Source organism: Struthio camelus, chromosome 15 (assembly GCF_040807025.1).
Source record: "Struthio camelus isolate bStrCam1 chromosome 15, bStrCam1.hap1, whole genome shotgun sequence".
NCBI lineage: Eukaryota > Metazoa > Chordata > Aves > Struthioniformes > Struthionidae > Struthio > Struthio camelus.
In genome coordinates, this window is record NC_090956.1 from 10,299,322 (window position 1) to 10,405,935 (window position 106,614).

Here is a 106,614-nt window from a genome sequence, read left to right on the forward strand (position 1 = left end):
ATCCATGTCCCCCCTCTTACTTCAGCGTGTTGCTTTCCAGAGTGCTGCAACCCCGCTTTAACTTGGCTTTTGGTAGGAGGGCTGGCTTAAGTGGCTTCGTGCGTATGAGGCAGAGTACTACCTGAGAGGAGAGCACCAGTCCTCTGTCCTCATCTCCTCGCTGTTGCCCTAGTAGGTAGATGACTAAATGAAGTGGATCGGTGTTCAGGTGTAACTTTTGCTGTGAGGAACGCAGTAGTTCTTGGCGCAAGAACTTTGTCAAAGAACAAGTTCTTTGTCAAATTGCACATAGTCTGTGTTTTCAAATCTTGCAGCAGTCTAACTCGTCTAGGAACACAGTCTTGGACAAAGCTTTCGTGTATGTCTAAGGTTGACTTTCTTCTGAAAGTCAGCTTATCTCGTCGCCCCTCGAGTGGCGGCCTGCCCTTGAAGTGCAAAGCGCTGATGACTTTCTGCATGCTTGCACCCGGCTGAGAGCGCCAACGCCACGAGAGCCCCGGCGGCGCACGGGGGCCGTGCCCCTCGCCCCTGGCATTTAGCCCTCGCGTTTTACAGGCACCCCTTGAAACGTGCACCCCTTCCCTACGGAGACGTGACTGATGTCGGAGGGAGAGGGGCTGGCCGCAAAGCGCGCGGAGCTGCGCGGTTTGTTCCTCGGGAACGCTCCCGGCGCGTCGGGAAGCGGCACCGCCGCTCAAAGCGACGTCTCTACCCGGGAGCAGCCAGGACTCACCTGAGCGCCGGCGCGGCGACGCCTGGCTCTGGAGCCTGCCTGACTTAAAGTGTTTTAAATCTGCCTCTCAAAATAGTTCTCGTTACTCAAAAATGTTTATATGGGGCACGTAAGGAGCTCTCAACGCTTAAATAATTCCTCGGAGAAGAACTGTTGCGGTGTTCCGAAACGATCCCGTTGTTAAGTGGCGATTGCGAGCTAAGTATAATGAGATGCCGTGGGACAAAATTATACAGCGCTTGGAGCCACGGGAGCCCCAGCAGGAACGCACCAGTAGGAAAGGGAGAGGGTGGAGGAGCGGGCAGAGGGGCAGCTGGGCCCAGGGGGCGGACCGCGAAGCGACACCGGGGCAGCAGCCCCGTCGGCCCTCGCCGCAAGCGCGGCCGCCTTTCCGAGCGCCCTCTCTCCGGCGTTTGCACAAACTTCTTCGGCCGAAGCTTTCTGGGTTTGAGGCCTTCACGGGAAGAGATCGTGGTTTGAGCTCTGCTTTCTGCCTTCCGAAATGTCACTCGGTAAAAGCATTTTTCTCCCTCCTCTGACAGCTGCTGGCAGCTGGAGGGATGTGACTTCATCTACCTGAAGAAAGGCTAGCGGAGTTCCTGTCTTTGGCCGATACAGGCCGTGATAATGTGACTTTCAAACCAAAGCGCTCTGGGAGCACAGCAGTTTGTGTGACTGTCACTGGAGCATCTGTTTGCGAAGCGCTTAGATATTTTATTTGAATAAATGTTCTTGTCATCGCTGGTTGGCAGACGACTGCTCCGTCGCTCAGGAAGAGAGACGCCTTCCCTGGTGGCGTCGCTGGACGCGAACCGCAGGCTGTGGGGCACGGCCCGGGAGCGGGGAGGCGGCGTGCCGCTGCCTACTGCAGGGAGGGGAAGCGGTTGAAAGCGTTCAGCCGTCTGACCTCTGAATACAGGTTCCTCCAGCCCAACGCCCGTGGGTGGACTTCAGCAGCTGAGAGAAGCTTTACGGTCCAGGTTTCAGCAGCTCCTGCAGGCCTTTGGCTACTGGGCTGGCTCGGTCGGTGGGGAAGACAAGTTTGGCTCCGAAGTGCCAGTCCGGATCTGAACGGCAGAGAGCGCAGGCTGTTAGGCCACGCGGCCATCTCGGTTTCTGCTCGTGTCCAGCACAGAGACTCTTCGTGAGCAGGAAATCTTAATGCAGCGCGGACTCGGGTTCATTTCTCTTGGTTCCATTTCCTGGATTTGCAGCCGCCTCCTCCGCTGAGATAACGTCCTGGGGAAAACTAAGTCCTGCGGGGTAAACTCGCAGGAAGGGGGTAAGGAAAGAAGAATTTGAGCAGTAGAAACAGACAGAGTAAACTGAGGTCCCTATGAACTAGAAACATTCAGTAATTCTGTATATGTCTCACATACAGCACTGCAGTGCTTTAGAAGACAAACGCACTCCTTTTAACCCACGAAATTTAGGTCGACTGTGTGATACAGTGTTTTGCACATCTGCTTAATGAGATGGAAAAAACAGATGTAACAGTCTCTACTGATGTGGCAGGATGATAGTAAAAGGAGTCTTTTATATTAAAAACAGTCTTGCCCTTTTGAACCTGTTGAATGCTGAAGTAGAGCTAGACATTGGTTCTGCAAATGATGATTTGATGTTTGCAGCTAAATGATCCTAAACTCATCTCTGCAACTGCTTCCTTGCAGCTCAGAAGCTGCTTTTGTTGCTGTTTTTCCAAAGCTTTTAAGCAGTATCCTTTTTTTTTTTTTTTTTGGTCGTTTGTGTAACAACTTAAAAACTTTTCCCTTAGCAGTCATATTTAAATGCTTTTGGATAACTTTTGCTACATTTTACAGCTGCACGGTCCTGGAGCTCAGTTAAAAAGCCTGGCTGATTTAGCTGAAGAAAGTGTGTTTAACCACATCTGTTTCTGTGTTAACTAATATCTTGTTGGAAAGGATAAAACTGTAGATGCCAATTTCTTCCCACCTCTCTTTTTTTTTTTTTTTAATATTCATATGAATAGGAAAGAAATATTTAAAACTCTGGCCTCTTAAATTATTGTGAATTAAATAGTAAATGCCTTCACACACAGTTATTTTAACAACTGACAGGGGATGAGACTGTTCTTCTAAAATAAGCCATGAGTGCGTTCGTCATGCAATCACATCTCTCAACATTTACTTTACAGTGTTATGTGTGAGGGCTCAAAGATGTGCCGCGAAGTGAGCGTGGGGCTGTCCCGTTCTGTGAAATAGAAGCTATCCCTGAGCCGGTACGGCGGCACCCGAGATGCCGCCTGGGCGCCCGGGCCCTGCTCGCACGGCCCTGCCCGCGCTCCAGCTGCTTCCCCTGCATCCGGCAAGCGGGTTTGCAGCTCCGGCCGGCTGCAACGACTCTTTAATCCTTCTGTATTGGGCCTTCTGAGAAACAGGGATACTTCTTGCCTGCTTCAGAGAGACTGGTGTTGCTAGTTTCTTGATCCTTAGATAAAAATACTGTACAAGTAGAAATTGTCTATAAAAATAGAGCTCACTTCCTCAGGGAATTTGCTTCAGTGGGGACTGTGAGATATTCTCTCTCTAATGATTTATGTTACAAAAATAACTCTGTCCTAGGTCTGCTAACAGAAATTCGAGCCTGGAAAAGAAATCCCGCGGCTAACTCCTCAACCCTTACAGCTGGAATAAACCAACTGTAAACAAAGTGAATTATAAAGGCAACTGAAAACCTGCCCTTCCCTATAAATACAACAGCCTCTCCTCTGAAGTCTGAAAATACTCAGGGCTTTTCAGCCTGACCTAGAGACGCCCGATCCGAGCTTTTCCGGCCTAAACCCAGGGAGCAGGTCCCACAGCAGAGGAGTCCTGGCAGCGCTTTCTCTTCCCGGCGGGATTTCTGCACCACGATAACCACACCGAGGCGGGAGCGATCGCCTGAGCGAGCCCGTCCCAGCCGCGCCGGTCCTGCCTTTGCTGCAAAACTGGACCGCTGCAAGAACATGGCCTTAAAGTCATATTTACGCATACGACTTAGCAGTCGCTGTCTTCCACGCCGGCAGCTGGCTATGCCTCCTCCTCCTCCTCCTCCTCCTCCTCCCTGTTAAGCATGGGGCAGGGAGCGCAACGCCGGCCAGGGCCCGTCTCCCATTCGGCTATTGCTAAAACGCGGTCGATGCGCTGGAAGCGAACGGACCCACCGGGCTGGTGCCACTGGCTGCCGGGCAGAGGTTTCGCGTGAGCAGGAAGCTAGGCTGGAGAAAACAAGACGTGGTGCGTGTTCCCTTAGAGGCTGCGTGCCCTTTGGCTGTGCCTTTTATCTCTGTTTACTATAGAAATAGCTTTAGCCGATTATGCTGCGTCATTCAGTTCCCTGCCAGAACGCGTGTTACGGAGAGTGTGCGAGGGGAAGAAAGTAGCTGTGATTTTAATAACGTAAGCAAGGACGTTATAAATTACATGAAGCAGCAAGGATCTGAGGGTTTTAGATCAAACTCAGCCACTTTATCTGGAGACTTAAGAAAAGAGAAAAAAGCACTTTGACCAATATTGCCAATTAGGGAGCTGCGGGTGGCCTGTTGTTAACCCAGCCGCAGCGCTGAGGACGGGGAACCAGCAGAGGCTGTTTCCGCAGGAAAGCGGGGCGGTAGCGCCTTTGAGGGCACGGCCACCCAGCCGAGGACAGCGGGGAGCTGCTGGCTCCCTCGCCACAGGCGCGAGTGGGGTGCAGCAGATAGGACCAAAGGGAGATTTTGGGGGCAAATAGCACCAAACCGAAAAGGAGCCCGAGCTTAGGAAAATTACAGAGGAGGAGGAGGAGGAGGGGAAGGCAATGAAATCGAAAGCCCCGTGGGCTCTTGGAAGTGCAGAAGCCTGGGAGAGGGTCTCTCAGCTTGCAAACTGCGGATGTTCACAGGCATGTAGGGGCTTGGTGGAGTAATTTAGAGGCTGTTGAGACCAAAGTCATGGAGAGGGGTGGCACCCCCGACCCTCTGGTCACTAGCTGGCGGACCAGCTGTCTGCCATATCCGTGACAGCCCCGTTCCTGGTGGAAACTGCAGCACGCAGCTGGGTGTAAAGGCAAGCAATCAGTGTTTGCTGGTGTCCAGTTCAGCTGCTGGAGTAGATCCACTTCTCAGAACTTGGCCTGGACCCTCAAACACAGGAATTTACCCACTCTTCACCTCCTGCCCAGTGTGCTGCTCTGCTGCTGAGGCTCTTGCACCACTGCCTGCTGCCCACCCTTGGTCTCCCTCTGCGCCACTCGCTGGCACAGTCCTGCCCATCGCCCCGAACTTTCCGAGTCCAACCATGGGCTTGCCTAGGCTGGGACAACCACCAAGGCACAGAAAGGCCTGAAAACCACTGAGGGAAACTGCGTTTCTGGGAAAGCCGCAAGGAGACGAAGGCGTTAGGAAAGGAGGCTCTGGAGGAGCCGCTGCCCGAATGGCTCTGCTGGAGGGTGCTGCCGCCGAGGGATGACGCTCGTCCCATGCCGCCGAGGGCGGCTGGCCTTTGCGAGCTGCCAGCAGTGGAGGGCAAGCACTGTCTGGTGCGGCTTGCCATTTATGAAAACATCTGGAGATAAAAAGCTTATTTTTAGGCAGTGTGGTAGCCGGCTATTCCAGCAGGCTCAAGTGATGCTGATAAGGACTTGGCACATGAACAGCCAAGTAAGACATCTCGTCTTATCTCACGCAGCCACTTTACTTCTCACTTTCCCCCCTTGCAGCAGGAAGCATTGCCAATTGCTTTGGAAGGACTCAAATGAAATCCTTTGAAGTCACCATCAGATTTCTTCCCTTCCCTTCCCTTCTCCACTTTTGCACAGTGGTCCTCTCTTCCGGGTCACTGTGAGGCGAGAAGCAGCTGAAAGCATTTGGCGAGGGTTCGAAACGCACATGCAGACATGTTATTTTGAAAACGTTTAGCCCTGACACCGATTTGTCTGTGAAGCTGCGGAACCGCCTGGCTCCGCGGCAGGTCGATTTTGCTGCTCACAGGCTGCTGGTACCGACTCGCGCGCGTCTGCCAGACGTAGCCGATGATACTCCCAATATGCAGCAATGTAAGAAAGAGCAGAAATCTACCTTAACAAACACATTCTGCATAACCAGTTCTAATTACATCGTTTTCTGTGCTGAAATGTTGCCTTTGCAAGCCCGACCATCTGCACTGCAGCCCTTCCGTGTGGGAAGTGTGGAGCGTGCCTTATCACGCAGCGCGTGTGCGCCGCAGAGGACAGCCAAAGGTTACGCTGTCATCGTGTCAAATGGCTCTGTTTATTCTGACTGCGGGAGGAGCGAGCTTAATCGAAGTATCAGCCATATGCAGATTTGAAATTAGATTTTACAATAACCACCTGTCTGCTGTGCAGAATCCATCACATTGGCTGGGTGTGAGCTATGTTTGCAATCGAACGTATTTGTTGAGAGAATTTAATCTAAAAGCCTTCAAGCAACAGTGTAAAAGGCTCCTAAATACATGTTTATGCATGAGTGTGTAATGGAAACGCATCAATCTCATGGCTTTGTGCTACTGTCTGCTACCAGAGGGCATGAATTCATTCCATGTAAAAATCAAGCGCATCACTGAAGCCTCCTATGACCTTAATTCTCTTGCTCTTGTTTTTGGGTTCATAGTGCTTGTCTCTGTTGTCTGAAGGGCCTTTTGCCTCAGTAGGAAGGAGAGCATCCATCCATCTGGACATGCCAGAGATGCCACAAGGATCTCGTTATCGGTAAGGGTGTGACAACTGGGACAGCACTGGATCTGCCTTTTGCTGTCTTAAATTTTTTTAAAGGTGTAAGTACAACCATACACATAATTTTTACATAGTGCTGCGTGCCATGGTTATTGCGACTCCCAGCACCATGGCTTTGAGGAGTCAGAAAACTCTGCCTTAAATATTCAAGCTTCTCTGCATTCTGTTATAACATGAAAAAAGCCCATGTGTTCACTTATTGCAAGCTGCATTAAGGCGCTGGTGAGTCAAGATGAGAAGAGCAACAATATTCAAAGTGAAGGCTGACATCTTACGCACTAGGTTTTGGAAAGGATCTCACTGTGGTATTGAAAAAAAAAAAAAGGAAGACCAAAAGATTGATGAACAACTTGCACCACGGTGTATAAGTCCTACTTTTTTCTTTTCTGTCTTGCTTATCTCCACTGTGGTAGTTATTTTTCTAAAGCAGTAGCTGCCTTCCCTGGGGAAAAAGAGAATGTGCTTTTAAGTCAAAATAAACTCCTTCCCACGGAAGTCAATGGGAGTTTTTCACTGAATTCAATGAGAACTTAAAACGGGTCATTAAGTGAGATGAGTAGTGTAAAAGCTTTCCAAAGCCATGCGGTCCCAGAGACTCCCTCGTTACCACAAGGGGCAGTAGTGACCCGCGTCCCTAGGTTGGCCAACACTTGAAACTGTGAACATCCTCCGCCAGAGCAGCGACGAGCTGCATTGTAACGGGGTTGTTGCGAGTCAAGGAAGTGCCTTACAGCACGCGAATCAAAAAATGAGGCAAAAAAAGGAAAACCATTCAGCTGAGCTGAACTTGAAACTGCTGCCACTTGCCACTGCGTGTCTGCGTGGGGCATGCTCGAGGCTGGCCACCACAGTCCTGTTGCCTTAGATCAGTACTGCTCAAGCAGGCCCTTTGTACGACCCACAGCCAGCACTTTGGACAAGCTAGGTGAGAAGAAAATCTCTCTTAATGTATATTGGTGTCAAGGATAGGAGCTCGGGAAGATGATGCGTTGCATTGGAAGATGTCGGTATTTCTGTTCCCCTCAGAGCTGGGGAGGATGCAGTTATCTGCCGGCATCTCCAGTCTCCACCTCTCAGAAACAGTTTCCCATCTGAGGTGTGTGTTTGTGCTGTGGGAGCTGCTCATGGACAGGAGACCTTGTGTTCCAGGGAGCTGCGTGTCCTCCTGGTGGAGCTGACCCACGGCCCAGAGCAGCACGCTGGGCGCTAGAGCTTCGACACAGAGCTGCACCAGGCGCTACTGCAAATCGCCATGCCAGGAGGGTGCAGAAGCCCCGCTGCAGCGTCTCCTCTAAAGCCGTGGACAGGAGCCTTCATGCTGAGCACGGCTTAGGGAAGCCTGTAATTTGCGCGGTACCAGGGCGCTGCTCTGGAGGAACAGCCCCAAATCGCCACCTTCCCTGCTCTTTCCAACGGTTTGACCTGCCTCAAAATTGAACAGGCTCCTGCTTGACCTCCCTTTAAACACTAGGCAGCTCCAAGCGCTGTGCGGGTGGTATCCGCCCCGAAGGGCCGCGTCCTTCACCCTGCCTCCAGCCAAGGCGCCGCCGCCGCCGCCGCCGGGGCCCCCCCGTCCCGTCCCGTCCCGTCCCGTCCCGTCCCGTCCCGCCGGCCGCGGGTTTTCCCGTCCCAGGCGGCGAGCGCTCCCCCGCCCTGAAGTTCGGGCCGGGCCCTCTGGAGGTCAGTGTTCGCCCGCGCTGCGCCGCCTGTTGCGCCCGCCGCCGCGGAGCCCCCGCGCCGGGCGGCGGAAGGCGCTGCCCCGCCCGGGGCCGCACCGCGCAGGCCCCGCGGCCGCGCAGCGCGCTGCGGGCAGGGGCGGCCCCGCGGGCTCCCGGCGGCGCAGCAGCCGCCCCCCCCCCGCCCCCCCGCCGAGGATGGCGTACCTGCAGGTGGGTGCGGAGCGGCTCCGCGGCGGCCGGTGCGCCCCGGGGCAGCCGCCGCCGCCCCGCCGGGCGCGCACCCGCGGGCTAACGTCGGGGAAGGGGGAGCGGCGGGGCGCGTGCCCGTGGGGAGGTCGGGCCGCGGCGGGCGAGGACCCGGCTGCCCGGCGCCGCGCGGGTCGCAGCCGGCGGCCGGGGCCGGGCCGGGCTCGGCGCTGGCCGCCGGTGCGGTGCGGTGCGGTGCCAGCGCAGGCGCCCGGGGGCTGGATGGGCCCTGGCCGGCAGGGCAGGGCCTGGCCGCGAGCGGGGCTGTTCAGGCACGGAGGGCTCCGCTGCCAGCATCCCGTCTCCCCTCGCTAGCCCTGCAGGCTACAGCCGCGTTTGAAACGTCCCCGGCTATCGCCGGAGCTTCACCCGAGCCCGCGGTACCAGCGGCAGCGAGCAGCCGCGGGTGCGCTTCCCCCGCGGCGCAGCCCCTCGGTTCCGCGTCCGCCGGGGCGGCACCGGCTCGGGGCAGAGCTCCCCACAGCTCCCGTCCCGTCGGGGCCGCCCCGCCGCCGCGGGGTGGGGGGGGCAGGTCCCTGCTCTTCCCCCCCCCGGGGGGGGAGCGGCGGTTGCGGGCGGGCGGGCGGGCGCTGCCCCGACGGGGCGGGCGGGGCGGCGGGAGCGGCCATGCGCAGCCGGCCCCGGCCCCGGCCCCGCCGCGGCTCGGCGCGGAGCCCCGCCGAGGATGGCGTACATCCAGGTAGGCGCGGCGCCGCCGCGGAGCCACCGGTAGCGCTGCCGTCGGGGGGCGGCGGGGGGGACGCGCCGTCCCCCCCTGGGGCTGGCGGGGACGCAGCGGTGCCGGTCTGGAGGGCGGGCGGGACACCCCGTGCTTCCCACCGACCGCCTGGTAACGCTAATGAGTTAATTAGTTAAGCAGGCCTGGCGGGCAGCTGTCGTTTCGTGGCGGTCTCGGCTGGGGTGTTTTGCGGGTTTTTGGATGAAGGTTTGTGCGTGGCCCCGAGGTCCCCAGCCGGGTGACGCTTGGGTCGGCGCCGCGGGAACAGCGCCATCTCCGTGACCCCGCGGACCAGCCCTTCTCTGCGATGCGTCCCCCCGCCGGGGCGCGCGCGGCGCGTCATTGCATCCCCGCTGCCGGGACCCCCGGCGCCTGCGGGCTGCTGCATCCCCGTGACCCTCCGGCGTCTGGCGCGTCATTGCATCCCCGCTGCCGGGACCCCCGGCGCCTGCGGGCTGCTGCATCCCCGTGACCCTCCGGCGTCTGGCGCGTCATTGCATCCCCGCTGCCGGGACCCCCGGCGCCTGCGGGCTGCTGCATCCCCGTGACCCTCCGGCGTCTGCCTGACCTCACCCTCTGCCCCGCGCGGCGCGGATGCTCGCAACTGTGCGTGTTTGCTTTAGTTTCACAGGTCCGTGCGTCAGTGTGTCGTGTGGCACCGCGTACTCGCCTGCCTCTTCTGCGCTATAATGTTTAGTTCTTGTCGTTTCAGTCATCAGTCGAGGTGTCTGGGTGGTCGCGCGGTCGCTTTGTAACGGTGTGTGTGGTACCGCTGCCTGCGCTCCTGGGCCCGATGGCGCGTACGAGCCGTTTCACATAAATCACTGCTGACCATAACCAGCGCGGTTGTTTGCCAGAAGCCTGCTGAGGTCCCTGCAGGCCACCAGGAAATGCCACTTTCCTTCGTTCTGCCAGCACGTGCCGTGGCATTTGGCTGTGGCACGCATCCAGCGGATTCATTGTAGAGCAGTCTAAATATTCTTGTTGCAGCTTTGCTAAACCACTGTCGCTTTGGCTGCAACTTTACATGAACAAGGAATGATAAAGCCCGTTAAACCATTCAGGATTTTCTTAAACAGTTGGTCCACGGGTATCTCATCGCTGTCTTGTCACATTGCACCACAGCATTTGCAGTCCCTTCTTCATTTTGGTTTCCAACAAGTGATGACCTTTTCAGCAAGCCCTGATTTCTGAGGAGTTAAAAAGGAAGGTTTTGGGCTGAAATATTGTCCATGGCAATATTCTTAGAAATAAATTCTACATCCTAGCTTCTTCATAACAGATTGGTGTTGTCCATAGTATGAGCATGAAGTTAGAAACTTTAGAAACTTTTTACATGCGGAGGCATGTGAGGGGTGTTTTTCTCTATATTTTTAGGATTCCCCTTTATGGGAGGACAGCTAGGGCAACTAGAAAACTCTTGGACAACAGCAAGAGAAGGAGCTAGGAAAGACATTTCAGCAGATGTCCAGAATGCTACTAAACCTCCAGTTGTAAAAGAAGTAGTGCAAATAGAATGTTCCAAGGATGGCTTTGTGGTTAAAGCGCTGTCGTATGATAATTCCTTCTTTTGCTATAGGTTTTCTCTGACTTTGGGGAAGTGGCTGCAATGCAAGTTTTCAAACTGGAGTGTGTGACTCAAGTTTTGAGCGCGTAACTTCGGAGTACTTTTTTTTTTTTTTTATCTGAGTCTGAAGATGCCCAGCTACCTCAAGTGATGTGTACAAAATAGAGAATATTCTAAATTTGTGCCTGTTCCTGGAAATGTGGCTTTTACAGATTTGGTGTTGAAACTATGTTTTTGTGGGCAGAAGCTGGATGAAAGCACTTTCTGCTGTGAAGTGTAACTGGAAGGGATGTGGTTCGCTGTCAGCAGCAAATAGTTGCTGCAATCGGAGACGGGTTAGTTTAAGGAAAAAAAAAAAAGTGGTCACACGTGATACAGGGATTAGCAAGGGGCCACAAGCAGGATCTATACCAGGGATTTTCATAATTCAAGATGGGTTTGGGAATTTCATTTCCCCGCTGGAAGGAGGAGCAGAAAGAGCTTAGAGGGAAAGGGCTGGAGAAGGAAACAGCTGGCGCCCGTTTAGGAGAGCTCTCCTTTCTTTCTCTAATGTATAAAAAGGCATTATCTTGCCAGAAATTAAAGCTTGTCCCAGGCTGGGGCATGCCATGGCAGAAAATTCAATGTTATTTGAGCCCTGCTAACCTGTTTTTTGCCTTTTTCATTTTGTTCCCCTTTGCTTCATCTTGGATGTCTAAAAGGACAGTTGGAACCAATAAATGAGGTGAGTTCATCTGATGATTCACGCTCTGCTCGGTCTCCGCGCTCCATCCTGAGGGGATCATCTGGTGTTTTCTGACTCTTTACTCAGGTCCTAGATACAAGCAGTGCACCATGTTCTGGGGTTGGTGATTTCCCCCCCCCCCCCCCCCCCCCAAAAAAAAAAAAAAAGTTCTCATTTTGTTCATGGGAAGACTATGTGTTTTATTGGAGTAAAAAGAAATGCTCCCAGCTGGTCTAAGCCTCAGAACAAGCAGTAGCAAAGAAAAATATAACTCCTTCATACATAGGAGTGCCTTTCCCATGGGATATTATGGAAACAACGCAGCAACCTGTTGTGCCATAGTCTGGATGGGAATACGTGTGGGTCCACTCACACACACGTGTGTAAAAACAGAGGAGCCCTGTTACGGGTAATAGTAGTAGTGCCACCACAGAAACCTAGGAAATGAAAATACTTTTCTGGCTCAAGTAACTACTTTAAAAAATCATTTAAGGTTCTTCATTTAATTAATCATGATAGCGGAGGGCAGGCAGCTGGATATTATGCCTTTGCTCATCCATTTTAGTGACAAATGTTTAGGGCTGTGATGCTGTACATGTGTGGATCGCACAAATATTGCATGCTGACGTATCTACAGGGGTGAAATGTGTTCCTGTTGCTGTGTTGAGGTTTTCAAATTACATAGGACCTTGTAGAATTAAATTGGAGCTTTTGTTTACCTTCTGTTTTTAATTCCTTCTGTCCTGCATTTGCTGATCTGTTAGTTTGCTGATGTGTGTGAAAGAATAAGCATGTTTCCACCCTAGCATAGTACTACACCATGATCTTTTGTAAATCACCCTCTTGCCAACATACATAATAACACATTGCTGCTAGGGGGAAGATACCTGCAGTGAATGCTTATTTTCCTGTTTTGTTACAGCATCAGTGAAGTTGGGCTAGTAACTGCAGAGCGCTTGTCTGTTGATAAAGATGGAATAAATATAGTTCTTAATGTTCTCTCACAGCAAAACAAACGTAAATACAGCTGAATGTTATTTCTCGCTAGCTATCGATGGGTTGTAATCTTGTGCTTTGGTTTCCAACGGCTTCAGGGTCTGCTCGCTAGGATCTCGGATCTCTTGCTGTGCCGATGGACTTGTAGAAATTGTTGTCAGAAGTGTTTCGACTGTAGCTGTTGTCAAACAAGTGAAGATGAAGTTGAAATCCTGGGACCTTTTCCTGCTCAGACTCCTGCCTGGCTGTAAGTTTAGCTGCGCGATTTTATAGCTGTGCCTGAAGAGTAAGGCTGTGATGGGAGTATCGCTGTGAATCCGTGGTAGGACGCTCAGAATTGGAGGAGGACTCTCCTGCCGAGGGTGGGAACAGGCGGCTCAAGGGCAGGGTGTATAAACAGCAGCCCTCTTAACTCAGACAGTGATGGGAATCTCTGTAAAGCACTCTCCTGGCAGGTGGCACAGGAGTTGCTTTGTCAGCTGATATAGCAAGCTGGTCATTGGTTTAGCTGTGCACCCTACGCTAAAGATGAGACTTTCCATGTTAAATCCTATTTCCTTTTCAAATGGACCATCTATTTGGAGTTTTTTGACTTAGCTGCAATATTGACAAGGTTGTTCTGGAAACTTTTAAGCATGGAAAAACTTGTCCTGGCATTCAGATGATTATAATTCAGCAAAGTGAAGGGCTTATGTGTACTGAAGGAGAAAATTCATCAAAAGTTTAATTTAGCAAGACTTGATCTCCTGAATCATCTTCATACTGTCTAAGATTTCCTCTTGAATCATTAAACAGCAGCAGCAGCAGCAAGACACAGGTTTTATCTGGAGCTTTGATTAGTGTTTTTGCAAACATGTTACAAAGAAAGTCTGTGGCATCTTCCCTATCTTACTCTTCCTCATTTAGGAAGGAATTCCTCATTTCCTCATTAGTGAAGGCAGGAAGAGAGCAGAGGTCTCCTGTTCTTCAGTGGCTGGTCTGTCAGCTGGCTGTGCTGTCCTGCTGCAGGCCAGCTGATGGAGATGCCTGAACTCCTGGTGTGCTCAGAAGCCATGGCCTGGGAGATGCTCTCTCAGTGCTTTGTAGGATGCTGAGATGGTGGTACCCAGACAGTAAAGGCACTCGGTTAATTTTGTCTCCTCCTTTGAGTACTTATTTTAGTCTGTGTCAGGTTGGGAAGGTCCATGTGTTGGTGCTACGTGAAATAAATTGTCTCATGTTTAACTCAGTCTTGTCCACGTGCTCTTTTGTATCATTATAGAATAGTGTGGAAATTAATACTGAAGCAATAAAGAATAGAGATGTTGGAGATGTTAGAGTGGTTTTTAAATGTGGAGCAGTGTTTTTAAGAGTCTGATCTATGCCCAGAAAAGGATTCACCTGCAATTAATGGGAAATGGAAACAAAATCGATGCTAACTAGGAAAGCATTGCACACAAGAAAGCACAGTGATGAGGTAGCAGTATCGGACATGGAAGGATTGCTGCAGAAACGATTACGTACTTGGGAATAAGTAGCTAGGCTAGTTATGAAAGGATGCTTTAGTGTTTCCCATGTGTGTTCAGGAGCAGAGGGGACATAATGTGCATTTGGGTGTGTAGGGTGATGGGACCTTTTTTGCATAGCTTTTGACTGCTTGATCCTTTTGTGTGGCTTAAGGGGCGTTGCAAGCATTGAAGCGGGCTCAGCTCTTTGTTCCTCTTGTGGCCTTAAAACTTAGCCAGGTGGTGGCTTTGGAGATGAGCTGGACTTTGCCACAGGCAGGGACTATGGAGACCTTTGGACTCATGAAACGCTCTCTCCAGCCTCTATTGTTTTCCCACAGTCCTGCTTCCTCCAAAAGCCTCTACAGTTAATTCCTCGGAAGGACCATAAGCAGAAAACACCATGCTCTGAAAAAAGTCCAGTTCTTTGACCGCATCCTGTTCCTCACTGCCCTTAACCCATGCCTGGCTAGGGCACCCAGTGCCCCCAGCCTTGTTCATGTGCAGAGCTGTGCCTTGGCCACCTCTCCATCTTTCCCATCCAGCTTCGGGGGACCCGGTGCAGTTGGGGCCCTACGGTATGCTGGGTGCCTGGAGGCGATGCCCAAGGCAGGAACCAAAGAGACACGGGGGAAGCACAGCTGTGCTTGGAGTGGCGGCCGTGGATGTCACCGTCTCCTCCGGCACTTGTGTAAATCCTGTGATCTCCAAGCACGTCTGCTAACCCATCTCGTTGTGGAAGTGGAGATCAGCCTTCACTCGCTTAAAATGAGCGCTGACTCCTGTTTCTTTAGCAGGACTTGACCCACGGCAGTGTCAGGGAAGGTGGCAGTGTTTTATGTTTCCAGGGCAACTTTATCGGAAAAATGGTAAGAAATGAGTAGAATGAGGAGGGCAAGGAGAACAGAAGAGGTAGGAAGAGGAAAAGCAACTGAGGGGATGTGATTGAGGGGAAAAAGAGAGAAAATGAACCTGTAGAAGAACAAGAACCTGGAAGATGAAGAGGAAAAAGGCAGGGGACAGAAATGGAGCCTTTTGCTCGCTGATCAATAGGAGGGCCGGACTGCTTGTGCACGTTTAAGGTGGAAATGATTGCAGGCAGCCTCTGTCGATGCAGAATTCAGAAGGTGAAGAAGATTGCTATTTTCATGATGTTATTTTTACACTTTTAAATTCACTTAAGAGCTTTTGGAGGCAGGAAGCAGACTATTTGGAGCTAGATGCGTGAGCAGAGTAGAGGTTGGGAATTGGTCTCAAGGTAAGTTATTTAATGGGTATGTTTCTAAAGTGCTCACAGGTCTGTTTATGCTAATTGATTTTTTTTCTTTTCCTTTTCTCTTCTTTTCTTTTCTTTTTTTTTTTATGGCAAAGAAGGCTTTTAAATACAGTGGAAACCCCTAAAACAGAAGATGAATTTGACAACACCATGTTCTGCGTTTAGATACGTGCACTGAATTTGGGAACAAATCAATTTATTGTATTCCCTGCTCACAGCCTGAAAGTGTTTTAAAAATAGAGCTAGCTTTTCAACTAAGATCTTTCAGTCTTGCCGTTTCTTTGTGCACCCGGGACACTAACTGATGTGATTTGGAGTGCAGTTCTCTGCTTCCTTACTTCCCCTCCCTCTCTCCAGTGAAAAACTGATTTCATGGTCTTCATTTGCCTACTAGTGAACACCTGAATGCCTATGTCTAACAATCCAGCCGTTATTTTTTGCATGTAGGTTCTGCCTCTGGCAACTCTGAGACACGTGATGTCCTGGAAATTCAGGAGGGGGCTTTAAAGCTGCAAGTTTAAGCCCCTCCTCTTGGGAGACTGTTAATTTTTCTCACTCTGAATTTTTTACGGTAGCCTCCAGTGGCAACTTAGAAAAAGATTTTCTTGCTAAAGTGAATCTAATTGTGTTGACCTGAATGCATGGCAACTGCTTGCTGTGATTTTGAGAGTGCTGCTTATATCCTAGTCTCTGCAGAAATCAGCTGGGAGCTAGGGTGTGCGTTGACCCTGCACATTATGAAATATTCTACATGAAAAAGTCAAAGATAAATGGTACATGTTCTGTGAGATTAAACTGAAATCTGAACTCAACTTCTCTTCCCAAAGGTTTTGATTAAACAGAAACAGAGCTACTTTAAACAGAGCCAAAGTTTATTTGAGGAAAAATTATTGTGGCTCAGTAGCAATTTCCTTACTGAAGGTCATCTGTATGTTATTAACTCACTATTACGTTTACCCATTGTAGAACATCCTTAATGCCTTTCTTCCTGATTTGCTTTTCACCCTGCCTTCTCCTCAGTTTGTGCATTTGCTTCTCGAACACCAGTACATCCAAATGCTACGTATGATTGTGTAGACCTGCATTTTGGGATGAAAAAGATATCTGTGTTCCCAGTACTGATTTTATGTCAAACTGCCTGATTTGAACTACCTTTAATGGGCTGCAGAGTTACTCAAATACTGTATGACCTTTTTTAATATATGTTTTTGTTTTGATATTTTTATATATATAGATATAGATATATATTATTTTTTTTTAATCTGAATGAGTTGTGTGACTCAGGGTTGGTGAGATTTGCATGTACTCTGGATCCTGATATGAACTTCAGGGATAGCAGGGTAGATTTGGATAAGAAATTAAAGTTTAAGTCTGTTTGATAGTGGAGGGCCTTTTCTGTCAGTTTGCTGCTTTTTGCAGAATATTTTTGTTGCTCTAGTTCAGTTGTTGATTAGTAAAGGAAATGATTCAACATATTTCGTTTATATCCAACCTACCCATGAGCACAGAAAGAGTGAATCAGGAGCAAAACTCAAAACAATATTCCTGTTTGCTTTGCTCATTTTGTGCTGAGGCTTTCCTTGTGATCTGCTGCTATTTTTCTGGCTAGTGTGTCTCATGGATTAACCAAAAGGCTTATTTTAACTTGATGCAGTAGGTGTCACATCATGTTGTTTGATTTCATTTGCACTAGCAGATTTCTACCAGCCGCTCGCCAGCGAAGGTGCAGTCGGTCTCTTTATCTTCTGTTACTTCTGCCCTTGCTCTTCTTTCAGGCCAAGCTGAGGGGTCCTGCCTGTTTTTTTGCGCTGCTGCAGTTGTGAGAAGCCAGGTTTTTAAACTGAATTGTTGTGTCATTTAGTTATGAAAACTAAATTGCGATGGGAATTGTATGTGAACTTTTTTTATGATCATGGTGTGCTGTTCTTTGGTGGATCCTGAGTCTTCTCAGAGATGTTACAGCTCTTGCTCAAGCTCACTTTGTTATTTGGATCCTATCAGCTTCCCTCCTCCCCTCGCCCCCACCCCAGCGAAGAGCCCTAGGCAGGAGAATTACTCTTGGAGAGTCTCTCCTGGTTTATAGAGATGCATAAAAAGCATCCAGGAGTCCTTTAAAAAGGTATATCTAGAAAGAGCTGTTAATGAATCATATTTATAGGATCAAGCTTTGAAACCTTAGTGGTATATTTCCAAAGCAGTATTTTACCGCGAGAGATGTGCGCGGTAGGGTGCGACGGCTGAGCACGGTGCTTTTCCACCTGGTTCATTCCTAATGAAGGCTGCGCTTCCAAGCATAGCCATGAATTTATAGCAGGAAGCTAATTCTTTTTGCTTAAGGATGAATATAATATGCCTGATTGAGATTTGAGTCACGCATGCCTCCGTGGCCCGTGTCGCGCTCTGATAGTGATTCGCCTCTGTTTGAGAGACAGGCAGATGGATAGAGCATCTTGTTTTTGCTGAGGTCTGAAGTCGGTTGCTCGTTCTCTTCCCTGCCAAACAGATTTCAAGCAGATACCTTGCACCTCCGCAACATGCATCCCAGATGAGACCCAGAATATCAGAATACATTTTTATTCTGTATAGAGTCTTTTTACTCGACTGAATCACCCAAAGGTCTCTCGTCATAACAGGATAAGCAGCCAGAATGAGGACAAGGATGGAGACTCTGATAATACGATCAGCGAGTTGCCTCCCGCTCTCCAGGGTGCTTCCCCTGACAGGCGGCGGTCGTCCTCAGATGCATCACGGTCCACTTACAGCCTCACGAGGCGCATTTCAAGTAAGGCCGTCCTTCCAACATTAATGTAATTTTGATGGGGGAAAAAAAAAAAGCACTGTTTTGCCTGCTCTTTCATCTTTTGGATAGGGAGTCAAGTGACGTTGGAGGCACGTCGGTTAAAGTCCGATCCTACTGTGAGGAGCCCTGGGAAAGGGGGCAGCCCTGCTTTTCGTGCTGAAGTGCATGTGTGGTGATTGCACGTGGAAACGGCTACGGGGGCAAAAGCGTAGCCGAGTTTGCCCTTTGGCATAACTAAGGATGCTATTAGTTATTGTTTGCAGTGTCTAACAGTCCTGTTTGTACCTTCTCTCATTTAGGTTTAGAGTCAAGGAGGCCAAGCTCTCCGCTAATTGACATCAAACCTATTGAGTTTGGAATTATAGGAGCTAAAAAAGAAATAGTGCAGCCAACTATCCTGCGAAAAACCTATACCCCAGATGACTATTTTAGAAAATTTGAACCCAGACTGTACTCTCTTGACTCGAACAGCGATGATATGGACTCCTTGACAGATGAGGAAATCTTATCGAAGTATCAGCTGGGCATGCTGCATTTTAGCACTCAGTATGATCTGTTGCATAATTACCTAATAGTACGAGTCATTGAGGCTAAAGATTTGCCTCCTCCCATCTCTTACGATGGTTCAAGGCAAGATATGGCTCATTCTAACCCCTACGTGAAGATCTGCCTCCTTCCGGATCAGAAGAACTCCAAGCAGACGGGAGTGAAACGCAAAACCCAGAACCCGGTGTTTGAGGAGAGGTACACATTTGAAATCCCGTTTTTAGAAGCCCAAAGAAGAACTCTGCTTTTAACCGTAGTGGATTTTGACAAATTCTCACGCCATTGTGTTATTGGGAAAGTGTCGATGCCCTTGAGTGATGTAGACCTTGTGAAAGGCGGACACTGGTGGAAAGCCCTTGTTCCTAGTTCTCAGGTAACGGGATTTATCCGAGTCTTGCTACGATTTTTCTTGCTGTTTATTGTGTAGTTGCTTTGCTTGGCAATTAATACAGTTTCTAATTAGTCATTATCATGTAATTAATACAGCATCTGCTGGGTTGAAATAACGTTGAGCCTATAACCAGTCTTATAACTGTATTACTGTGCGGGAGGTGGAGTAGCTGTGTCCTTTCATATCCAAAGGAGATGGAATGACAAAAGATCCTGTGTCAGCTCTAGTGAGAACAAAGCAGAACTGCTTTGGAAATCTGCAGCTTTTGGGACATCCTTCTTGTGAAGTGATCTGTGTTCATGCCCAGACGCTGTGGTGACCCTGTCCTGTCAGGGTCGCTCCTGTGGTTACTGACGTAACTGTGCTCCGGGGCCTTGAGGAGAACCGCTGGCGTCAGTTCAGTAACGGCTTAGTACAAGAAAGTACCCAGGACGCCAATCCCCTTTGAGAAATATTGGATGCTCCAGGTATTTTGTATCTGTGCCGATTTCTGGCATAATCCACAAGCGAAAAATGGCAAGGTAGTGGTAGATTTGTTTTAATCATGTCCCTAAAGATAATTACACTTTCCATATATATTATATCTGGCCTAAATGGCATTGTTGCATGAATGCAAGTTTGAGCCTGCATTTTGGACTAGATTTGAGTGTCGCCTGGGATGGGGTGGAGAGGGGCTGGGTGCTTTCAGGTCTGCTCTCGGGAGCAGGCCCCAGTCTGTGCCACCACCTCTCTAGCAAGGTCAGAGCTCTTCAGTGGGAAGGTCTGAGCTCCACAAACAGGACCAGAGCCACAGGACCCAATAAAAAGACAAGCCAAGAGCCTGGCATATGTACGCTCATTTTAAACTCTCCTGCTAAGGACAGGAGTGCCGCTCAAGGGTTGGCACAATACAGCTGACTCTCCTTGGCTCTCGCCAGCTGTGGGATTGCAGTTTCCAAGCTTTAGAGCCTTAGCTGAGTCAAAAATGTGCCTGAACTGGCAGTTCACAGTTCACTTTTAGGTGCTCTTGGCAAAAGGGTGGTATAGCCAGCAGCATTAGACAAGATGAACAGTAAATGACTGGCCTCACCTCTAATTTACAGTGTGGGTCCAAGGGCAGAGCACAATTTGGAGTAGAAACTTGTGATCAGAGACCCGTGGAAGTTAAAACCCACCAAGGCAGTGTTTGTGTACAGAGTTAGTTGAGTCTCTTGATCTTCACCTCCTGCTCCACATGCAGTGACTGGAGAGGGCTTTGGGGCCCTTTGCAGCGTGCAAGGGAGAAGAGGACCGAGGCCCCTGATAACGGTGAGAGAGCTGATGAGATTCACTGTCCTAGCAATAGCTGCAGTGTGGGATTAGCCTGACCATTACTCACGCAGAGAGGAAAGCATTAGAAGTTGTGCACAAGTTGTGGGCTCCATGGCTGTCTTTGTGCTGAGACCTGCTTTGCTCCTTAAAGTGATACTGGGAGCTGTGGAAGTGAGGGGGCAGCTGGATTACAAAAAGGTTGATAAAAATGAGAGAGAACAGGTATTTGGGTGCTCCCCTTACAGCCTTTGCCCCTTTTTTCCCCCAAGGGGGTGCTTATGAATGCTTGCAACAAATTTTTTATTTTTGATTTTAATGGTTCATCATGGGCTCTGCTTCGATGTATTTGAGGCTGGAGGAGATGCTCGTTCTCCCCACGTCTATACCCGTGCAGCCTTGTTGGTTTTGGTTGTCTCTAGCTGTGTGAGAAATGCTTCTCTGTATTATGTATTTCTATATTAGTAACATGGATTTATTCTACAACTAATACAGGACTTCATTAGTCAAAATCATCTCTGCTTTCCAACGAAGAGCCAGCCCTCCCTCCCTCTCTGTCTTTCCAAAGTTTCATGGAAAGCTGCTGTGGTTTGTAACAGTGCTGTCTGCTTAACCAGGATTCAAGACAAATTATTTATACAGAAACTGGCATTTCTCGTATTTCTAAAATGAAGGAGAAAGAAAACTCTCTTTCTTTGAACAGGCAAACCTAACATTACAAGCCTTTTTCCTGATGATAGCAAGAAGAAAAAGGCAATGTTTAATTCAACTGAATCAAGATGTGAAGGACTTCTTGGCTAACGTGCCTCGTTTTTCTTTTCTTACTTCCTCGTTCTTTCTTGCTGGGCCACAGCTAACTGGCAGACTGGGACTGCAAAGAGAATAACCATCCTTCTACTAGAATATCCGGGGAGAATGTTTTACATGATATTCCCATGTTTTCTCAGTGATACAATTTTAAAGCTCATCGAATAAGATTTGTTTTCTCTTAGTGGTGATTAAAGTTAAATGAATTGATCAAAGGGTTAAAATGAATTCTGTAAGAAGTAAAACAATAGAGCTTATTACTTTGAAATACTGCATATTAGTGTCTTTCAATACATGGTAATACATGTGTTAGACATTTGTATTTTTTCAAATAACTAATTGAAAGCTGCTGCCTTTGGAACAATAGATTTGACATTAAAACATTTTTTTTTCTTATACCTTTGTCTTGGTTAGTTCAGGGACAGCTTTTTAGAGTGAAGCTGAATCTGCTCTTAAGTGTATTTTCTGTTGTGAGCTCATGATAGACTGGGAGGAAAAAGAAATGTACATACAATAGAAATTTATTTTGCGTAAAGTATCCTCAGATTCTCGAGAGCAATGCAAACCTGTGGCGGTGCATTTTTGATCATTAGCCAGTGCAGATTTTGATGGCTGCGGTGGCTTTCCTGGGGCTCTGACAATTTGCAGGAGCTGGCAGCACCCGCCACCCCTGGGGACGGAGATCAGGCTGAGGAAAATCCTGAAACAGGTACTCGTAAAAGCAGTAATAGGAGGGAGAGAAAAATGGAGGCATAGATGAGATATGTAAAGGCAAAAGGCCCAAAACCTGTGGTTTTTGCTGACGCTTACAGACAGAAGCGTGTTGAGCTGGAGGGATACAGGAGGATGAACACAGAGGGCAGGAGCTGCAAGGAGAGACTGCTTCTCTCCATGCTGGGGAGAGAGGGAGGGGGCAAGGCTTGTGCAAGAGCAGCAAAAGCCGCGTTAATGCCGTCGGCTAAGGTGAACATCTGTTCTGCGCTTACTGGATCTGCCTGGAAACCACCGCGCGTGAAGGTGGTTGATGAAGGCGGGTACAGATGATTGAGTCCTTATCTCACCCTGGCACTGAGCAGAGGGTCCCGAGCTGCCTCCAGCCCAGAGCTGGGGTGCTGCCTTGTGAAAAGGCTGGACTGGCACCGATGAGCCCTGCTGCGAGACAGGGCACGCCGGCACGCTTTGGCGCATGGTGGTTGGCAGGGACGGAGGAGTTTCTTCCAGGCTGAGGGCCTGGTCCAGCTCCTGCAGCAGATGACTCCCCCACTGCTGATGCGTACCAGCACATCTCGATCAGCAGCGGAGCGTCTCTGTTACCACCTCATGGAGTTTGGGGTTGCTTGTATTAACAGCTCAAAAACTTACCTTAGATATAAACCAGTCTGATGTGTCGGGCTGGGCAGTGTTGCAGTGCCTGTCGTGTCAGGCATCATGCGAAAGCATCCCGATGTGGGTGAGCAGTATACCATCTCCTCAGCCTTGAGGAGTCGGTTCAAGCAAATACTTAATGCTTAGCTTAAATGCTTTTTTGGTTTGGATTGTGCATTCACGCTTAGATTGAGTCCAAAACGGAGGCCCAGGTGAGCTGCCATACAGTGTCGAATCAGAGCCAGCAAATTGGCAGAAGGACTCATTTTCTTGCAGAAAATGTCAGTGCAGGTATTGCCAACTTCTTTATTCCTGGTAGTTCTCGAAGGCTTTTTCTTCCAGGATAATTAACGTATTTCTAAAGCGCAATTGCTACTGCTGGAATAGTTCGTCAGTCCAGTCCCCATAGGAACATTCTGCACTCCTTAAATATCCCCTGAAATGTGTGTGGCATTGCTTAATTACCATGAATGAAGTTGGCAGTCCTTGCTGTAGCTGTGCTCAGATTCGCACATTTCTCTGTAAAGACTAATTCTGAAACACATGTCCAGGACCCCAAGTTTTATTGACATATGATTCATTTCTTTTTTGGCAGATTTGAGTAGGCAGAAATAAATGTTTTAAACCAGCAGTAATGAGAGCTTAGAGATCATTCTGTAAAAGAAGAAAACTTGCCTGGTTGTAGTGGGAAAATAGCATAAGAATTCTTTCCTTCTCCCTTCAAATTAAGCCATTTTTATAATAGAAGGGGTTAGTATTGGACCTGCTTTTTTAATTTTGTACTATGAATGCAGTAGACTGATAGTCATTTTAGAAGTTGTCATCTTATAGGTTCAGACTGATAAGTGCTTTGCAATGGGGTAGCTTTCCTACAGCAGCTCTCTGCAGTGTTTGGTTCCCATCTTGGGGATAAGCCTGCAATAAATATTGTTGCACTATCGTTCTTATCATGTGTTGACTGGGCAGGAAAAGCGATAAAAGAGTTTGCAGTTCAGATAATAACTCATTTCTGAGCACTGCTTTCCCATGGTACCTTGGATTACGGGGTGGTTATGGCAAGCAGCTCTGCAGCTTGGAAGTGTGCAGCTGTGCAGGTACCAAACTCATCTGTGGCAGCGTTAGTCCTTGGCTTATGCAGTGCAGCCCTGAGAAGAAGCCATCCTCAGGGAGTGTATGTTATGCCTAGCATTTGATGGTGCTATGTATTACTGAAAAAATACCAGCAAATGCGTCTTATACAGACATAAAGCTTTGGACTGATGCCAAAGTGATGAGAGAGAAACTTTGTTCAGGGGGACCTGAGACAAGGGTCAAGCCAACGTTGTATGTGTCGGCGTGGAAGAGGGGTCTGTGTTCTTGCACGGAGTTACAGGAAATTAAATATGGAAGTGAGTCTGTCTGGGTTTTTTCACCTTTTTTTGTCTTTTTGTTTAACCTGTCCAAAGATTTAGCAGCTGCTTAGTTGAAGGAGTGCTGCAGGGTCACTGACGAGGGGCATGGGCCACTTGCTGGGATTCTGCTTGCTCACTAACGGAGACGTTAAAATTGGTGCTTAGAAGTTTTTGCTCTTGGTCATTCTCTGATCTTCTCCTTTTCTGCTTCCAGCAGTCATCTCGGTCACCTCCTCTGGGCCCCGCTGTGTAGTTCAGCCCCTGACCTTGCCGCTCTTTCTGCGGAGGAGCGGGACGCTCTCGCATTTATTTTGCTGAGGAAGAGTGCAGTCATTGCCTCCACCAGAGAAGGGGTTAGCAGGGTTGTGGGCAAGCACGCTCTGTAGGAAACCTCCTTCCCTCTCGTGCCGGAGGACCTTTGCACAGGAGGCTGACTGGAGACACCTCTTCTTCCGTGGGTGGCTGATGAGAGCGGTGGCGCATGGCAGACCTGAGCTCCTGCTTCTGTTTTGGATTCACAGCTGAAGCCTCGCTTTCCAGGTAGCAGAAGGTCGGAGCTGTTTGACTTGTGCACCCCAGGCTTTGGGGGAAAAGAGAGGAGGAATCTCTCTTTGTGGATGAGCGGGCTCTTAGTGGTGCTTTATGCTGGCCATGCCACGTTTCGTGCAAGCGAGCACTCTGAAAGGACCTGCAGCTCCCCTGGAAAATTGTTAAGGGCTCACAAATGGAAAAAGACTGGACACAGTTCCCTGCCGGGGGTGAGATAGTGGGTGCAGCTGGGGCTGCTGCAGTCTGCAATTCCAGGCCGAGGGCTCTGCAGGTACTGGCTTGGAGATGCCGGCCTTGCGCTGCTATCATACGTCCCAGATCTTGCCCGTAGGGTCGCAGGAGATGTGGCTTGGCAGCTCCTTCTTGCTGCTGATATCACTAAAGAGAAAAGGTGTCGGGTCCAATAAATAAACAGAGTCAGGAGAGCTGTTCTAGCCAGAGCATCGCTTGAGGCAACACCGAGTGTAAACACATATCAAGGACAAGCAGCAAAGCAGGGAGACCTTCCTTTTACCTGGGGCTGAAGCCAGCATGTTCACAGAAACAGAGCTTGTGCGATTGCTGCCGTAATGTGTGCTGTTCAAGCTTCTTCTGTTCTGTTCCCAGAAAGCTGGAAAAAAGTCCGAGAACTGAAGAGCGGCAGGGGCCCTGGGAGCCAGGAAGCATCCCCAGAGAAGGCAGGCAGGAAATAGATGGTTTCCCATGGCCACGCAGATGGTCTTTGGCAAAGCTCATTAGACTTGAGAAGGGATTCTGTGGCTCCTTTAACCATATATCTGCTCAGCATCCATCATATAGCTAACACTGTTCTTATCCATAGGTAGATATATTTTCTGCAGGTTCTGGTCCTTAATAGCTTGACCTTCCAGAAACGGTTGTATGTTACAGGATATTGCGGAAAGCCTGTTAGAGCAAACTGTTCTCAACCATCAGTTTTCTAATGTGCCTGGAGGTACCATCACAGATAACCTTGAGGAAGAAAATCAATCTGAAACTTCATTAGAAGCGTTGCATAGATGTCTGTGCTGATGTAATGTGCTCTGGTTCCCATCTGGACCAGGGAGGTTTTCAGCAGCAGGATTTTGCTCGTGTTGTAGCGATACAACATAAACAGTCTGGGGGGGCCTGTGAATAAAGAATTGCCCTGGTCTAAACAAGATGTGCAAATGGCATTAGTTAAAAACTCCTCTTCCCCTGAGATAGCCCTGCTGTGTTTCAGAGATGACAGAAAGGAAAGCGCTTCCTTTCTGTGTTTGGTTCAACCCGAATGGTAATTACAGAAGGTTCTGGATCAAAGATGAGCCCAAAGTTGCAAATCCAAACGACAAAGTAGGAAATACAGCTGCAGAGAGGAGCGGCAAGGAAAGAAATGTTAATCAGTGCTTCAGGAGACTCTTAGACATCCCAGCCTGGGTGTCACTTAGGCACCTAATCAAACAGGAAATTGCTTTTCCAGGGTTACCTGGCATCTCGGCGCAAATCAGTGCATCATCAGCATAATAATGGTGACTAAAATGATGTCTCCGAACGGTGGTGCCTGAGGGGCACCTCTGTGCCGTGTGTTCTCCCAGCCAAACATTCAAGGCAAAGCCAACAGCGTTTTAGTTTCTTGATGAAAGGACCTAGAAAAAGCAAAATTCAGACACTTCCTTTCCCTGCTGGGAACAGCGCACCGACGACGCCTCTCGTGCGTCTGCTCGCCTCCCTCTTCTCTTTGCTCAGCTCTTACACCGGTCTGAGATGTGGGGAGGCTTCGGTGCGTAGCAAAAGCCACGCTTCTGCGCGTGGAGCCCCCTCCCCGGGGGAAAAAAACGTCGTTACGTTGCCTCATGGATGAAGGTGCCTGTGAGCAAAGTGAAGGGTGTGGGAGTCGGCGGCCCGCCTGGAGCCGCGCCAGCCCCCGGGCTGAGCCTGGCGCCTGACCTGCCCCAGCAGGGAGGGTCCGTTTCCGCCAGCTCCACGGTGGCCCCGCGGGCTTGCCCCACTTATCTCCACTTCGCTGCCTGAACGAGCGCTTCGGTCCGATCTTCATCCCTGACACCGATTTCTTTTTTGCCCCAGCTCGCTTTATTAGCGAGCTGCCTCATGAGCCGCGGCACGCCGCGGCGTGAGCTCGCCGGGCGCGGAGCCGGCACGCGGCTCCTCCGTCGCCTGACGGCGAACGACGGGGACCGAAGGGCAGCGGTGGAGGCCCCGGCCTGCCGGAGGGAGGCGCCTGGCTGCTGCCGGCCCCGGCCGTGGTTTCTGGGGCGCTCCTGGGCTGGGCACGCGCGTTTGAGAGCGGAGGCGGTTCACCGCTCGGGTTAAGGGTTTTTCCGCGGCTCCCGGTTGTCCGCGCCGCGGCGGGAGTCCCCATCGCCTGCTGAAGGTGCCTCGTGTCGTCGCTGAAAACGGCGCCGTCGCTTTCTTGCCGATTTTGAGCAAATCCACCTTGACGTGGTCCTTGTGGGCTGGATTGTGCGTTACTTCCTTTAAGATAATTAACAGAAATACAGCCACGCTTTAGCAGCGGCAAGAGGCAGAAGGGGGGAGCTGGGAAACGAGGCCCGATGGGAGACTCGCTGCAGCCTGTGGTTGTCGTGCTGTCAGCTCTGGTGGATCAGAGTACGGTGTTTTATAGCTCACCTTAGCCGTGTTTAAACCAAATATTCCAAAAGGCTCTTCCAGAGCTGCCAACGTCCCCGGGTCACGGGGGCACTAACCGGCTCTCGGCGGCACGGACCCTCCGGTGAGGGCCCTGCTCAGTTCCTCATCTTTCCTCCTCGGAAACCCCCGGCATCAGCCTCCCTGCTCCGAGGAGCGTCGTCTGGCCGGGGAGCCCTCAACTCCTGTAGGTCTGGGCTGGAGTCAGCAGCTTCCACCAACCAGGTGGATCCACAAGTGATCACCCCAGATCCTGATGCAGGTTTTCAGCATTCCTAAGTCAGAGGTGGCTTGAAGCTTCTTACGTCCCTGTTGAGCGTCGGTCTGCCTCCTGTCTGTAGCGGCGGTTTGGGGTTTACAGCGCAAATTGTTTGGTTGCATCTTCCCAGCTGGTAATGATGTTACTGATTAGTTTCCTCTTTTGTGCTGCCCAATTGTACCTGGGTTTCTAGGAATTAGTCTGCCTGGAACCCAACACCGCAGCGAATGCAGGTGAAAAATAACAGTGGATAGATTAAAAATGCTGTTGGTATGGTATAAAAAATGAGCTGTGGTGGAAGGATTCCTCAGACAGACTGTTTGTGTATCACCGCGGAGTGCAGTACCTCGTTACGGTGCGGGTAACGGAGTTGCCCCTACGTGAGCTCTGAGTTCAGCCCTTGGGATTTGATGTTGGCCGTATCCAGAGGGGAGGGACGAGTGGGTGCGCTGGGTGGCCGCCGTCGGGAGGATGCCATCAGAGACGGCGAGCGGTGGTGCCGGGGTGCTCTGCCCTCTGCGGGCTTCTGGCGTAACCATCTACGCGTTCCCCCGGAGCCGTGCGTTTCGCACCCCGGCACGCCGGCGTGAAACACCGCTGATTTCAGATGCATCTGTGTGCCGGGTGGTCAGCAGCCGTGACAGCTCTCGACCCACCGCCGTGGGGCTGGTAACCCTGTTACCTGCCGCAGCTAAATCCCTCGGGGGTCGTGAAATGGCGCCCGTGCGTCCCCATACGGAGTCGGCATGTGGAGGTGAGGCCAGGGCAGCACCGAGCCGCTCCACCTGGGTGGCCGTGGGAAACCAGGCACCTGCTCACCCCAAGGCCGGCAACAATCAAGTTTGCACCTTGCATCCCAATTTTCTACCCCACGTTTAAACAGGGCTCTGGGCAGCGTTTGCAGAGCTAATGGGGCATTGCCCTGCTGACAGAGGCGTTAACTGCTCTTGGTGACACAGGTGCCTTCTGGCTTTGCCAGCCCTGCGGTACGTGGACCCGTGAGGAGCAGTTTTGGAGAAAATGGAATCGAAGACAGTAAAATTGATCATTTTAATTGCCTCGGATTTAATATTCTCTTGGATCCCTGTTTTGTGCAAAAGTTGGGCACAGCAGTTGGCTTGACCTTACAAGAGGCTTGAGCGTTGCGTGCATGTTGGGTCAGGCCTGTGCCGGAGCGAAGCTTTCTGAGGGGAAGAATTTCAAAGGCAGCGTATTGAGTGGAGCTCTGATACGGCGATTCGCGGAGGTTGAGGGATGCTTTCGAGGGAAAACGAGAACATTGGAGCAACAGAAGAAAGCGTACGCGCTGTGTAAACGCACACTGCCACATAACGCGACCCAAGAGGTACTACGTGGGACGAGTTTGGGATCAGGTCCTTTTTACTGGGCGAGGGAGAGGGCTGTCAAAAAGCCGCCGGGCAGCGAGGCAGTCCAGTTTGGACCCGACAGTGCCGATAGGACGTTGCAGCCGCTGGAGCGGGCTCCCGAGGCTGGCTGTGATCTGCAGCACAGCCATAGGTTTGTTGTCCAGGGGCTGAGACCGAGCGTCGCTCTACCGGCAGCCATCACCCCGGCTTCTCACAAGGTGTCCCCTCTTCCTTTGCCTGCGTAAGCGGCAGGGGGACAGCGCAGCTTAAAACGCAGAAACCTTTGTTGTGGAATCAGGCAGCTTATGGGCATATTTTCCATAGAAAGCAAAAAAAAAAAAAAAAGCGTTGAATTAAATTGAGCAGTATTGAATTGCACACGAGGGGCCAAGCCTGCCTTGGTCTGCCAGCTGTCCCGGGTGCCGAGCGCAGCCTGCGCCGCCGTAGTCACCAGGAGCGGGAGAGGAGAGGAAATGCCTCGGGGAGAGCTTGTAATATAATTACCTGACGTCAGCGGTAGCGCTCGGCTCGTTAGGCGAGGAGTCAACCGGCCTGCGGTCAGAGGAGAGGCATTCGTGCGCCTTTCTGCCAGGCGGTGGAGGAGGCCGGTGGTCCCGCGGTTTTTCCTTCTGCAGGCAAGAGGCGCCGGTGCTGAGTTTGGACCTGGTGGGTCTGGAGAGCCTTTTCTTGTGTGCACAGCTGCTTCCAGACCTCCGTGCCCTCAGTTCACGTGAGCTCACACCTCAGTGGAAAAAGCCCTCTTTGCATGGTTAATAGTTACAAACAGGTTTGGTTTCACGGGAACCCCAGTTTTCCCAGAGCCGTTCCCAGCTTTGCCTGGGACGGAGAGTTCACATACTGTCCTCTCTGCTGATTTATTTGGTTCTTTTAGCCAGTTTGGGTTGGACTGTTTTTCATAGCTTTTGTCTTTGTTGTCTACTCAGTCGTTACCAATCCAGTTTCTGTCACTAATATTTTGGATATTTAAGCCTTCTGTTCTGATTGCAAAGCCACAGCAGTTCCTTTTTCTTCTGTGAATAGGCTGCAAAGGTCAGACCTAGGCTTGGCTTTGAGCTGTCCTCCTGGTGGGATGAAGAGCCAGGTCTGGACTCCTCCACAGGTTGGGGCTGGGAAGGCAGGGCGATGCCCAGCACTGCTGGCCTTGGGCGTTTGCATCTACAGAGCCACGCACGCGTTGCATCTCCGGCTAATTGCGTTGCAGAACGGGGTCAGGCTGAGGGGGAGAGGTTATTTTGAGCTGTCACATCTGTGGAGCAGGTAGTGACGCCAGTTCTCCAGCCATTTATTTTTTTAGATAGTGGTTTTAAGCATCGTTAAGTAAAGGAGAAAGTAAGTACTGGCTGAACAGCTATATTTAAGTGAAGCTATGGCCCTGATACAGCCCACTGAAGAGCAAGGGCACAGATGAGGCTGGCTCACAGCAGCGCGCCATGCTGCAACCCCTGGGAAAGCATCCTCTGAACTCCCTCGTGTGACCCACGGTGTTAGGTCTTGCCTTCCTGGTGGCCAGGAGCAGCCCTTGGGCACGAGGAGGGAAAGAGGACGCCTCCTCAGATAGGGTACATGTTTTGTAGCTTCACGGGGACGTCAGGTGGGTAAGATTAGAATCACTTGGAACCACTCAAAGTAAAGGACGTGGAAACTGCAGACCTTGTATTCACTCCTTCTTATAGGTCTTGTTTGCAACAGCTGTTTAAAACCTAGTGAATAGTCAGAGATTAAAAGAACAGATCTTCATCTAGGGATAGTTTTCTTTCTTGTGTCTCCTCGGTACAAGGTACCACCAAATGGTTCGTGGTTACAGCTTAGAGTGTGACTAAAAATTGTTGTTCAGGTGCTTAGACAAATGGGATTTATTTTGTTTTCTCTTCCTGCTCTTCCCTTCCCCTCTGGGCTTTGTTCTGAGCTTCCGCCTTCCCTTTTCTCTGTAGAATGAAGTTGAGTTGGGAGAGCTGCTGTTGTCGCTGAACTACCTACCCAGCGCGGGAAGACTGAACGTAGACATCATTAGAGCCAAACAGCTGCTTCAAACAGACATGAGCCAAGGTTCAGGTAAAGGGCAGGGTATTTCTCACGTTGCTGAGGTACGTGTGCTTCTGAAGCTGATCGGCAGCGAGGCTCCAATTTGTGGAGGAGCCGAGGCTTTTGGATGCCCAATTGCTGTTGACGCAAGATTTTTGGGATATTTGTAATGTGTGAAGTTTTGCACGTGTAGCAGACAATAAAGAAAGTATTCAGAATGCCTACCCTAAGCTAAAGCAGGGTGTAAATACCTTCCTCATACTTGGTCAAAAACGCTGAGCCAGCGCGAGGCTGGGAGCTTCGGAACGGTCCCGCGTCCGTTTCGGTAGCCAAGGCGGCCTGGCTCGGGGTGCGCTGTGCTTCGCAGGTGCCGAGCGCTGCGTGAGCGTTAATATTGCAGTGCTTTCATCTATGGTATCTAGCAGCTCTGTGGATGGCATTGCACTGTTGCAATGTCCATGCGTTGCTGCCTACCGCTTCGGAGCATGCTGCCTGGAAATTACTCCATGCCAGTGTTGTCCTGTATTTTTCCTCCACGCCTTGCTCTGGCCGCTGCTGCTGCCAGTCTGTGGCGTTTTTCAAAGCGAACAGTGTATTTGGCCTCTATCAAGGCTGTCATTAATCGTGCTGTGTGTGGCTTCGGCAGGGAGCGTTTTTAATCCAGCTGCCTGACTTTGGTCTTGCTCCACTGCAAATCGCTGGGAGCTGCGCTGCGGTAAAAGCCCCAATCATTCCCAAATGCCATTTTCCAGCGTGATGCCGCCCCACTCCGGTGGCCCCAGCTGTGCCGAACTTTTGTGAAACGGGTATCGGCCCGCTACACCGCTAACGCCGAGCCTCTGTTTTGTGGTTTTGGCAGATCCCTTTGTGAAAATCCAGCTTGTTCACGGGCTGAAACTAACAAAAACCAAGAAAACCTCCTGCATGAGGGGGACCATCGATCCCTTCTACAACGAGTCCTTCAGCTTCAAGGTGCCACAGGAAGAACTGGAAAACGCCAGCTTAGTTTTTACAGGTAAATACGTCGTTGCTCTGCCCTTGACGCTGTGTTGGTTGCTGTGGGGGCGCAGAGGAGCCCAGGCGGGACGCCGCCTGTCTCGCTAGCTGTCCCCGGCTTCCCTAGGGAGGCCTCACTGGTGCTCTTTCCTCTGGAAAGCTTTTCCCAGCGGCGCCGCCTGACAGCGGGGGCTGGCTGGGGTCGCGCCTCGTCCGCCTGTTCTCGGTGGGTGCCAGCAGGGACGCTTTTGTGCAGAGGAGAGGGCTGCATCGGCTGGACTTCTCGGCAGCAGCCGGCTTAGGCCTGGAGTCAAAAATCAGAGGAAGGAGAGATAGGTAATGAACGACCCCAAAAGCCAAATGCTGGGAAAGGTGACTTTTGGGAGCTGGCATAATTTGCCTTTGAGATGGCACAGTTGCTGACGTCCCCTGTGTCGTAAGCTGGTGCGTTCACGTCTTTATTTGAATGGGGGTGGGATTCGGTGCTGAGCGCTGGAAAGCACAGCCGAGGTGTCCCGCTCAGTCCGTGCCTTGGGCTGTGGCCAGAAGGGACCCCCGGGGCTAAACTCGCACGAGGACCTGGGCAGTGCTGGGGTGGTTTGGTTGCAGGTCTGTACTGTGCAGCGTTAAGAAAGGGAAAGAGCAGCCCGAAGAAAAGAGATTGTTGAATGGCCTCAATTGGCCTCGAGTAGGAATTATTATTATTTTTAACAACTTCTGAATCTGTTATTTTTGTTCTCTAGGCATGAAAACATTTCTGAATGTAGGAGCTGGCAATTCAGCCAGCTGCTTGGCTGGAGCAGAGTTAGCAGAGCGCAGCGACGGCTGGGCTGCAGCTGGCGAGGCGGGCAGCGCGGAGGGGCCGGAGCAGGGTTAGCGAGTCCGGCCCTCGGCGCCTCGGAGGGAGCCCGGGGCTGGGGGCCCGCGGCAGCGAGTCCCGCGCCTACCCTGGGCCCGCGCTGCTTTGCCCCTCTGGGTTTATGCGCTGCACAAACTAAACTCCCCCCCCCTCCTCCCTGATGTCCCACCCCTGTTACTCACTGTCTTAAAAAGAGAAGGAATCTGCATCTGAAATAAAATATTTTGAAGTAATTCTGTTTCTTACATGGGAGAAACAGATGTTGCAGCCTGTACAAGGAGCCTGATTCCAACCTGCTAGATTGTTTCCAAACATGTCACAGCAAAAGCGATGCTGATCAGCAATTTAAATCTTACCCTTCATGCCCAGAAATTTCCTCGGCAAAAAGTCTATAATTAATCAGTGCTTTGCATGCACGTTATCCTGAATGTACCAGCCCTGTGCAGTGATGAATTTGTTCCTAGCATCTTCTGTCAGGTGATCTTGTGACAGAAGTGAAATACTCTTTTGTTTTCCCCTTTTTCTCATGGAAGAACAAAAGGCAAATATAAAACATCAGGTCTGGGGGCTCGGGAAGGATGCGTGGAATATGCTGCTTCTCACTGCAGCTGATGAAGTTGGCATTAATATGTGGATGTCTGATATTTTTAGTGCAAATGGATTTTTTTTTAAAAAGAAGTCACTTGAAAATTAACTGATTCATAATAATTTGTGATGCAGTTGGATTTCAGTGACATGCCTGGAAGTGGTTGCTTCGCTTTTTAAGTAATTTGTTTTTTTGCTTTGAAAGTTGCAGTAAATAATCCCAGGCCAAACACGTCCACAGCAGCCGCGGCGCGTGCTGGTGTGGGTACGTTCGGGGGAGCGTGGGGCTAGGCTCTTGCGCTCCCTCTCAGCCTGGAGGGTGGAACGCAGCTCGGGCACCGCGTTGCTGCAGATGCCACTGGGGGAGCTGCTTTTGCCGTGGTCGGATCTGGTATCTGAGACAGGTGGTGAGCGATGCTGTGAGCTGCAGAGACAACCTTCGGTCTGGATGAGGCTGACCAAGGAGCCCTGCATGGACATCTGCAGTGACATGGGAATAAGGGGACTCAATGGTGATAAAGATTTTGAGACACGTTCTGTGCTAGCATAAATGGTTAAAACTCTGCCCATTAATGCAGTTGTACCCCCGGGATGAAACGTAGCACCAGTTTTGTGTTCTGCGCATGTGTGTGCTTTAAATAAACTAAATACAAGCCAGACCTGCTGACAGGTTGGCTGAAGCTCTGGGACAGGGAGGATCGTACTCCCTGCATAGCTTTCTCATGGCTTGGTGGGGTGTTGCACAGCTTAAAAGCCCTTAAAGTGCTTTGGGATCTTCCACTAAAAGGTGATAAAGTGGAATAGTTGCCAGAGTGGAGGACCTATGCCTCATAATGTGAGGAGCCAAGCCCAGACCTTTTATTATTTTGCATCTCTTGAAGGCAGGAGGTTAAGCCATGTTGTTGGGATTTCCTGTAGTTCTTCCTTTTTTTTTTTTTTTTTTTGCAGTGGTGGTTTTTTTGTTGTCTGTTTTGTAGGCTTTTTTTTTCTTTTCTTCTCCTTAAATCCACAGGTCTAGTCCATTAGATCTGTTAATTAAATTTGTGTTGAGTCAAAGTCCAATGGAAAAGAGAAGTACTCCTGTTCGAAGGGAGACTGGTGATGCTTTAAATGGATAGAGAGCCTCAAAAGCAGTCACAGGAGCCAGAAGCAAGCATACCTTCAATAATTTAAAGTGGCTTCATATTTTGGACCTAGTTTGCAGCTGTCTTTACATTGGCTTGGCTTCAGCTGACAGCCGTGGAGCCGTGCCAGGCTCTTTCAGCTGAGGCTCCTGGCTCTCTCCCTGTAGCTGGTACCACATTGCAAAGTGATGCACCAGCTAGACAAAGTTTTCCCCCCCCGCCCATGTTTTTTCTTGTGCATCGCAAATCAAACTGATTTTCAGTGTACTGTGGTAAGAATTGCATGCAGTTTCCCCAAGACTTTTAAGAAGACTGCGTGTGCAGAACGTCAAACATGGAGTGTGAACACCTTTTTTATATATATCACTTTTCTTCCCTCTGTTTTCCTCCTGATGCTCTGGAGAGCTGTGCTTTGGGTTGAATGCACAATCTCAGTACGGCCAGTCTAACTACTGGTTGTAACTGTGTGCTTAGCATCTTTGCAAAGTAATGTGCACAGAATAAACTCTGCATTAGTTGAGATTTGGGGGATTTTGGACCAGTTCTTAGATCTTTCCTCCTCCTTGTGCGTATTAGGATTCAACACTGTAGATTATTGGCGTGTACAAACCAAAAGGCTTCTCCTCCCACCTTTGTGCAGAACACCTTGTACAAGTTGTCTGTCTGCTGCCTTCTCTGCTCCCACCTCAGATGCTTGCTGGAGTTGTCCCCCTCGACATCTAACTTGTGGTTGATTTTTCTGAGGGCAGGGGAAAGTTGCTGGTGTGTTGGAGGTGGATGACAGGGAGTTTTAGGTGGTAGGCACTGCTGCGCTTTCCTGCAGTGCCTGAATTAGGAGGTTAGTCACTGTGAACCACCTCGGTGGTCTCAGGGGGCGAGAAGGAGACACACACAAGCACACGCACACACGTGTGTGTGTGCCTTCCAAGGGGGATTCAGCTGAAACCTGGGCCATGCTGTGGGGATACCAATCTGTCTGCATTGGCTGCGTTAAAGGAGCTTAGGGCAGACAGGCTCCGAGCTCAGATGACCCAGTTTAATGCCTCAAATGCGGTGGGCTGAACAAGGATGGAGGTGGCTGCTCCAGCAGGAGACATCCGGGGTTGAGAACGGTTCGGAGAACGCCCTAAGACAGCTCCTAATCAAGAGGCCACAAACAGAAAAGCTGTTGATATTCATAATGAAGTCTAATGCCCTGACAGAAGAAAGACAATTAGAGAGGCAGCAGCTAGTGCAGAAGACTTTTATTTTAATGTACACCATCAAACATGCTATCTAATGAGCATCTGTATACAAACTGTAGAAACTGTAGAAATGCGTGGTTTTGTGTGTGGGGTGTGGTGGGTTGTGTGGGGGGTGGTTTTTTTTTTTTTTTTTTTTTTTTACACTTGCCACTTTTGTGGACTTGATGAACACCCCCCACTTGCCATCCTCTGGTTAAATGCACCTAGCTCTTGCAGGCAAACGAGGCAGGCTCTGAAGGACGGTATGTTCTCGTGGCCGTGTCTGCCTGGGAACAGAGGTGCTGCTTGTTCTTTGTCCCGTGGCCAGTGGCAGGTGGCGCTTGGCCTCGGCAGCAGGGCTGTCAGCTGTTGTTTTCAGGTGGTGCCCTGAGAGCGCTTCCGAGCAGAAAAAAAGGGTGTTTGAGACTGAGATGCAGCTGTGACCTGGCCACTGCCGAGGGCTGGATGCTGAGCACAGAAAGCTGCCTTGGTCTCCCAGTGGATGGATGGTGGGCCAGGCAGGACTTCTAAGTCCGAGGCTAACCTTCAGAGAGACTCGGCTATATGACAGGAAGGGAGATGACACCTGAAATCCAAGCACTGTGGTATTTTGTTAATGATTATAACGTTGTTAATAATCAGTAATGCTGTTTGTATTGCAGTAAAGCCCAGATGGCCCAATAAAACACATTAGCCCTGCAAGGCAAACCACATCTTGGTAACTCATTAACGTCTTTTGATCACTCACCATATTAAAATACAACCTTTAATGCCCACGGTTATGTAATATATTTATCCCTGAGGTCCTGTGGTGACTGTGTGTGTCCTTCTCAATCTAAATAAGCTCTTCTGCATGTTCAGATAATAAGATCTTTGATGCTTGTGAAGCCAGCAAGAGACCTTGGAGAGGGGACAATCGTTTTGGTATTCTGGGTGCTGCCCACATGCAGGGAGGAAACGTGCTTTGGAGTCTACCTGAGCTGGGGGCCGAGCGCGTCCAAGGCAGGCCCGCGGTGGGGTTCCTCTTGCTGCGCTCTTCAGGCGGGAAGCACGACGGCTGACTCGGAGAGGGCAGTCTGCAAAGGGAAGGAGAATGGGCTCGTGCAGTGTTTGCTCATTGCTGCTCTGTGGACAGGGCTGACACTGGCATTGTATTTGTCGATGCGTGCATGACAGCTGATGAAATCTTTATAATAAGTATTGGCCAAAGCCCACTCAGCTCACAGGCCCTCTCTCTTCTAAGCTGTCTGTAGGATGGATTCTCATCACCTTTCTGTAAAAAGAGACAATGTCTCTGTTTTCTATAATGGTTTAGGGCCAAGTTCCTAAAGGTGGTGGGGTTCCCAAGGAAGCACTGTTGAATAGTGAGGTTTTGCACACTTCACCCCCTTGGTTTCAAAGGCTATTAGATACCACAGGATTTTTGACGATTCCATTAAGTGTCTCTGTGCACCTAAATGCTGTAATGGTTCTTGTCTTCAGACTCCTAGATCACTTTGATGCTTTATCCCACAGCTCTAATTAACTTCTAGTTAGTAGAGAGGACTTGATTACAATAAATTGCTGTCAACAGTGATATACTTTTGTTTCTGTATTACCTCATTTTCCATTTCCTCTGGCCTTTGAGAAAATTTAAGGACCCTTTAATGAAGTTTGAATTTTCAGAGAAAAAATTTATTGTTGGTATCTGTTGCTAATGCCGCAGTTTTGGGTAGTTCAGTTTGCTTTGACTAAAATAAATGCTGCCTGTAGTTTTGAAAAAATGTTGCCTGTTATTTAGGGATGTTAATTTCTTTTGTGCCATTAGAGCTGAGAGGAGAAGAACTGGGTCTTCCTTGAAATCCTGACTGGCTGTCAAGAGGTGGATGTTTGTTTCAGGCAAATCTGGGTCTGGGATAATCAGTCACTCACAACACTAAGAGACGCTAGCGAGCACAACCCTGCCCCACGGTAGCCCTTCACGGTTGTGGGTGTTAGCAGTGGTCTGGTACAGATTGATTTTTGTACATTCTCTTATGAGCATTTTTTGCACATTTGATAGAAATGTTTTGGGGTGGTATTGATCCGTATGACAAGTTTCTGGTGCTAAGTTGTTGTTGGTGAAAGGAGAGGGGAGGAGAGCAGCCCTTACCTGGCAGAAAAGACAGTAAAGAAGGACGGGCCGAGACTGGGAGTGTTTGCTGGGACTGCACTTTGCACCCTTCCACATGAGCCCAAACCAGGCAGAGGCACAAGCCTTCAAGTCATAAACCCACGTTCACCCATCGTGACTTGAAAAAAAGCTAACTATGGGTTTGCTTCCTGAAGTTGGACCTCCAGACAGCTTGAGCTCTGGCTGATGAGAACGTGGCAGAATCCCCTCAGAACCGTTCTTTGTTTTTGTCTTTTGGCTCTAGGCTAGTGGCATCTACTTCAGACTCATGGAGTAGCTGTTGGAGAGGGGATGATGTTTTTGGTGTTTGCCTGAGCTGCACAAGACTTGTATAAATAATGTGGATGGGATGCAGAGGTGTCGAGGCTTTTCAGCAGTGTCTCGTTATTAACAGGCCGATTTCCAAATGCTTCTGTTAGCCGAACAGGTTGAAGGTTGATGATGGTTTTAGCCTCAGGCTTCTCCAGAAATACACCTGAACTCCAAGTTGTTGGGCTGTGCGAAAGCAGGATCTTCAGATGTCTGAGCACAGCAGTGTCACCGCCATCGTTAGGAGCTGATTTGCAGGGGCGGAAAACGCAATGCATTTGGGGTTGTTATACACCCACATCTTGACTTGCTGTTTCAGATGCTTATATCTCATGCCTCCTGTTGCTTTTTGTTTCCCTCAAAAGAAATACTCAGGCACTTAAGACTTTTGCTCACATGCACAGAAAAAAAGCACAAGTGTCTCCTCTAACGTATGAGGTAAATGCAGCTATTTCTCTTCATGCTGAAACCCAGGAAAAAGGAGTGGTTTCTGTTTTGAAATGCTATCATGTTGGGCACCATAGCATCTCTTAAATGGATACTGCTAGAAAACTGTGCCTTGATGTATGTGAGAGCCTTGTGTTTCTGAAGCCTAGTGGTATCAATATATGCCACGTCTCTGGAGCTCGGAGGTGGAATGTCGTCTGTGTTTAAGCCTGTGTAATCCTATCTTAGTCAAAGGGGGAAAAAAGTATTGATGTTAGCCCAGAATTTTCTCAGGATTTATACCTGTTTAATTTAGATGAGAATTTGGCCTTTGTGTCTGGTGTTATAAAATACTTCATGTGTTTATGCACTGGACACCATATGGTCCTTGCTGAGGTCTAGTGAGAAGAAGGGCTGTTCTGGGCACCTCACACATTCCCAGCCGCTTGTTCTCCAGGCCCTGTGGCCACGCAACGTGACTCAGCAGGTCCTCTGAGGACAATGCCTGTTCTTGAGCGATGGGAGAAGGGGATGGTGAAATACACTGGTGGCAAAAGATCTTCACCTCTAATCCCAAGCCATGGAAAGAAAGAGAAGCTGTAGCTTTGAGTGAGCAGTGAAGAGCATCAGTCGGGAATACAGAGCGAGCGCAGCACGTAGCTCTGCGCGGCGTAACTTCGTTGCTCTAGTGGCATGAGATGGGTTTTACCAGTCCAGACCCATCAGGCTGTGGGAAAGCCAGTGTGGAGGGAGGACTAAATCCCTCTATATCTGATGGGCAGAGGGAGGTGTGAACCCTACCTGCGTCGCCCAGCAGCTGTGGCTTGAGCAGGGCCAGAATTCAATTCCGTGAATTCAGATATCCCACACGCTGTGATTTGCAGGCAATGCAGGCAACAGCAGTTCCCTGTCAGGGAGGCTTTTGTCTTTGCTGCACTGGATCGGGGTGGTCTAGTGTTTCAGATGGTGGGAGCTGATGCCGGCCCCCCTTTTTTTGATGCAGACCTCATTGCAGACCATACAACGGTGCATGAACGCAAGTAGCAAGCAAATGTCCAAGTGCCCTTCTTTTTCCAGGGGAGGGTAAAGTTCCCTGGGCCGCGAGGTCCTGCTGAGCAGCACCCCCTTGAGTCTGTTTCCCAGCACAGAACTGAATTTAGGAGATGGAAAAAGCATTCAGAAATCTAAGACTTGCTACAGAAATAGTCAGATAGTGCCTCTCCTGTAAAAGATCCTGCAGTACTGGCAGTGTGAAGCACTTTCTGATTTTTGGCATGAGGCTTTTGGCAAATTGCTGCAGTAAAAAGATACTGTTCTCCTTTGCTCCCTCTTCTACTTAGCTGTGAAGTCCCTTTCAGGAACCTGTTTAATGCGGATAAGGATGGGAAGGTTTAATGAGTCTTGGCGACTTGCATAGTTTACCAGCAGATGATGCTTCCATGGAAGCACTTGGTCAAAAGTGGGAACGCTGCTAATGAACCAGGATGCTAGTGAACTCTGTATAGGGGCTTTAATAACACTATATCCCACCTTGGCTCTCTGGAAACCACAATGGGAGAGTCTGAGCATAATGAACGCTGTTTGGGAAGTCAGAGCACTCAGCATTTCTGTGCCTTCAAAAGTGTGACCCCGCCTTTCCGTAGGGCTGCAAATTATACTAGCCACGTTTCTAGGGTATGTCAGTCCGTGAAGTATGGTGCCGAACTCCAATCCTCCGAGATTTCACCACCTCCCCCTACCGACCAAAGCCTCATGTGGCCGTACTTGCCCACAGGGCCAGTGTTGTGCTGGCCAGCGTACAGCGTATCTGTTGCTCTGAATTAATTGTTTTCTTCCCAAAACGTTGGGAGCGTTTCAGGCTTCGCTGTGAACAGTGTCAAGCCAACAGCTCTGGCAAGCAGAGTCTCTCTGCAATGGATATGTTTCACAGGTTTTGATATTGTCATGAGAGGGAGAAGGTCTCTCTTGCTGTCCGTCTTCCAGATCCCCATTTGTGGCTTTTTGGTCTTCACATTGAACAGAAGTACTCCTATTTTTCAAAATTGAGCAGGTAACAGTGAGGCCATCAGCAAGGTTTGGTCCGTTGTTCGGTCAGCGAAGCTGAGTGAGATCCTGCAGCCTTGACCTTCACCCCCAGTGTGATGCCACTTGGGGAAGATGCTCCGGGGACGAGGCTGGCTTTTCACATCAGGCTGACTGCTGTAATGAGGAGGAGTGAAAGAGTATTAATACTGATGAAAGCAACAAGATGTTTATGCTTTCCGAGCCAATCTGTTGCCTACTTCGAAGGCAAAATTAGACTCTTCAGTTGGACTGAATTTGTTAATAAGAGGTCTGCAGCATCAGAGTCTGTACATCATTGCAGACGTAACAGAAACGGATTTTCCTGTAGGCTCCCTGGAATTTTTCTGGAATGTTTTTCTACTACAAAAAAGAGCAAAACCTTATCTTTCCAGGCTGATCACCAGTGCTAGCTGATTTTTGCCAAGTGCATTTGTTTAGACAGTGTCGTACCCTCAACCTCAGTGTTTTATCTTGCTTTGTTCATGCCACGGTGAAAGAAATTGTTGCAATTTCTTACTAGGCCATAACCTTTCTGGGTATCAAACGAGGAAAAATCCCTGTGGCAATAGCCACGCTAGGTGGCAAAGCAGTCTCTTGAGATGAAGCGCTTATCCGTGGTCCCATATGTGCCAGAGGGTTTATATGAGCGTGACGGCAGACTCTGCCTCTCCAACGCAGTTGTGGCTGACTTCGTTTTTAGATGCTGGGGTAGGCACTAGTGTTTCCGTATTGGATGGTCTCTGTATTGTCCACTTTGCCTCCAAAGCTTTGGAAAACTAGATGGTGTTGAAGGCCCATCACGTGTAACTATGGCTTTTATGTTTCCCTATCTTGCCAGATTCTTTTCTCTCTTTTATTTGTTTCCAGCGCTCCTAATAAAGCTTCTAACGTGAAAGCGATAACACAGTTCCTTTGCCTGCGATGGCTTAGGTATTTCCCTTCCCTTTCCTTGTGGAGGTCAGTTTAAATGTCATCGCTGACGTGGCCCCATTCAGCTGGGCAGGGTGGCTGTGCCCAGGAAAGCGGCAAGGGGATAACCCGGTCCAGTCCCACACACAGTGCCACTTTGCCACCGCTGCAGGGAGCTTTACTGTGCGTGTTGCGTGGAGCCCCTCACTTTTCTGGTCATTGCTTTAATTTCTCTGCACATCTTAACTTCTCTGGGTGATGGTTCCAGTTTGATTAGATCTGTTTAATTAGAAAATAAATGATTAGGCACAGTGAAAAAAAATTGCCTTCATGTAATTGATTTGCTGTTGTGAATACTGTGGAGTGCCACTTACTGGGAGAATGTCAAGGAGCAGTTTATATGTTGCTTTTCCCCATTCTCATTTGTTTTTTATATGCACAGAGGAACAATGGCATATGAAGCCACTTCCACTGTGCACGTTATCCTTGCCATGTGATGAATGTTGGCATCGTGCTGCATTTCTGTTCTTTTGACCTCTCTGGGCCAGGGGATGGCTCTGGTCTTACCTATGTGCATCACCGAGCCCTGGCTCCCGGCCCAAACAACGCTGCCGCAGCTGGGAGCGGAGGGCGACCGCACACTTCTCCTGTCGATGTGCTGGCATGGCTTGGCAACGATAGAGGAGTTTTTGGAGTGAGGTTTTAGCTTGCTCTCTTAGGATGAAAGTTGGCAAGGGGTGCGATGGAGCTGGGAGGAGGGGACGGCTGTCTGGTGCAGTCCTGTCGTGGGAATGCAGTTGTTCCTGTGAATGGCTTCAACTGTGTGGGAAGTCCCAGTGATGTATAGAAAATATGCATAAAGTCATTCACATGCTTTGCTGGATCTGAGTTTGTGGTGCAGAGAATTCAGTAGGATTAAAAAAATAATAATAGTCTGGAGGTGAGCAACCAACCTGCACCTACTCCTCTTGAGTATTCTCCTGTCCAGCGCAATAGCACTGCTGATGCATCCAGTCCCTTATTCCAGTTTATCCCGGTGAGATAATTTCATGTCATCCCTGACCCCAACGAGAGGAGTTTGTTCATTTGCATTTCCCCTGCTCCCTGGGTCCCTTCAGGACTTTCTGCTCTTTTCTCCATCCATTGGGGGCCGGATGCAAAAGGCAGATTGTTGAAGCACCACCACCAGCAGGGGCAGCGGTGGCTGCTCCCTTAGGCGATGCAAGCAAAAGCATCTGGCTGCCCTTGCGGGAGGGCAAGGAGGGGGAAACGGTTTTTCAAAAAGAGAGTTTCCTTGACTTGGTGGCGTTCCCCCATGTGAAGCAGCAGCTGGGGTGGTGGAGGCGTGGGTGCTCCCTGCCCTGCCGGGCCCCGTGCCCGGCGTGTAAGCATGGACTTGGTCACCGCCTGCAGCGATTAAACCTCCATCTGCAGCTCAGCACTTGCAGATGTTGCAGGGAGCAGCTTAATGAAGGGAATTCTGAGAAGTGAATTTTACATGCAAATCAGAGCCTGATGGAGATTAGATTGATAAATGTGAAACCACTGCATCTTCTCCACTGCTTCTCCACTGCTCCTCTTAACCAAATATTATGGGCCACACTGAAGGAGAAAAGGGCAGAGTTTAGTCTGTACCTGTGGCCTTCGTAGCACGTATCATTAATCCTTCGGTCGGCTGTTCCTAATAGCATACTCTTTGTGCTAAATAGCTTTTTAATATTGATGTCAAGCAGTTCAGGAGTGATTTTCAGACCTGTTTAACCTGCCAGGCCCACAGCTGACAGACACAGCTCACCAGCCAGCTCAGCAAAGGCTGGAGCCTGGGTTCTGCTGGCGAAGGATGGAGAGTGAAATGTCACTTGCGTGCTCTGCTGAGGGGCTGTGCAAGAAGACCGTGTGAAACAGGGTACCCTTTGAGTTCCTCTCCAGCCCTGAGTCTGGAGTGGAAAAGACCCACGAGCATTAATGGATCGATACTAACAGGATTGCAGCTCCCTTCAGGGAGGTCGAATGGTCTCATGAGACCTGTGTTCTCAGGGAGACTCTGGTACTCAATTACCCTCATCTTGGGCGAGTCTTTGCTTATTTTTTCTTCATCCTGTGATTTGGCTGTAATCCAGGGTTCTTCTGGGTACAGCTTGGAGTGGGGCCACAGGTGGTTTCTGGCAGCTGAAGGTTTCTGGAGACTTTGCAATCGTAGCACAGCATCAACTAGTAGAAAATGTACCTGCATGAGGTGCAAGCACATCTCTCGATTGCAAGGTTTCATGTGCCTTTTGATGTAAAGCTTTTGGGATAAGGACATGTACTATGTAGGTACTTATCCAGGATCTAATCTGGTGGGTCAAGAATATCAGATGAAACCTTTGCAGGCTGTGGCAACAGAAATGGTAGAAATAAAATAATGGGTAAAACGGGTTTTTTTGTTTGTTTTGTTTTTTAAACCGTTTCCAAGCCTGATAATTGGCAGAAGCAGCCAATATTCTCATCTAGATCAGCTATGAAAATTAAGCTGGAGCTTTGCCGTTTAGAATTTAGACTCCGTAGGGCCGGGCTGTCTTTACCCTCTGTGGGTTTCTTCCCTGATGGAGTTTATCCCTATGGCTGTGTTTGAGTTTGCCAGGAAATACCTTCAGGCATCCGTGGACAGACTGGGTAGTAGCACTGGTTAGTTTGCTGTGGTGCAAAGCCATGTGTGAGCTGGATGCGTGTGATTTGCACAGGGTGGCGTTCCGTTATTCGAGGCCTTTTAAAATATGCAGTATGCAAGAAGATTGCATTAAACAAAACTTTGGGGGAATTTGTTAAGAGAATGGGTGGCATAGACTGTAAGTAAGGTAATTGGCGTAAACTGGGTGAAGATGTTCTGCTTGATGGCTAGCCTGAATGAGAGCACAGATGAAGAACAGAGACAGGTTCCTGCTTGTGATTTCTTTCTTCTCTTGGAGCGAAATAGTATAAATCATACTGTAGTTGACTGGAAAAGAGTTAAATTATTTGTGCCAGAGCTCCCGGTCACTCCTGTAAGCGGAGATGTGTCTGCCTGTGCTGATCTCGAGATCCTTGGGCACGAGGGGGCTGCGGTGACCGCCGTGTCCTTTGGGCGTGGGGCCGAGCGCCGGCAGGCGGCAGCAGAGCTCCTGCAGCGCCGCGCTGACTGCTGAGCGCCTGCTGGGGCAGGTCTGACGCAGGCTTTTCAGGGGAGGCAGATGCTCTGTGGCCCCAGCTAAACAAGGGGCTTCTGCACAGGCTTGTCCCTGCCCACATCAGCGGTACTACTCATAGCCTTGTGGTTAGCTCAGTAAAATAACTGTGAATCGGTGCTTCTTCCTGGTTGTTTCAGGGCTGCTCATATGTTCATTCAAAGGATGAATTAAATACCAGCTTAATCTGTACTATTGCACATAGGTCATAAATCATGAATACTTTGCAATCATGCCCTTTAGAAGTGCTCGATTTGGGAGTCTCAGTGCAGGGGCAAAGTGGAAGGTAAAGGGAGTCTGGGCTGGGTCAGGTGCCTGGACTGGCCCAGTTTGGCAGAAGATCGGTGTCAGAAGCAAGTGCCAGATTGCGTAGTGACTGGCAAAACTGTTGACCTGGTTACAAGCAATCGTGTGTGATCCAGGTTGGCGTGAGGCAAGGGAAAGCTCGTGCTGGAGCTCTACCCAGAGCCGGATGTTGGATCAGGGAGCGGTAAGTCCTGTGGTGTCTCACGTGCCAGGTCTGCCGAAGAGCTTGGTGGGCCCAGCCTTACAGCGGGCTCAGAGAACTCGCTTGTTTTGCTGCCTGCCTGGAGCCCTCAAGCCTGGAGCTGTATCGGCTCTGAGGACACCCGTGTGCGGAGGGCAGCTTGCTTTGAAGTCGTGGTCCCTGCAGCGAGATTGTGATCGCTCCCACGGCGGGCAGGAGCCCAGAGGCGCAGTCAGCGCAGAGAACGAGGGGTTCAGCGCACTCGAGCAGTGGCGCGTTTGGGAAGAACGCATCAATAAATATATAACGTACAAATATTTTATTTACGTCATGTTGCTTGTCCTCAAGAATTCAATCCTTTAATAGACATAAGTGAACCCAATTTTGATTTTTATTTCAGCATTTTCATTATAAAGAGATTTTTTTTGAAGAAGCCTTTCTGTTTCCGAAAGCATCGCTCAGTAAAGAGCAGCTGCAGAAGGAATTGGTTTGACCTCTGCTTCCGTAATTGCTTTTTGCTCTGTGTTGGCCTGGAAATGGGTGTTGTTATTGTGTGAATTACTGTGATGGTGGAAAAAGAGCTCATGAGATCAGGTGTGCAGTTTCTGCCAGGAAAATAGGTTTTTTAAATGGAAAGCAGTGCCTACCTTTCCGTAACCAGAGTCTGGGCTGGTCTGAGATACCCAATGGTAATTACCTCATTTTGTGTTTTTGAAGGGTTTCGCTAAGAGCACACTTTGAAGGGTTTGAGGCTAAGAGCACACTTAATCCAAAACCTCATCTGAACACCTTTCAGGCCCGAGGAGGGGATGCTCAGATGTCGGGTAATACTGCTTGGTCTATTTGTAGTGTAACCTGGCCAGGGAGCGTGGAGCAGCGCCTGGCTGCTCACCCAGGGGCTGAGGTGTTGAGCCAGCGTGGTCGCGGGGCCCCGTTGCCGAGGTGGGACATGGTGCTCGTATCTCCCAGCCCCGTCTAGACTTTGGTTTGGGAGGCCTTCACTGTGCAACAGAAATACTTGCTGTGGTCTCCTGTTTTCTGCCGAGCCAGTCCTGGTGATAGCACCCAGTTGCTGGCAGACGGGAGGCCAGCCTGGGCTTGTGGGTGCCTTCTCAACGGGCACAGATCTTGATGATGAGTAATTGTGTACGTCTACATTTTGTAGAAATCGAAAAAGAAAGAGCTGGAGCTTTTTTCCGCCCAAGGCTGAAGGCATGAGCATATGTGGAGTTGGCTTTGCTACAGCTGGGACTGTAGCTAGAGCGTGCACTGCACCGCACTCGCTCCTTGCCTCCCCAGAGGCTGCATGTGCACAGAGCTGCCCCGGCTGCTGCCAGTACGGGGTCGTCAGCCCCAGGGCTGGGTGCCTTTCTGTACGTCTGTAGGGTTTTCTTCACCCCAGGTGTTCCCTGGTCAGATGCTCACTGTAGCGAGCAGATTTCCTTCCAGCCAGAGCAGGGTTCGGCCCAAGAATAATTTGCAGCTCTCATTATATCTTGAAAAGTTGTCATTTGTGGATCTTGTCTGGACACCCAAGAGTCCTCGTGAGCACATTATGGTGCGTTTCGGGGGCCCTGCAAAGGGAACGAGACATTAGCAGTTTCTGCTGGACTTCAAAGCAGACAGCACACGTGACACTGAATGGAGTATAAATAGAGTGATAAAAGAGAACGGCTAGCACATGTCAGTCGGTGTTCAAGGTTCCTCATCTCTTTGACCAAGGAAAGAAGTAATAGCTGCAGCGAGAGTAAAGCAAAACAGTTGAGTTTGCAGTCAGTGAGAGCTGAAGCCCCTTCATGCACTGCTGGAACTGGAGCCCCCGACACCCAGCACCGACCCTGCTTGCTGTACACAAGGTGCCGCTGACAGAGACCCAGGTTTTACTTTCAGCTTTTCTCACTTGTGTTTATGGACTCTTTACAGTTTTTCTTCCCAAGTTGTTCTTGGAAGAACCAGTGACAGCAACAGGGAAAAATGTTCTCGAATGTGATCAGAGAAAAGGTTTTTTTCACAATTGGAACTTCAGCACCTTCTTCTGGGTAAAGTTCGTACAGTAGCTCCGTGCACCTGAACCATCAACAAATTTGCTCAGCAAATGCTGGCTATTTTAAGAGTAGAAGAAAGCAATTATCCTCTGGGAAAGGTATGTCATGGAATTCTAAAGATCTGTGACTTGTTAAGTGAATATGGATTTTTGGCACACACAGATACCTTATGAGGAAGCTGCTGTGGTGAGGATGCAAGTTTGTAAGCACAGAATGGAATATAGCACCATCTCTTACAGTCTGCAAACGGGTCGTGGTTAAGCACGTGGCCTTCAAGCCCCCGTCAGAACATCTCTTCCCTGTTCTTCAGCAATAAGTTTACATCTGTGCAATCTAAACTAGTTAATAACAGAAGCAGCAATGCTTGTGTAATTAGCAAATTAATACCCTAAAGGAATCAACATGCTAATTACCTGACACGATGAGCTTAGCATTCACATTCTTCAGCAGGGATGAAGAGATGAGTCCTATGAATTCAAACAGTTCCATTAGAATGAAAAAAAGCTTTAATATTGAAAAAGGTAAGATTTCAAGCAAGACACTTTGAGTCATAGGAATCCAAAATAATTGGATCAACAGTATAATAACTGGTGCCAGCATTTAACACGTCTACTCATTTTACAGTCCTGACATGAATTATTTTTGAAGAATTTGCATGCCTGGGATACCTTGCTGCTGCTAATTTAAAGCGTGATTGATTGATGGCCTTTAGAACTTTATGGCTTGAATTACTTGGTGTTGTCTCCCAGGATTAGGCATCATCATCTTGCCTTCTTGAAACAAAGAAGGGAAAAAAGAAGAAAGAAAATAAGCTTATATAAAAAATTAAGGAGGCATTTGGTTTGGGGTACTTCTGTGTGTTTTTTATCATAATATTTGTTTTCTTTAGGATAATAAATCATAGCAGGGCATTTAGCACAGTCACGCCAGCTACATTGGTGATCCATTGCCTTGCAGAAGAGCTCGTTAATAACTCTGGCAGGCTTTGTACTATTTAGAGATGGATGGCTTAAAATTCTTCACTGCACCCTCAAAAGACGTCCATTCCAAATAAAACAAACCTGCCCGCTTTGCACTGGCGCTTCCTCGGACATTTGTCTGCAAGAGCTAATGGCATTGCCCCTGGAAAAGTGATGGTGTTAATCAGGACAGACTCAGGCTCCCTAGCGTGGAGGTGTCCCTCAGCTTTGTTTCTAACTAGTTTGAAGATTGACTTGACATGCTCCAAGTTTTAATGTAGTATTTTTTTTAGTGTGTTAATTTGGAGAAATGGTTGGGAAGGGTTTGGGATTGGGAGTGATGGAGACGCTTTGACGTTTTTGTCTGCATGGCCAACAGCATCACAGGGTGGTTAGAGCTGGCTGAGCTGATACATAAATAGCCCCAGCTCAGGAGGTGCCGTGGCTGCGGCAGCAGAGCTCTCTGCGAGCTCCTGCCACCCTGGCTGGCCTCTGGGGCTGGAGCAGGCGCGTTTGCAGCTCACCTGGGTGTCTCTGCAGCTCTGCCGGCTGCTGGGCAAAGGCACCCGCAGCAGTCCTCTGCTTCAGGTATCTCTACTGAGACGGTCGAGAAAGGACAAGACTTGCAAAGATACCCCCAGGTAACGTGATGAGCCACAAGCATGTCAGCCCATGAACTGCGTGCATTGGAGCTGGCAGAAGGCGTACAGCCGGGTCCAACCTCGCGTGGCTTTAGCTTGTGACTGCGCTAGCAGGCAGCAGCCAGACCACCCAGGGTACGATCCCATCTACGACCAGAAGTTAAAGGCCGTTGGGTCATTTAAGTCTTCAGTTTGTCCGTGACACATTTCTTCCCGGTACAGCAGCTAGGTATCGGACTTTGCATAAACATGGGGATGGCAGATATACGTAAGCAGCACATTAAAACAGTACTAATTAATGACAGGATGTATTGTTATGATAGCAAATACGTAACCTTGGAAAAGACGCTTGGCTAAAAGAGGGGTCGAGTACCTAGTGCTTGGTGAGGGAGCTGCCCGGGCGGGTGCAGTCTGCATCGGCTCGCGCTGCCGCCCGGGCTCCCGCGTTGGCCTGCGCCGCCGGGGCCGGTTCCCGCGCCGGTGGCAGGGAGCCGCCCTGGCAGCGGTGCCGTCCAGCTGCCTGCAGGCTGCCTTCCCTCTGAACCTGCTCTCGTTCTGCACGCCTGAGTCCAGGTCGTTCCGGGGGTTTGGAGCCCCTGCGGACGTTTGTTCTTAAAAATCCCTCCCTTTTATGAGAAGGTTTTTTAATCCTTCGTATTTGAGCCAGCGCCTGTGGATATCCTGGCTTCAGCTTTCGCAGCCTATTTGTTCAACTTTCTAATGAGCTGAGGCAGGGCTTTATTTTGAAAAACGCAGAGTACTTTCACTCCTGCCCAACGGAAGTGCTCAGCATTTTCCAGGATCAGGCCCATAATTACAGCTCGTTGCTGTCTGCAATCTTTTTTTCCGTGAGAGGAGACCAATGCAAAGGACAGGGCGTTAAGTTTACGTCTCTCCCTTGCTTCCTCTCATGGGCTTTTAACAAGTAGCTGTAGTGACAATTACGGAAAATTGCTTCTTTGTGAGCATCCCACTGACAGCGTGGTGCGTGTGTGATTCTTGTCTATGAGCTGGGAATGATACTGGTTACCATTAGAGCGGTTCATTAACGTTTGCATTCAGAGGAAAACAGCGTGAAGTATTCCTTGTTCATTTACCCAAATCTGTGCTGGTTTGCTTGTTTGATCATTTCATTATGCCTAGACAAATATTTCAGCCTTTCTTTCCCCAGTGCAATTCTGCTTCACCTATTCTTGCTAAACATTGTGATAGCGAGTTGTGGCTTTGAGGGTCTTGTTTATTTAAATTGTATTTTAACGTGTAGTGCAGCTTTTCTTATTCTTTCCAAACTACTGATTAAATCTCACTAACATTTTTGAGGTACTAAGTTATATGCCAGCAATTCTGGCATCTTGGCTACGGTTTCTGCAAAATCTCTCCTAGCAATACATCCCAAATGTCACCAGCCGGGCGGGCACGTCTGATGCCTGAGCGCGTGTCGCCGCACCGACCGCCTGTGCGGCAAGAAGGTGCATTTCTGCCGAAGGCAGGGATCGCCCTGGGAGAGGGTCGAAAGCCGCCGCGGGAGGCCGGGGCGGCAGAGCCCCGGCGGGACGGGTGCGGTGAGGGGCGGCAGAGCTCGGCTTTTCGGCGCTTGGCTCCGGCCTCCCGCGCCCCAGAGGCCGCGAGCGCCGCCTCGTGCGAACCTGCCTCGAGGATTTAAGCAGCTCTGGGGAAGCGGAAACGGGCACCGGCTTTTAGCAGGGTTGTGCGCGTGCCGATGCAGGGCGTCCGGCTTTCGGGGCGGGGGGGGGGGGGGGGGGGGGGGGGGGCTCTTTGTGCCTTGACCCCTTTCCGTCTCTTCTTTCCCCAGTGTACGGCCACAACGTGAAGAGCAGCAACGACTTCATCGGCCGGATCGTCATCGGGCAGTACGCCACGGGCGCCCCCGAGTCCAACCACTGGCGCCGCATGCTGGGCTCGCACCGGACGGCCGTGGAGCAGTGGCACAGCCTGCGCTCGCGGCAGGAGTGCGACCGCGTCTCCCCCGCCTCCCTCGAGGTGACGTGAGGGGTGGGGGGCGAGGGGGGGGACGGCGGCCGCCACCGCCAAACCCAGCGGGCGGAGGAGGGAAAACAGCCCAAGAAGAGGGAAAAAAAAACCCACCTCGCGCCCTCGCCCGCCGGCGCTCCGTTGACCTGCGGCGGCCGCCGGCCGGGCCTGCCGCTGCCGCGCCTGGGACCGCGCCGCTGTTTGCAGCGGCGACCGCCGAGCGGGCCGGGAGGCGCCGGCCGTGGGCTGGGCCGCGGCGCCGGGGGGCTCGGGGCGGCCTCCGCTGCCCTCGCAGCCCCCGCCCACGACCTCGTTTTCTTGGAGATATCGGTACCTTGTGCTCTCGTTGGTGAACGTGGTGATTAGGCTAGCGTGTTTTTTTTTTTTTTTTTAAGCGGTAGACTGTGGTGAAGTCGATTCCCACGCCGGTTTTGTCCTCGTGCTAGTAGCAGAGTTAACCCCTGTTCGTCCGCCTGCGGGCGCGCGCGGCTGGGCGCTCACGCCGACGCGCCTGTGCGGCCGCCCGGCGGTCGTCGGCGCCGAGACCTGCCCCTCCGCCTCGCGGCCTCTGTGTGTGTCGAGTAGATACCGTCACGATATAGCAGACGTTGCCAGTAACATTTGCACGGGGAAAGCCAGCTCGTGTCTTTTAAAACCTTTCCTACGGTGGGCAAAAGAAACCCGCTGTGGGGACTTTCGCAGTTAGGAACACCCCAAATCCGCAATTTTAAATCTCCGACGGGCTGCAGTGGCTCTTCCCGTGTCCTGTGTGTTAACCGAGGTAGTTTCCCGAGTCACCAAGTGAAGGTAGCTGCGGTCAAGCTGTCTGTTCTGTTGGCTGCTTCTGTACATTTTTTTCATAGCATATTGTCTGGTATGATGCAGATTGTATATTTATTGAAAATAAAAATCTATTTAATTGTGCCATACAGACTGAGGTGATGCTTGGTAGCATAATTCATCTGTGTGTCGAGCTCAGTTGGTTACGTTTGTGGCACAAGGAGAGACGCAGGTGGGAGTTGACCTCCTCCTTGCTCACCGCAGCTGAACCGCTCGAGAGCCGTCAGGGAGCTGTGCTGGGGCAGACCCCTCCCAAAAGGGGTTCAAGTGCCTTGTTCTTCCCATGGGTAGTTCCCATGCAGAATACACCCGAAGCGCTGGGAATCTGATGCGAAAAAGGCCTTGTATGGGGCTCTGGGTCTCTGTTCTTTCAAGATTGGGCCCCAAATTAATCTTTTTTCGTTTCTCGGTTTATCAGCGTTGCTGTGACCGTGTAATAGTCTGTGTCTTGCTTACAGCCCGTTCAGAAATCAAATTAAAAGAGCATCAGCCTGAAGGGAGCTGGGCCTGACCCATGAATTTATTGTCTTTCTGTATCTTCATTTCGGAAAAAGAAGCATCTGTTCCGTCTTCAGCGGTGTTTACCCAGGTTATGACGGAAAGCCTCAGGCCTTGGGTTGCCTCCGCTGCCGTATCAGGGCTTTCGCGATCAAGCCCAAGAGGTGGGAGAAAGGCCTCAGGGCTCTGGCCTGTGCTGCTCCCTAAGTCACCTGTGTAATTGCTTTAAAATAACCTGTGGCCTTTTGCACCCGCTGCCCGTGGCTTTTCTTCTTCAGGTCGAGCAAAGGTGGAGAGCACCCTGCCTGCCCCAGGCAGCGCTGGGCGTTTCGGTCGAGCCCCGTCCCTCCTCTGGGCCCCTGCTGAGCTGCAGCACGAACCCAGGTGCTCGCCCCGGTGCCCTTACGCAGAGCAAAGCCCCCTTTTCACTCCAGACGGGAGATGTGTCCTGAGGAAAATCAGCGCGGTGTGCAGGGCGGGTGTCGTGGCACAGCCCTGGGGGGGCTGGGGCGCTGGGGGAGGCGCTCCTCTGCCTGCGTGGCCCCTCGACGCTGAGGCTGGGGATCAGAGCGGTGCCTGGCCGTGCTGGCTACGACAGCCATCCCCTCTGTTTCATCGAATGCAGCCCAGAATGAAAAAAGAAAAAAAAGAAAACAGCACATGCTTAGGCATGTTGCATCTCTGCTTGTTGTTTGGCTGCTACAGTTAGGGGCCAGTCAGTTGTTGAAAAAAATGGAAGAAATTCTAGGCAGTTTTTCTCAGCCAGCGCAACTGTGTCAGCCTGTAGGCCTTGCTGTGGTCCAGGATATCTGTGCTACAGCGTAAAGGTTTGTTTTCTTACTCTGCAACCAGGGAGCCCGCAGGACACCTTCAGACTGCAACCTGCTCGGGTTTAGGTTGAGCTGTGGGTCTTTCATTCCCCTCTGTGCTCGGAGACAGACCTCCTGTTTTGTTCTCCACATAAAACACACGACAGCTAAATTTGGTACAGTGGCCCCACCATCATGGAGCAGGAAATCACAACAGATACAAGGTAAGAAGTGCAGGAACAAGGGTCTTCTAAAAGCCAGCACAAAGCCTCAGCAATCTGCAACAGGAGCATAGGGGGGCCTTGCTGGAGCCGCAGGTCTCCAAGCGCAAAGGCACGCTGCTGCGTAGAGCTCTGAACATGGGGCATAGTGTGATCAGATGGGAGAGGGCAGCGGCAAAACCCTGTGGGAACTGCGAGCTGTGAGTGTCTGTTCTTCACCCAGCTGTTCTTCTCGAGTATTTCAGAGTCTTTGAACACGTGTTTAACAGAAAGTCTTCAGCCCTGGCTGATGATGGGGGTTTGGCCAAGGAACAGGTGATTCAAGTGTCCGTGGTTCCCTACAAGAGATGTGCTCTCCTCTTTGCGTCAAGAAGACAACTCTCAGCAGCTGGGGGAGAGGGACAGCGCAGACACCCCACTCCAAGGCAGAGCACACCTTGTCCTTAGTGACCTCGTGGCCGGACCATCACCCAGTTGATGTGGCTGAGGGCAAACGCAGGTAGGAGTTTGCCCTTGTTACCGTGTCACCTTCTGAACCGCACCTCACCAGGTGAATGCCCCCACTTCTTGTGGCCACACACAGCTGCCCGTGTCCACCTGGCTCTTAGCTGTTCTCCAGCACAGCTGGAGAAAGAGCACGAAGCTTCAGGGATGGGGACAGAGGTTACTTCAGCAGTTACTTCAGGGCTGTTCCAGCTTCCGCTGAGGTCCCTCTTCCCAAGTGCCTCCTCTGTGGATGACGGATTTCAGTTCTCGTCTGCCTCTCTGTGAGTTAAAGATAATACCGCAGGTAAAATGCCTCCCCTGTCCCATAGCGCAGCCGGTGGCAAATCTCTGTTCTTTGGCTTTCCTCCTGGTTGGTCTCGTCAATAAGTCACTGAGGAGTGGGAAGCCCCCGGGGAAACCTGGGGGCAAACGAGTGCGGTAGGAGGCCAGTCAGTTCCTGTTACTTGGAAAGGCTCCGAGCAGGAGTGGGGGGAGTTAGCAATCCCTGGCGTTGCCGTTAATACTCTTCCACACGTGCCTCATGGGCAGCTGCATGATCTCTGTGCACCCACCGAAGCTGACGCGAGCCCTGTGACGTGCCTTGCTTACGCACCGGTGAAGAAAACCTACAAAAGAGACCCTTGCCCCCAAGGCTGTCCTTGGGTCCGTAGGGTCTCCGTGTGTCGCAGGCAGAGGGGGTTGTCACATATGTACCCGGCCAAAAATTGGCACAGCCTGAACGAGAGCACCATGGGGAAACGTCAGTAAAAGCACGTGGAAGAGGAGAGCTCCTGCGTGCCCGGCATACCTGTGCTCGGTGCTGCCCAGAGCTGGGGGCGAAGCTGGCGGCCAGCTGCTCCGCCACGCGGTCACGCGTGGCCTTCACACCGGCCGTGTCGAGGGAGACCAGACGCTGCCGGTGCTGCGCCTCTCAGAAGTGGGCTGGGATTAGCTATTTGGGATCTCTGCTCTCTCATTAAGCATAAACTTTTGTGCTTTGGGGGTAAGCTAATGTGCTCGAGAGTTTTGTTCCGTGGTTCGCTGATGGTCGCCTATAACGTGGGCTTTATCAAGGAATTGCATACAGCTGAGAGGGGAGAAGGCATGCAGTTGTCTCTTAATAGTCTGAATTCCTCTATTTTTAGTGGTCTGATCCATCACTGGACGTTTCCTTGGGCTATCTAGTTTCAGATTAATGTGTGGAGCTCCAAAGGAAAGAGGGGGAGTGTTCTTAAAAGGTTTTATGAACTGCAGAGAAAATTAAATACATGAGAGTTGATTGAATGGGTTTTTGTCTCTGGGATAAGTCTGGGTATTTTGCGATACTGAACGCTTTGTGTTGCCCCAAATTGTTACTTCCTGAATCTTGCCTGTAAAAATAGGGGTCATCCCAGCTGTAGTCCCAGAATATACTGAAAATGTAAATCCGTAGCTAAGACTAAAGCGTGAATAGCGCATTGACCGTGTTTCCAAGCAGTTCATTCAACACTGGCTGGAAATGGAGCAGAGCTGTACAGCTCTTGTATCTCTTCTGTTTCTTTCCTGTATGCTCTTATCAGTGGAAACAGCTAAAAAAAAAAAAAAAAAAAAAGAGGACTTTATACAATATCTTAAAAATCTGAAGTTTATTTCTAATTACAAGTTTGACCACAGAAAGGAGATGCACTAAAGTATCCATAATGTTTGCTGCTTCATGCTGAAGGCTTCCTGATGCTGTAGGACGGCATGACAGCACCGTGGACCTGGCAGTTAGGCAAGACGCGAGTGGCTGAAACAAGCATGGTCCTTGCGGTGCAGCTGGTGGTTTCCTCTTCCAGGTTGTTTGTGTCCAAACACTGCCTTTTCCCTTGTTTTCCAAAAGGACTGCCCAAAAAGGGGAAGCAATGGATTTAAAAAAACAACTAAAGGCATCAAAAATGAGCCTAGCATAAAGGTAGACCTTCTTCATCAGCCATGGGTCTTGACCCATCTCCGGCTGGTTCCCGGGGAGAGGAGGAGCGCGCAGTCCCGGCTGACGCCAGCGCGCCCGTGTTGCCCCCGTCGCCAGGTTTTGCTGCATTAACACAGCTCACAACTTCTCTCCAAGCCTAGCACGTGTTTGAGGGGCTGCCAGTCTCGCACCAGCCAGAACGGGCACGTTTTCAGGCAGCGGAAGGAAAAGCTCTGCCTTGGGAGCTCCCTTTCCGAGCCTTGCCGTGCCAGCAGGCCAGCACCCGTAAATCCGCCCGCACGAAATAACTGGTCTTGCAGGAAGCAGTCAGGAGGGTAGATAAGAGACTTGCTTGGATAAGATGCCTTGCGCATTACAAAGGCTGCCCGGCCGGAGGCGCGCACCCCCCGGCGCTCGCTTTCCCCAGGGTCTGCCGGAGCGGCGGGGTGCGGCGAGCGCGCCCGGGCTCAGCCCTCAGCTGCCGCGCGGAGGGGCGCTTGGCCAGCCTCCCGGCATGTCACGGGGGGAGCCCCTGCTTTCGGGGGAGGGTGCAGCGCACCGGCCGCGCTCGCGTCCGCGCCGGCAGTCTCAGTGGCACAGCCCGGCCATCCCGGACGGAGCCGCTGCCTGCGGAGCCGGGAGCGAGAGCGTGTCCGCCGCCCGCCGGCCATGGGGATCAGGGGGGATTTGTGCGCCGTCCTCTCTGCAGCGTTGCTCGCCGCCCAGGCTTTCCCTCAGACCAACATAAAAATCAGCCAAGGTGAGTGCCAAGCATGCTTGCGGCTTGGTAAAGGGGACCTGTGGGCTGCGGTCGCCTCGGCAGGAATTTGCAAAGCCACCGCCTCTTGCGAGGCGCGCAGCCACCTCTCCAAGTTTCTCTGACGGCTCCAGGAAGCCCGGACTTTGCTGGAAATCAGCTGCCTTCATTTGGGAAGGGGAACCACAAATGAGCCCCGGTCTCTGCTCCTGGGTACTCACGCTTTCTCTCTGCAGGCTTCGTTTCTCCGCGTAGGGGACAGGCTGGATTTTCTCCTATCAGCAGGCGCTGCCGCCGCTCCAGGGGCGATCCCCCCCCGCTGCCCCTTTCTTTTTTCCCCAGCTGCTGGTAAGCGCGGCGCGGAGGGACTGCGGTTGCCCTGTGTCACTCGAGCTTCTCGTAAACTTTTGACGGGGCCGGGGGGAGCAGGAGCCTGCGCTGGGCGCAGCCCTGCAACGCCGGAGTTACCGCGCCGCGTTCCTCTGCGCTGTCAGGTTTATATGGGAACGTGAGCAGAAAGCGACTCGTTAAGTATCGTCAGGGAGAAAAATCGACGATGCGAGCTTGCTTTTCCCGCCAGACAACTAGTCGATGGGAGCTTCACCAAAACTGGTTAGGGAGGGGAAAAAAGTGAGCTTACCGCTATGTGTGAGCGCTCGCGGTAAGGTGCGGCTGGGCCGCAGGAGGGCTGCTGCCCGTGGCTGCGGTGTCTTGACGTCTGGGAACACACGTGGCAGATTTTGTTCTGTAAAAACCGCTTGGTTTTGCTGTGAGATTTTAAAAAGCAGAGCCCTCGGTATCAGAAATGATGTCACTTTTTTATCACACTTCGTTTGAGATTTTGCTTGGCAATTTGTAACGTGCACTTTGAAAAACACTTGTAAAACATTGTCCGTTTATTAAATGATTTTTGCCCGTCACTGGTTGCTCCCCCAGCTCCACAGAGCCTGGCTCCTCCGGCAGCGCGCACGCGCCCCCGGCCCCGCGGCGACCGAACGCCCTCCCGTCATCTGCTGATGGTGCCGGAGGGGCTCCACGGGAGGGCTGGTGGTCCCAAGCGTGTCCTGGGGACCCGCTTGGGTCTTCGCCATCACCTCAGCCTGGAACAAGCCTCTTGGTATTGATGGGCCCCTCCAATCCCAGCAGCTTTCGAAGATCTGAAGAGGTTCAGGGCTTTTCCGGGTCGCAAGGGAGTGTGAATTGCTGGGTGTGCTAGGAGTGCTGTTTCAGGGCCCTCCAACTCCCTGCAGCAAGAATGGCCTCTGCTTCCAGCCTAAACCCATCCTACCTGCTGCTGAAAGTGCTTTGCTGTAACTGTATGCCCCCCACACCCCCCGCAGGCGTGCTCCTTGCATGGGTAGCTCTTGCCAGTCATGTCCTAGCCCCAAACTTCGTATCTCAAACCTGCTGCTTGCTAGAGGGGACGCAGCATTGCGGCTTCCGGGGGAGGCTGATAAGGAAGAGCCCCCGAGTCACTAGCTGAGCTCGGGGGGAGCCAGGCAGTAGGTATTTTGTCTTTTCCAGTAGCATTCTGGCATAATAAAACCTTGAAACTGGCTGGGATTTTCTCATTTAATTATTTCTGATTGGAAAGTGGCCACTTGGGGAAGTGAAACTTTTTGTTGGAGATGTGCCAGCTTCTACAAAATTTTGACAAGTGACTTTGCTCGTTAAGAGGGATCTTTGTGATTCTGCAGAGGGTCCCAGCACATTAGTAAATAAAAAGGCTCCATTTTTTTTGGCACCAAAACAGCTTCCGAGAGCTCAAAGCTCTTATGATGACCCCAAATTCTTGTTTTCCAGCTTTCCTGAGTTACTATCACCTCATTATCTTCAGCCAAGTTTGGACACCTATTTAGCTGGTGCTATATTAAAGCCCAGCCCTGACCGCACTCTCTTACAGTGTAAACAGGCGGTGGAAGGAAAGATCTTGCCCTCGTTTTCCCCAGGTATTTGGGTGCAGGTTGATAAAATGGTTTGGGGTCGTTCCGGTGACTGAGAGGTTCATGCTGGTGGGAAACCCCAACCCTCCCGCGCTGTAGGGTGAGCTGATGCTGCTGGGCGCAATGTCTGCTGGGGTGTTTAGAAGTGGCAATCTGACACAAATATCCCCAGAATGATTCCTCTGGGGTTTTTTTAGATCAAAATACCATCATCAGCTGCTGGCTTAGGTGATGAAGTTTCCCTACAGGGCAATAAAGGGACTCATGTACTCACAACCACACATGCAACTCTTAAGACTTTTCTGCTAAAAATAGCCCCCAAAGTTCCCAGATAGAAGCATTACCACGGTGGTTCCTGCCTATAAATTTAAGAGTAATATTTCTCTTCCAAAGAGAATGTGAAAGCCTTCAATGTTGACCTAACAGAAAAGATGCTGATTAAACACTGACCTCCCTTTTTATTTTCCTTTTTGGTATATTTAACCTCAAATTCCTTCAGGCACCTACGGTTCGCTGAAGCGCATCAAATTGACGATACCTAATGGGAAAGCAGTGTAGAATATCAAAGAAGGACTGGCCCCATCAATGACCTTTCTTGTCTCTTTAGCACAAAAGGAGATGACTTCTACCGGACGATGAGGTCAGCCGCTGGGCCCATGATGACCATTTGGGACTGGGACCCCAGAAACCCCGGTGCAATTAGCACTCCAAAGCAGAGGGCCTTGCTTGCTGCTGGTTTAAGCCCTGCTAATTTTGCCGTCATGCTGCTAAAAGTGAAGAGTTTGGTGAGGTTTTTAACAGCCTCTCTAAACATACCAGTTCCCAGAGGGCTTGTGGAGCTCATGGTGTCCATCAGGGCAAAGTCTCTACTACCCCAACTGGTACCCCATGCATGCAGGCATTGGGTGCAGTCCTGCTGGGGAGGCTTTGCTGCGAAACCACATACACTCGTGACTCGGGGCATCGGCACGTTGCGGGAGCAGCAGGAGCACCGCTCTTCCTCCAACTTTCAACCAGAGGTTTCTTATCTTTCTTTTTTCCCTAGCCTGTAAAGCCATCAGAGATAAGGCTGCACAAGCAAGCCATGCATCTCACCAGGGTTACTCGGCCCTGGAGGCGGAGGCCGGCTGTGCGGGGACCGGCAGGCACCGTGCTCTGCGGGGGGGTAAAGGCTTCGTTTCAGCATCTGCTCAGTACCCTTTTTAGGAAAAAAAGGCTCTGTCTTTTTAGTTTCTGTCATCTGCAAATCGTGTGTAATGCCTGCTTCAGGAGGGATTTGTGGGATTAATTACCTGATGTTTGTAAAATGCTCTGAGATCCCTATGCAGAAAGAACTGATGAAATACAAAATTATCACCCAAGGAGTTGCCAGTGCCAGTGCTGGGACTAGGGGGAAGTTGTTCAGCTCAGCTAATGCTCCTGTGGCCACTTAAAATTCATCTCATTTCTCCTTTTTCCACGTAGCAGTGCTATGCTCAGAGCTATTGCTTCACATGCTGCCTTGAGTAGTGTTTGGCTCCGCACACTGATTGCACTCGTTGCAAAGTTCTTTCTCTGTGAAGTCCTTTCATGCCAAAGGCTTTTTAGCTCCAGTTTGACCTCTCCGAGTTGGAGCCTGTTACCTGCTTGGTTGGTTTTGTGGCATCCACCTCCCCCAGGGATTTCGCATGCACTGGTTGGTCCCTCTGGTCTCAAAGACCACAACCCCTCGTCCTACCCCGGCCATGCCATGGGCGACTTCGCCTGCTTGGGCAAGACCCAAAATAGCGCTGAGGAGTGCAACCTGCTCGGCACACCTGGGTGGCTTCGAACGGCCCCAGAAATGGCAAAAAAGAGACTTAAGTGTATTGACTGTGGGCTGATGGTTTGGGGTTTATATGCATGTTGGTATCGGGGTGTTATGCCCAGGTTCTGCCTTCTCCTTTGTAAATGATCCCGAGGGAGTGAGAAGTGTAGGATCACCACAGAAAAAAGGTGAGTGCTCCTCAGATCAGGAGACCTTTAAAGCACCAGTTGTGTTTACCCTGTGGCAAGGGCAAAGGCTCCAGAAATGTATTTGGGGACATACGTGGCCTCTTTGGAGCCGCTTGCCTGTGTGCTGAGGCCAAACCTAGAGAAAGGCAGCGTTCGCCATGGCCAGCCCCGGCTGGGCAGGAATGGGCTCGCACAAGCCTTTCTGCGACGGCGGCGGAGACGGCCGCGTTCGTGCCTCTGCAGCCCATCAGCCGTTGTCTCCTGGCGGGGACACACTTTCTCCACTCTGCGCCCGGCTGGCATCCCACACCGGCAAAGAGGCTCGACCTTTCATTTTCCCAATAGGCAGCAAAAGGTTGGGGCACCTTCATTGTAAAGCCCTCTGTGCCTGAAACCATGTTGATTAGACTTGAAAGGGTCCTCCTGAGTTTTCTAAGTAGACACCAAAACTGGGACACGCACGGCTTCTGCAAATTTAATTTTTTTCACAAGCCTTTTTTTTCGGTTTATTTGCTGGGGTGCAGGATGGGGTGGCCGCTCGCCGCCGCCCCGCGCTGCTTCGCCGCCGCCACTTCCGCCTCTCTCTGCCTTTCCCCAGCAATGCCGGAGCCCGTGCAGGCCTTCTCCTGCCCTCTCTTCTGGAGCGAGTACGAGGGCCACTGCTACAGATACTTCCCCATCAACAAAACGTGGGCCGAGGCTGACCTTTACTGCGCCGAGTTCTCCGTCGGCATCAGGTCGGCGAAACTGGCCTCCATCCACAGGTAAGAGGTGCCTGGGCCCGGCTGTCCCAGGGCACTAGGAGACGGGGCTGTGTGCGTCCAAGCCACAGAGCGAGCGATTAAGGGCAGGTCTTTGACCGTTTGGGTAACGTAACCTCCTAACTGCTGCGTGCGACGCTGCTTCGCCAGCTGGGAAGAAAACGTCTTTGTGTACGACCTGGTGAACAGCCGCGTGCCGGGGATCCCCACCGACATCTGGACGGGACTCAACGACCTCCGGCAGGTGAGGAAGCGCTGTTGGCCCCCCGCCGCCGCCTCTCGCGCAGCTGTCCGAGCGAGGCAGCGGTAATTTTTTGTCTTTAATTCACTGGCCTGCGTTTTACCCCAGGAAAGCCGCTTGATTTTCCTCTTCTCTCCCCCAAAACCATTAAGCTGCTCCGCCTGGCAGTCGTGATGTGACCATCGTTATGCAGCGCACAAGGGAAAGGCGTGTTTTCTTCTCCTCTGATCTGCTTTTTAAAAAAAAGTGTTACTAGAATTAATAGATTCAGAATGATTGATTATTCATGTCGTTATTAATTAATTAGTAGAAAAAGTATTGTACTCCTGGTGCCAATATTCTCTCCACGCCTCCTCTAGGCATGTCCACTCTCCTTGCGATGTTTTAGCCTAATCAAGTAACTTCCGAGGATTAGTCGCTCTCCTCAGCCACGAGGCTTTACTAGCAGGAACAGGAGCAGAGAAGGTGGGAAAGCAAAGCAAAGCAAAGCTCTCGCACTTGAGATGTATGAAATGGTTTGAATGTTTGAAATGCAAAAGTTATTTCCCTTTTACAGAGTCTGAACAGGGCAGTAATTCCAATTCTGAAACTGTTTTTCTGGCATCTCTTATATATTTTTTTCTTTGGCCTCTTTTTTCTATCTTTCCTGTAAGTACAGTAGAATATGTGCTGCACAAGCACTTTTGCTCTTTCTTTCTATAATTCTGAAAAATTTGAAAATTGTTTTGAGAAGTTACAGCGTAACGCAGTCTAGTGCTGTCCCTTCGTAAGCTGAAAGCGTCTCCAACTTCAAAAAAAAGGTACTGTCAGCATCAGCAGGTTTCATTGTGCGATACTCTGCAGCCTTACAGAAGCTGAAATCTTGGAAATACGTAATGAGAAAATAAAAACGGAGAAAGTCAGGAGAACAGTCACACGTGAACAAGTCTTCTGTGGATATCGAGAGAAGAAGGGAAATGGAGGAAAGGCGAGAAACAGGATTTTTACACTTTCAAGTTATAAGGATGATTTCAAGAGAATCAGGATATATTCAGGAAGCTCTTTTAGAAACAACTTTCAGAGAGAGGGGTTTAGTTCCGTTTTGGAGCAGCTTTGGGTTGCCGTGTGCCAAGCCGAGAGCCGGCGCCGCCGGCGCGCTGCGGGTTTCGCGCGGGGCGGCAGGGCTCGTCGCGGCCGGGGCTGGGCTCGCGCGCGCCCCTGCGGGCTGCAAACCCTCTGAGTCGCCCTGAGTCCTCCCACCGCCCTGAATGGCACCGGCCCTCTCGGACCAGTTATGCCAAACGTGCCTTGTCACTTACCAGTGTAGTCTGGCGTGTTACAATACTTGAGGCGAGGGGGAGTTGTTAAAAATCAGTGGTTTGATTTCGTCGCGTATGCTACGGAGATGGCTGCTCTGGCTGGTGCTTCCCACGCGCGGCCACCTCCGTGCCCCTGCTAGCCTGTTGCAGAGGCGTCCCTGTCCCCGTCCCTGTGCCCCCCTGCACCGGTCCCCAGCGGGTGCCCCGGCGTTTGCTCCCCAGTCCTTGTGTTTCTAGGAGGGTCACTTCGAATGGACAGACGGCTCCTCGTACGACTACAACTACTGGGACGGGAACCAGCCGGACGACGGGATCCACGCCATGCCGGGGGAGGAGGACTGCGTGCAGATCTGGTACAGGCAGAGCAGCGGTGAGTGCCAGGCCACGGCTCAAGGACACGTTAAGTTTTATTTGCATGTAAATAAATTCAGCTCAGCCTCTTCTGAAGAGGGTGCTGGCAGGCTGACAATTTGCATTTCAATTTTTTTTTTATTATTATTTTCTCGGGTTTTTTTGTGCAGAGAGGTGATGTGTCTTCTGTTATTGTGGCCCTGTCGCAGGGGTTGTGCGCCCCCTCCCTCCCCGTAAACACGTATGCACTCGCTTTCCCTGTTTATAACCCATTTCTCTCCCCCTCTGACACGTTCCCTCTCCAATCGCAGCCGTTTCTGATGAACAGAAGGCAGGAGGGGAACATCACTCACTTCAGAGAATTGCTGCATTTAGTCAAAGGTCAAATTTTCTGATTTCCTCCTCCTGCACGCAGCTTGTGGAAAAATCCTTCAATCTACCAGCTTTTCCCTCCCTCGTTTAGGCCACAGGGATCTCGCTGAAGTGTGGCAAAATCCTGCTTGTGCAAAAATTAATGCTTCACGCTCTCTGTTATTACTGCTTAGTGCCATTGCAGCGTGTTACACACGCGGGGTGGAGGAGCACAAAGTTGTGTTTTCCTAGCAGGTAACAGCAAATAGATACATTTGACCTGCAGAGACCGCGGGGCACAAATCACAGCTCCTCACTCGCTGCCTCTTGTGAGACTCTCACGGCTGCACCCAGGCCCTGGGGACGTCGACAGAAGTTGCACCCGCCGTTTAATTTTGCTTCCTTTCTGCCCAGGAGCAATGTGCCCGTGCCCTCGTCTGGGGGTTACGCCGCTGCCTTCCTGCACCCGCGCGTGCCGGGCGCGAGGATGGAGGCAGCCGCGAGCGGTCGCTGGCCCTGATGCGGGACAGAAAGAAGCGGGCAGCAGCGGAGCGGTGAAGGAGCAGCCGGGGCCGCGGTGTTTCTGTACATCACGTTACAAGTTAAAGCTAAGGGCGTGTTTTCTCTCCCCGGCAGCGCTGCGGTCCTGGAACGACAACAGCTGCGGCAGGGAGTTCCCCTTCGTCTGCAAGATCCCCTCGCTGGCGGCCGACTAGCGGCGAGCGCGCCGCGGCGAGCGCCCGCAGCGGGGGCCGCGGGACCGCCGGCACGCTCGACTTTGCCGCCGCAAGTTCAGCGGCTCCTGTAAATAGTTATACGCCTGACGCCAGCCGCCCTGCCTAGAACGTACCCTCCTCGGCTCCTGCTGCCGCCCGAGGCGCAGCTGGCGTTCGGCGAATAGCGGCCGACGGCAGAGCGAGTAGGGCCGTGCCGTAGGTCTGTCGCGGGGCCCGATACACCTGGCAAAGCGTCCCCAGCCGGACCTGCCGCGCAGCCTGAAGGAAACGTCTCTAATGCATAAACGCGACCAGGCACCAGCACAAGGAGGCAGGAGAGCCGCGGCTGCAGCCCGGAGCCGGGGGCCGCGTGGGCCCGGCGTGCCGGCGGGCTGCCCGGCGCCGCGGGACCCCGTCCCGGCAGGCAGCGGGGCAGCAGCCCTCCCGGCCGGGGTGGCTCGTGTGCCAGGCTCTGTTAGAAACCCAGCGAGGGCTCCCAAAGCCGCACCTGGATTTTGGTTCAAAACATAGTATTAGAGGAAATCCATTATTTTACCATTACACCAAACAGTTATCTCTCCCCCACCCCCCAAAATAGCTGCGTGTAGGAAACGATTTTGCCTGTGGAGTCTGAAGAGCAGAGGAAAAGCGACGTTTTCTGTTGAGTTATGCAAAGTACCTTTGCGTCGCTGAGGTTATTTTCTCTCCGCTGAAATAAATGGCAAACGGCAAGAGGAGTTTCCTCCGTCTTTCTAACGCTGCCGAGGGAGGTAGCGGCGAGGCGCCGCGGGCTGGGGGCCTCGTGCAAACGGAGGCAGCGCGGCCCCCGTCTGCACCGCGGTGGCGGGGCGACCAGCTCGGAGCGTGCCGGGGGCGAGGACGAAGGAGCCGGTGCCGGTGCCGGCAGCGGTGACCGCGGTGGGTTTGCTGTGCAGGGCCGTGTTGGTCACGGGGCATTTCTGTCCTGTCCCGGGCACGCGGGGAGCTGGGAGCGCCCGGACCCCAACGGCCTGCGCGGCGGAGGTGTTTCGGACAGGCTCTGCTGCGATCACGGACATCCCGAAGGAGGAGCGGACGTGTCCCGTCGGCCCCGGTGGTCGGCACTGCAGGGCCACCTCTCCCGTCCCGGCCCGGGAGCGGGGTGCAGGCAGGGCGCTGGCAGCCGCGGGCGATCTGCTCGCTTGCTCCCGCGATGCTCCCCTCCTTCGCTAGGACCGGAGCAGTGCTTTTGCAGACCGGGCGAGCCGCTGCACTACAGCTCGTCCGCCCGGCTCTGGTTTCGGGGAGGCGTGCGGGTGCCGGCTGCGCCGGGCCGAGCGCGCCGCCGCGCAGCGGGCGCCGGGACCCCGGCAGCGGGGCTGACGCCTGGCCTGGCTGATCTCGGCGGCCGCCCCAGAGGGGCGTCCAGCAAGAGCAGCGGCCAGGCGGGGCGGGATGCTCGCCCCGTCGCCGAAGGGCGCGCGTGCCGGCAGCGCCCGCCGTCGCCTTGCTTGCTCGGCTGGCAAGAGCACGGCCTCGCGCGTTACCTGCCGGCTTTTGGGTCAGCAAAAGTGATGAAAACCTGACGGATTTCATTCTGCTTCAAAGAAATAAGATGAGCTCCTGCAGAAAGACAGGGCAACCCTGTCTCCCTTGGAAAAGTTGTTAAGTCCGGGCAGGCAACAAGAGGAAGAAGGAAAAGCCGGGTGGAGAGGGGAGAGGAGCGTACCGAAACTCCCCCTCGAGGGATGTAAAGAAACGTTTGTAGCAGCTGTGCTGCCCTTTGAGTGAGAGCGCATCTGCTGGGCATATACGGTCTAGCAAGGCCAAAGAGCCACTGAAATACTCAAAGGATTGAATAAATACACTAAAATCAATAGTAAATAGTTGTAGAAATAAACAGCCAGCGACGCCACGCTGGGGTGAGCAAACAGGCCTAGAGCTGCAAGAGACGTGAAATAATCCTTCCAAGCTGCTCTGCTGCATCAGGACGCGTGTGCCGCGGCGCTGGGCCGGGGAGAGGCTGCTTTCCGCCGCCAGGCGGGCAGCGAGGAGGCTCGCACGGCGCTGGGCGGCGCGCGCGGCATTGCCGTGGGCATCTGCGCCACGCAGATTTGACTTTCTGCTCTTAAAGAGTGAATGCAATAGTAATTCTTCCAAATCGCTCTCTATAGGCTTGTCATAGCTGTTTAAAGCATCGTTACCGTCACAAGCCTTTTGGATGGCTTAGCTGTGTTTTTTTTTTTCTGTACGATAGTAGAATAATAAATGTAACATAACAATAGTAAAATAATTTGCATTCTCCTTTAAAAAACAACTTTAAAATGTGTTGACTTCTATCAGGAGGTGCAGGCAGCTCTTCATGGGGTTGTCGCTCCACTCTGCCAGGCCGGGGGCCAGGGACAACGTTCCCGTGCTTGATGCAGATCCAAGGCTCTTCCCTTGTGACAATGAGGAAAAGCGGAGGTCCACATCCTCATAAAATTGTTTGGTCTCCCTTAATATTACCATCTAAGAAATGTACAATTTCCAAACTCATACTTTCCAGAGTGATTACGTGAGGTCAAAGCCACTCTGGTGTCATCATCGCTTTTTGGCTAAAATATGTTTCAGTCCCGTTGAGAGCTTGGAGTGAAACTGCAAAACTGGCAGAGTAACTCATTGCTGTAAGTGGGAACACTTGTGCTGGAGCAGGTTCCTCAAATAAGGGAAGACTGTAATCCCTCAAATATATATGTATATCTATATATATAGATATACATATATATCTACAAAATACTAGGGGAGGGGAGAGCAGGTTGCATAATTTTTAGTCCTGGACAGCAAAAGCACGCAATGTGCTTTTCTAATGGCTCTAGAAGTGCAGTGCAAACTGGGCGACACTGAAGTAAAAGGATCCCTGGCACGGCCGCGCTGGAAACGAGGTGCTGCAGGGGCGGTCAGCACGGGCTGACACCCTGCCGGGCACTGGGCGAACAAGCGCTCCGCCGCCGTAGGTGGGAACGGGTCGAGCCCCTGCTGCAAGGGGCGGCCGGGCGCCGGGCTCCGCAGCCTCCCCACGCAGGCAGTGGCTGGATGCAGCGGCAGCCCCCACCAGCGGCCGACGGTGGTCCGTCCCGCTCCACTGCAGCCAAAGCAGAGGAGCTCGCGCTGCATGTTGGACAAGCTCCGTACCTCATCACTGCGTTCTCTGCTCCGTAGGACCTGGAGTCAATGGAGCGAGAAAAAGCAGCAACGGAAACAAGGCTGGATGCAAACATGCAGAAATAGCTGCCAGGCCATGTAATGGCACCGGCTCTGTTGCTTTGGAAGCCTGCACCGGAAAAATTCGTGGCCTGAAGCAGACCTGAGGGTGCCTGGCTATTGCAGACGATGCCTGACCACTCTGAGCGTGCGCCGTGGTGTAACCTGGCAGCTAGCTCTTCGGCAGGAGAGGCAGGATGGGGCTGGCGGACGTGAGTAACTACAGAATTTGGCTGTTTCTCCCTTTTCTTGCCTGCGTGCATGTGCTTTGAACTACACAAAAGTTATTTCATTTGGTCACCCCTTAGCAATGAGGTGGATGCTTTTTCTTCAGGTCTGTAGGTTAATGTTGAACTTACTGGCTATCACGCAGTTGGCTCTGATCCTGGATCTTCCCACAACCACAAGCAGGCCTTCGGGCACTGTAAGTGGCCATTGCTCTGGAGGGGCCCTGTCTTGAGTTTCCCCATTGTTTCACTTGCGTATTCAGTGGCAGAAGAACTGTCAGGTATAGATAGGTGCCAGTCAGTCGTGCCTTGCTCCCCAGGGGCTTGTGGCTTCCTTGTTTACATTTTTTTGGAGATACTGCAATGAATTAATCTAAAACAAAGTCAAAACATGTCAATGCCTTGATGGCTAGAAGCCATCTCATGTTGTGAGAGAAATCAGGACACTTCTGAGAGTGCCTGCATGGCTGAAAGGTTGCAAGGTCTTACCCACCTTGAGAGGCTTGCAGGGAGAGCCAAGGGTTCTGAAGGAAACCTACTTTGTCTGTAAGGATCTGCCACAATTACTGGCCACAGACTTACCCTGCTCTATTTATATTCCTGGTACAAATGTTTTACAACAATTAACACCCATTCCTTGCTTTGTGAAGTCTAGGATCTGCTCATCCAGCAGGCTGACAAGCAGTGATATGTTTACACTCTAATTGGATTTGAGGTGTATCTGACCAGGGCAGCACACAGCTCACGATGCTGCTCCAGGAGCCACGCACTGGCTCTCGTGAGGGATGCAGGTCATGGTCCCTTGCTGCAGCCCCCGTGGCAAGGGTGTCCATGCCGAAAACGCATAGCCCAACAGGGAGAAAAGAGAGGATTTAAAATCGCCTCCTCCAGCACTGTGACAGTGATGTAATGGACTGTGGTGCCAGCGGGGTTGTCCTGGCTCTTCCTTTGTGGAGCTTGGTGCAGGCCTGGCTTGCCCACTGCTCTGAGGGTGCTGAGGGCTCCCAGCTCATGCCATGCCCATCCCCAGCTTGTACTGCTCTTGCTGCCCACCAGCACTGCACCCAGCTCACTGCAGCCGCCTCCCTCTGGAACACCTCCAGAACTTCAGCCCTCTCTGGCCTCCTTCCCCCAGCTTTCTGCCAAGATGGCATGGGTGGCAGAGGGTGGCCACCCATATGCCTGGCCTATGCTGGCATGCTGCAGACACATCAGAGGAGGACTTGCACTACCCTCTCCAGGGTTTCGGTAGGGGGCTGCGTGTGGCCGAGCTCAGCTGTGATTTCACGCCATAGGCGCTTCCCAGGACTGTGGAGTGCTTTTTGTGGGGTGATTCAGGAGCAGTTAGGTGTGAGGCTGTGTAGCCAAGCCCCAAGCACCATGAGCCTGGTCCTATCTGCGTGTCAGTCAAAGCTTGGCATGGGCATCCTAGCTCCACCGGAGACCCCGGCAGGGCAGTGTGGAGTGATTGCCCAGAGCTCAGGTCCCTCCACCCCTCTTGGCAGGGGGTCTGGCTGTCATGGGCCATGTGACGCGTGATGGGGAGTGACATAAAACGTGATGGGGGTGACGTGACATATGATGGGGTGATGTGATGGGGTGATGGAGGTGATGTGGCATGTGATGGAGGTGATGTGATGCATGATGGAGGCATGCTCCATCTAGCTTTGATCTAAGTTTCACGAGCAATGGTAGCTACGAAGGTTGTATTGGCCTTCTGGAGACACACAATAGAGCACTAAAGCCACACGTTCACTGTTGGTGTTACTGAGCCATCCAGGAACACCCCTGCAAGAAAGCCTTTCTAGATACACAGGAATTTTTGTCCTCTTACATTCTTCTGTAGCCTTTCTCTAGAAAAAAACTATATACACACATATATATATATATATATATATAGCATTCGGAAAAGGCCAAGCACTTTTCTGTGTAATACACCAAAAGAACAAATCTGTCTTCAGCACACAGTGACTCCTGCAAGCTCCTGGGAAGTGCTGGCCTATTAGTCGTAGTGTCTCGACAGTGTTAGGCTGCTGAAATATGCCTGCAGGGCTGTAACACCTCTGCCTTGTAAAAATGTACTCCTCCCACTCTCCATTTCATTTCTAAGGGACAGGAGTTAGCCAGCCCCTTCCAGCCTCTACATTGTGATTTTTCAGGAGTGAAGTGACAAGCAGCAGCAACCCCCATAAGAACTTGGGGGAGGTTATTGCTGGTTTGACCTGGTGGGGTCAAGTGCTGCTGTCTCTGTCGAGGCCAAGCCCAGGCAACAAGGGATTCACGGTACCGTGTCAGCTTGATCACCAAACCAAACCCCTGAAAACGTCATTTCTTCTGGAATGATGCCAGACTCCAGTCCCAGTGTGAGGGGGGGTGTGGGACAGCCTTCACTGCTGCTTTCAAGCCTGAAACAAGCTGCTGTGACAAATGATGAAGGGGGTTAATATCCCCACCTGGTGCTTCCTCTCTGACACATTGTTTATAGAGTTATAATTGCATGTGAAACTTCGCACCCCTGGGAAAAGCTCTCAGTCAACATGCAAGATACGTGCACGCACACGCGCACGCACACACGCAGTCAGTGTTTAGTCAGCCTGCAAAATTCCAGAAGACAAAACCCATTTTCTTCCTCCATGAAGAAGCAAACTCTTTTTTTGCTATGGAAATAACCAGACTGAAACAACTGAGGGAAACTCAGCATACTTCTCCATGAAAACGCTTGTGTTTTTCACAGCAAATAATGTGTTAGATTTTCTCTGGACAAATTCTTGACTGCCGAAACTGGTGGTTTTGGAACAACTGGTGATTTAGAACACTAAGACTGGCCTGGCCAAGACAAGGAAAAGTCACTGTATTGAGGGTGCAGTGAGAGGAGGAGGGTTGGGAGTAACAGTCCCTGATAGAGAGGGAGAATCTGCTCAAAGTTAAGTGCTTATAACTTGAACAAATCAGGCCTGACATGACAATAAGCTGGAGGCTGTGTCCAAGCCAGCAGGAAAGGCTATACAACTGGCGTTTCAGAAATCTATCTTATTCAGGTTTGATTCATGCCTTTTGGGATTCTGCAATATTTCATATCTAAATGCCTTAATGGATTTTTATTGCCGTTTCTAGTCTGCCTAATGCTACCCTGGCCATCAGTCAACAGCTGCCTTTGCTCTCCTGCCCAAGGGCACTGCGGCAGAGCAAGGTCTGTCTCTGGGCCGCTGCCGGCTTCACCACCATGCAGCAGAGGAGGCTTGTACTCCACACCTGCTTATTTTGGGTACTGTCAGAGAAGGGGTGTCCTACCTGGTTAGAGAGCATCTCACCAAGAGAGACTGTGCCCTCGCGTACGCCCGCTGACACAAGGTGCTCCACAGGGGTGTTTCAGGCTCTCTGCTGTAGCTAGCGACAAGCACAGTCCTGACCACGTGGCAAATATCAAATACTAAGGCCATTCCTATCAACATCACAGTTGTCAGGTTACCTTAACCTGCCTGCTATTCAACCTTAATATTTGCAAGGAAAACATACCAGATGGGTAAAAGGTGAAGCATGATAAATACTATGATGAGTTTTCCTGCTCTGCTGTAAGGTACCCTGACATTGTACAATATTTACTGTGAATAGCCACACATTGGGCTCAGAGATGATGGGAGTGACATTGGCATGGGAAGCCCAGTGGCACAATGATCCTGAATCCCCAAGGGACTGTTAATTGCTGACTTGCTGGGTTGCGTGACCAGGTGATCGTGAAACCAGGGCCTCTTGGGGTGAGTCTAGATGGCCACAGCAGCGATATGGGAGCTGTGTTGTCCAGCCAGCAAGAACAGTACAGGTCAGAAGAGAGGGGCTACAATGTTTTCTTGATGGTGCGTATACGGTATCTTCTCTTCATTTTTTTCTCCCTTAAATTCCTTCTTTTGCATGTGAAAGAAGGTTTCTTAGGTCTGTGCTGCCGTTGGCAGAACAGCTGTGAGGACATGGAGGGAGGCAGTGGGGCTGCAAGTGGGCTGGTTCATGCCTGCCTGCCCAGGGGCTGGAAGTGCTGGCCCTGGGGTGCCAGTGGGCTGGACTGGATTTCTGTCTAGAAAGAGAGTGGAATGCAAATGTGGGGCAGGAAGTAATGAATCTGGTTTCTCATGGCTTTTACTTCATCTGTCATATGAAAACAATAAATTATATATAGATAATAACATTATATAAAGAAACCAGCTGTAAAAACAAAATGTTCTTGGATCCAACAAGTTAACAAAATGTCAGCATGTAGGATCTGATCTATGGCAGAAAAAGGGCTTGAGCAACTATCTTGATTGCTACTGTAGAGGTCATCTTTGGAACGGAGCCTGTGTCTGCCGCAGACACAACCGTCTTGAAGAATCGTGCAGTTAAAGGGAGCTGCGCCTGCACAAGGACAGGTAGGTTGGGGCATCTGACCGGCATCAGGCAGAGCAGCAGTGACCCATCCTGCATTTCAAGTCAGGTGCCACCATCATTGCATGCTCATGCACTGTGTTATTGCAAAGTGACCTTTCTGAAAAAGCATTATACTTTGGTTAATGTCAGCTGGAACCTTCTTAGTTACTGGTGCCTGGTGCAAACACTTCAACCATGACATCTGCACTTCTCCATGTGTCCCCCAAGCTAGACACGGTTTGTGAGGGCAGCAGGAGGTCAAATGGTGGACTGGGCCATGGTAGCAGAGGTGGTTGGTGTGATGGGGTGAGGGATTTTAGGGGGCTGGCTTGTAATTGCTCTAAAAATACATTGTGAGCAAGAGCTAATGCTCAGAGAAAACCTCTGGAGGCTTTGCAGGTGAACTCAGAAGACCTGAAAGCAGCACCTTCCCCATGCAGCTCCTTGGGACAGGATAGATCTCCAATTGTCCTCTACTGTCTTCAGTTTTCCCTTCCTCATTCCCTTACTCCTGTGGCATGTTGTCCACATATGTGTAATCAAATCCTGGCTCCAGATGTTGCTGCTGTAAATGTGCCAGTGGCTCAGAGAGATGTGAGAGATGTCTTATTGCTGTGACTGAAGTCAGCTGCATGATGTAAAACCAGTCAGCAAAGTCCAGCAGAAGACAGCTTTCTCTGCAGCTTCTCGGAGAAAGCTCAGCCTTACTCAGAAGGTGTCGCCCTGGGTAGGAGGGCACCTCCCTGGCCAGGAGGGCGCCCGTGCAAAGGGAGTGTTCTACCAGGGCTGCGCAACCCTGCCCAGAGCTTGTAAGAAGGTCAGAGCATTGCAGGAAAATGCTGCCGTGCTGGGACACCGGGACTGATCCTAATAACCGGCCAGCAAAGTTCAAAGCTCTGTTTCAGGCTCGTTGCTGCTTTGTGCTGGTTTGTTTTACCTCGTCAATCCACATGCCAGGGCTCTCAGAGCCTCAGGTGTCCCACGTTCAGAAGAGCTTGGAGTTCATAACTGCAGGCGCTTGGTATATGACAAGTCAAGAAACATTCTTTTTCCCTGTGAGTGGCACAAGACATTTCAAAAGAAAGGTTAAAAAGTTCCCTTGGGAAAGTGTTTGAAGTAAGGGAAGAATTGGGCCCTACTGTGGCTAAAAATATTGTTAATGGGAAAACCTATGAAAACTGTCAGCTCCAATTAACATCTTCATTTTCAGGTAAAAAGAACTAAATATGCATGACTAGCAATTCTGAAACTAAGGACCAAAGTTAATAGGGTCTCTGTTCTGCAAATCTCCCTTGCTTTCTCCCCAAACTCCTGGATCCTTCCAAAAAAAAAAAAAAAACCTCTTCCCTTGCTGGCGTCTTCTGTTTCATGGTAAAGGATTTCATGGCTCAGGAGACGAAAGGATTCAGCAAGTCAGTTTGCTTACAGGGATGCTGCTGGGACTTCGAGGCCAATAGGGTGACGTGCGAGGTTTTGTTTCCTTCTCCAGAGCTAGCTGGGTGGGAAGTGGCAGGCGACCTGACGCGGGCGCTTCCCTGAATTCACCTACGCTGCAGCTCTGAAACCTGCAAAACTGGAAGAGAAATCTCATTGTAACACAGTCTCCTGCTCCTTCAAGGTAACAAAAGCGGCAGGAAATTACCCCTACTCTTGTGAACGTCCACAGAAGCAAGTTGGAGTTGGGCACTAGTTTTATTTCCCTGTGGGGGTTGGAGCGAGCTCTCCACCGCTGCGGGACGGCCGCCACCGGCGCCGCGGGGACTCCCGCTCCGGTCCCACCGCAGCCCTACGCCATGTTTGGGACCCGTGTGGCGGACGAGCGCGAGCCGCCGGCAGGTCCCACGTCGCCGCTCACCCTGCTGACCCAGGAGGAGCTCCGCAGGGCCCGTGGCGGCACCGGCGTGGCGGTGCCAGCTCTGCCAGGCAGCGTGGCGGGCCCCGCGGAGGTGGCGGGTCTCCAGCGCCTCCTCCATGCCGCAAGGCTGGCGAGGCGGGGGCGGCAGCTCGGCATCCCGCGTCGCTGCTGGGAGGACGTCCCGCGGTCAGCCTGGGGCGGCTCGCCGCCTGGGGAGGCCGACCGGCCCGTTTCCTGCGTCCGCTCCCGACCTCTAAAGCCGGTGCCTGCGGCTGTGGCACGGTGACAAGTCACTTCCCTGACGAACTTCGAGCGGCCCCGGTGAGTCCTCGCTTGGGGCCAGGTGGCAGCTCAGAGGTGCTCTGGTCTTTCAGGGTGACGGGCCCCAGCTGGGCCGCTCGGGACCCCTTTAATGGCCGTTTGCCAATGGTAAAGGACCTGCGGCTCGTGCGCCTGGCGGCATCCCAGCCCTCTCCTCGCCCCCCCGGGCTGCGCGTTGTCCCCCGGTTCGGGCCTTGGACGCGAGGTAGAGGAGCTGCAGCTGGCCGGAGCCGGAGAGCTTTTCTTTATTTTTTGGTGCTCCTCATCCCGTAACGTCACCTCGCTCCCCGGTCCCTAGGATTTCTCCGTGCCGGCGTGCCGCACGGCGCAGGCCACGCGCGAGGAGCCGTCCTGCCACCCCAGGCGCCTCCCGCACCTCTCGGAAAGCCGCTCGGAAACGACGGATGCGGGAGGGGGCTTTCACGTGGCCGGGTTTTTCAGAGCTGAACGTCTTCCCTGGTAACGCGTCAAACTCAAGGTAAGGTGGAGAAAACGCCTCCTAGCTGGGACGCGAACAAATACAAATCCCCGGGGTGGGGTGGGGGGGCGAGGTCCCCGCGCCGGCCACCCGAGCCCTGCCGCCCGGCGTCGCGGCGGGGAGGGGAGCCACACGCCTGGCCCGTTTGCCTTTTCCTTTCATTTTGTTTTTCCTGAAGGGTGCTGCCGGACGCGCAGGGAAAGGGGCTGTGGAGAGGAGCTGCTGCTCCCGTTAGCGGCTGGCTGGGAGCTGGGCCCTGGGCGCTGGAGGAAACAGCGAGCAGCCGGCCTGCCCCAGGCGCCCGCGAGCTGCACGCCATTTTCCTTTCCGGTTTCAGTGACAGTTCAGCCTGCCGCCTGGGCGGCGCTTTCCCTTCCTCTGTGAATTTGGTAGTGTTTTATTTCCCTCGGAATTACTGGGAGGGTGAGGACCGAGCAGCTGCTACGGACCCAGAGCGGTGGCCTTTTTCGGGTTGTCTCCTTTTTGTCCCCGTTGGTTTCCCTTCGTTTTTTAATTGCTCGCATCGGCCCCCGGGGCGAGGGAGGCTGCGGACGGCTGCGCCCTCCTCTCCTGGCCCTCGCTAACGCCCTGCTTTGTTTAACAAACCCAGAGTTTGGAAAGGGGGGAAAAAACTGAGGACTAGAAGAAAGGCTTCCAGCAGCTCAGTGAGTAAATTACAAATATTTACTGGCTGTGGCAGTGAGGTGCATCAGCGAAAAAAAGAGAGAAAACTTCAGGCAGGAAAACTTCAGGCTGGAGAGCTGCGCCTGGGCACCCGCCGGCTTTGCGTTGGTCAGAGCTCTGGTGAGAGATGCTTCGTACTACTTGCTGCCTGTTGTTGGCAAAGTTAATAACCTCATTTTACAGTGAGATCAGACTCTTTAGTCGAATTGCCAACACGCGGCGAGGACAATGAAGGTAGTAAGACTTCACCTGCCCATCAGCAGCAGAGCAAACCCTCGGCTGCTGGTGGAAGTGTCGTCAGGGTCCTTCTGCAGAGAAACTTGACAAAAGGCCAGTGAAATCAGGGGCACTCACCGGCATGTGTCCGTGAGGACACATGGCTTTAGTGTTCACTAACCCAAACCAAGCCCTTAATAATTTCTGACTTCAAGGGATCCTATTTGTCTGTCATCTTCTCGGCATCTCTGGAGGGTCCTCTCACCCTCAGCATGGGTGAAACTCATGCTGCGTAGTGGAGGGAGGACTCAGTCTGTGAGGCGTGGAAAGCCTCACAAGGATTAAATGCGGGTCGGTCAAGAGGCTCCAAGGAGAGCAATCTTTTCTGTGTGCTGATGAACATGTGGTATAAACTGAGTGAAGAAAGTCTGTCTCTAACCAGAGAAGGGATCTGACTATATTGTGCAAGCCAAGAGCAGTTTTAGCATTGATTTAAGGACATGAAGACCGAGTCCTAATCTGTAAATTAAATAATTTTTTATGCTGAACACTCCTAGCTAAAGAGGTCAGGACACAACACAAACCCCAGACAGAAAAGCCTGGTGTCACAAAATCTCGGTTACACAAAAAAAAAGAGATGGTTATAGATATCATCTCTTGAAACTGCCAGTGCATCGTGTTCTGCAGGTCTTCAAAGCCCCAGGGCATTCAGAGATCGTTTGTATTTCTTCAGGGACTGTTAAACAAATAATAGCGTCTGGTTTTCAGCTTTTTCTATGGAGAGGATCACGAAATGTTAACATTCAAAATGCACATGGTGTATATAGACAAAGCCTTAGTACGTGGGCGATGTAGGTCCCGCTCTGTGTCGATCCGGGCTGTGGGTCCCCGTGCCGCAGGCTCCCGGTGCTCAGTTCTGCTCAGTGGTCCCTTTTGTTTCCAGCTCTGTGGTCTGTGGCCCAAGCTCTGGTTGTACGCCATACATACTGCATACACTTGTGGGTTTTAAGTGACACATGGGAAGGCAGCAGAAACTAGAGCGCATGGACTGAACGCTCACAGAAAGTGGGTGGCTGTGGCCCTGCGAGGGCTCAGTATATTTTGCTTTGTGCAGCTGCGATCAGTCAGCCAAACATGCTGCCAATTTGATTAAACTTTGAATCACTTGGGAGTATATGTAAAATCTGTCCAGATTTTGATTTGAGTTTGCAGTGTAGATTTTGTTCCACAGGTTACAAATACTTATTTGCCACGTGTAATAAACAAAATTCGGGATGAGAAAAAGGCAAACATATTTTTAAAAGCCCTTAAAGACCAATCCTCTCATGGTGCTCTGTTCAAGAAGGTTCAATGAAATCTCAGAGTTTTTTGCATGAGGAAGACAAGTGGGATTTGGCTCGGTGTTATGCTGTTCCCAGCTGATGTCCAACAGATGTTTGCTTAACTGAGATTTGCCTTTTGTTCTGCTGGAGGGTTATCTCGCCCCACCTTAAAACAGCTGCTCCTTGCTGTTATCGGTGAATGAACTGGAAAGACATGAAGTTAATGGGGAAAACCTGCTCAAAAATAATTCTCCTTCTGGGCATAGCTGAGTTTAGCGCGTGGGTCAGGCAGGCAGATATCTCAGTGTGGTTGATTTTCTGTTCAGAAGCTCAGCTGAGATGATGGCCAAGAAAAGGGCCAGAGATCTGACCAAAGGCAGATTTATAAACTCTGAAAGCTGGCAATGTCCAACTGTACCTTTATTAATTTCCAAAGCCCAGTGAAGCTTTAAGCAGCCAACAAAGACCCAGCACAAACCACTTACCTACTCGCAAGCAGGTCCTCTTTTCTGGGCAGCAGCTGCCCCATCAGGCCTCGGAGACCCTGCAAGGGTTTTGCTCGTGGCGGAGGCTGCCTGCTGGCACCCATGGCTAACACCAGTGCCAGGGCCCCGATTGCTCCTCCTCTCTCCCAGCAGTTCTGCCCATCCCATGGCCCAGGAGCTTGAGCAGAGGGTTTCTGGCCGCTGCGCCTGGCCAGGCGGCTGTGTCCGCAGCTGTTTCTGTTCAACAGACGTCTGCTCCCCTCCCTGCCTGCTTCCCTCCTCCGAGGGATAAACTGGCCCAGGAAGTGCTGAGGTATGAGTTTAAATTTGGAAACGTCAGTGATCTGAGAACCGCGTTAAAGAAACAAGTGTCTGGCAAGCTTGACACTGGGCTGAAAGCTTGTGTTTGCTGGGGAAAACTGCCGTAATGGAGAGCTGCAGCCCAAGGGAGGCCTTTCCCTCCCTCCAATGCAGAGCTCTGCAGTGCAGCCTCGTAAAAAGGGTGTCCAGCTTCTTTATTAAAAGCTTTTCCTTTCTACAAGCCTTGTAACTTGGCCTTAAACTTTCACTCCTGGTTGCAAATTATAATGGACACTGTTGATGAGAAGACAGGAAATTAATCCCCACTCTAGTTTCTGCTCATAAAACCAATCATCCTTGAAGGCCACTGAGCCAAAATGTAGGTGAAATAGTAGAGAAATGAATATTAACTGGCGCAATAAATACAAATTCACTATAGCCATTGCAGCGAAGATGATGTCCTAGCTAAACTGTTGTCTCTCCAGTTGCAACAGCCTAATAACCCCCAGCGGCCCGCTGCTGCCTCGCCGCTGCCGGTGGTCACTTCTGCTCCAGCTGCGTGACTATGGGCAGCCTCTGTAGGTGCCCGGTATAGCCAGTCTGAGTCAGCTGGCATGCAGGCAGCATGAACAGAGTTGCTCCTGAGATTAAAAATTAAATGGGCTGTTTCAGTCTTTGATGACAGAAAAGATTGTAATGCCCTGACTAGCTCCTAGAAATGAGAATCTCACTGGATTTCTTGGGATCACTTTTTTCTCCAGGCTTTCTGTGTTCATTTTTATTTTGTCCTATTTCCTGCTTCAGTAAAGCTGGGGAAAATATTCATGAAGAAACAGTGTACTTTTTTGTTTGTAAAGAAATGAACTGTCAAACTTTTGGATGAAGCTTTTGTTCTGTTGCTTTGTTAGACTTGTGCTACCAGCAGAGTGGGGTTTTGCTGGTTGTGTTGACTCTTGCTGTTACTGTGCAGGGCACACTAGAAAGCCTCTGCAAAGCCAGACTCCATGTACTTCTGCTGGACACCCAGCCCAGGGGGTGGCTGCATTCAGGGAGTGCAAGAGGCGCACACTCAACCTTAGCACATTGAATATTTCTGGGATATTATCATCAAGGTGTTCATTTAGTTAGGTGCAATAGGAACTTTCTTTTAGGAAGACTGCAGAAAGAGATGATACCTCCCAGAAATATTTGGATGGTGTCTCCTAATGAAGTCACAAATGCAGCCCTATTGATACTATTGCAAAATGCAGGAGTATTTTCTAATCTGTAAAAATATGGTCCCACTCTTCCAGTTACCATGCCAACTAGATATTTACTCAGTTGTATTCCTTGAAAATTATTCTTGGCTGTTGATTGCATCGTTTGTGAAGTTCTTTGTCAAGGTTTGTGCTTTGTCAGGACACGGTACACCTGACTATGTTACTGTTATAAAGCAGATTTCTGAATGGAAACTTTACTTGAGTATGATGTATGTTATAACTATATCCCTCCTCCAAAAAACAAGTAACGTAACCCCCTAACTTAGGATGTATGTATGTACTCTGGCTATTCCTTCGGACATCTGTTTATTGTAATCTCACAGTTGCCTGGGATAATGTAAAATTTGAGTGGCTCATTGTCAGAGAAAAAGGAAAAGCTGGCAGGATAAGCTTTCTTCTTGCATATCGTTAGCATGGAAGGAACTGTAATAAAATATCCTCCTTTGGCTACGCTCCAAAGTTAGAAGGTGCCACCAGGTAAAAAGGTGAGGAGGTTTAATCAGAAAAACCATCTTCCTTTATAACTAAGAGAGTTCAGAGCAGCTCCCTGGTCTTGCAAGGTCAGATGAGGAAGCTGTATGTCAGCAACATAAGGAAAAGGAGAGTTTTTCCTTATGGCTTGGAGAATATTAGCTGAAATTTTCCTCCTCAAAGAACATTTTTTATGAATTAGACAGAACATGGAATTTAAAAACTGTTTCCAAATAAAATCATAAAAACTTAGCACTGATAATCACAATCCATTTGATGCTTGTTTTGATTATACCCCCTTGCTCTACTTCTTGAAGGTTGTCTGCTGATCCGAAGCGTCTCGGAGATGAAGCAGGGACGGGAACGGGATGCGCAGACCTGCGCTCTGGCCCGAAGGGGCTTCCCTCTGCCGAGCCTCCAGCACCGGCTGCCACAGCCTTTTAGCCACAGTGTCCTTGGGTTCAGCAAAGTCAATTTATCCAGAATCCAAGCACAGCCTAGGAGTTCAGTTGTTAGTAGTCAAGAATGTGTTTAATTTCAAAAATGCACTTTTCTCTGCCATAGGACGTTGTGGCAGATCCGCAATAAAGCTAGCATTTGTACACACATCAGAGCTCACCCGCTACGAGGGAATAGCAGTTTCCTTGGGCTCTGGCCTTTCTATATCTGCTTAGAAAGGCAGACACGGGTCATCTCAACGCGGTAGTTGGTGCTGTCATTTTGAGTCACACCCCCGGCCAGGGTGCCCGTGGTAAGGGAGGCAGGTCCTTGCTGAGCCGTCACGGTCCTGCGCTCCAGCTTGCTGGCCGCCCCCGGTGCTCCCTGCTGTGCCGGGTGCCTTCCCACCCGCGCGCCCTCCTCGGCTCCCTCGGCCACGGGTCGGGCCTCCCTGGCACTGCCTCCCACTCTTGCCCACCCACCGGCACCGCTGGATGAGGCTGAACAAACACAGAACACGAAGGTCGCAGACAAAGAGAGGGGCGAAAACAGCAGAAATGAGGGTTAAAGCAATTAAATATGGTATTTTTGTCAGTGTGAAGGGCAAGCTCTTTCAGGAAAGGGCCACAGTCTTTATTAATCTCCAAAGCGTCCTACAAAGTGGTGGGCCCAGATAGATGCTGACTGCTAATAATGAAGATATTAATCTAATATGGAAAATTACCGTGGGTTTAGTTGGATTGTGAAAGTGATTACAACTTTGTAATAGCAATAAGATTAATGGCTATAATAAAAGTTTAAATGTCAGCTTTGTAACCTGTCCTTTTTCTTTTTTCTTATCCATTAACTGCTGTAGCTATATGGGGGAATTGTGTGCCGCTTTGCATGTGACAGCTTTATAACAAACCCGTCCAAATCAAAGCTGCCGTGCCCATCCCTGGAGCTGAGCTCCCTGACCATACTGCGCCGCTTTGACAGGGGAATGACGGGTGAAGATGGCTTGCAATGTCCTTCAGACACATGGTGTAAGGAAGTTGCGAAGATGGCCCCTTGAGGCTGCAAGTAGCGATTTCTCAGTATTTTTCATGTGAAAAGTCAATTCTGACCCCTGGATCTGCGTGAGCAGTGCGGGGAGGCCAGGTTTCCTTCCCTCTCCTCGCCCCGAAGTGGCATGGCGCACACTGCGCCCTTCGATGGCTTTGCTCATCCAAGCTGCATCAGGAGGCACTTTTGCACCATTGCCAGCGTTGCACGCCGAGGGGAAATTCTGTTGGGGAGCCCCAGTGCCAAACCCCCTGCCAGGGCTATGGACAAGCTCCAGAGCCGGTGCATGACCCCAGGGCCCTGCCCCTGCCCCGAGTGCTTACTGCTGCTGTCAGCTCTCGACCCCTGATGTCTGCAAGGAAGTCGTCACCACTTGTCATGTCAAGGGCAGCCAGCTCACAGCTGATGCACCAGATTCATTAAGCCCTCCACACATACCTGGTGTCTTTAGGATTTAGTGCTTGGTATCATTTATTACTCTGTACAGTCCCTCACAGTGTCAAGTCCCAGGTAAAAATAACCAAGCACCGTCGGGTTCCCAAGGGATCCTGGTGCAGTGGCTGCTTTCAGTCCTGGGGACCCATGGGCCGTGACATCTGGGGAGGTAGTGGCAGTTTTTTGGCTTTGGGTGGAGCGAGGGTGAGGCACTGGTGAATGACGCTCACAGTCTCTTCCACTCCTGATTTTAGCATGCAACCATAAAGGCATAAAATGCCCAGGAAGGTGTGGGGTGCTCAACTTTAAAATGCCAGTGCAGACTCATATTGTGAATATTATCTGACAGTTGCAGTCACCATGTCCTCTCTTGCATTACTGTCTTCATTTTCTGGTTTAAACTGAGCAAACCCCAAAAGCTGCTGTTTCGTTCAGACTCAGTGCAGTGAATGACCCATTTTTCTTGTTGAATGAGTCATAGATCCTCCTATGAAAGATCTCATTATTAATATGCCATTTGGGGAATATGCCTGAATTTTCCACCAGTGCCAGCAGCCCTGTCTGTATGCAGTAACAGAACCTGTACAATAATGGCATAGGCTAAACGACTGTTCCCTAATGCACCGGCTTTAGTATTTATGTATGTTTTTTTAGGCTAGATGGCTTTTTTCTCATGGGTGCTTTCAGATACAACAAGCTTAATACTTGTTCCTTATTAGCAATTTGTTGAAATCCTTTTCATGAGCAGGCTAAATAGATTTGTCCCAAAATGGTGTGCCTTGCAAGAGATAAGTGGAAGAGGACGAAGGGGGGATATTTTTGGACATTATGGAAGGTCACAGAGAGGATCTGCAGCTAAGTGAGAGAAAGCTGTACTGTCTCTCCTGCACGTGGGCTGATGGACGAGCCTGAAAGTACCGTTTCCTGGAGCACTGTTCTTTGTGCTTCTGCACAGCCCTCATTAAGCGAACATCCTTGGAGAAAACAAACCTTTGTGACAGATGTCCGCTGTGAGGGGAAATGCAGAGTCAAAAGGGAGGAGAACTGTGTCAAATTTATTTTTGGAAGAAGCAAAATGCACAGATTGGGCTGCCTGAACTCCATCTTGGATGTGTGCAATTTGCTCCTTTTAAAATCATAATCTTATTTGCAAGTTGAAATGTGTCTTCCCTAACACACGTGGAACTCCTTCCTCCAACACACAGCCTGAAGCGTGGCATTAAACAATACCTTTCTAGTCTAGCAGATAATAGGTTAATCTTGCAGTTCCAGGGTAATAAATTCAAGTTTGAGGAGGATTACATTCCTCATACTTTCCATTTGTTGGTTTCCCAACAAACTTGTTGGTTACCCAACAAACGCCATTGCAGCCTGGGGTGCCAGGGGTTTGGCTTCAGAGCAAGCAGGTCCATGGGTGACAGTTTGGAGCTCGGTATAGCTGGTATGGGGGAATGTGGCTGCTTGCAGAGCAGGAGCCAAAGCCAGGCTGCTTGGTGCTGGGGGTTGGTTGGTTGTCCCTTTGCTGCTTCCCTGTATTTTAATCTCTCCTGGGGATGCTGGTCAAACCCTTCAGCCATCTCTCAGCATTGACAGTCTGGCAGCATGCAGGCAGAAAGTGGAAGCTGTTCCCTTCAAAGTCAGGAGCATTGGGTGGACCTTCAAGGTCATGTGCAAATGATTTCCTCTTAATTAGCATTTGCCATCTCCAAAGGGAACAGCAAAGTGTTCTGAGGAAGGAGGGATAATTAATCCAATTAGCCTTCAGAGGAAAGTTTCCCTGGCCTCTGGGGCTTGCTGAGTAAGCACCAACCCTTTCGAAGCCATGGTAATTATTACCACCATGAAACGTGGGTATTCAATGCCACTTGGCCTGTAAGCAAACTGCAGCAAAGATACTTCTGTGGGTTGGGGAGGCTCCTCTGAGACCAGAGAGCAGGAGAGAGGTTACCCCCATCCTCTGCCTCTCTATGCCTCCAAGCCAAGGATGGAAAGAGGTGGAATAAGGTGAGTGACTGCTGTTGCCATCCTGTGCTGCTGAGGCTGTGCTTGGCTCCCAAAGCCACCGGTGTCCTCTGTGTGTCCAATGCGGCCAGCTCTCTGGGAAGTGAAAAGTTCAATTATGTCATTTTGAAGTTCCAAGTGACACATTCTGTAAGATTTACAGTATAACTTAATTGCAGATTGATTATATACCATAGAAAGCTGCTGTGCATATCACCTCGTTAGCTTGATTAGGTGGCTGAATTGTAGTATGAATACTTCATGTGCCGCTGAGAATAGCTCTGAGAAAAAACCAAAATATTCAATAAGGTTTCCAACAGCACCTAGCAAATTTGCTGGTTCACGAGTATTTCTGTTTAGCAAGAGTTCAGGATCAGCCAGCTGCTTGGAATGGCCTCGTGGATAAATGGCTATTTGCGCAGCTCAGCACTGCTGTGAAACTGAGATGTCCCACTGATTAGATCAGATTTGCACACTGAGCTCGGTGTTTTTCTCCTAATCCAATGGGTATTACTGTAGACCTGCCAAAACCTAGTCTTCAACAGCTTTGGTGCAGGGCTGGGGTGTGCGGGCCAGGCAGACCAGGGGTGTGCGGCATGTGGGCTCCCTCGGCAGCTCTGCCCAGGCCTGTTGCTCCCTGCCCGCTGCCTCTCCAGCCCTCGGCTCAGCCTCAGTGGAGAACTTAGCTGCCAGAGGTTTCATGCACAGTGAGGTTTTAAATGGGAGCTGGAGCCATATGATTTACATTATTTTTTACATGTAGCTCAGTTGTTTGCTCTAGAGGTATTTTCATCTTAAATGGAGGCTTTAAGTGCATTCGTGCTTGCCCCAAGGTTCTCAATGCATGCTTAAAACAGCATTGATTTAGTGGTTAAACTGAGATTATACTTGCTTAAGCTCACTGGAACAGCACCAAGCAGCTTGTACCTGTTGGAGAGTCTGACCCATCTTTTAATTTGGGGCAAGCTTCTGAATGTCGGTTTTATCTCTGAGCTGTGCAAGAGGTTTCTGAAGAAGTGGATGCCAAGAGAGCCTGTGCCCTTGACAGCTGGCAAGAGCCAAGCGCCTTCCAGACTTTGGTGGCCTGGAAGGAGACAGATGCTGCAATGGAGCAGATCAGTAGAGGTGGGTTTGCTCTGTCTACGCAATCGAGCCGGAGAGCTTGGCCGCGCACAGGCAAGCGGGACCCTGGAAGGCGCCCGCAGACCTCGCGGGGAGCCGGGGCTGATCAGCGGCCGGGCCCCTCAGGGGTCCTGGCGCGCGGGGCCGTCTCGGCGCTGTGTCTCGCTGCCGGCTCGCCGTGCGTCGCCCTCCCCGCGCCGCCGCAGGGCTCGGCGCTGCCCAGTGGCCGTGGGGAAGTGGGCGCCGAGCCCCGGGGCGCTTCCCGGCAGGCCCGCTGGGCTGCTCTAGTGAGAGCCATTAACGCTAATGAGAGTAAGTTGTGTGAGCACAGGAAATGCTTTCGTTTCACTTGTTTTAAGCTAATCGCTTTTAACAGCAAATGGAACTACTTTTTAAAGTTTTCTTTTTCCCTTTAGGACTGAGCTTTCATAGATGACAGTTAGCTGGACTTAGCCAAAGGGTTTAACAGCAGAAAATAGGTTGGTTAGTCGTTATGAATCATTTAGCAGGTATTTTCTCTGCCCTGTGCCCCCAACCCCACTGCGGCATGGTGCCTTGTCTGTGGGGACCTGTGAACCGGCTTCTAAGGCGCTTAACGTCGGCTCCCTGTCCCTCACCTGCCCTGCGGCGCGCAGACGTCTGCCTGTTACTCACCCGGCCCAGGAGCACAGAGCAGAGGCGATCTTACTTGCACCTTTATCGAACAGAAACAGATGCTTGGTTTGACTGAGAGATGGGAAGTAGTCTCCTGCGCGGTCCTTGCTCTGCAGCGCTTCACAGGTGACTGATGCTCAGTTCTTGGAAAGAATACGCTTGCTGCAGCGATTCGGAGGCCACCCGAGCTACCGCGCTGCAAACAGAACGCCGCTAGGGCAGCGCGTCTCTGCTGCGCCCCGGCAGCCTCAAGCGTCAGTATGATTTCCTCTGGCCGCTTTCTGAACGCAGTTTTGAATGATCAGAGTGTGAATCCACAATGAGGGTGGTAATTAAGTACCACTTACAGCGCTGCAGTGTTAAATTAGTTTCACTCGTCACCAGTGACTGAATGTGTTAGAGCTTGCGCTTTCTGCATTCCTGGCTTCTTTTTTGTAATTTTCTTTAAACGATTTAGTCTACAATCTAGTATGGTTCCACTTAAATTGGATTTGTCCCATCCTAATGGGCTTCTATTGACATCGCATTTGAGCTAGCTTGGGCACTGTGGTGGCTGGTGCTGGCCTGGTGGCGGGATGGGTTGCAAACGTGGTCCCCAGAAAAAGCTGCCAACATATGTAACAACATATCTTATTGTTACATACATCTTATCTATGTTCTTGAATTGCTTCAGAAAAGAGAAGGCGGAAGCAATGATTTAGTGATAATTCCTCTATCTATATCTGTGTTCTGGGCCAGCGTCTGATTTCTAGTGTGCAAGAATGAATCCAGAATAACATTAATGACAGTGGAATTACTTCTAGATTTGTTTGTGTAGTGGAAACTAGATCTGTCTCAAATTGCTTCGAACGAACAGTAATAGGAACCAATAGTAGTTTATGTACTGTATGTCAATGCCCCAAACAAGGGGACAGCAGGAGGGGTGAGAGGACAACACACTGAGTCACCGGACACTTGGGGACAGATTGTCGTGGGGACCCAGGCATCCCTGGCAGGTGGGCAGCTGAGGGATGGGTGATTCATGCCTGGGGAAAAGTTGTGTCTGTAGTGGGAGACGTTGAAGCTGGACTTAAACAGATACAGGTTGTGCAAGGAGCCGCTGTTCAGGACGGATACTGCACATCGAGGCCTTCCCACCTCTCGGGACAAGTGAGAAGACCGAGGACAACAAGAGACAGAGCCACCCCAAGGCTTTGTGCAGGGTAGAAGCTGATCTCTGAATCTGCCCAAAGCTAAAACTGCTTGCTGTAGATACTTCTTGGATTCACCATTAAAAAACAAAATCCGAACAAACCCAGCTTTTAGCAGTGCAGCTCTCTCTGTCGTCACATGGACTTACTCACGAAAACAAGAAACTCTCATCTTGGACAATTTTCTTCCTAGGCTTATTAACTTGTAGAATCCGGCAGCTGAACACTGCACAGCAATCGGGGATGACTATTTTTTTTTCTCCGTATTTACTAATAGGCATAAATATCAGAAATGTTTTCTTCATTAGCGTGACCTCGTGGGGGGAAAATAGTTCATTCCACTGGAATCTCCTGGAAAAATAATTGGCTTGCTGACAATATGTAACTGCGTGGAGCTGCCTGTATAATTAAGACCCCATTTGAGCCGGGCCAGTTGGCGCGTGTGCCCCATTCCCCTGCTTAGCACCTGCATGAGACAGCAGGAGGCAGAGACAGCAGGAGGCAGATACCAGTGCAGAAAGCAGCTGGCAGTGGCATGCGTGGAGACCACAGGGCTCCTCGAGGAGCCAACGGAGTAGAGGCTGATTCGTGGCCACGTGCAGTCGTCAGCAGCAGGCAGGCCTCTTGGCACACGCCCTCACACGGACAGCTTGCTCGCGCACTCCCTCCCTCCCCCCATTTCTAAAAGCCTCCACCATATGTTGCAATACCTGTAAGCACAGGAAATGAATTTTTGCTCCCGGCAATGAAATGGGGCCACCTCCGGGTTGAATCTTTCAGTCACCAGCAGCACGGGACCGTTTTGAGGAAGGGCAGTGGGCCTGGAGCCACGGCAGTTCATGCAGCAAGGCAACCTGGGGACAGATAGGGCCAGACTGGAGGCTTTTGGCTGCCTCTGTGAAGGCTGAACCCCACCAGTTTCACTGGAATTGGGGCTGGAATTCGGGACTGGAGCATTCCCACAGCTGGGTTTCAGTCCAGCAACCATGGGGTTTTCATGGGCTTTCAAATTCTGGGAGAGGAAATTCTGCTTAGCCAGCAACCTGGTCTTTATGCATTGCCTCAGCTTTCACAGTTTTGCCAAGCCTTTCAAAGCAAAACCAGTCTGAATTGTCCTAATTCTGGGCAATGCGGATTATGGCAGTTTTGGAAAAATCTACTGAGCCAACCTGCTCTCTGTGGATATTGGAAACAAAGTGTCAGAGCCTGGTTGAATCCAAGTCCCGCTAAAACTAACTACAATAACTGGCTAAAACTGAACTTCATCCTATCCATTTTGACTCTTGTGGGGGGGGGGGGGGGGCGCTGGTTAAAATATAGGGTTTGCTTTTGTTTTTTCTCACATTATCTCTTCCCGCCAGCTCTGATGGGCCAAAAAAGATACGGCTGATTTATTTTCCAGTTCCTTTAACATCATCCAAATTGTTATGTGATCTGAATTTGACCCAGTGGCTTCTCTTTCTTGAATAAAGACTACAAGATCAGAGGGCAGTAGGACTGCATGACCGGGCTCGGTGAAGAGACGTGGCGGAGGCTGCAGGAGGGACGCTGCCACGTTGCGTAGCATCGTTTCGGCAGCGCAGTCGTGACGGTGCAGAAAGCTGACCTGCCGCTAGGACTCCGAGTCGCATGCATGGTAACATCTTACCGTTTATTACTCTCTTCTCTCTCCCATAAAAGAAAAGAACTGACTGCTCGTGAGGGACTAGTTTTCAGACCTGAGTGATAAATAGGTGTGTTCTGGGTAACAAGCACCAGGTAAGAAGTTGCAAGCAGACGTACCACAAAAACAGTGGGCACAGCATAGCAGGGATGGGGAAAATAAAACTGCGCATAAAACTTGACCTGGATCTTCCCAGCAGGTGGGTTCATGGGGAGGGTAGGGAGGAGAGCAGAGAGGCGCTCAGCTCAACTCACGTAAGGGCATGAGAAATACATGAACTGGGCACTCTGCATGAAGAAATCCACAAAGTGCAAAATCCCTATGAAAAAGGGATTAACAGAGAGCAAGCACACTAGGAACCAAAACAATTGGCAGCTGGGAATTAGTGACTGAAAAACAAAAGCAATTTTCTCTCTATTTCTTAGTATTGCCTCTGCAGTGATTTATTTTAGTTAAATGGTTTGTCTCTGCTAGCTGACTTTGGGAGCAGTGTTCCCAGCTAATGACAGATTTTTCACGGGGCCGAATTCTGCACTATCTTACTTTATGCATCTTCACTGGTCTCTCTGGAGACGCTCAGGGCAGGATCCCACGTGCCAGACTGAGAAGGATTCCTGTTGTCATCCTAAAGTGCCTTCTTCGATACTAAATAAGCAGTTTAAAAACAAAGCTTAAAATCACTGTTATTAAACCATGACCAATGCTGGCCTTGGCCTTTTCTGGAAGTGTATTGATTGCTACAGTAGGTGACAATTTTGCCTGCTGGAGCGTTTTTTCTCCCAGGCAGCTGAGTTCCCAGGGGAACCCATATCTATCCGCGGCACCTCCGGTGCGGGCATCTCAGCGGGACTCTGCTCGGCGCTCGCTGACAGCAGACAGGCACACTGGAGAGGCCACGTGTTGCAAGGTGGCAGCAGCGAGGTTCACACTCATCTGTGTCTTGGGTAAATGCAAGAAGGGAGCTACAAGCGAGATGCTTCTGAATCCTACTTAACAGTTTAACTGTTTTCTCCAGGTTTGTTTTTTTTTTTTTTTAATGTCCTGCATAAAAATGCTCCTTGTTCAGCTGTACGTTCATTGCAAGCTGGTCCAAGGCAGCAGGAGGTGAGTGCTGGATGTCTCTGGGAAGGATGGAGCCCAGTTGCCCTAGGCCCCGGAGCCATGCAGCTCCCATGCTCATGAGAACTAGAGGATTTAGCAGCTGCTTTGGGATCTAAAAACAGCAGTTAACCTTACTTATGAAAAAATCCTACGGAAATTACATCCGATGGTTCATTTTCTTAACAGAGAAGAACAGTCATCTGTTTTGTTCAAATGCTCAAGCACAAGCTGGGCACTGGATGAGCTTGTACAATGAATTGCAGTCTGGTATGGAGCTAATGCTCCTTCTGATGCTCGCAGTACATCTGCAAATACCGAAGTGATATTGCTCTTTTGTTTTTCTATTACGCTCATTTTGAATATGTAATTGCAAAACTGCTCTGGGTTTTTGTTTTGTTTTTCATTAACTCAGATGAGGCATCCTAAAGTACCACCGGGGGAAAAAAATGACCTGTCTGCCAGCACAAGCAAATCCCAGAGCCGTTCCGCTATGCGTTTTGCAAGAGACACGACAGAGATCGCATTTCCTTTGCAGGTTGCGGTAATGTTTGTTGGTGCGTGTCCCCTAGCAATGTCGCCGGTGTCGGGCGCTGCCGGCCAAATCCGTCCTGGGTGACAAGGGGCAGTGCAGCCCGTCAGATCCGCGTGTTCGCTGGCAGCAGAGCGTAACGCAGCGCTGGTGCGTCCTTGTGCAGCCGAGCGCTGGGTCCGCCAGCGGCGCCTGGGCTTTTAAGGAAGCCAAGAGCAGCGGGGGCTGCGATGCTTCACCTGCTGCCAGAAGCAGCTTCCAGGCGGTACTGAGGCCGTGCCACCCCCCGAGCAGTCATCTCCTCGGCCAGCAGGGCCTCTGTGTCGCGCCACGCGCCCTCTCGGTCTGCGGGGCCGGCGGCTCGTCCCGGGGGAGCAGCCCCCGCGGCCCCGAGCAGGGGGCCCCCGCGTGGGCGAGAGCGCGGGATGGAGCCGCCTGCAGTGGCAGGGGCTGCCGGGGGCAGCGCGGTGCAGCTTGGCTACTTGCTGGAGCAGGGAAACGCTGCGGGGGAGGAGGAGGAGGAGGAGGAAGGCTGTGGCTGCATGGGAGCTGTACACGCTGCGTCGGCCTCGAACGTCCTAGGGAGCCTCGTAACGGGAATTCATCTCATCTGTGGGCGAGCGGGGAGAAAATATTAAACACAGTATGCTCCGTGTGTTTTCTGTCGATGGTATTATTTATAATGGTTTCAAATCCCAGAGTCATCATTTCGTAAAGACCGGACCTGGGTTGTTAGCCCGGCTTTCCCCGCGCGCGGGTGTTGGAGACCGCTTGAGCAGCGGTGCTCCCGCGGAGCAGGGGCTAGAAAGGAGAGCTGGGCTGAGCGCGCTGCCGACACGCGGCGCTTCTTCCGTGTTACGGAAAACACTCGATACGTTTCCTTTAAACGGGGAACCCCCGAGTAAACATTTCCAGCGCAGGCTTCAAAACGCAGCTGCCGGGAGCGTCACCTCGAGGCCGCACGGGCGGACGCCGGCTCCTGCCCCGGGGGTCGGGACGGGACGGGAGGAGGCGCCGGGGCGCCCGTTTCGGTGCGGGCTGGCCGGCCCTCGGACCGCAACGGGAGCGGCGGAGGCGGAGCGGCGGATTTCACGGCACGCTTGCTGTCGCTAACTAACGTCTACCCAGCCGCTTCGGCTTTCCCCCGGGCCGGCAGCCGGCGCTCGGCCCAGCCAGCGGAGGGGCGGCGGGTCCTCGCCAAAGCGCGGCGGCAGGGGCACGCCTGCGGCCGGTCCCGCTGCCGGAGCCGAGGCTGCTCACCTCGGAGGCTTGTCTTTCTAAAAAATTTGTCTTAACGCGAATTTATTTTCCCGTGCGCCGCGTCGCCCCTCTCACCACGGCTGCTCTCGTTGTGGCGGCATGAAGAGGAGAGGGGTCAGGTCGCGCTGAACCTGCGCACAGGTGGGACCTCTTGAGGAACGAGCAGCAGTAGGAAGGGTGTCCCCCGCCCGCCCCCCCGCCAGGGGCGGCTCCGCGTCCCCCTCCGGCCGCGATTCCCCACGGTAGGAGCCTGCGGCCCCGAGGGGCGTCACGGCCTGGAAGGGGCTGACGAGACGCCAGCTAAAAGCCAGTCGGAGACAGCTGAGGAAAGAGGTTTCATGGCCGAATCTGGCGCGGCAGCAGCTGTCTCGCGGCGCCAGGGCAGCCTCCTCCGCCACGGGCACGGCGCCCTGGCGCTGGCAACGCTCAGCCCCGACTTAGACCTTAATGCACCATAGATAGGATTATCTGAAGGCAGCACGGCTCTTAGCGTGCCGTTACGGCGTGCTGCCCGCGGGCTCCTTGGCGCTAAGAGCGGGAGTCCCCGCTCGGCCGGGCGCTCCCTGAGGGCCCCCGCGCGCAGCGCGGCGTCCCCCCGCCGCTGGCGCCCTGCAGCCTTTCAGTAGCGGTTACAGAGCAACTCTCAGCGTCGGGCTCGCCCCGAGAGAAGCCGAGCGTTTGCAAAGCTCCAGCAGCGAGCGCCCGCCGGCTCGGGCCGCCGCTGCCGCCTGGACGCGGCGCGAGGGTCGTGGTTCTTTTTGTTTTTTTGGGGTTTTTTTTTTTTGCACTAATAACCGTAAGACGAGCAAGAACAAGCCCTTTGCCTGAGCTCTGGCAAACAGCTGGACGGGCAGCCCGGCATCCGCTCAGTGCTGCTGGAGATCACCAGGCGCGCACAAAATTGTAACCGCTGCTCGGGGAAATGCTTTGCAGGCCGAGCCACGGGCCCGCTGGGCCGGGCGCTGCGCGGGCAGGCGGCAGCGCGGCCCCTGCCCCAGAGCGCCAAGTAAAAGAATACCTGCAGCAGCGAAGCGAATGTTAAGGCGATGTGGTATCTTCGCTGGTCTAGGTATGAGTGCTACAGCAGATAAACCGGGAAAAACATCCCTCTAATGTGTGTAGCAGCCGGATTAATGTAATGCTATGCGCCTTTGTGAGGCGAGAGAGAGAAGGGCGCCTCTGCCGTGGTGCATATGTGAGAGAGTGCTGCCATCTCTTGGCCACGCAAATCAGGAGCGGTACAGGAGTCCTCCGCGATTGCTGCGTGCAGGGAAAACGCTGCCCGTGCATTGTCCTTCAGTATTCTGCGTGTTTTAAGAAGTGCCCACGGATTAAGTACTGCAGCCTTTATCTAGGTGAAACAGAACATAATAATTTGCATACAAAACAGTCTGTTGGGATACGTTTTCCTCTCGTCCCTGCAGCAACAGATTTGAAGGCTTGACAGAGACCTCTGGGTCCACACCAGAAGGATCTCCAGTCTCGATTTTTGGATGGGGCCATGCTGCATAAACCCAGCTCAAGGGGCTGCTTGCAGGTGGGAGGGTGATGCGCCATGCTGCGAGAGCCGGCGTAAAGGCTCCACGCTCCCCGTTGAAACCAGTGGGATCCCATGCCATATAAATGGGGCTAAGCGAGCATGCGACGAGGGACGGGAAGCAGCAGGGTGTTTGGGTGATTCCCAGCCGTTTGCTAGCTCTGGCGTTTGCACGCTGGTGCAGAGCGCAGGTTAGCCCAGGCTTCAGGCGCGGAGCCCTCCCCGGCGTCCTGGCACCGCTCAGGCAAGTCACGCAGCCCCCGGGCTGCAGGAGCCCTCCTGTGTGCATTTATTAGTAACCAGAAACCATTAGTTCCCTCTCCAGTGGCCTAAATGCTTGTGCTGTAGCCTCCTATCTTCAAAACAAAATATACTTTATTAAGTACACATTTTTAGCATGCCTATCCAACATGGATAAAGATTTTCTGGAAACTTGGAAATTATTTATTGGATATTGACAATTCTGTTTTCAGGCTAGCCTTGTCTAGTTGTTTTAGTGGCACGCTATAATACCTGGAGCTACATAATTAGCACTTTCCCCGGGAAATTTACAGCCAGCAAAAAAGTGAGCACTGTATTTTATATACATTTTCACTGTGTTTGTGTTGCCAAAGTTTGAACAATATATACTACCTCTAGGCATGAGCTTTAGCAAATGTGCTATCTGGTCTTCCTCTGGTGGTCATCATCTCCTGAGCTAGGCCTGACTTCACACATCTGTCCCTCAATAACCACACAATCCACCAGCTTGATTTCTCTCCAAGAAAAGGGGTTCTGCTGTGACAGTCTCAGGGTGCCATCAGATGTAGAGATTATTCATCAGCAGAGAGGCATTTCTTTATGTGGTTCCAGATAGCTCATTTGTGATCTTTCGCCTTTGAAAAGAGAATAGAAAGTAGAAACTAGTAGAAAAATATAAATGAATATGGATGTGTGTGATAAATAACAAGCTACACAATAATTTTGGGATAGGCAAGCTGCTTTTTCCTACGACTAAGCCAGAGGGTTGATGTTAATAGCCAGTCTTGCTGTTAGGACTAGCTTAGGTTTTATTGTTGCTCATCTGTGGCTGGTTTTGCCCAAACACTTGGGCAAAGACATTTTTCAGTTTGTTAAGAAGGTTAAAAAGTGAAATACCAGTAGCACTTTGCACAGAAATAACCAGGGACAGATGCCTCAAGGGGTCTTAAGATGACTTCTTGCCTTAAGAAGGCAAGATATGGGAAGTAATCATCAGAGCGCCGCCCAGAAAGTGGGGGTGGATTCTGCTTGTGGCGCACGTGGAGGCTTACTGCCTGCCTGCGACCGACCCGGGGCGAAGCGCTGCGTCCTTCTTCCCCTCTTAGATTAAGGCTGTTTATCGCTTCTGGAAGGCTCTTGGGAAGGTTTATCTCTAAGTGACTATCAGAAGAAGCAGGCAGGCCTCAAAGGCTAAAGCCAAGCAGCGCCCTAGAAGGAATTTGGAAAATGAAAGGTACGCAGTGACCCCGGGACAGCTTTGTCGCACGCCTTGGGAGCATCTCCTGGGAGATATTGCAGAGTCCCTACGGGTAATGGTCCTCTGCAATCGGGCGTCCCCTTTGCACAGCGTTTTTCAAATATGGGCACGTATCCCAAAATACATCATTCCGAGAATAAATAACTAATTTCATAAACATTAGCCTCGCAAATATTGTATGCGCACTGGCAGGAAGCGGGCATGAACGCGTCTGCTGATTCTAGTCAGTTATTGCTGCCTTTACAGATTTGTAGGATCACGGCTGCAGCTCTTAGAGCGTGACTGAAACCATCGCCTGCTATACGGAAACGAACTCCATCCATCCATCGAGTCGTGACATTTGGGACTGTTAGACTTGGGAAGTTGTTTTGATCCTTTTAATGCTTAAAGCTAGATTACTTGTGTAAAACCTTTCCCATCAGCAAGTTGTTAGTGCTCACACAGTCATGCTGTACTCCTAGGGGCAGGGCAAGGCAAGGCAAGGGGTAAGGAAAGAAAGGAAGAGGGAAAAAAAAAAGTAATAATCACAAGCCTGGTCTGTGGTCACCAGCAGTGGTGATGCCACATGGTTACTACACTAACTCCCATATTTATTGATGGATAGACATGATGAGAAAGGGCACGCTTCGATGAACAGCTCCACAGCTGTGGCTCAGCCAGACCCCTGGTTTTATAAGACGCTGCTTCTTGGAGGAAAAAAAGTTGGTGTCCAAAAAATAATTTTCAAGGATTCGGTGTTTAGTTTTGCTGCTCGATGGAATATCTTTCTCTGTTGTTAGGAGACTTGGGGGAATAGGGATGGTGAGGAGAGCTGTGTCTCCACTGGAACGTCCTCGCCAAGCAAGCCTCCTTTAGCACCCCAGGCTGTGGGAGAGGACAGCCCTGCAAAGCTGCCACAAACACTTGCTCTATGGGGCAGCCCTACTCTCCCCACGGTGACAAAGCTGATATTTGAGCAGCCTTAAAAAAAAGAAAGAAAGAAAAAGAAAAAACTGCCTGGGGAGATGAGAAGGTCAAATAGCTCCAGGTATTGTGTTGATGCATACGCGATCCGCTTGGACGCGACATCTCTGGCAGTGACATGAATCGATTTCCTGACTATAAGCCTGTCCATATATCACTCTTCCACTCTAGAAAAATAAATTTCTGCGATGCTGAACTGAAAGCGGGGGGAGACCTTTCTGAGCTAATATCCTATCGCTGTGAATACGACTGCCAAACTGGCACGTTTCAGGCTGTTTTCCTTTCCCCTGCCCAGATCGGCGGCGGTGAGTCATCACGGGCCGCCGTTATCAGCTGCTGTGGGTTTGCAGCGTTCGCGGTGCGCTGCCCGGACCTGCTGCTTCCCCTTGCTGGCTGACTCGAGCGGGATGCTGATGCTGTCCGTCCTCGGCATCAACGCAAAAATCACTCCCATGAAACGTGGTTTCTGGGACCACAGTCCCTGGTTTTTGTTTTCAGTAAGAAAGCGAGAAGAAAGCGCTGCGGGAGGGGCCGCCAGCCGGGGTGGCCCGGTGGCCCTGGCCGGCCCCGCGAGCGCAGCCTCCCGCGGGCCGAGCCCTGCACCTCAGACCGCCGCTGTCGTAACGATACAGCCTGTTTTCGGCCCCTCCGGCCTCCCCCGTGCGGCGGTGGCGGCGGCAGCTTGCAGAGCATCGCCCGGGCTCCCGCGGCGGACGCGGGGGAGGCCCCCGCCAGCTTGGGCCTCGTGCAGCTTTGCGCCCTGAGCGACGCCCCCAGCGAAAAGGCCGCGTGTGAGCGGGTCCACGTCCTCCCCGCGGTCACCCCCCGGGCAAGCGGCAGGGGCCGAAGGAGGCCGAGCAGCTTTGGACCGGCCGCCTGGCGCGACGTAGCAGGAAAGAGGAAAGCCGCACGGCTTGGTGTCGTTTCTCCAGGACTGACCGGCAGAGCTCAGCAGAAGGTCGGCCGGCCGGCGGCCGGCGCTGAGTGACGGCCCGCGCAGGCCCGCGTAAATAGCCCAAGCACGAACAAAAATGGCGAATCCTAATGAAACAGGCTGGCGGGGCCTGGGAGGGTTTAGCTCAGTTTGTGACACCGAGGAGCGGTTCGATTGCTTTCTCAAGGTCGACACAGAGGCCCTTTTGCCTCAGAAGTCCCTGTTTCCGCAGCTCCTCGCTCTGTCTCGCGTGCAAATGAAAATCGGGTTGGATTTCAAGACAGGCTGCTAAAAGCTGCTGCTTTGCACAGCCCGGCCCTGGCCTGGCGGGCGCGCGGGGCCGTGGCAGCTCAGCAAAGGAGGGTGGCGGATAGGTGTTTGAGGGCCACGTCCACGCGAACGCGGTGGAAAGCTCGGCCCTGAGCGAGGCGCTCAGGCTGCTGCTCTGTGCCCGTGCTGGGGACGGGGCCTGCCGCCGGCACGCAGCCCACGCGCGGCGAGGAGGAAAGGCGAGATCTGCGCCTGCCTCCGTCGGGCCCGCGAGCCCAGCTCGGCCCCCCCCGTCCAGCCCCGACGGCTCTCCCTGCCTCCGTCGGGCCCGCGAGCCCAGCTCGGCCCCCCCGTCCAGCCCCGACGGCTCTCCCTGCTTCCGTCGGGCCCGCGAGCCCAGCTCGGCCCCCCCGTCCAGCCCCGACAGCTCTCCCTGCCAACAGTCACGGGGCGAGAGGCGCGTGAGGCTGCAGAACCGCTTCTCCCCGTGCCGTCAGCCCGGGCTGGTCTCGGAGGCCCTTCTCCCTCCGACACAAACCTCGCAGATGTTAAGCAACCAGCCAGACAGATTAGATTAACTGGGTTTCTGCGTCCCAACCCGATGCTCACGTCCGCTGACTGGGCAGCCGAACAGGGAGGCGTTTCCTGCTCGTGCCCCAGCGTGGCCGGACGGCGGCAAGGCTGCGCGGCGGGGTTCGGCAGCGGGGACGTGCAGCGCGGCTGGATCAGCCAGGAGGCCGGTACGCCTTGGGCCTGATGGTTACTACAGCCTCAGGAATTTGCTAATTAGCTGTGCAGGACAACTAATTATCTTGTCAGCCAGTAAGTCAAATAGTAATTCGATTTAATCATTTTTTTTTTGCTACTTGGAGTCACGCTTGGCGCTCAGACAGCTCTTCTCGCTGCTGCGGCGCTGCGCAGGCTGCGGCTAGTCAACGCTCGCCGGGACGAGCGTCCCCTCGCGCGCCGGCCGGCCGGCGCACGCAGCCTCCTCACTGCTCCCTCAAAAGGAAGCAGAACAAACCATTGGGCTTTTCTTTCCTCCCCACCCCGTCTTAGCTGCAGGTTCTGGCGGTCCTGCCAGCTGCCCTCGGCGGGGGCCGCGCGCCCCCCGGCTCGCGCCTCCCCCAGCCCGCCGCGCAGCCGCCGCAGCAGCCACGCGCCCAGCCCTCGCCGGAAAATTATATCCTGAGCGCGTTTAATAGGACGTATGGCTTTGAGCCAACAGTACGGAAAATTTTGAATCAAACGGGCTGTCTGGTAACCCCGGTCCCTAATTTCCTCAGTCTTGCACACTTTGCACACGAGTAACCAAAGTTGTGTGCGCTGGATGGGGCAGCAATTCATAGCTGGAAAATGCATTTTTTTCCACATAGCTAGTAAGTCTGCAGGCTTAATCCTGCTCTTAGTGATGCCAGAGTAGATCTGAAGTCCATTTAATTCGTTAGAGTTACTCCAGGTGTAAGGAAATGCAGAATTTGGCCCTGCATCTGGAGAGGAATCCATGTTCTGTGCAGTTTAGGAAAGAAATCCTGGATCGACACTTTTATTTTTTCCCCTCAGTGTAACAATTGCCCCCCTCCTCCCCTGAGCCAAGGGAAAGGTGGAGGCATTGTTCATGAATTCATGACCTGCATTATTCATGAATTAAGCCTTAGTGAGGCTAATCACAAGCTAATTAAAGTCCTCCTATTAGCTAGCCTGTGCTGCTTTGCCCTAATGTACAACATGGAGAGGTCTTTGTGGTAGAAGCTGAAACAATTTATTTGGAATACATTCTAAAGTTAATTTAATATATGATGTCTGCTGGGACCGGGTGAGTCAGAGCACCGTGATGGGACTGCGAATGTGCTGCAATTTATTTATCCTGAAGTTTATGTAAGATTGGTGTCACCATAAAGACATTGTTGAAGAGATTTCACGATGGAGCTTTGTGAGGATAAAAAAGCACAGCGAGCAGCTCTTGGGCTCCTTGCTTTTGCGGCACCCTCCCAGCCCACAGCGGGAGCGCGGTGGCGGCAGGTTTGGGTTCAGAGAGCTGCAGGGGGCCGCGGGACGGCTGCTGGCCTCTGCTGCGGTGACAGGCTCACAGCGCTCCCCAAGGCTCTGCAGGTGTCACAGCAGACACGAGATGATACGTGGCGCTGTATCTAGCGGATGTTTAAGGTTAAGTTGGATTTCCTGGTGGAGATCTGAGGTCTCGTTGGAGCTTGGACCGAGCAGGATGGCTCCCAGCCCCGAGATGGCTGAGTCCGGTGGTGTGGCTGAGGCCTTGGTGGGGAGAAGAAGGGTCCCAGCTGGCTTCTGCTGCATCTCCTGAATCACTGACACCCTCAAACTTGTTCTCTTTAACCATGAACCCGTATTCATTGCTTTCTAGTGCCTTTTATTAGCAAACACACAAAACACTGGTCCTAGAAATATTCCTTTCCCTTTTTCCCATTGAGAACCTGAATATTCCCCATCAGTGAAAGGGCAAAAGCGTTCTGGTCTAAAAGGCACAAGCAGACCTCTAGATTTGGCAAAATAACAGCTCCATTGAACAGTTATTCAAAACATCCCTTGAATCACTTTCTGTATTCCTTGAAGTAGTGATAAATGAGGAAACCAGAAGCTCTTTGGCTGCCTGGGATTGATCTCAGCTGTGGCAGAGAAAGGATGCAGGGAGCTGAAACCTAAAAATCCTGAATCTCTGAAGGTTTTGATGAGTCGTTGGCACTCACACAGCTCAGAGATGGCCTTGAGAGTGCTACAATATATCTTGGAAAATAGTATTCAAATTAATACAGGAGAAACTGAGACTCTTTCTGCTGCTAGCTGCAGTCCCTAGAAGAGCCTTTGTTGCAGCAGGTGACTGCAATTGGGAGGAGAAATAAAATGGAGTGAAATGAACTGAAATGCCTTGAGGGTGTGGGTCACTCTGTGCTGTCTCCAGGAGCTGCCCTTCCCAAGGGCTCAGCGTGGGCTGGGGCATCACTTTCTTTCCCAGAAGTGCTTTTGTCTTGGCTTAGGAGGAAGAGCAGAGGGACTGCACCGAGGTTTCCCTGAGCAGCACAGCAGCTGGGGCTAGCTGAGCCTGCAGCTACTCAGAAAGCAAAAAGGCCTCGGCAGCTGCGCCCGAGAAATGGGAAAGTGCACGGAGGCGTGCGGAGGTCTGTACGGCAAAAACTTGACTATCTCTCCTTACGTTGAGCCAGGGCCTGTCTGCCTTTAAGAGAGGCTGCTTTTCCTGAATCCGAGCCCTGCTTCTGCATGGCTTTTCCTCCATAACAGCCCATGTCGCCCCTCTGCATCCAGCTTGTCTCCGTGTGCCCAAAGCCAGCAGCACTGGAGATAGGAGCATGTCTGCCTGCCACAAACGCATTTGGAAGCAGAGTCAGAGAAACTGGACAGATGGTATAATAAAAGCACATGAGATTATTGGCTCTGATTTGCTCTTCAGAGATTCAGAAGCCCTTTCAAGTGCTTTGGGCCTCGTTTATCACCTAGCTATAGACAAGTGCAGATGAGGACATTTATGGCACAAGGTATCTCCGAAGGTCTTCAGAGCTGTGAGTTATCCGCCCCCCAGCTTTTTAAAGATAATTCAAAGTGACCCCTAGGAGGAGAAGGAGCAGCACGGGTGGCCCAAGAGCAGCAGGGGCAAGCCTGCTGGGAAATGTTCATGGGCATCACGTTTTGGCTGAAACCTCCTCTGGGGCTTTGCAGAAATGGGAGATGTTGTGGGCGGCACAGACCTGTGATGCGGCTGCTGCCTCGGCGCTGCTGGTTCCACGTGTGCCGGCAGCGCCACTCTGCAGCTAACGCCTACCACGTTTTTAACTTGGAAACCTTCTTTCCAAATGTGCTGAGATATCTGCTTCGGAGACAGAGCAGGAAAGACCCACAACACACCAGGATTTCTGGCCTGGGCATTTGCCCAGGGGCATGATAAAGCGAGCGGGAGCACAGTCTTCCCAAGCAACCCGCACCCTCCCTTTGGAACTGGCTGTGTGAGTCACCAATATGTTGACACATACTCATTTTATTAAAATCTGGTATTTGTTTCACCAGTGTAGCACTGATGCACCAGAAGCGATGAAACGAAGGGCTATGTGTTAAAGATCAGTGAGTTTCTCCTCCCACTGAAGGCAACGCTGGTGTTTGGCAGGCAGGCACCCCCTCACCTCCCCAAGAGATTTATCGCCCTGCACAGCTGTGTGCGGGCCTCTTCCTCTGCAACGAGCCTGAAATTTCAGTTTCTAGCTCTGAGGTTTCTCCATCTGAGTACGTCTATGTGCTTGGGAGGAACGTGTGAAAAGATGGGTGAAGGCCTCTGTCCTGCAAGGGCTGCTGCCAGCCGGGAGAAGCTGTAAGCCCCGCACCGCTCTCCGCAGCTAGCTCCAGCCTCCTGCAATTCTTTTTTGGAGAATCAAGGGAGCAGATTCACACCGTATGTGGGCTGTAGAAGCCCTGATGGAAGCACAGCACCTGATGTGAGAGCTCATTAACAGCAACTTAAATTGAGGAGGGCAGGGGGATGGGGGAAGGACCATTAAAGCTACCTGGGAGGAAGCTACCATGAGACTCACAGCAGACTTGGAGATTTGGGGGGGGGGGCTGGTACCAAACGCTTCATGGGATGCTACTGGAAGAAGAGGTCCTCTAGCTCATCATCTGCTTGGCTAGGGGGGACCCTTGCTGTCACTTTCTAGTTGAGCAGTTTCACTCACTGTCGTCTCGTGCAGGTGGGCCTCTGTTCTAAAGCAAAGTGGTGTTTCAAGGAGTAAAATGCATCTGTGGGATGTCTTCTATAAAGTGATAGTCATCTTTAACTGCGGGCAAGCACCTGCCTGGACTTTCCTATTTCTGCAGTTGGTGTTGTTGGGGGTGGAGGTTGCTATTGCCCCAAGTGGGTGACTAATGCAGCCCTCCCTGCCGGCAGCTCCTGCAGCGGGGAGCGCCTAGGCTGAAGTAACCCAGGGACAGGGTGAGGGGGGCTGTTCCCAGGCGGGTAACTTCCCTGATGCCGTTCATCACGTGGGAGCGGGGGGCATGAGAAATTTCTCGCTAACAAAAGAAATGCTTGTGACACCTGAGGCCGCGGTCACAGATGGCAGCAGTGTTGGCTTGAGTAATCATTCAGGAACTGTTAAATGAAATAAAACAGCGAGAAAGGAAGGTTATTCCTGTCCTGCATCCGCTCCCTGCTGCGGTTCGCCCGGTGCGGCCCGCTTTGGGCAGGCGGGAGGGCTGCGCTGGGGCCGCTCTGCCCGCGGGATGGTGACGGGGGCCGAGCACCGGGGCCGCCGCTGCGGAAGGAGCCAAAACCACCGCTCCCTCCTGCCACTTCTCCCTCCTAGACCAGGAAACTGCTGCGTGAAGCATACGTAGACCTTATAAGCTAAACTCAGACCTCTTTGTTTCAACCTATTTCTCCCTTCCGTCCCCAGGTGAAGATGGAGAGTTACGGCGAGGTGCCTGCTCTCCTCCCTCGGGCTGGGCGCAGAGAGGCCGTGTCCCCGCGGCCCCTCCAGGGCCACGTGCTGGTCCCCGCGGCGCGCGCCGCTGCGCCGGGAAGCCTGACGTCACCCGCCTCGGCTGCCGCGCTCCCTCTCGCCCGCCCTGCGCCTATTTTTAGCCTTATCTCCAAAGTGCCTCCTGGCCGGGGTTTAGTTGCTTAGCAGCCGCCGGGCGGCTGGGAGCGGGCGGCTGTCGACGCGCGCGGGCTGCGGTCGCCTGGCGTTGTGCGCCCAGCGACGGCTCGCCAAGCCAGCGGCTCCCGGGCGAGGAGGGCAGCCGTGCCCTTCCCTGGCCTCCCGGCTCGGCCGCGCAGGAGGGTGGCTCACGGGTCCCATCCTGCCTGGTCCCAGCCCCAGGAAAGGGGATGAGGACTTGCGTGACAGCAGAGCGGCCGGCCTCTCCTCCGAGTCCCTGCTCTTTCGCGCCCCGGCGCGCTGCGGGATGGCTGCAGACCTCCCTCCCTTTTCTGCTGGATTTGCTCCAGCTGGGAGCAGCCAGCAGAAAGGGCTGGGACTCGGGAAGTCCCCAGCCTTCAGCCGAGGAAATGCAGCACATACATAAAAGATTGGCAGCGTGCTTTGTTTGTTCTTTAGTGAGCCATTTTATTTTCGGATGATCCGTTTTCTCTGACATATATAGATCGCGTGTTTCTAAAACTGCCTGCCAGGATTGCTGGTGTCTGAGAGTGGAATTACATTTGTCATAAAGTCAGCAATAGCCTTAGTCATAATAGGGCTCTCGGAAGACAAAAGGAGTTGTTTTCTGAAATTGAAAAGTTCAGTACCTAAATTATATCTGCTCAAATTGATTAAATCAGATTGCTGAGCCACAGAGAGTTTCATAAATACGTTAAGCTAAAGAAAAAAGTCTTTTAAGTCTCCATCCCCTGACAGGCTTCTTTTGAAGCTGGAAAATCCTGAAATCAGTTACTGTAGACAAAAATATACTCTTAGCAACTGATTTCCAGAATGGCAGGAGTCCAAAATAACGCCCAGTGGCAAGTACCTCCCAGCAGCCGCCAAAGTGGTATTTGCTGGGGGAATGGACTGCTGCGCTCTTCCAAAGAACCCGCGGGATTTAGGAGCACAGGTTCCTTAGTGAGCCGACAGAGCTGCCTGGCTGCAGCTCCTCCTAGGAGCTACTAGAATAGGTTATTTGCAGAGCAAGGCTGTCTCTCACCCTCTGTGAATGTCTTGCTCAGTTAGTTCTGGATGGTGCCTGTTTGTGGTTGCCGTTGTGCATGTGAGCCGCCACCATGGCTTTGCTAAGTGTCTCCCCAAGGACTCACTAAAGGGTCACTGCAGGCCTTTGAGCTCAGATTGCAAAGACTGAGCTTTCATAGGTGGGCAGGAAAGGACTGCCATGCAGCAGTCACCGCTTTCATTGCATCCTTGAGCACCATTGCTCATCCTGTGGCCTGGCCTTCATTGCTCTGCTCTTAAACTATCATAGAATAAGAACTTTGTAACAGGGTCGTAGCTCAGGGGACTGGAGCACATTATTAGCATGTTAATCCTTTTCACATGCCAGGATAGTGTAAATAATATTCCTCAAGATGAGCAAAAGATTGCGCTTTGCACATGAAACAACTCAGGAAGGTTGCTTTGCACTGAGTGGAAAACTGGACAAAACCTGACAAACCAGAGCCATCGGGCAGGCTCCTGCATGTGCCTCCTGCAGCACATCCTCGTCCTGACTGTCCAAGTCAAAAACCCACAGAGACATGTTGTAGCTCCTGGGCCTGTGCTCAGATGTCTTCACTGGACAGAGCAGGGCAGGCGTCCCAGCTGGAGACTGGTTGTGCAGGCACAGGTGCAGAGCCATGGGGCACTGAGCATGGATGATAAGGGCATCACCTCCTGGCAAGAAGGTGGAAGGACACATGGGGTGCTCGGAGATGGTCACTGGGGGAGGGAGGGCAGCCGATCTGCCTACTTGAGGGAGTGAATGGAAGCCTGTGAGTTCCTTGATAAACTGGTGCCTGGTTATCAGTGTGGGATTAGTCATTACAAGGACAGATGCTATTTCAGGAGCAGTTCTGTTTGTGAGACAGAAGGTCTCCATCAGGCACTGGCGCCTGATTTCAGCCGTGCTGCACGGAGAGGGTTTCGGTGCCCACCACGTGTCAGAAGCTGCCCAGGAGGAACCTTGCAGCATCCAAAACAAAGGAAGGATCTGTGAAGATCGCTCCCTTTTAAATCCAGAGTAGGTTATATTGCTGTGTGCTTTATGCACAGTTTCTCATTTGGAGCATTTCCATGTCCCCCCTAGGCTGCGGAGCAGGAATAAGAAGGGGAGCCCCAGCAGCCTGCTGTGCTCCCAGGCGTGAAAGCCTCGTGTGCAGTAATGCACATCTGTAGTCTTGCCAATCTAGAGCAAAGGGCAGAAATCGGGTGTGACTTTAGCCTTCTTTGCCAGCTTGATCCATAGATGAGATCCTGTGTGTTTTTAGAAAGTCACCCTACCTCCTTCACGTAACCGAGAGTTGTGGGTCACCAATCTTGAAAAATATTAGCCAAGAATTAGCTGGAGTATGAGTGGAACAGTCATGTGTTTGCTGCAGACGATGGTGACACTGACACCCTCCCTGGTGGCCCATGTTACTACGCAGATAGCCAGCAAGCTGTAGTGCAGCTGAAACAGTTTGAGGAAATATAAAATATGGTCTTACACAAAGACGGAAGCATTTCTGTCTGGTTACAGTTGATGCTCTAAAGTAATTTTTTATGAGCCTAAGATTAAATGGCGATTCCTAAGCTACTGGAAAATCAGCATTTCAGGAAAATTGTTCTCCTAAAGCCCACTGGAGTCACGGAGCTGGTTCTTGCTTTGTCCTTTTTTAATGATACAGATTAAAAGATATTGAAGCCATCACAAAGTTGTTCTTCCTGACTGGTCTCGGGAAAGATGAACCTGCCTCAGCGTCCTGGCCAAAGGAGCAAGATGCAGCTATGTCTTTCTGTCATGCTCCTGAAAAGGCGCTTGAGAGGCCAATAACGCTGGGGCCATGCTGCTGCTGTTCGTACATGCAGCTGCTGTCTCCTTCTCCCCACGTCTGTCTCCTGTCCTGGCAGAATCGACCTGGCCGTGCTCCGAGCTGTCCGCGCGGCGTGCCCCGAGGCAATGCTGGAAAGGTTACTCCTTGGCTTTCTGCTCTTATTAGGCGCGTTACTGCCTGGGTTGCTTATTTCAGACATTATGCAACATCAGAGCATAAAGTTAAAACCCCTCCACCCTTGTGAGTCAGTGCGATAGGAGATTTGCTTGCTTTTCTTCAAAATAGCTAACACTATAAAAACATGCATTTGCAAAAACAGCCCTATGCTGTTTTGTTTTTAATGAGACACTTTCTGAATTCAAATTCCCTTTTCCTAGCAATGCTACCTGGAAGGCTCTGGTGCTCTGCCACCTACTGACATGAGATGAGAATATTGGTTTAATAGCAGTCAGGTCTAGGCCTCTTTTTAAATGTATTATTTTTTTAATTGGAAATACACTTGAAATAAGAAACAATATTTAGGTGTTTCAGGGCAGAGCTTTATCATGCTACTTGTCTGTGTAATACTCTTTACTTTAGTGACTATCTCAAGAGCAGGAGAGGAAATGAGCGTTAACATTTGTCATGCATTTTGTAATAATGCCTTTGAAAAGGTAAATGCCAAGTATACATATGCCATTTTATAAATAAATGTTTCTGGCAAGGAAAGGAGTCTTCTACCCAATGCTGTGGCCTTTCTGGTGTAAACGTTATGAATATGTGGTAATATCTGGCCCTCTGCTGATGACAGTGAGAATTGCACGGCATGGCGGAGCAGAGCCCCTCCGAGGAATCTCTTCTGGGTGTTTTCGGAAAGCGTGGGTCTAGTGGCTCTGGCCGCTGCAGCAGGAGGGAGGGTCATATGGGTGCCAGGGCTCCTCTGAGGTGACCCCATCCACTGCCACCAACAGCGCTGCTGGTGGGGTGACAGCCTGGCCAGGGCTTTCTGAAACCAGAAGAAAGCTGATGCTCTCCCAGTTTTGGGCTCACCACCTCAGCCCATATCAACAACTGGATGATCCTACCAGCCTGTAGGAGACTTGCCACAGCCACTTCATTTAACACTTGGTGCTTTTGGTGGCTGGAGGTCCTGCTAGAAACATGGTTGCCTAATACGTGTCTGCAACCTGTTGTATTATGGAACAACACCAGGGTAGCATCAATGGTGGGGAAAGGTAAAAGGGATGCAAGAAGAAAGAAGGGCAGATGAGGGGAAAAAAAGTGAGAAAGGTCTAAATAAAGAGCGGGCGGGAAAGCCTTGGTTTAGGTGGTCAAAGGAAGCAGTGAAGAGGATGTATAGCTCAGGCGACAGAAGAAAAGCTGATGGTGGAAAGGGAAGGAGCAAGAGAAGAGGGAGGGTCAGCAGGTGAAAGGAGGGAGGATAGTGGAAGTGAAGAACTGGTCTCAGAAAAAAGAAGTTTGGAGTTTGCACTGTGATAGCATCATAAATGGAAGCTCGTCCCTTGAAAGCCCCTCAGCGTCCTCCCTGCCTGCTGGTGCCCCCAGGGTGGGGAGAAGGGGTGGGTCTCGCCTTGTCTGAGGCGGGTCTTGACTGGGCTGGGGAGCCAGGAGATGGCTGGGGGCCTGCAGCGGTGGGAGGGGAGGGGGTGGCAGGAGCCAGCCCTAAACTCTCTTAGCCCTGTGGGGACACAGGCGGGCTGTAGGACATGCCTTTTTGAGCATGTGCTCCAAAGCAATCGCCTGGAGGTTGCGTAAGGGGGTGCAATAGTGGAACCTCCCAGTCCGAGGTAGTCAGGCGAGCTTTGGTAACACCTGCCTGTTTTCTCCTCCTCCAGCTGGTGGGAGCTATCTATCAGACGTTCTCCCCGCTGCCCTACAAGAGGCAGCGGGGAGGTTTTCTAGGAGGTGAAAAAAGGGAACGTGGCTTTTAAACCCACAGAAATGCTGTGAGTCAAGAAAGGCTTCTAAAAGAAACAGGCAAAATAATAGCACAGTGATTTTCTTCAGAAAAGTCATGCTTTCCTGAAAGATCTCTTCAGATCTCTCTCCCCTGAATTATTCCTGAATTTTCTCTCTGACTTCAATGCAGCTGGCGTTTTGCCCTGCAGTCCCACCCCTAACAGGGCTGGGGTGTTTGGCATCGGCCGCAACGCTGGTCACCCCAGCATCCTTTGGATGCTGTGTTCAGCGGCTAGTCACACACTGGAAAACAGAAGAGCAGATCCTAGAGATGGGAAACAGAATAGGATAAGAAATGGGAACAAATATGTGGTAGGGAGGCTGAATCGATGGAGTCCAATAAGTGAGTGGTTGCTGCTGGCATGAGGAGCTGTCTGCCGGGTGCCCCTTCTTGGGGGCTGGGGCTCAGGCACCTCTAGGGCCACTCTGCCCTCTGCTCTTCTCCTCTGCCTGTAAAACTTTATTTTCTATAATTTTACCCAAAGCTATGCAATTTTGCCCTCTTTCTG

The 106,614-nt window shown here is 51.4% G+C and overlaps 2 protein-coding genes across 2 annotated transcripts; both read left to right on the plus strand.

Moving 5' to 3' along the window:
* The first annotated feature begins 9,013 nt into the window (after positions 1 to 9,013).
* On the plus strand, positions 9,014 to 51,517 carry SYT17 (synaptotagmin 17). Its single transcript, XM_068908367.1, has 8 exons — positions 9,014 to 9,085; positions 11,398 to 11,415; positions 12,510 to 12,658; positions 17,805 to 17,953; positions 18,271 to 18,890; positions 30,529 to 30,649; positions 31,479 to 31,634; positions 50,415 to 51,517. The coding sequence occupies exons 1-8, from the start codon at positions 9,071 to 9,073 to the stop codon at positions 50,609 to 50,611; spliced, it is 1,425 nt and encodes a 474-aa protein (XP_068764468.1). The 5' UTR covers positions 9,014 to 9,070; the 3' UTR covers positions 50,612 to 51,517.
* A 2,083-nt stretch (positions 51,518 to 53,600) lies between these two features.
* On the plus strand, positions 53,601 to 64,810 carry CLEC19A (C-type lectin domain containing 19A). The gene is made up of 5 exons (XM_068908368.1): positions 53,601 to 56,137; positions 60,650 to 60,815; positions 60,963 to 61,056; positions 62,589 to 62,721; positions 63,690 to 64,810. The coding sequence occupies exons 1-5, from the start codon at positions 56,047 to 56,049 to the stop codon at positions 63,767 to 63,769; spliced, it is 564 nt and encodes a 187-aa protein (XP_068764469.1). The 5' UTR covers positions 53,601 to 56,046; the 3' UTR covers positions 63,770 to 64,810.
* Positions 64,811 to 106,614: the final 41,804 nt, after the last annotated feature.

What these genes read in the sequence shown, in the direction of transcription:
- SYT17 (XM_068908367.1), top strand. An exon ending in CCTCACGAGGCGCATTTCAA is followed by an intron (nt 17,954 to 18,270) that starts GTAAGGCCGTCC and finishes TCTCTCATTTAG; the next exon opens with GTTTAGAGTCAAGGAGGCCA. An exon ending in CGCCAGCTTAGTTTTTACAG is followed by an intron (nt 31,635 to 50,414) that starts GTAAATACGTCG and finishes TTCTTTCCCCAG; the next exon opens with TGTACGGCCACAACGTGAAG.
- CLEC19A (XM_068908368.1), top strand. Translation starts at nt 56,047, where the DNA reads ATGGGGATCAGGGGGGATTTGTGCGCCGTCCTCTCTGCAGCGTTGCTC. An exon ending in AAACTGGCCTCCATCCACAG is followed by an intron (nt 60,816 to 60,962) that starts GTAAGAGGTGCC and finishes CTGCTTCGCCAG; the next exon opens with CTGGGAAGAAAACGTCTTTG. An exon ending in GACTCAACGACCTCCGGCAG is followed by an intron (nt 61,057 to 62,588) that starts GTGAGGAAGCGC and finishes TTGTGTTTCTAG; the next exon opens with GAGGGTCACTTCGAATGGAC.